Source organism: Mya arenaria, chromosome 1 (genome assembly GCF_026914265.1).
Source record: "Mya arenaria isolate MELC-2E11 chromosome 1, ASM2691426v1".
Classification (NCBI taxonomy): domain Eukaryota; kingdom Metazoa; phylum Mollusca; class Bivalvia; order Myida; family Myidae; genus Mya; species Mya arenaria.
Window position 1 is genome coordinate 36,849,625 of NC_069122.1, and position 144,179 is coordinate 36,993,803.

The 144,179-nt window shown below is 34.3% G+C and overlaps 4 protein-coding genes across 4 annotated transcripts; all 4 read left to right on the forward strand.

Moving 5' to 3' along the window:
- Positions 1-3,868: 3,868 nt before the first annotated feature.
- On the forward strand, positions 3,869-20,664 carry LOC128229412 (integrin alpha-4-like). The gene is made up of 18 exons (XM_052941327.1): positions 3,869-3,996; positions 5,082-5,220; positions 5,584-5,692; positions 6,441-6,489; positions 7,288-7,359; positions 7,775-7,875; positions 14,088-14,168; positions 14,383-14,565; positions 14,812-14,917; positions 15,580-15,693; positions 16,102-16,182; positions 16,490-16,708; positions 17,338-17,489; positions 17,749-17,895; positions 18,418-18,564; positions 18,931-19,019; positions 19,317-19,503; positions 20,281-20,664. The coding sequence occupies exons 3-18, from the start codon at positions 5,672-5,674 to the stop codon at positions 20,395-20,397; spliced, it is 1,866 nt and encodes a 621-aa protein (XP_052797287.1). The 5' UTR covers positions 3,869-3,996; positions 5,082-5,220; positions 5,584-5,671; the 3' UTR covers positions 20,398-20,664.
- A 52-nt stretch (positions 20,665-20,716) lies between these two features.
- On the forward strand, positions 20,717-25,586 carry LOC128226842 (integrin alpha-V-like). Its single transcript, XM_052936921.1, has 7 exons — positions 20,717-20,725; positions 21,528-21,642; positions 21,873-21,949; positions 22,268-22,387; positions 22,727-22,828; positions 23,189-23,311; positions 24,186-25,586. Exons 1-7 carry the CDS (start codon positions 20,717-20,719, stop codon positions 24,360-24,362), a joined length of 723 nt encoding a protein of 240 aa, XP_052792881.1. The 3' UTR covers positions 24,363-25,586.
- A 6,463-nt stretch (positions 25,587-32,049) lies between these two features.
- LOC128226851 (integrin alpha-5-like) lies at positions 32,050-57,273 on the forward strand. Its single transcript, XM_052936933.1, has 28 exons — positions 32,050-32,309; positions 32,654-32,790; positions 33,148-33,275; positions 34,865-35,004; positions 35,505-35,613; positions 38,188-38,236; positions 39,231-39,302; positions 39,959-40,059; positions 41,009-41,089; positions 41,699-41,881; positions 42,390-42,495; positions 43,432-43,545; positions 43,930-44,010; positions 44,310-44,528; positions 45,175-45,302; positions 45,582-45,728; positions 46,243-46,389; positions 46,779-46,867; positions 47,231-47,417; positions 48,072-48,178; positions 48,561-48,732; positions 49,346-49,356; positions 49,394-49,497; positions 50,447-50,523; positions 51,061-51,180; positions 51,835-51,936; positions 53,368-53,490; positions 55,853-57,273. The coding sequence occupies exons 1-28, from the start codon at positions 32,098-32,100 to the stop codon at positions 56,015-56,017; spliced, it is 3,411 nt and encodes a 1,136-aa protein (XP_052792893.1). The 5' UTR covers positions 32,050-32,097; the 3' UTR covers positions 56,018-57,273.
- Positions 57,274-124,794: 67,521 nt separating this feature from the next.
- LOC128226857 (uncharacterized) lies at positions 124,795-126,906 on the forward strand. The gene has a single exon (XM_052936946.1). The coding sequence runs from the start codon at positions 124,795-124,797 to the stop codon at positions 126,904-126,906; it is 2,112 nt and encodes a 703-aa protein (XP_052792906.1).
- Positions 126,907-144,179: the final 17,273 nt, after the last annotated feature.

The window sequence follows — 144,179 nt, forward strand, 5'->3', positions numbered from 1 at the left end:
CGGTTCGGATCTGTGTGTATGTGTAAGTGAAATATATTTTCTTTTTTTGGCAATTTTTATATATTTACCAAAACAAACTTATTTATCGTTACTTTATCAGATTTATATATAAAATAAAATCGAAATACAATCATTACAAAGTATTTTATTGTAGACAGAAGAAAGAAAAAAAGTATGAAATAACATGGCCTGTGTAACGATAACATAGGATTGGTGATTTAAATGAACAAAAAGTATAGCCTTATTTATATTGTGAACGACATTTCGTATTTCATTTCGTAATTGCATGATCAAATATATTCAGTTTTGACTGTATTTATTGAATGTATTTTTGAGCTTTAGTCATTTATCTCATTGAAGTACGCTGTGTATGTAATCTTTTTTACACAACATATTTACATATATTCAAAACTCGCTTTATCAAGCTCTTATCTCGATAGTTAAATTGTTCTACAGCCAGGGCAAGAACAATATGTTCCATGTGCTTAAAAAACCCTTAAAAAGCCGAACGATTTAAGATGTATACAAATCGGGAAAATACTATATCGATGAAACAAGGTATTCACATATTAGGATGTAACCCAAAATGATTTTTCTTAGTTTCTTCTTTCTCAATGTGTTTGGGTTTAGATTTTCGAGGGGAAAAAATACTTATAGCTTCAATGTGTCATACTTGAACACTGACATGCTAAAATGTAATGATGATCAATGATATTTATGTTAAAAATCTTATACTGTTTTTACTTTTACTTTTTAAATTGAATTGAAATTAATCAAACGTTTTGCTATGTTACTCAACACGAACATGTAAAGTTTGGACATTTAAACGTCTAGTTTATACATATGAATATCGGAGCCAATCAATGTTAAGAACTTTGTTTTGACTCTTACGTGGATAATAAACTTATCAAATTTTAAAGTGTTATTATTACTGAAGGCTGGTCGATTACCATTGCATCCACATGCTGTAATGGAGGTGATTCAGTTATATGCCTAGTATGGGGATGCTTTTTAGTTAAAGCTGCTCTTTCACATATTGAACGTTTTGACAACTTGTTTTATATTTTGTCTTGGAACGAGACAATTCTGGCGAAAATGCATGGATATCAGTTATATATGACTGCTTGCAAAAGATCTTACCAAAGGTATCGTATCAAAATTAAAATAAACTGAAATGTAGCAACATTTACTGATAACATTGTTTAGATGGTTGTTTGTTTGTCTCGCTGTTATTTCCCTTGATGTTTGCGGCTCTGGACTTAATCCTTGTGCCTTTAACAGAATATTTGATAGATTAAAGTGTATAGAGCTTGTCCCTGTAGTTTTCATTGTACTATTTACCATGTCATCATAAATTGGGTGATGAAAAAAATTAGAGAAATATAAAACAATGTTTCATGATATTTCATGAGGGCAATTTAAGAACTTTTTCATTTAAAAACTAGAAAATATCCATTTCCGGTAAATTTTTACATAGCAATATAAGAACCTCCAAATCGTGATAATAGTTTAAGTCTGTTTATTGCCAAACATATTTTCACAAATCAATACCCAAGTCAACATTTAATAATACTATGGTAATTACAATGACATTACCACCTGCGGCCTAATCTATAATCATGGCCCTGTTTAAAACTACACTCGCACAGATTGGCCATTTTAACAAGTTTTTGTTATTTTTTGTCTTGGAAGCTTCAAACCAATGTTATAAGATTGTTGAAAAAAAAATCAGATCGTACATTTTCATATTTCCGTTCAAAAATCAATGTTTTATGGTTTAAGAAAAATGCATAAAACATCACGTTTTGAACTTAAATATAAAAATCTGTGATCTAAATTGTTGTTAACAGTCTAATATAACTGGTTTCTATGCATTATCGCAACAATTGGCTCGTTCCAAGACAAAAAATAAAAAAAAGTTGTCAAAACGTTCAATCTGTGAGAGTGCAGCTTTAACGGAAATTGTTCAACTCATGAAATAAGTACGAACTACTATGACTGTATTTCCGGAATGTTAATTCTCAATCAGATGTCATTTTAGCCTGTATAATAGTGTACAAGGTTTTTGAAGATGACTTTGTAGTACTTGTTTCCGAATTACTGTGTTGAAAACATAAACGGAAGACAGCTTTACTGTTATCAACAAGTGCAATCTTTACGATAAAGATGTTTATATAAAACTGTATAGTGAAATTTATTTCTTATCATAAGCAAACCATAATGAAGTCATGTAAATTTATGAGTAAAACTATTAAAATCGTAAAAATTATTTAAATCATTACGGAATTTAGTATCATCATGAGGGATATCTTGCCTTTAAGATAAACAAATACATTTCGTTGATAGTTGTGGTGATATTACAAGGGCGTGTCACACAAGGATATAATGTGGAGGTTACAAAGGTGGGGCTGGCGAAAGGGGAAAACAATTCGCAGTTCGGATATGCGCTCGGACTTCTAAATCCCAATTCGCTTCCTTATGGTGACAACGTTGTGTAAGTACCATTCTTATTTCTTCGTATATAGTGTAGGCATCAATCGAATTTGTTTTTATAATGAGCAATTACAAATCGAACGCCCTCTTGTTTAATAAATGTTCCAGTGGAATTTCTTCTTATATTGTGTAAATAGCAATCGAATTCCCTCTTCCATAGCACAAGGACGAGACGAATATCTTCTTATATTGTGTAAGTACATATCGAATTCCCTCTTCCGTATTAAATGTACCGGTCAAATTCCTTCTTTTGTTGTTTAAGTATCAATTGAAGTCCCTATGGCATTGCGTATGTACCAATTTCACAAATAAAAGCACATACGCCTTTGAACTTTTGTCGCCTGTTCAATTTCCATATTACATTTTGTCGCTGTCTTTATTTTATCACAACGTTTCTTTACATGATTAAAAATTAAATGAATTAGGCAAATTTGTATATGCAAGTCGCAAAATCAATTCTCTCGGTTATGTGTAGTTATCCGCAGATATTTCGACTAACCTATTGATGATAGCACTAAGTGTTGGTAAACATATGTTTCTGATGTCATTGACCGGGTAAAAAGGATTTGCCAGAAACGGTTGAATACCACTCAATTTAATTTATGCATATACTATTTTTTCATTTGACGCGATTGCATATTTGTTAACGTTGTATATAAAAGTGATTCGTTTAGGCTGTGCATTTTTTGTCAAACACTTAAACACACTATAATATATTCCACAAAACCATACGAATACGAATATCAAACGATATATGTTAAAATCTCACTACAAATATACTTAGATGTACAAGTTTTGTCTATATTAAAACGCGATTGTCTTTTTCTCGTAATAAATGCTTTTTTTTTAAAAGGAAAAAAGGTCAAAAGCAAACAATGTTGTTTGTAACAGAATGCTTGTTGGAAGCCCGAACAAGGAGGTTGGCGGTATCCAAGCATATGGCGGGGTAAGCGTATGTGAGAAACTACACGAGGAAAACATAACATGCACACCACTCAGCGTCACAGACGGAGGAGTGAATAGATGTGGTGAGTGTGCGGAATATTCATATCAAGATTATAACCTTCATGTTCAGCCAATAGATCGCCTGTCGGCCTCAAATTAGTACAACTCTTAACTTGCAGTTTGTTAAAGGGAAATACATTACGTCATGAATTGGCTGCCTGCCTGCAGAACATGCTTTCTAACATATGTAAGTTAAAAAATAATGTGTAAATCAAAGTCAAAATGACATTTTTAGAATATTTATTATCATCGTTTCCCCCGAAATACACATACAACTGTATTCCATAACATGCAATGCGCATATTTGTTGCCGAGGTGTGTTCAAAATACTGTTTTCACAATAACAAAAACATTATTTATATTTTATAAAGATACATTGAGAAACTCAGATAGCAATCGAAGCCTCTGTGAGACAGATAGCCGTCTGGGAGCCACCATTGCCATCAATAAGAACTTCCTCTCCATAAAAATCGACCATCAGACGTACCTCGTGTTACGGTGAGGCTTTGTTTTAGTTGCTTGAAATATTAATCAGCAGACGTTCCTCGTGTAACTGCATGGACTTCTTTTATTACCTGAAAGATATACCTACAGATGTACACCGATGTTACGGTGAGGTTTTCGGTAGATTGCAACCGACCAGACGTTCCCCTTCCTGAATGACAGACCACCAGACGTACCTCGTGTTACGGTGAAGCTTCCTTTAGATTGCATGAAAGACAACCCACCAGACGTTCCTCGTGTTACTGCATGGACGTCTTTTATTGCCTGAAAGAGAAACCTACAGATGTACATCGATGTTACGATGAGGCTTCCTGTAGATTACATTAAAGACAACCCACCAGACGTTCCCTTCCTGAATGACAGACCACCAGACAACCTATGTTACTGTGAGGCATTTATTACTTGCCTGACAGACAAACCACCTGACGCACCCTTTGCTGCGATGAGGTTATCTGTTAGCTGTCAAAAAGGAAACCCATTTGACGTTCCTCTTGTGACGGTGAAATTTCTTGTACTGTCATAAATGACAAACACCAAACGTACATTGTGTTATGTCGACGCTTTCCCTAAGTTGCAAAGAATCGGATGTACCACTATAGATTGGTTTTGATATTTATGAAATTGCCTGAAAAAGAACGAATAGTTTCTTGTTAACCAATGTTTTGATTTTAAAAGAAACTGTTATTGAGAGGTGATCGCTGATACCCAAGAATATCACAGTGTGATATCCAATATATTCTTTATTGGACAAGTTAATTCCATTATCAGGTGCTCCAATGCTTTATCATTGATATATGAGAGACAATCACTTAAAGCTTTAGTATTGATGTTTTAGCATAACCCTTTATATTAAACCACGAGCTAGGGAGAAGTAATCTGTATTTAGTAAGGTCATACTAGTCGACATGAACACCGATAAATCTTGGTTGTCTTTATTCTAAGCTGTCGTTCAACCTACTTGATCTTCACGGTGTTATTACTAGTTGTTTCCAGAATGAACTAAGGTTTCAATATTTCAGATATTCTTATCCAAATATTTGCAGTATTTTTTAATTATAAGAAAACACACAACATTTTAGGTCTGTGCGCCTGGATGGAAAAACCCATTCCCAGAAACTAGTAAAAAGAAGAACAACATGATCGGAATGTGCCTGAAGCTTACTAGTAACCTACAGTCTATATCCTGTAACATGGAATCCAAAAATATGGAAGATATGAGTAAGTATTTGTTAAAATTCAGCCGTTTGACTGTTCGTTTTTAGAGACCAACTACATATAACAGGTAATCGTAACAAAAAATGGTCAATTTTAGAATGTGGAACTATGGTATAATGAAGAAGATATGTGATACTTACACATGCGTATAAATATATATTTGTTCAAGGACACTGCAACTGTACTGTAAATAAAGCCGATTTAAATTACCAAATAATTAAGTAGAAGGCTCAAAAGACGATTTTTTCCGACAAAATATGCAATCCTCTCTCTTGGTACTGGCTTTTAAAAACACCATGTATATGCAATCGGTGTTGTCTCAAGACGAATTCCATAACTACGGAAATCGAAAACTTTCCTTTATAGATTCTGTTGGCCATTTAATGCTGGAAGACACTCGACCGTTGACATTGCCAGGGGAGGTTGGATAATCTACCCGTACGCCGAGGCTGGAATGTCTGCAGCATTTACAACAGTGAGATGCGTAGAGGCATTCGGTCAATCTTTAGTTATTGTCTGCTGGGCTTCTAGGGTGGCGGTATCTGTCAGAGATGGAGAAAACTTTGTATTTATTCATACATGTATATATTTAAATACATTTTAAGACAATATCAACGACCGTTTACTACCCATTGCCCAATAAACCTGAACTTCTGAAGTAATATTACACATTTTAAACAGAAACAACAACAGCAATAACATGAACCTCGGTTAAACCTTTTCTGTTTATATTTAATTGGATCCAAGGTTGTGGGTCATATTACTTGAACGTTAATTATATGTAAAAACCCATCTCTGACTTTATATTCAACTACAATAAAGCACAAATAACGTACAAGCTTCTAAAACTGTCATCCTCGACTCATAAAAGCATTTTAATGTTACACTACTGTAATATGGATAACATAAGCATATAGCCAATACAATTCAAGTCTAGTTTCGGTGATCTAACAGACCCTGAAGTTTAGGGACAAACCCAAATGTGTAGTTTACAAAAAAGAAATTGAGTGCCAGATAATTGACACAGAGGATGACTAAATGCTCAAAGGAACAGACGAGCTGACAAGATGTTAATATTAGTTTTTAACAATAAGTGTCAAATGAAACAAAAAAACTAGTGAATACATGAAGCAAGGACGCATACGCCAATGCATATACTAGTATTCAGCGAAAGCTGAAGGTTTTCTTTTATATTCTGACTGTAAACACTGTTTCAATTTCAGGACGGATTAAATGAAGTCATTGGTGGTCCAGGGATATACCAATGGCGAGGTTTGCCCATCCGTTTGTTTATGTGTCGCATGTTTTAATTTGTAAAACTGTGATAACTGAGAAATAAACCGATTTTATCGTTCTTAACGTATGTTGCTGCATGTCATATTTTTCAATTTAGAAATTTAATTACGTGCCGTCTATAAATAGTTTTATGATATTATCATTGTTCTTTGCAGAACGTAAGCTTAAGATTTAACTTATTTATTTTACAACGATTGTGAAACATGTTATAATAATAACACTCGTTGGCACGTATTTACGCGAGATCGTGGTCTTTTGTTATGTGGGAAACCGGAGAACCCGGAGGAAACCTACTTGTTTGGCTTGGTGACCAGAAACAAAAGTCATATGCGCCCTGGCCGGGAATCGAACTCGGGTTGCCTAGGTGAGAAGCGAGTGGCCCTAACCTCTGCGCTAACCGACAAGCGTAAACCTTAAAGTATATTATTGGACATCACATTCCGAACCATGTCTGTACACGATAAAGTTGTTCATGAAATAAAAAATGTTGTATTGAGATAATAGCAAATTTTCACTTACGATATCCGATGTACAATTACGTGAATTTTAGATGCCCGTTGAACGTATTACTCTATGATGCATAATATCCATTATCTTAGGTATTATATCCATTATCTGATGTATTATATCCATTATCTTACGTATTATATCCATTATCTTATATATTATATCCATTACCTTATGTATTATATCCATTATGTAACCGACATTTTCTTATCTATATATTCATTGGTCTCGTCGATTCTTATCTTCTGCAAATTAAATCAATTAAAGGAGGAATAAAACTCGTTCAAAGCAACGTGACGTACCACTACTCATGGCTAGAAGGTCACACTATGTATGGAGGTGAGTACTGTTTGTATTCCTGGTAAAGGAAGAATAAAACCCACTTTAAATGAGCGTATTTAGAGCTCAATATAACTTTTAAATTGTTATTTAAAGAAACGATAAAAATCGGTCACGTTTTTCGTACAATTTAAGATATCAAGTAAGGGTTATCGATTACAGGATAGGACAATTTATCATATTTCAGTTTCTCGCGTTAAGAGCGTAAGGCATGTACATGGCATGATGATCCGAACATACTTCACCAATACGTATGTTTGCAAGTGTCAAGTTTGAAATAGTAGACTTAAACTTATTCATCTTAATGCAAGATCCCGTGTATTTTAAAATGATCGTCATGTGGTCGTTCTAGATGTTTCGATCATGACTTCACAATCTTTGGATAATTTACTGTACTCTTCGTTTTTACAATCAGGTTACGACGTTGCAAGTGGACATATTCTGAAAAATGGCAGCGAGAATATTGCAGTAGGGTCCCCAAATTTATATAGCAAACGCCAAGGACATACAGGAAGAGTAAGCATAACATTATTTCAAATATCAACAGCAATTGAAACATGCACAACACGACACTCTATATGAATTGTTCTAACAATGCCTACGTATCATTAAACTCTGTAGCCCCATATCATATTTGAAGTATTTGCTTGTCCCATGCTAATCTTCAATTAAAAGTTTCCGATATAGGTAGCGATTTCTGTGTGTCATTATCTATAATGTGTTCATAGCCAATCTAATGTTTGTCTCATTTTATCCAATATCTACCTGCAATATCACATGATGATTGGTTGACCTTGTTTTCATTAAATGGCTTTGTCTTTGAGAGGTTAATGACGCAATGAAAAGAAAATACTCCCTTAAAAATGGAAACAGATGCGACTTACAAAAACGGGAAACAAGTTTAATATGTCATATGTCATTGATATTGATCAGTTTGAAGATTTTTCTCTACATTTCAAACCATTCGAAATTGCACATCAAATATTGGGTTTAAACAGGAATAAACTCCCATATTATGATTGGGATCTTTTAGCTTTAACAATTCTAACAAAAAGCCGCAATAATAAATGGTTTGAAAGGCGTTCCATATTTACAGTTATGGGTTGGTAGGTATTTTTGTGTGTTTCCTTTTGTTGTTTTTAACGTTTTTGCCCTTTTATTCCGAAATGAAAAATCAAGAAGTAGAGTTACATAGGCGAGGCTAAAACCTACTTTCGGAACCTTAGGGTAAGGCCGAACATTATTTTCATATACTTTGTATAAAAAACACATTTTGGGCATTCTTACATTCTTATATACATAACGTTTAATAATATAACTCACATTCTTTTTGTTTTGACGTCCTTGCTTTATTACATAAATAAAATGTGTTATATATTGTGTTTGCAACCAAGTGATGTGTATGAAATGATTGGTATATGCTAATGAGAAGACGTGTTTTATTGACAGAGATTAAATCAGTTCAAAAGTGCATTTATTGGATACTTTTGGTGGTAAAATTTATATCAGTACGTTAAGTATGTGATGGACTTATACTTTTTAAAACACTGGAAGTAAGTGGGGTCTAATATTTTGAGTATTTAGACGAAATTAAAAGAACAATAGAATTTCATAACTGACCATCAGTATTGGAAAATCGCTCTAGCATGACATTGATTGAATCCATTGTTGCATCGAATATTGGGTAACCGGTTACCTGTTCAATACACTCGTTTACTGTTATTTTTGGGTGATAAAATCAGCAGTGCATACAGGCTATTGTTGCAAATAGTGACGTCTACGGAAGCGCATTGCTGTCTTGATTCGAATTTTGATCAAAATGGGCGTGGACACTTGCACATATCGGATGAGAATTGGCCATTTTGAAGCTATCATGAAGCCTAGATTAAAGACCAACATCAGTTCCAAATATAACCCTTATACCAGCGGGAGTGACATTCATTGCAGGTTGTTTGCCTGTAGTTTATTGCTATTATTCTCAGCAGTTGTTCTTCGTGGAATTAATGATAGCCACACATACATCATCAGTTTTATGCGTCGGATATTGATCATCAGTGCATCGGCTCGTCCTACTCGTCATTGTTTGCTGACACTAGTATTGGTATTACCTCCATGGTTCCGGGTGCTTCGGGCTGTGTAGCCAGCACAGTATATGCATCGTACAGTAGTCGTCTACTGATACTGTCATCTGATGTTGAATTAAACCCAGGCCCTACTGAAGGTCCTTCTAAAGATACCAAGTTAATTCTGGAATGTTTGGAACACATGCAAGAATCCCATAACAAGCTGGATAATAAAATATCTGCCTCTCACGCTACACTTCAGAGTGATATTAAAGGGGTAAAGCACGAAGTTTTAGATGTAAAATCAGATTTGAAAAAAAAAATTGACACTGAATTGGGTGATATGAAAACCTGTTTTTCCGAAATGCGTGAAAATGAAAAGCATTTAAAGAAAGACTAACACGCATTGAACAATGTCTAGAAAATAATGAACATGATGCAGATGTTGTTCGGGAATACGTCGCGTATCTTTCTCTACATGACGAAATTGCCAGAGAAAATTACTTGGCTATGGAAAAGCAATTAAATATACTAGACTCCGAGCGTATAAAATGTACCTTACGACTGTTTGGCCTAAAAGAGAATGAAAACGACGAGAAACCTCTACTATCTCTCATCGACGACTCCCTGTTAAGTGTTACTAGTGAAGATGATAATCTGAGTCTGGGTGCGATTTCAAAAGCTAATCGTATTGGTGTACGGCAAGATGGAAAGTCCCGTATGGTGCTCATTACTTTTAAAAAAAATTGATGACAAGATGAAGCTATTTAAATTTCGAGATGAACTTCGAGGTAAAGGTCTGCGTATATCGGCGGATCTTACATACCTACAGCGTCAAGAAATCGCAGGGCTCAGGAAACAGGGTTTCATAGAGTACTATAGGAATGGAAAACTTCACAAAACTGCCATGACTGAACGTAACAACGAGCGTGTAATTAGACGCGCAGCTCGGCGCAGTACGAAGTCAAACTCAAACGCTCATTCCCAGAGTATTAGTGGCCACAATTCTACTGTACCCATACCAGCTGACTAGGATGACGGACAACGCCCTACACAACCTCCCGTTTATCATTATTTAAACTTTATTTCTTGGAATATAGAAGGTCTAAAAAGTAAATTAAATATTACAGACGTGGATTCTTTTTTAATAAGTTACGATGTTATAGGTCTTCAGGAAACTTGGGCGACTGATCCCGACTTTTACTCAATATATTTTCCAAACCACATGTTGTATGCACTTAATGCAAAACCGTCTATGAAAGGTGGCCGTAATATGGGCGGTGTCATTGTCTTAGTAAGAAATACGTTAACTAATTCCGTTACACGAGTAAGAGATACATTCGAGTATGGTGTTATTTTGAAATTTGACAAATCACTGTTTTGCAGTGAATATGACTATATATACTGTTGTTTGTACTTCCCAACGGAAGCATCACCCTTCTACTCATGTTGCCAAAATATCGCTAAAGGAATACACGGTTTGGAAAATCTACTTATTAATGACAATCTTATTGGCTTACCACTAATTGTATGTGGTGATTTAAACTCGCGTACGTCGGATGTTGCAGACTTTGTTTCCCACATAGATAATGTACCGGAGCTGCATGATGCAGCTGAAATTCTAGATGGTGACATAGGTAAAGACAGACTCTCTTGTGACAAGGTTATTAATAAATTTGGACATGACCTTATTAATTTTTGTAAAACATATTCTCAAGTCATGGTGAACGGACGGTTTGGAGCAGATAAAGGAAAGGGCGAATTTACATTTGTAAATCAACAAGGAGCAAGTGTTATCGACTATTACATTGTTTCTAAGGACATTACTGATTATATCGTTGATTTCAAAGTGAATCCACGCATCGAATGTTCTCACTGTGCTATCACATTAACATTAACGATTCCCGCTATTATTGCCAACGACGATAGTCCATCTAATGTTACGTATGTTGATATTAATGAAAACAATAAGGCCGCCTTTATAAACATATTACGTGAAAATGTACTTAATGGTTGTTTTGCCGAATTTGAAAATCAGTTAGCTGATCAGAATTCAAATATTGACGATATATTGTTACAATTAGAAAATACTATTCTACAAACGTCTGAATCATTTAGAAAAAACCAAGCGTGTACGTAAACAGCGATCTGGAAAAGTGTGGTTTGACGCAGAATGTAGTAACTGCAAAAGTAAAGCAATGCAATCATTACGGATTTATAGAAAACACCGAACTGGCGAATTTCTCGACCAATATTTAACACATAAGAGTAACTTTAAAACTATGTGTAAGAGGAAACGATTAATTTACTATAGGTATTATATAATAGGCTGGACTCTTCAGTTCGCAATTAGAAATATTTTTGGGATGAAATTAAAAAGTTGTCAAATAAACAAAGGACTGTTCCACAAATTTCTGTAGGAGTGTGGTTTACACATTTCAGCACGTTGTTTTCTATGGACAGTGATGAGCATGTCGAAGAAGAATTTATAGACCATAACATTGATATGAATGACATGGATGATATACAAAACATTGTAATAAATTCTCCTATTACAGACGAGGAAATAGTAAAAACTATAAAATCCATAAATGTTAAAAAGGCCTCATCAGGCAATCTTATTCCAGAATACTTTGTATATGGCATTGATATTTTATTACCCTTCATCTCTAAATTGTTTAATAGGTTGTATGATAAGGGAGAGTTTCTTACATCTTGGACAAAATCAATTATAGTTCCACTTCATAAGAAGGGATGTATTCACTCGCCAGATAACTACAGAGGCATAGCTTTATTAGATGTATTTAGTAAGATTTATATAGCAATAATTACTAAACGAAATACATTCTATGCAGAAGCTTATGACAGAATAGCAGAATGTCAAGCTGGATTTAGGAGCAATTATTCAACTATTGACAATGCTTTTATCCTATATTCTATTATTAATAAATATTTAAGTATGAAACGCAGACCCATATATGTCACTTTTGTTGACTTTAAAAAAGCATTTGATTCAGTTGATCGTCGCATATTGTGTAATGTTCTAAGTAAGAACTGTGTAAAGGGCAAACTTTATAACTCGATTGTGTCTATATACAACTCTGTTAAGGCAGCAGTAAAGGCCTATCAGATGAATTTACATGTCCTGTAGGTTTGCGTCAGGGCTGTAGTCTAAGTCCTATATTATTTTCTTTATTTATAAATGAGTTGAACGATGAAATTAGTAATAGTAATCTCACAGGTATCCAGTTATTTCCTGATAACACTGAAATATTCCTTCTTATGTTTGCTGATGACGTGTGTTTATTATCGGATACAGTGATTGGTTTATAGCGCCAACTCAATATATTACATGATTTTAGTGTTACATATAAGATATGTGTTAATGTAAACAAAACAAAAATGTTGTTTTCAAAAACGGCGGCAGATTGTCCAGACATGAACACTGGAAATATGACAACCAGAATGTTGATGTTATAAATTATTTTACATATGTTGGTGTTAACTTTACCTGTAAGTTGTCTTTGTATAAAATGGCAGAGTTTATGGCTGAAAAGGCAAAGTTAGCTTGTAATCATGTTCTCAATTCGTTTAGCAATTTACCATTATTATTATGTTATATGGTTCAGAAATTTGGGGACTTCATAATACACAATGCTGTGAAAATGTTCATGTGTATGCATCTAAATGTTAGCCTTAATTCATGCAATAATGTTGTATTGGGTGATCTAGGTAGATTTCCTATGTATATCTATGCACAAAAACGAAGTATTAAATATTGGATACGCTTGATGAATTGTTGTAATAATAGATATATTAAACTATGCTACTACATGTTATTTTATTTTGATGCACGTGGTCAGGTTAACTGGGCAACACTTGTCAGGCGAAATTTGTATAGCAATGGTTTTGGTAATATATGGGAATCACAATCTGTTGAAAACCCAGGAATGTTTTTGAAATGCTATGTACAATGCTTGAAAGATCAATATTTGCAATTATGGAGTAATCAATGCTCTAATAATGCAAAACTTACTTTGTACAAGGATTTTAAAATGAATCATGGTTTAGAAACGTATATTTCCTGTGTAGATATTGTAGAATTCCGCAAATGCCTTGCAGCTTTTAGAAGTTCATCACATAGTCTTATGATTGAACAAGGACGATACTATAATATTTCTAGAGAATTCAGACATTGTTTTTATTGTGAAGGTATAATAGAGAATGAAATACACTTTGTTTTGATTTGTCCTCTATATAATGATATTCGTGAGGAGTACATTCCACCTGCTTTTACATGCAACCCTTCTCATGTTAAGTTTTGTCAAATAATGTCCACAAGAAATGAAGAAACCATTCGAAATCTAGCTATGTATTTGTATTATGCATTTAAACGGAGATTTGACTACTTAAAAATATTTGAATAGACTATTTGAATAGATTATCAATAATTTATACAAAATGACTTGTAATAGAATATATAAATACTGATGTTTAATAATGGATAACATTTTATGTATTATAGCATATACTGTATGTTTTCGTAATAATGTATACATTGTTGTGTATGGGCCGGTGGCCTGCATATCACGAATAAAGTTTGATGTGTATTCAACGGAACAAATATTATCCAGTTTGCTAATACAACCATTGATTAAATTCAAGGTTGAAATTCTTGAGTATACAAATAGAAACGGAGCCCGGTTAGAGAAAGAGGACTCTGTGGAAATAGGCATCAAAAGAGAGGTAAGGCTATACCATATCTTTATACTTTCCATTGTGCTTGAAATGAATGAAATAGGTACACTAGTTTGTGCAATATGTTGTTAAATTTAATAATGGTTCATATTGCTTGATTTATGGTAACACTGCTTTACTTTCCTGTTAGCCCCTTTTTTGACATCAGATACAATTTTGTATATTCATCAGAATAAATAATTCCATACGTCTTAAACATTAGTGTGACGGATTTACCGTGATGGACGTATCCCGTGACCGTCAGCATGGTGCTAAATTTGGTGCAACTGTGGCGGCCATAGATATAAATGACGACGGTATTGATGAACTGCTCGTGGGCGCTCCATTGTACTCCGGCGAATACCCGGAGGAAGGGCGAGTGTATATATACACATCCAACTTCGATGTATGTTTACTGCGAAGCAAAACAATTGAAATTCCGGATTCAAGCTCTTCTATAGTATAATATAAGAATATTTTTTTGCCCTGGTTTTAAGTGTTTATTTCGATTTGTTTGAAATTACATCATTATTTTTAATCACAAAGAATCTATAATAAAGACTTTCTTACTAAGAGTGAATCGTTATATAACAATGTTTATATACTTCGGTTAAATTAAACTGACAGGACACTAGCTTTGCTTTTATTTTAGAATATTTGCGGACCAGTGTCGGTGTTATCAGGAAAAGGCGCCATTATGGCGAGATTCGGTTCGGCAATTGCTTCAATTGGAGATATAGACAGAGATGGTGCAATAGGTATGTCATCGCCGCATACTTGAAACAGTGAAATACTTGAGATATGGTCTGTAAACTCCTGTTTCACTAGTCGTTAATCGTCATGTATTGATAAATCTAGTTTGGTGAATGTTCTGCCTATTTGTGGTTGTTTGTACTCTTTTGTGTCTCGTTTGGAGTATTGTGTTGGTGCTAGCCTTGTGACCGTCAACATGGTTTCTATAATTGCTCTGTATTTGAATTGCTTTACGGTCGTAAAGTAATGCAGTGATTTATGTCAACACGAGATGACAATAGATCGACAAACTACTGCTTCATTTCACATCAACAACATAACTTAAACGCATATGTGTTTTGCCGTATGTTTATACTTAGTTCATCAGCCTTTAATATGTTATTGTGTTTAATATCTAAAATGAAAATCCATTAATATCAAACAATATTTCTCAGACGTGTATGATTAAATAAATTATGAAATTGGAATTCCTAATTGCATTATGATATTTCCTCCTTCGTTACAGGGTTATATGCAATACAGATATTGCTATCACATCTTATGAAACGTATATATGGTTGATGCTTCAGATTTATCTAGCACCGAAATAATACATATTAGAGGTATGGATGATTTATGCATAAGATTTCGCTAACACAGCCGCAAAACACATACATTGATGCTTTAGATTTTGCCATCGGTGCACCATACGAGGATGACGGGGTTGGAGCGGTGTACATATACAGAGGCAATCTCGACTGTTTCTGTAACATTAATAACACATATTCGCAAAGAATCTCAGGTACGAATACAAATAATTGAAGCTATATTTGCAATATAATCTGATAACTGACTTGTCAGTTGATATTAAGGTGAGTGTATTGTCATCTAACCAAAGCAGTATTTTTGTTATTTAAAGGTTAAACTCTAAAGAATTTATAGTTAAAAGGAATGTGACTTTACCTGAAAGGGTATCAAAATCTGAATGTTAAGGAGTCAGCTGACCACAGATACAAGTGACGAAGGTCTGTGCATTATAATGTGAATATTAATAACATAACCCTAGTACTATCATAAACATTTATGACCCATGATTTTTTCTGGTGCCATGTTTTTGAAATGTAGTAAAATGAAGTAAAATTCTACACCAGTTTATTTACCCATTTTTTTAAGAAAATGGTATACATATGACCATATAATTATCATACAGGGAGTTTATACAGTCCGAACACTCGAGGCTTTGGTTGGAGCATCTATGGAGAACATGATATAGACGGCAATAGCTTTCCTGGTACGTATTTGTTTTACATTTACGATCAAATGTAAATTATTTCATAATTGGTCTTAAATTTGAGATAATAATTGTATATCTACCAACGATGGCTTTGCAAAGGCCAATGAGCATTTTATGGACACAAGAACATATGACCGATCAAAAATGATGGAAACTCAAAACTAAGGTTACATTACTAAATCCTATCAATGATAGGGAGTGTTATTGTACTGGTAATGATAACATTGTATTCATATGTATGCACGTTCTCTGATAACGGTTTTTTCATGTATCAACCGTTTTAAATATATTATATTTTTAACAGATTTTGCTGTTGGTGCCTACGACTCAGACCAGACGATTGTGTTTCGTACCCGACCAATCGTTGACGTCAATGTGACGATCAATATTTCTCCCAAACCAATACCTCTAAACGTCTCATTGGTGAACTGTTCCAAAGACAACAGACAGCTTTGCTTTAACGTTGATTTGACTATCAATTTTACATCAGTAGGGATAAACAAAGGGGTCATAAATGAGCTTAGTAAGTTGTCCAAACCTAAATGAAAGCCGAGTTGAGTACTTTCATTTTCATTTAACCGTGTATGTATATAGCAAATTTCGACTATACGATCTGGTAGTCGTTGCATTTACTTATTCTACATGAAAACTGCCAATTACTGGAAATACTAAAGCCATAATGCATGACTATAAAGTAAACTTAATTAAGTAATGAAAGCCATACAACATGTGTAGGACATTTTAAATTGCACTATACTGTCAAAACAATGGCAAGCCAGTTCGACAAACTCAATAACCATATAAATCAAAGTCAAAGCGCAAAATGGTCGTTCCCCCTTATAACCTTATAACAGTAGATGAAGTAGCGTCAAGCTTGAGCTAGGCCCTTGCTTTGTACTCACTAGTGAAACATCAAATACAATAATAAATTCTGTAGTTGTCCAATTGTTGCAATAAAGTAACACTTATATCGATATGTTGACACGGAATACTATTAGCTTTGAGTATGTTGTCGTGTGTTAATATTGTGACATTAACGAAGCCATACTAAAATCATGGCGACATTGACAAATTATTTCTGCGGGTCCTGTTTCTTAACTTCATGTTTTTATTTGATAGGTGATGATACATTCTTGTTTTGTTTTTCATCAGCCATAGAACTGGAGCTTGAGGCGGATAAACTGTTAAAACAAAAGGATGGATACAGCCGAGTGCTTTTTCGAGACAATGGCATAGACACACTAACTGAAAACATCACATTTCAAGGATCTGGAGTACACAAATCTTACATACTTGACATTGCGGTAAATACTGTAGTTGACTAAAAGTTTGCAATTTTAGTCTATATTTGTTCGTGAACTCCACAATGAACATACCACAAATCTAGCGTTCCCATTAAAAAAATCCATGTTTGTCCAACAGATATTGGAAATACTTAGAGCCACAGTTATGCATCCTTAAAGCATATTCCAAATGTATTTTTATTGGGGGATATATCCATAGCTTACCCGGGTCGTTTAAACATATATTACTACATATTCAATATTAAGGATAAACTTCCAGATGAACGGGGACGATCCGGAGCCTCGAGATGCCTGGACACCTGTGTTGATGGAAGGTCATTTCCGGGTCCTGCCCCTACCCGTTGACTCATTCAGTCATCTTGACCCCATACTGGAGGATAGCGTAAAGCAAAAGTTCAGACAACAGGTAATAAACTGAGAGCAATAACGAATACATGTTTATAACAATATTTCATACAACTAAGTTGACACTGTTGCTCCTGTTGGGTATATTTGTTTGCAGGCGATATGTCTGCTGGGAATATGTTGGGTTATGACTTTTTGTCATAAACAGGGTCATCGTGATGTATTTGTGTACTGGGCTTGCTGCAGTAGTTGCTATTGTATAATTAAGCGCTATAGATAAGATATATATTAAAGAAAACCTTAATTTAAAGAGTATATTTCATGTAAAGGCGAGAGGTTTTTAACTTTGGAAGAGACACCCGCCAGAACTAAACATTTCTAAAAAAAGCCTGGATGTGATTAAAATGTGATTTTCTTAAAATAGTTGATGAAATTAAAAACATAAATTTCATATATCACAAAAATGTATTATGATCTACTAATAGTACCGTCATTCACTTATGACATTAATTTCTCAAACATGTATTCACTTTGATTTAATGTAAAATTATCCTTTCACTAAATATTTGCTACCATTCACCAGGTACAGTTCGATAAAAAGTGTGAGAGCCTTGATCTTTGCACCTCTGACCTCACGCTGAGTGTGGACTTGCTACTCAAAGGATCCGGTTTCTCCAAGGATATTGCGGACGACACTCCAATTTATGTCGGCGAGGGAGACAGATTAATTGTAAACATACAAAAATGTGAAAATAATCTGCTAAAATGAAAAGAGTTCCGTATGACTGTTTTTTTTCGCTCTACAATTAATGCACGCTATACATTAAATACCACAGCGATATTTAGAGGTATTAACACGATCATACTATGTTTTAAGATATATTTCATTGTGAAAATATAATGAAATCTATTGCACAATCTGTGTTATTTACTTTAAGGACTGTAGGCTACTGCCTACTGGTACCTGCTTCCTCTTTATGTACACCCACAGAAATACCATTTCAGTAATGCATGTTAGTACAGCTTGAATCAATTTTGAATCAATTTTTTGCTTAGTTTGTTGCTAATAAATGATCTATTATGTTAATCTTTAAAGGTCACTGTAGATGTAAAGAATCTGAACGACACCTCCTACAATGCGAATTTCTCGAGTACAGTAGGAGCAGCCCGGATTGGACAAACATTGTAAGTTCAAAAACAATAGTGGCTACAAGTATCTAATAGAGTCATTCGTAAAGCGGTTGCGCCTCTCCCTCTATATTAACTAATACCTGGAATATGAAAATAGCAAATAAATATATCATATAAATATCATTAATGGCAAGCAACAAAACAATACTTATATGAAAAACTACATAAATAAGTACAAGTCCATTCTGTAAGATAACTCTTGCAAAAACTACGAACTATGAAGAACTATCCTCATACACCTTAGACATATGTCGCGGTTATGTAAACAAAACCATGTTGACTTTTTACTAGGTCTGACCAAGGTGCAGCATCAGCAGACTGCACACACACGCCTGACTTTGCAAGAACTTGGAGCACATGTTTGGCCAATAGCAAACTCGATCGCAACGAAAACTTTAAAGTCATAATGGAGTTTGATGTCTCAAAAGGGAAACTCATTCCAGAAAACAACATCGACAAGATGCAACAATTGCTTAATGCAAGTATTAGTTATATTTTTTATGATTACTGTATATTTCTCCATATTCTGAAGTGGAAAGAAGTGTCATAGTACGCGAACCTTCCTTGTTAAACGATTAACCTGCCCCATATTGATTGAGCTTTCGAATGACACCTTACATTTAATGCTGTAGGCCTCAGACTTACATAATTTAGTTCCGCAATCGAAATCGGGTATCGTCAGACCTACTTTTTGAAATGATATGTAAATATAATAAATGCACCAAGGTTACAGTGAAGACGTTAGGATTCGTAAAATATAATATATGCGTAGTGGTGTAATATTCGTCATAATTCGAAACTATGTTAAACTCTCTGTCTTTGGAAAAAGCTTAAGTCATGGAAAGATCTGACCATTACTACCAGGATGATTTCTATATTATGAATAAACGCGATGTTATATTTGCGACTTTTGTGGTATTACTTTATATTTTGTTACATGAATGTATTACTAAAAACAAAGATGATGACGATATTTACACTTTCCCTGGTTTAACTCAATCTCTCTTTACATTTATGTCTACTAGATGTATTCTACTTTGACTCCTTCGCGCCAAAGGAAAATAAAGGCCGGTTGCTTAATGCTCATAAACCGAGTAAATAGCATTTAAAGAATCATGCGCAATGTATTTTTATACTTAGTTGCGGTGCTTAAGTCCTAGATTGGATGAAAACACCTGAGCAACTTGTCATAAGACTTCTTAAATATCGCGTTCAACATTTTCAATTGAGTGCATTAATGGTGCAATTTTTTCAGGTTGATGTCGATGCCAAGCAAGAAAACCGTGACACAAATCCTAAGAACAACAAATTTGTAAAGAGTATTAATATTCAACTCAAATACAAAATTCGTATTCTGCCTGAGTATGTATAATTATATTTTATACATTAACATATTCGTTTTGACAATTTTTCAGTCCATTAAACAAGGTATCAACACAAACCGTTCATCTGTTCAAGTTAAATAGGTCGTAAAGTTTTGTTTTATATACTTCAATTTTGAATCATTATATGTAGTAACATTCAAATCTAAGGTATATATGAAAAATATTTGCCTTTCTACCTGAGTATTAAGAGTTAAATTTGTTTTTTTCAAATATAAAAGTACAATGTGTATACTTGTTGTCATAAACAATACAAGATTGTTTCTTTGCCCAGTCCCGACATATCTGCCGATGAGAGGTACAAACAGAATGACCAAAGTACAAGAAAGATCACTCTCACACACCAGTACATCATTAGAAATCTTGGGCCAAGTTATCTACCGAAAACATACGTTAATATAACCGTACCATTGCGCAGGGGTCAATTGGACTTCGCGCGAATAGTGGTACTGTTTATACGTACACGTACATAGAGTTTTAACAATAAACTTTGCCTTAAATAAATAAAAGCTGAATATTGAACCATTGATTTTGATATGATTCTGCATTGATAATGTTTGACACTTTGATGACAAGCAAACTAAAAGTTAAACGCCTGTTAAGAACAAAATTAAGTGAAAATTAAAAAAAAAGATCCGTATTGACATTGTTCAAACGTGACGCAATCAACGAAACGCACGACACAAGGGAAAAGTGATCTTTCTTGTAAACCCTCTTTTTAAGACGCATTTTTTTATATTACTTAAGAAGGATTTATTTTTACTGTCCAATTCCAAAGAAACAGGTCACATATAACCAATGTCGTGCTTATTAACATTCTGGGTTTTGAAAGATGATCACTCACGAAAAGGTGCTTTTACCAGTGGCTCGGTGTTCGCAAAATGCATCACACATATATGTTATGCTAAAACTGTTTTAATATGTTTAGGGCAGCTTTTGCATTATAATTCAATATTTACTTTCTACCAAAAGAGTAATTTATTTCATTTTCTTTCTTTTCTTTTGTCGATAGGTACACGTGTGCAATTGACCATTACATATTTCCGTACTTGTGTGATAAACTCATTGAGGCTATTGAACGTCAGTATGTTATGATAACATAGTAAATGTAATTTTCCAGAGGCTTTCCCCAACATGTTATGTGCGGAACACACAGCCCCTTGTACAGACGACGACAAATGCTCCATCGACCACGTCCTCAACTGTGCGCTTTACGATACCTGAACCAGAGAAACGTACGATGACAATATTATATGTTTATAATAATAATAATAATAATAATAATAATAATAGTAATAATAATAATATAATAATAATTATTATTATAATAATTCATCCCTGACGATATGAAAAAGACGATTGTTCAATTTTTCCTTGTATCATTTTCACATACATTTTTATATTCATATTGTTAATGTCCGTTTTTTCATAGATGCAATCATACTTTAACATTTTAACTGAACAGAGAGAAAACGACGGTCCGCAGAAGAGCCCCGTGCAGAAGCTGTGAGCTCGACTGATCAGGGCGCATCAAAGAAAATCGTAACTTGTTTGCTATTATTGTAGTTATTTCGTTATTTTCAACAATCATGTGTTGGTTTGCCATGCTTCTTGGTTCTGAATTTAATTTTAATTGGTTCAAATACATGAAATTTAAACCGATACATGTATGCAATTTCAGTGTATTCAATTGTATCGTCGTCATGTGTTTTTAGAGTAGATTATGACGTTCATGGTTTTAATTTATCTTGAAATCGACGTGGTTTCTAGGACGAGATGTGTTGTATGAACTTAATTTAAAACTCTATGTTTGTGTTCTAAATTTGACTACATAAAAATAAACAATACTTAATTGTTTAGACTTGTGGCGAATACGAGTGTATCACAGTTGAATGCCTTGTGACAAATCTTGCAAGCAACAAGGAAACAACCGTCAACGTGACAATTGATGTGTTTGAAAAGGCACTGGCAACGGATAAGGTAACCTAATTTCCACATGTCTAAAAAACCATTTTTAAATTGCTTTAGAAGTTTGTTAGGGTATACATATATTTTACGGCGGTCATGCACAAAGCACAAACCAGATAACTGATATTGATTTATATATATAAATATAATTTTATGAAGGTTGAAGTCTTGAATACAATCTATAAAACAACGCTCATGTGTTGTGGGACAAAGGCTACTGAAAATAATATGTTTTTACAGACGCCTTTTACTGTATTATTATTATCATTATTATTATATTTTTTGTTGGACACATCTAAAAAGTTTCACCATTACTTAATTAGTTTTCTAATCTGTTTCATCTTTACCAAGAATGCTCGGGAATTCTTCTACGGAACCAACGCTACAGTCACAGATCCGGTTGTTTGGTTTTCTGGTAAAGTCGTTCCCTTTGACAGCACCGTATATGCAACGGTATGTACGTTTAACAATATTTGGCTTTTAATGAAGTTACTTATTTTTTACATTATTTCTGACGACGTAAACGAAGGAAACCTCTTAGCTTTCTTGGTCACAATCAAACAGACACACATTAACCAATACTCAAGATCGAATATGGAAAGCCGTGGTAGGAAGCAAATGTAATATCTACTTAATAAAATATATATCAAATCAATAAGGGGATGGTTAGTTTTCGTAAAATACAAATGGCAATATGGTTTCATATTTTAAGGATGTTTCCGTTCAGTACACACATTTTCTGATAACATGTCGTCGTTAGGAACGTCATTCGTAAATTACTTTTATTGATGGTTATACTCTTACTTTGTTTAGAAATGGACCCGACTAGTCGTCGATGCTGAGTCTGTGGCCAGTGAGGTTCCAATTTGGATTATAATCGGGGCTGTGGCGGGAGCAATACTGCTTCTTCTTGTTGTCCTTGCAATTCTCTACAAGGTAAAGATGACAATATTCTGACGTGATATTTATAACTAGATTTCAAGAATAGATAGAGAATGTGTTGGTGCAGTGACAAAAATATCCGCCTCTTTACAAAGGGTTATTCGTTCGAGCACCACGAGGAGCACACTAGCATGAGCTTCAAAAAGAACACCAGTCCAGCTTTAAAAAGGCCTAATCCAACCTGTTTTGGTTTTCCTTTATTCCTGAACGTAAAAGTCACAAATCAAATGAATTTTCCGACGCAGACTATGACTTTTTTAGGCTCGAACATATCCCTTCCGTTATTATCCGCATTGTAGATACATCACATTAAAAGGCAAATCGCTATATTAGTATTTATGTGATTCAAAATAACATTTGTAAAACTATAAATCAGAATGCGTTTGATTCCCATTACAAACTCATTGACTTAACTCATAGAGCTCTCGTCTGTTGGGTAGTTTCTTGCCAATCTGATGTTTTCGTTAGTATTACTGGATGATTAACTGTCCATGTACTTATTAAGATTAATTTAAAAACAGTCTTGTAAATAGGGTGTCCGCGAACCACCCATCTAATATGTGAATGTACGTTGACATAGTATCACGCATCCTCTCTAGTCACAAAGGTGCCTATGAAGATATACAATATGGATGTCATTTTCCTACAACGCGCAATGTCGATATTTGCCAAGTTGAGATTTAATTCCAAAGCTTGTAAATTAAGGTTATAAGTGATTGGCTAGAAATTTCCAACATTTCGCTGACATGTTCTAACGGAATATATAAATATATATGTATATATATATATATATGTCTTTAAATTGCCAAGAAATTACATTATTGCTAACGAGAGCCTGATTTAAGTTTCTGTTTGATCTATTTTTCAGCTTGGATTCTTCAAACGAAGCAAACAACGCACCCAGATTCAACAATGGAAGAAGGAAAGTCTCTACACTCGGAAGAGCCAAGGGATGTCGTCCATGAGCAGAAAGTCCGAAAACCCGCCGTATAACGCTATGGAAGAGAATGGCGATACTGAGGAATCCAAGACCCCACTTAAATAGGAGCATGCTGTTTTACTTTTGGCACGGTTCTTTTATTGTATCTGATAAGACTGAGTACAATATATGTGTACGGAATTACATAGCGAATGTGTGTTTGTGCCAGTGTGATACTCGTAAAATATAACATTTGGTTCCCGGTCGGTAAAAATAATTGAAATCGTACACTAAAACAGACACTGATCATTTTGAATATATTCATATACGTTGTATTGGAGCAAGTTTTATTGCATGTTATAGCAGAGCGCATCATATTGTATTAGCATGTAACGACATTAACAAAATTCGTTGTTTAATTGTGTCCATACTCTCTGATTGCCGTTGATTGACATTGGAATCAGAAAAAGCTACGAGTTCAAAAATAGTAAAAACATAAAATGATATATTCACTATTGTAAATGGTAACATCTCTAAACAATACTTTAACGTACTTGTGGTTCTGAATTTGAATACTCACCGATTTATTTACAAACACTGTACAGGATTCTGGTGAAAAACATGTGTATAAAATAGTTTGGCCTGTGATAGGATTGCTTAGAATTGGTGTGTTCACTAACGAAAAACAATCGCAATCAATATCAAATTTTATGAATTAGTTAAAAAAGCATTTATAAGTTTTACCTCATTGCGTGAATTATTGGATCCAGTTGCGAATGTCTTTATAGAATGAGTCTTAATCGAAAACTTATCAATGAAATTTATTTCTTTTACACAACATACTTAAATATATATAAACCTCGCTTCTGTTTACCTTGCCCTTTTTACCAAAAATATTTTTAAAAAAATCTAAAATCAGGACAAGAAGAATATGCTTGTTTTTACCAGTATATCTTGCAAATACGTACAAGCATAAGCTTTTAATCTTATAAGAACATGGAATGAACTCAAATCAGAAACAATATAAATGCAATATAAATGTCACATAATTGAGGTGTGTTTGTCTTAGTCCCTTTCTTCAATACGACTGACGCGTTTATAATATACTAAAAATGTTACACATTACAATATCAATTATAATTCCTAATACAGTTTATTATACATATTAAGCAAACTTATACGTTGTTTCCCTTTATGTTTTCAAACTGAATTGAAATCGATTCTACGACGTATTCCACTACTATTTCAAACAAACGTGTGAACCATGGATATTACCTAAACTTCTATTGTGTACGTGTACATATTAAAGCTGCTTAACTATTTCTTGGTTAATAAACATATTACACTTTATATGGTCGTTGTTAATGAAGGTTGGTCAAATATCATCCCTTCCACATGCTGAATTAGAGATGATTAAGTAATACGGTTGATAAACTTTGAAACGCTAGCCTTCTATCTCATCAGAGTGAATGCTATTTTGTGAATGTGATTATCAACAGACTTCTGCTTATTTTCAATCAAAGAAATTGAAACGGTACTACACATATTTGATCACACCCGAAGCCGGTCATCTCAGGCGAGGAATATTTACACCTCAACATCCATTCCTTAAATGAACCGCCTTTCTGCCATTGCGTTTATCATCCGATGAACGCAACATCTTAAAATATGTCTGGATCATGTATAAATATACATGTACATTGAAACCTATTTATCTCTGTATTGTTTTATTGTCAGCAGGCCATGAAAAAAACTTAAATCAACATGGTGATAGTGTTAATTTATGTATTTTATAATACTGTTGTCCTTACCGTTTCAATTTTACATTAAAAATCAAACTGTGGAGTTGTTTATATTTTCCCGCGTTCTGATGACGTTATATGAAAAACAGTTTCTGGTTACGGTCTGGTCGTTCTTTTTATAGAAGGGTGAGAAAGAATTATTGAAAGGTTTTTAAATACTGTATTTTTTCACAATTCTGGAAATAGATAATAAACTATTGGTAAAAATATAAGAAATATATTGTGGGTTTGATGCCATTATCGGTGATATGAACGCGGTTGGGCTGGTTAAAGTAAGAATACCATGCACTTTAACCAGCCCAATTGCGTTCATAACCAGAAAATAACATCAACCACGCAATAAAGCTTCAACATGAATCAGCGGAAATATTAAGGTGCATACATCATTCCATAGGTCTACGAAATATTCTAAGAACGCGTAATAGGCTAAGATAGTGTTGTTTAGCAACAAAATGAAGAACAGAAGGGTGGCAACATCAAACATATAATGGAAGACTGAAACCAACTTTATGTTAAGTTACTATGTCGTAAGGTTTAATAGTCACGTATGCTTAAGTCCTCTCCCCAACAATAGTATAAGAAATCATTGAGATACTTCATTACCTGTAATGTATCTACATCACGCTCCGGTGCATTCCGCATATTACACGACAGAAAAATAGATTAAACTTTATTACTTCTTTTAACTTATAATTTAAACATACTGCTTGGAAAGTTTGCAAAAAAACAAGTGTCACTTGTACTTATAAATCATTCTGCATCTGGAAATGTGCTTGCAAATGAGGGGTATGATGGAACACTTGAAAACAAAACTATTGTGATCGACGGATGTGTATATGATTTACTGCTATTATATAAATACCAAAACAATGGTTGTAAATAATATTTACTTGAAAGCAAGCACTATTACACAGGCTGAATAAATAACGATCACACACACACTACTGAGACAGCAGTGCTTTGAAATTTGCAAAAGACATCTGGTATAGGTATCACTTGAAATGAAATGCTGTATATATGCACTTACAGTATAGTCTGTCCTGTCCGGGTGTTAATTTGTCCATGAACGGAAGGATTTTGAGATAAATCCACACATGTATTCGGAACATAAAGGCAATGTCGCGTGCATGACCCACGTTACTAATTTAAACATAAGGTTACAGCGAGGGTTTAATCATAACATTATGGTGCATAGATATACTCAAAGGATCTTTGTTCGGCCTGTAACTGTGTCATATGAACTAAAAAACCTTGGCGAAAACGATTTTTTAAGCTTTGTGGCTTTTATTCAGACGGAAAGTATTTTGTAAACAAAACACAACTCATTAGCTCTTCAAAAACGTACACTGAAACATAGTAAAATGGTCTTATTTATGAATGCCGTTCTTTAAAAAATGCCTGAAGTTATGTAAACACAGACATTAGTCAAGTCCCTAGAGGTTTGTGTATGCAATTTTTGTCCAGAGCGTTTCTCCATTTATTTGTGATGGGGGAGGTCTGAAGTTCTTTTTTAGCGAGAGTGGACAGTTGGCATCCAGCAGGTTAACATGGAAACAAAGACAACATCCAAAATTGCCGCCACTTTCTGAGCCCATGAAAATTCTTACTGTACTTATTGTGGCTATCTTATACATACATTTATGGACCTTGATGTTTGTAAATATTTATGTACAGATGTCTGATGACACATGTTGAAAAAAATGATATTTTTGTGACAATTGAACACAGTAAGTCAGTAAGACATTAATGGAAAATTTCATCGTTCAAAACATTGTTTTGAATGTGTTTTGACGCGCTTTACTGTTCGCATGAGCTTGACATCGTGTATGAACTTGTCCCTGTTGTTTTCAGTGTATTTTTTTGCTTCATTCTTTGACCTGTTGGAATCAGTATCAAGTATTGATACATGTTTGTTAGTATTCATCTATCACATAAAATGTGCATCGGGCAACCACTTTAATTTTATAAAAAGATATTAACAAGCATTACAAACATTAGCGTTCTAAATCATAATTTGTCTTCTCGCCCGGCCTTTGTTTGAATATATCGTTTTACCTGATTAAAATCAATTACAACTGGCATTCGGAACTCCTCGACCAGTTTCTATCAATAACAACCTCGGATGTATATGGACTGTTTACAATGTTAGAAAAATGTATTTAACTGCGCTGCAAGTAGATCGCGCAGTTTATCCACGTATTTTGACCCCTTGTACTTATCGAGAAAATGGCTCAAAACCGATCGCCATTTTATTTTACAGTACGGACTAATTTTAACAATTAAAACAGGGGGAAACCCAAGAAACATTATCCAATTATGTTCAAATCCAACGGCAAAAGAAAATCGCCTTGACAATGATTGTCGTTCGACAAGGCCATTTTGAACCCATGGAGTTTTAAAAGAGAGCCGGTAGGCCATTGACGGAGCTATGGAAAAGCGATTTTTTTTTTCATATTTTAAAACCCAATTTTTGTCCATCACAGGGTAAACATCATATAGAAAACGAAAAACTATAATTATTCAATTATTTCTAAAAATATGTTACAAATTTAAAATAAAAATGATTACCTGCAACCATATAAAAATACGAAAATATACCTGAAAATTTCAGCTTCTTAAATAAACTCATTTTCACTTTCATTTCTTTACTTAATCCAAAACGTTTGGATAGGCAGATACGCCATGAGCCGATCTGGGTGTAAACACGACTACTTAGACCCATTGATCAACTCGGAGCGAATAGATGAAAATTAATCAGACCAGAAAATATCTGTCTATGACGAAGGTCTGCCTAATGATCGCCTATAAATACTTCGGGTCCACCTAAATCACTTCACTTATAATCATGCATCCTTATAATAAAACAATATTCAGTAATGACGCGTTGTGGCACCTAGGTAGGTTTACTTAAGGTGGAGGGGACACAGATTTTCAAAGGCCCAGTAAAAATACGAAAACGCATGTTTGTTTTTGATTACGAACTCTGATAATATATATGTACTTCTGATATAACACACCAATCTCGGATGTTACATAAGGAAATTTAAATATTACTGCAACTATTCCTGTATGACAAGCCAAGCGTACATGTCCGAGTAGCGTTCCGTAACTTCTCTCTATAAAATTCAAACTGAACGAATGTAGTAACTGTGATCTTATTAAAATCTAATTCAAGTCATTTTCTTGACCTTGTATTATGAATATTATTATTTATTAAATTCTAGCATATTGTAACCTTTTGTTCGTTTCATATATTCTGTATGAACGATATACAACGTCATACGCCTTCGTGATAAGATGACGTAAATGCCAAACTTAAAAGTGATAATTCTTTTGCCGCACACATAATTCAGAAATGCAATGTGTTTTTATGTGACGGCTCTTATGGTTTGCCAAAAAATAGGAAAGAATTTCGGATTCGCTTTATTGTTAATCATTATACCTCACTGACATCTTCAAATTATCAATTAATAGATATGTTTAGGATATAAATGGTGACGCTTTCATCCGCTCCTGTTGTTAAACGATATGAACATTTTCTATTCGATTTCGCCCGCTCATTTCAATTCTCCTATGGTCTTAATTCGACAAACCAAAAATGAAATCGGTGCGGCCTGACCAACAAAATAGCAAAGCCAAATATAAAAATCACATCATTGCATCGATACAAATGAACTAAATTGTATCGGATTGCAAACAAACTCATGTTGAGCATCATACTATTGTTTTCGTTGCAAGGATGCACTCATCAAACAGTGTTTGCTACTTCCGTACACGCAACGAACGTCACCATTTTAAGATATATTTCAGAATGGTTATTTAGGGACTAGGTAATAAATGTTAAATGCTTTATTGCGCAATTTAGATTAAGGCTTAAAGACATTTATACTACCCAATGGAGGGAAAACGTGAACACGTCAAGCGGATTATCGTTATATCGTGAAATAAAGTCAGTCTTTGAAATAAGTGATTATTTAGCAGAGTTAGACAACTTTAAGCACAATCAAGCTATTTCAAAAATGAGATTGAGCTGGCATAAGCTAAATATTGAAAGGGGCAGATACACACTAATACCTAGACAAGATAGAAAATGTGAACTATGTAACAGGATAGATATTGAAGATGAATATCATTTTATGATTGTATGTGATGTATATAATGACTTCAGGAGAGACTATATCCCTCCGTATTATACAAACAGGCCTAGCATGTCCAAATTTGTTAAACTACTAAATGTTAAGAGTAAACAGCACCTGCATAAAATAGCTGTATATATTATTAAAGCCTCTAAAGTAAGAGATACTATTATTAATAGTGTGCAATAGAAGATTGTATCATTTCCTTCTCTCGTGTAATTATATTAGATGAAATGCATTGTTGGGTAATGGTGTTGCATGCCATTCGTTGTGTATGTGTACATTTGTGATTTATTTACATGAAAATGATGATAAGCTGTATGCGCTTAATTCTTAATAAAACTATGTTACTGTTATGTAACTTCTATTAATAATATGTTTGACAATTGTTTTGTAGGTTGTTGATTACAAATAGCTTCTGGTCATCACTGCCATAGTTTGAATGCAAAAGCAATGTCGACCGAGGCGGGAATACTTAATATATGCATGTTCTTCAAAGAAATTTAGAGCAGGCCCCAGTCGATAGCTAATATTCAGTATTGGTCACCTATCACTTTACGAAATTCCCTTTTGGTAATTCCAACAGTACAATGAAAACTACAGGAACAGGCACAGTAGTCAAAGATTCAAAATTAAGCCTATTAAGAGACAAAGACCCAAGCGACAGTGAACTAAAGACACAAACATATAAACACCACATACACAAAAACATACAAACACAAACACATCAGATCGACAACATACGAATCAAACTAGATTTCCCGATGAATTATGAAATTACCGCCATGAAACCGTCCGTGAAACACATGTTTACTAGAACACGAATATTCTGGGTGCTAAATTGTTTGTTTAACCACAATCTCATAATTGAAACCGAGTTACTTGGACAAACACAAAACATGTACTTCGACTATATGTGATAAACGATAAAATGTTCAGCAATGCATTATTCATTGTGATGAATACTTATGCGAAAAAATACAGAAACAAGCTCAGTGGCTAAAAGTTTAATCATAAACCCCGTCTTATGGCACAGTGTAAACGCTAAAGGCATAGAACACAAAAACAAAAAAATCACAAACATGAAACATGGAACAACAGCACAAATGTCCTCAAACAGCACAGTGAATATATACTATATAAAAATAGGTATGTTTATCAATGTTTGTTAGGTACCGCCTTGGAACGGTCAGTAAAATGTAAATTTACTGGGGGTTTAAACCATTTAACGTACACAAACCTCATTATAATCCCCACACTCCTGAATAAAGAAAAAACGTAAAATGTGAATCTTATCAAAGTATACATTAACTTGAGGAAACTTAATAAGAAAACAAATACTAATAAACTAATAGGTTATCCCCAAGTACTTCAAGTTTAATTGCAATCGATGAGACCTAATTTACAAGGAATTTACTTCGATGTGCTGTGTTATTGAAGGAAACCAGTGTACGTAAATTTGATCAGTTTTAAGAATAAACGTTGTTGTTGAGATGTTTTTGCACATAGTTGGATTTTAAGAATAATTGTTCTAGAACATACGATGAAATCATTCGTTTCGAATAGGCCATAATTATTTACAGGATGGTTGACGTGGTTCAATGACCAGGACGATTTTGATAATTGCTTTCAAGGATTTATTATAATACGTTGAAATACTATTATTTTATTTCCTGAATTTTTGATATTCAGTTCGATATCGCCTAAACATTTAAGTGCACAAGTGCTTTATTTGATTTGGTAATACTTATTTCCAAGATGTCTTTGTTTCAGGAGTATTGTGTGGAGAATACACTCGGAAAGACAACTTAACGAGTTAAATATTAACGATAATTTTGCATACATAAACACTATAATTAACTTTCTCCCACATTTTAATACTAACCGTTAAAAGACCGTGAATGTACAAACCGTGAACATTATATGATTTTTCTGGATTTTATTTACATCATGAGGATTTGCTTGTACAAAATAATTTCGTTGATACTTGTAGTGATTTTACAAGGGCGTGTCATTCAAGGATATAATGTGGAGGTTACAAAGGTGGGGCTGGCGAAAGGGGAAAACAATTCGCAGTTCGGATATGCACTGGGTCTTCTTAATCCCAATTTGCTTCCTTATGGTGACAACGTTGTGTAAGTACCAATCGAATTTTCTGATATGTTTTATATATGACATTGAACTGTTTCCGCCTGGTTGCTTTCTGTATAACACTCTGTCGTTGTCAATTTTGAATACAATGGTTAATTTTATGCTTTCAAAAGTAGATGTCATGACAGACGTGTTATATACATGGTGAGCATCGAAGCGCCTTTTGCTTCTAGTAGTACTCATGGTTTCCGACTTATTGTGTTAATTGTCTACAATTGCCGCAAATTTGAATTAAATACATTTATAAATCAAATCTTGGTATATATTGAGAAAATAATTACTTTATTCTTAATTGATGTGTTTTGTCTATTACTTCATTTTTGTAAAGAATGCTTGTTGGAAGCCCGAACAAGGAGGTTGACGGTATCCAAGCATATGGCGGGGTAAGCGTATGTGAGAAACTACACGAGGAAATAATTACATGCACATCGCTCAGCGTCACAGACGGAGGAGTGAACAGATGTGGTGGGTGTCTGCAGCACACACATTAAGATTTAAACCTACATGTACAGCCAATTAGATCACCTATCGGCCTCCAATAAATCGTTAAGATTTGCGGTTTTACAAGTTAACAGTCATGATATCATCAATTGATTCAGCGCCCGAGGACACACATTGCAATAAAAACCAGTTAGAACACATTGTTTTTAATCATGATGACATTTTATGAATGGTTTTACAACAAAAGTACTTGTCTCCTTTTCATCGAAACATATATTGATTGTACTGAATATTCTTAAAAACAATGTCCACATGTATTGCTTAGGCGATAATAAACATATTGTGTTCACAATGAGATCCGTTCATTTATTTTTGATAAAGATAACTTGAGGGCCTCGAATAGTAGTCGAAGCCACTGTGAGACAGATAGCCGTCTGGGAGCCACCATCGCCGTCAATAAGAATTTCCCCTCCTTAGAAGACAAACCACAAGACGTACCTCGTGTTACGGTGAGGCCTTCTTTAAGTTACATGAAAGACAAACCATCAGACATACCTCGTGTAATGTTGAGGCTTTCTGTTACTTGTATAAAATACTTAACACCATACGTACCTCGTATTACGGTGACGCTTTCATGAAGTTGCATACAGAACGAACTCCCAGACAAACCCCATAATACGGGGATACTTTCATGACGTTTCCTGAAAGACAAACCACCCAAAAAACCTTTTGTTACGATAGATTGCTCTTTAATTTGAATAGAAGACGAGCCACCAGACGTAACTCGTGTTACGGTGAGTCTTTCTCTTAGTTGCCTGAAAAACATACCACCCGACATTCCTCGTGTTACAGTGTAGTTTTCTTAAAGTAGCATAGAAGTCGAACCACATCACGTACCTCATGTTACGGTTAAGGTTTCTGGTAGTTGCATGAAAGACAACCCATCCGATATTCCTCGTGTTACGGTTAAGCTTTCTTGTAGTTTTTCAAAAAACAAACTAGTCGACATACCTCGGGTAACGGTGAGGATTTCTTGCAGTTGCATTGAAGACGAACCAACAGACGTATCTTTTGTAACGTTGAGGGATATTTATAGTTACCTGAAAACAACACTATTAGAAAGTGTTCGAAACGATGATTTTTGAATGTTGCCTAAAATACGCAAGCAAGCAACAGTACTTTTTTAACTACTGAATGAACACATTTGTGCTTAAAAAATACATAAGTTTAGACCAGACAGTAATATTCAATGGCGTCACAAGTTGTTTTATACAAGTTATTCTTGAATGGACACGGTGGTTCCCTTATTAGATGAACGCCTGCCCTATTATTTGTTTAATTGGTACTCTGCTGGTATAGATTAAAATGACTTTTACAACCTTATAAAAACAACTAATTATGAGACTCCAAGTAAGTTGTTTTTCTATGTATATCATTTTCTTTTAGAAATTAACAATTAAAGAGAAACAACCATGTTTAGATATATGCTTAAATTCCTTTTCTTGACACAACTCGTACATTATTTGTTGCAATATGTATGTGACGTATTTTGGCCGGTGGCCTTTGATTACTTAATACATTTCTTGACTTGACTTGACTTGTTTATGTATAACGCACAGATATATGAGAGGCAATATTCGTAGATTTACTACCCTCTATTTTGAATGTCAGGCTCGGGAGTCGCCACATTTATTTGGTAATAAGTGCAGTAAAATCAAACTAGTAGACATGAAAATTGAACAATCTTGGCTGCCTTTAATAAGCATTTACTGCGTACGTGGAGTGCAAGCCTTTTTCTGTTATTTGTTATGCCATATTGCATTAATTCATTTTATGTTTAACAACAATTCTTAAAATATATCCAAACTAATCTCATTTCAATCAATAACACATAATTACAGTATTCTTATCGCTCTCTATTGTAGAGGACCAACTGACGTTCAATCCGTGTGAACTGTACGGATTTTTTAATGTACCAACGCTTCTCTCCAAATTGCTTTGTGATTGAGAGAAAAAAACAAGCGTTATTATAATTTCGTGATGATGTACTATGTTCAAATCCGAGTATCGTAGTATGAGTTTAAAAAATCAATTTTAGATTTGTGCGCCAGGGTGGAAAAATACGTACCCGGAAAAAAATAAAATGAAGAACAACATGATCGGAATGTGCCTGAAGCTGACTAATGCCCTAGAGTCTATGTCCTGTGACACAGAATCCGTTAAATATAGAAAATATGAGTAAGTATTCATCATATGCCTTAAAGATGCAGCCGTTGTTTTTAAATGTAGTTTGAGACCAAATACATATACATACATATGTATAGAAGCCAACACAAGTATTCAAATAATTGTTTAAATCAAGATATTATGACAAGATAGATACAAACATGTTTAAACACACACACACGAACATACACACACGCACACCCATACGCGCACGAGCACACTCACACTCACACAGACACACGCACACGCACACGCACACACACGCACACACACACACACACACGCACTCAGGCAAATGCACACTCACGCACGCACGCACGCACTCACGCACGACCGTACGCACACACATATGCACACATACACTCACACACACTGGAGTGCGTGTGTGTGTGTGTGTGTGTGTGCGTGTGTGTGTGTGTGCGCGTGTGTGTGTGTGTGTGTGTGTGTGTGTGTGTGTGTGTGTGTACATGGTATTGGATTTTAATATTGGAAAATGCTGTTAATTTTTTCAGATTCTGTTGGCCATTTAGCCCTGGTCAGTTTGCACAAGTCGACCATGTTATGGGAGCGTGGATAATCTACCCGTACGCCGAGGCTGGATTGTCTGCAGCATTTACAACAGTGAGATGCTTAGTAACATACCGATGGCACCATTTAAAAATGCCGAATTTTCATTTTTGTACTTTTACAGGAGATACAGAAAACAATATAAAATGTCATATACAATGACATGTAGGTTCGGGTTTTTCTGCAACTTCTACTGACCAGTAAACTCAATTTCTATTGGCTGTTGAGTCCGGTGTTTTTAGAAAAGGCGGCAAACTAAAATATGTTAATAAAAAGATGAAAACCCCGAAATAGCCAAAAATGTAGGTTCGGCTTTTTTAAATGGTGCCATCGATACAATCTTTAATTTTTGGCTACATGTTTCCCTAGGTTGCGGTACCAGTCAACCATGGAGAACAACTAAATAAGTATTTACATAATAAAAAAAGGTATCAAAGACCATTGTATCTTACTAAATCTGAACTTTTCAAGTATTAAAAGACAATTATGGTCCTAAATCCTTTAAAGCTGCACCCTTACAGATTGAAGGTTTTGACAACTTTTTTTAATTTTGCTTGGAACAAGCTAATGTTTGCAAATATCCATGGAAACCCGTTAAAAAAGACTGCTGACAAAAAATTAGATCGCAAATTTTTGTATTTAAGATCAAAAATTAATGTTTTATGCATTTTGCTTAAACTGTTAGTAACGGTTTTAGCTATAAAACATTAATTTTCGAACGGAAATAAGAACATCTGCAATCTGATCTTTTGTCAGCAATCTTATATCAATGGTTTGCAGATACTTACGCAAAACTTTGCTCTTTCCAAGACAAAAAAGAAAAAGGTTGTAAATATGGTTTATCTGTGAGAGTGCAGCTTAAAGAACTTAAATATCTTTATGACAACCGTTCTTAAAATATTAAACGGTGTTCAAGAAATCAAACGTTTCATCCCATTTATCCTGTTAATAATAATGTAATTTTGTGTTGTATAATTGAAAAACTTATTTACATCTATAATATATACATGATGAAAAAGGCATTAAAACAATTTATACCCTTTTTCAATCCGAATGTTTCCAGAAAGAAAAGACAATTGTGGTGCACAATCCTTGAATAACTTTAATATCTTTGCGAAAACCGTTTTTAAAATGCTCGACGGAGAAATCAAATTTTAATTCTTTTGATCCTGTTCATGGTTTATTGGATACAATGACGTAAATTTGTGTTATCATTTGAAAGTTTCACGTGTATTGCGCAAAGCTATTTGTAAAAATCATATATAATAAAAAATCTCTGACTCTGATAATGCCTGTCTCGTACTGGTAGTTTATATTCCATTATAAAGAAATTGAAATTGACCTTTATGTTATTTTTAAATTGTATCTTTGTTTGAGTTACTACTGTTTGATAACGGTTTCAGCATTGATATTCTAAGTGTTCTAAAATAATAGACGTGTTTTACGGTATTCTTGTAATTCCTAACGTCTAAACGGGTTTGTGCATAAACAAGGGGGTTAAAAAAATATTGAAATTGTATTTTGAGAAGTATTTTATGTGTGAAATAGATAATAAAGGGTTATATTCATATTTTGCCATGTAAGTGTAAATATACTTTGCACAGAACAAGCATTAGATGCATTAAAACAGGAATTTGCCTTTGAAATAAAACAAAAGTTGACTGACACAGACAACAATTGGTACAAAACAATTTGTACGTGAAGGATTTGCCTTATAAAAACTCGTAAAAAAACTCGTCAACTTACAATTATTTGGATTAGTATTCTTAGTAAACAGAGGCAATACTTATGCGTATATGATGTGTGCTCTTGTTTTTCCAAAATGGGATTTGTTTGCGTTAGCAAATTACTAAATACATACTTAGTAAACATTATACTCAACTACAAATGTGCATGTGCAGCGTACAAGCCTTTTAATTGTTCGTGTTATACTCATCATAATAGTTCAATGTTGTATTACTTTAAAAGGGATTAGGTTTAGCCTTATGCAAACATAAGTCATTGTTCTGGCTCCGGTGGCAGGACGGACCGTAAAATTTAGGGACCGAGTTTACAATGTATTTTGGAGAAAACGAAATTATGTGCGATAAATTTGAAAGAGTGCATAAAAGCTGACAGTGTTTAAATAATAACGTAATACAATATGTGTGAAATGAAAAACAATGATGCAGGAATGATACAAAGACAAATACATAAATGCAATATTCTAGTATTTACCTTTACAAACAACAACAACAATAGCAACAACAACAACAAGACGACTTACCTACCATTTTTGTTAGGCATATCACATAAATTGGACTTTGCGCCTACAGATTTGAACACAAAAATGAAATGAAATGTATGAAAACTGAAATGTGCTTGTATGTTTTAACTCGAAACACCGTCAATTGCGTAATGCAGAAATGAAGCAAAGAAAAATAAATGTAATATACTTGTATTATACTAAAGAAACTAAATCAACAGCAGCAGTAACAACAAGACAAACCTATCATAAATGTTACAGGCATGACATATAAACAAATTTTTCCTTTTTTGGCCTTAGTGTTTAAACACCAAAACCAAACAGTGTAAGGTAACGCAAAATTGTTTTGTATGTTCTGACCTTGAACACTGTTTCACTTTTAGGACGGATTAAATGAGATTATTGGTGGTCCAGGGATATACCAATGGCGAGGTTTGACCTTACTTTAGTTTTTGATGTATCAGATAGTTTCGCAGATACTTTTTTAAAGATGCACTATTATTCCCAAATAAGATTTAACACATTTAATACAACTGTTTAAATATACCAAAACGGATGAACAAATGTCGGAAACAATGACGTTTAATATGAAGGATACCGAGTTTAATTGAAAGTAAGTATGAAGAAAACACGGTAATGCTACCTTATGAGACCATAGTACAACGCACAAAATTTACCATTTACCAATCTTTTAATATTTTTGCGTTTTCAGCAATTAAGTACACTATTATAATATTGACAATAGTAATTAACATTTTCCATAAATGCTTTATTTAGTAAGTAGTTTAGGGTGCATCACTCAAAATATATGCTTGTTATACATGTGTATGTATTTATTTTGAATAAGAGTGTCACTTTAACTTTTAACAAAGAAATGAACAAATTAAATACAGTAAAATATACTACCGCATATCATGTTGTCAGGATATGAAAACAAATGACCGCTGTAGTTGTAATGGTTATATGGTTTCTTGCGAAACGAATTTAAGTGTATAGATTTGGACATCATGTTATAAACCTTGTCGAAATCGTTCTTTTTAAACAAATGTATTAATAAAGGGCAACCTTGTGCAAAATTGTGTTTGTTACAATAAGTGTTTGATATGTTTTTGTGTCCATTTGGTAATATAATTTCTAAAGTTTAACATTAATAACATTTTATTATAAAATAATGTTGTAGGCTCTCAACAGCTTTGCATAAGTCTGCGAAACTAATTAATATGAGTTATTTATTTTCGTTCAAATGTTCAATTATATTCCATATAACTGTAGGAAAGTAGTCCAATTCTTCGTCAAGAATGGCATTATTGCAAGCTATAACTGTCAGATGTTGTTTTGGCATTTTGTAATCGTAAACGACATTGTATTTTCAAAATATTCAATGGTTTTGTCTTTTCTTATCCTCTCCACATGCGATCAATTGAAGGAGGTATAAAACTCGTTCAAAGAAACATGACGTACCACTACTCATGGCAAGAAGGTCACACTATGTATGGAGGTGAGTATTGTTTGTTGTCCTGGCAGTATGTATAGAAACTATTTCCACATTTCCACTTTGCCTCTTTAAATATAATTAAACTTTCTAGAAGTCAATAATATCAACCATTCTATATTTGAACATAAACATGAGAATAGACCTCAGTAAAATACAGAAACAGAAGCATAAAACTTTCACGGAGGGAACGATCTAAATTGTTGAATGCACTTTAACATTTAACCGCTTTTAAAAGACTAACGGTAGAAAGACTCTCTATCGAAATATAAACATATGCCAATATAGTTTAGAATTAAAGTGGAATCCTACCGTGTCTTCCCGCTTATCGCTGTGAAAGTTAAAACAAAACATGTAAACTAATTTAAAGCTCACATAAAAATGATGTAGCAAATATAATTAAAACATATATTGAACGATTAAAATCGGACAGGCTACGCGTCAAAAATAGATTTATAATGAAGTTTATAAATTCCTGGACAAGCCATAAACGAGTTAAAGTTTCGGTACGCTTTTTTGTATTAAAAATCGTCATGCGGTCGTGCTAAATATGTCGATCCGAAAACAGCGAGATCAGTCGTTGTACAATTTAGGGAACGTTTGAACTTATGTGCGCCACCTTTTTTGGTATACCTTAATATATTCTTTGATTTTGCAATCAGGTTACGCAGTTGCAAGTGGACATATTCTAAATGAACGCAGTGAGAATATTGCAGTGGGTTCCCCAAATGTATATAGCAAGAGCGAAGGATATACAGGAAGAGTAAGCACAACGCTATTTGTACATAAATATCAATTATATGTACACGAATAAAACATGCATAATATGACAACCCATATGTTTTTTCAGACAATGACTACTATTTATCAACCTCAATAGCCACATGTTATAATTGTCTGATGTTAAACATTAAGGTTTCAGATTACAAATAAACTGGCGATTACATCGACTATAATGTTTAATTGTTACGCCTGGATAGCTAATCTAATGTTGGTACCATTTTATTCAATACATTCTCTGGGATATCACAGGAACCTTGGTTGACCTTGTTTACACAAAATAGCACATGCAATTGTTTATAAGCAGTTGGTGACTCGCTGAATAGAAAATACTCCATTGACAATAGTCAAAGGTGTGACCTAAGGTGTGACTTTAAATTGTCCTCAACAATTGGAATTATCTATTGCTTCCTATTTAATCATACATAACATGATTGACCAAAATCAATTAAACATAGAGTGTTTACCGTTTCGATTGTTCTTTATTTCAACTTTAATCCGACGTGAAATGACCTATTTTAAACAGGCTAATTGTCATTTGTCTAAACTTAAACCTCTTCCAAATGGCACAAGATATGTGGGTTAACAGATGTTGACTACTGGAATTGTCTCTGTAGATTTCAATGATATTGTATTTGCGACACCATGAATAAGCCAATCGAACCATAAAACTATCGTATCCGCCGTTGGAACCCTTATATATAATGTGTACTGTACGCGTTTACGATTCAAATTATTTAGTTTTCATCTTATTCTGTAGCAAGCTAGCAATTTGTCCTGCTTATGTACATACCGTTATACAAGACATATAATTACATCAATTTCATGATATCACTTCCATATGTTTTATAGTGTGTATACATCCAAAATGTGTAATCTTCATTCAGAAAAAAACGTATCCTCTTAGCTAACACAACCATGGTTTCATTAAGGTTGAACTTCTTGAGTATAGAAACAGCAACGGCACCCGGTTAGAGAAAGGGGATTTTGTGGAAATAGGCATCAAAAGAGAGGTAACACTTTACCATATTTACTATGCCTTCTATTTTGCTTAAAAATTAATTACATACGTACTATGATGTTGCAGTATATGGTTCGTCGGTAGAATGGCGCATATTACGTGCTTTATGACAACAATGCAATACTTTACTGTTGTTCAGCAATGTGTAAAATACTTTTTTAAAAGTTTTCTCATTAGGATTATGTTATCAAATGTATTAAGTCATATTACTTTGAAAAATAGTTTAATATAAATTTATACAACTTGAAGTGTTAAATATTGTTCCAAACAAGGGATGCTCTATACATTATTATGCTATATTTTGTGGGTGAGGGAGGGTATGATGCAGGAGTGATGCCGGAACGTGGGCAGTAAAGAGCATACCTATGTTGGAGATTTAATAATATAGTCACATTTAGCTGTTTAAAATGCTTACTTTAAAATTTATCTAGTTAAAGACGTTTTCAGTTGAAGGCGTTATGACACTATTGATCTTACTATTACCGTTGCAAAAAGTGAATCTACTGATAAATATGAGTTTGTTGATTCTAACCGAAATTGGCTAGTTTTGTCATAATAAACATATAAGAATAAAAAAAACTACATGCGTTTTAAACATCAGTGTGACGGGTTAACCGTGATGGACGTATCCCGTGACCGTCAGCATGGTGCTAAATTTGGAGCAACTGTGGCTGCCATTGATATAAATGACGACGGTATTGATGAACTGCTCGTGGGCGCTCCATTGTACTCCGGAAGCTACCCAGAGGAAGGGCGGGTTTTTATCTACACATCCAAATTAGACGTATGTAAACTGCGAATTAAACAAATTTAAAATCGTTATCTAAAACGCGATATTACTGTATATTACAACTGTGTTTATTTCAAGCTGGTTTACATTTTGATTGTGTTCTTGGTTGTTTTGATGTGAAACTATTTCTATACCACATATAGATTTTTGTTTGTGGCGGCGTTTTAGTCGAAAACTAGATTCATAAGCCATTGAACTTATTAATGTTAATCATATAATGATCGCATTCTCATGAAACTTTGTTGCACTCATCAAGCAGATAATACAATTTCTACTATACATGTCTCTTTAAAACATAATAACAAAGCAAATGTTGTAACAAAGATGTTATTTAAAAGTTTATTGTATAGCAAAAGAAAACACATAGGATGTCATCATTTGGACCCTTAACCTGTGTCTCTAAACAAGGTTTATAATTGAAAATACATCGCTCTTTCTCAATGTTCAAATACTCTGGTAAAGTTAAACCGACATATTTCTATAATCTTTGTTAACGTTTTAGAAACTTTGCGGGCCAGTGTCGGTGTTATCAGGAAAAGGCGCCATTATGGCGAGATTCGGTTCGGCAATTGCTTCAGTTGGAGATATAGACAGAGATGGTGCAATAGGTACGTGATGATCGCGACATACTTTAAACAATAACATATTGGAGTTATGGTCTGTAAACTCCTGTTTCCCTGATCGTTATAAGGAGGTAATCCCAACATGTGCAGTCAAAACCTGTTGGCTCGAATTCGCTTTGCTCGAATTCATCATTGGCTCGATCAGGATGTAAAGGATCGTTTTAGTCATAATACTGAAAGTAAGCATTCCTGTTCGGCTTTAATTTTCCGAGGCTTGATGTATTTTCGCCGGACCCATGGGAGTTCGAACCAACGGGGGTCGACTGTATTCATGAAGCTAGGTTGGTGCAACTGGGGTCTGTTTGTGGTGGTTGAAATTTTATGCATCTCTCAATTTTATTTTTACGCCCTAAATTAGTGCCTCTAAAAAGGGTTTTCTAATATAGTTCGGCCCTTCATTTTTCTTTGCATTAATGTGAACATACTTATTTATCAGATATGTATGTGGTTTGATGTGGAGTAGTACATAGACGAGTTTTGTTTGAATTGACAATAACATCTTAATTAAATGACTTAGTTTACTTCTCATTAAACGGTCAAAATATTGCCCAATGTATGTGAGATATTCATTTTCTATTAAATTAATTAATCGTTTTATACGAAATGTTCATGTTGTGTCGATAAAGGCTTGACCAACATATTCCAAAAGAGATTTGGAGTAAAATAGCACCACATATGTGGATCATCTATTATAAACACATCTTCTAGTACCCTCGTAGTTTGTGTTTCAATCGTATCATGACTGAAGCTTCAGATTTTGCTATCACAGCAACAATACATATAAACTGTGTATTTGATTGATGCTTCAGATTTTGCAATATCAGCAGCAATTCAAATTCAACGTTTAAATGATTAATGCATCAGAATTTGCTATCACATCAAAATACATATATTAAAATGTATATATGATTGATGCTTCAGATTTTGCCATCGGAGCACCATACGAGGATGATGGGGTTGGAGCGGTGTACATATACAGAGGCAATCTCGATTGTTTTTGTAACATAAATAACAACTATTCTCAAAGAATCTCCGGTAAGAATTGTAATCGTTGAAACTATATTCGCAACACAATCTGATAATAAACTAGTCAGGTCTTAACAAGAAGGTTTCAGCCTTCAACCATATAAGTGTTGTTTGTGACATTGAGTATAAAATATATACAAAGAATCTCCGGTAAGAAAAATGTGTATTGAACATATAAGGTTATTCAATTCGAACGTGAATCTGATACTATTATGTATGTTTAACACTATTAAGATAAATACATTCTTTTACAATGAAAAGCATGGATTATGCATTTCCCTTGTGCAATAAATTTGAAATAGTCCTCACGAGTAATATGGACAAAAGATTCACACTACTTTAACAACATATTGTTGAAGAAAAAGCTTAATACTGCACTATATTATGAAACAGGAGGTTTATACAGTCCGAACACCAGGGGATTTGGTTGGAGCATCTATGGTGATCATGATTTAGACGACAACGGCTTTCCTGGTGCGTATTTGTATTACATTTATATCCACACGTACAACAGTATTTTATAATTTGGTCTTGGACATAAGATGTATTATAGTAAATTTACATATTAAGTAAGGAAAAATGCATTGCTAAGGATAAAAGCATTGCATAGGCGCAAAAAATAACACCGTTTCAAAACTGAAATGAATTTAATGCAAGGGTGGAATTATTTACTTGCATCAAGGATATGTTGTATTCAAATGTAATTACATTGTTTCAAAATATTATCTGTTTTATCTGTTTTAATTATTTTCGATATGACATATCCTTAACAGATTTTGCTGTTGGTGCCTACGGCTCAGACCAGACGATTGTGTTTCGAACCCGACCAATCATTGACGTCAATATGACGATCAATATTTCTCCCAAACAAATACCATTAAATATATCATTGGTCAACTGTTCCAAAGACAACACACAGCTTTGCTTTAACATGGGTGTGATCATGAATTTTACATCAGTTGGTTCGCACACAAAGACTGTTAATGAGATAAGTAAGCTGTTTTATCCTTAAAACGACCATTACGTTCACTGAATAGTAACTATTTATTTCACATTCAAATATGTAATCTTCATGCCGTAGAACTACGTTTAGTAAATGTAAAAATGCATGCATCAAATATTAAATGAAATAGAAAAGCGAACTGTTATTACTATGAATAAACTAAATTCAATTTAATCGTGAACGTCACAACGTATGTAAGACTAGTTTCAGAGCTAATTGATGTATTATACGGCAGAAACAATACACATTGGAATCAAGCTGGACTATCAGAACAGACACAACTAGAAAAGCAACAACTATTCTCTTAAAAAAACGATGGCGAGCACATTTGACACACTTAATATTCATATATGTAAAGGGCTAAGGCCCCGATTCGTATTCCATACTCTAGTACTTAAATCCATCAGATTTGCAATGCAATACCGTCATGTTGTAAATCCATATTTTGAAATAGAATAATGCTGGCTCTGAGAATGCTATCGACTGTGGATCCTTGTTGTTTTGTTTTTATCGTTTAGTTGGCTACATTTGTAAATTAAAAAAGTCATATTAAAATATTGATGCTGGTTTTCTAACAATACTTTGAATTGCTAATTGAATCGTTGTTATCAAATGTACGTTGTCTATTCCTTCAGCCATAGAATTGGAACTTATGGCGGACAAACTGTTTAAGCAGAAGGATGGATACAGCCGAATGTATTTTAGAAAAAACGGCATGGATACACTAGCTGAAAACATCACAATGCAAGGATCTCGAGAACAAAAAATATTACATCCTTGACATTGCGGTAGGTACCTCAGTTTACCCTGTCTGCGCAATCTACGTCTACATTATTACATCAACTAAACCATTCATATACTAAACACCAAACAGTTGCATTCCGCAGATAAAAATTGAAAAAACCTTGATATATATATATATATATATACATAATTATGTAGCACCACAAAAATGCTCCAAAAAATCCTATTGCAAATCCTTAAATATATTCTAGGAGTATGTGTTTTAAGAACATATATCACTAAAAAATCAATATTTCAGATGAACGGAGACGATCCGGAACCACGGGATGCCTGGACACCTGTGTTGATGGAAGTCCGTTTCCGGGTCCTGCCCCTACCAGTTCCGTCCTTCAGTCGTCTTGATCCGATACTGAAGGATAGTATCAGCACAATTCTCAGAAAACAAGTATTACAATTTAGGCGAACAATGTTGGATAGCTGTCTTTCAAAGACAGTTTTCGTATATTTAAGGAGTTAGCACTATTGTTTCCAAATTGTTCGTTTGCTTATGATATACATGTATCTTGAATACGTATACTTTTGGATTTGACCATGTACCTAACCAAGACCATTATAATTCATTGGGTACTGGACTGTCCCGGTAGATGTTGCTTTTTTGTATTATTATTAAAGACATTTCTGTATATTGATAACTTTTTATCAGTTAAAGAAAGTGTTTCATGTAAAGACAGGAGATGTTCCTTGTTATGGGAGAGATATATTTCGCAACATGTACCCTGAACTGGAAATCGGCAGTCTCGTTGTGAATGAAAATGCTCATTTCATTATGTATATATATATATAACCAACGGAACGTGTTATTCAATTAACAGCCTGTATTATTAAAAAAAACATTCAATATTTTTCCTTATGTATTACAATCCTAACACATGGTATTTGTTACATTTACCATTAATCAGGTGCAGTTCGATAAGAAGTGTGGGACACTTGATCTTTGCACCTCTGACCTCCAGCTGAATGTTGACTTGCTACTCAAAGGACCCGGTTTCTCCAAGGATATTGTTGACGATATACCTATTTATGTCGGCGAAGGAGACAGATTAATTGTAAACATACACTTATGTGAAAAATATCCGCCAAAATTTATTCCGAAAGTTTTGACAAAGGACGTTTCGTATGCACTACATTCTTGCATGGATTTCATTAAATACTATAACGAAAATCAAAACAGTAAACACTACTGCACCGGGTTTTATTTTTTTTTTGGTATTATGATAGTGCTATGACGTCCATTTCACAATGTATATGATTTATTTTAAGATTGAATAAACGTTCTAATTGACACCTTCTTGCTCTTTCTGAATATTAGCCAATTCACAGAAATACAATAACAGTAATGCATGTTTCAAGAAATTTAGTCAATCTTTTTTGCAACATAATTTCAACATAGATTTTGGTTTGTTACTATTATATGTTCTTAAAATGTTTTAAAAAGGTCACTGTAGATGTAAAGAATCTAAACGACACCTCCTACAATGCGAATTTCTCGAGTACAATAGGAGCAGCTCGGATAGGACAAACGTTGTAAGTTCCAAACACTAGTTTCGACCTGTAGTCTATGTCCCTCTCAACTTACTGATTAAACTGTTGAGTTATTTACTCTATTATAATAAATGAAATGAATATAATAAAAGCATTGTTTTAAATATAATAAATTAATATAAAAAAGTCCATTCTGCACAGCTGAATGTTAATCAAAGCACATATCAGGCCAAACAAATATATTGTCTGTTCCTGATTTTATATTATAAAGCGGTTTTTGACATGGATTAACGTTACTAGAGCGCTCTTCAAAGTAAGAATTAAAAACAACTATCTTCATACGCCTTTACACGATATACAAATGTCTTGTGCATTTAATAAAAAAACATTTTATCTTTCTGTTAGACATGACCAAGGTGACGTAACGGCAAACTGCACACACACGCCTGACTTTGCACGAACTTGGAGCACATGTTTGGCCAATAGCAAACTCGATCGCAACGAAAACTTTAAAGTCATAATGGAGTTTGATGTCTCAAAAGGGAAACTCATTCCAGAAAACAACATCGACAAGATGCAGCAGTCGCTTATGGTACGTTTAAATATGCTTGGCAAAAACACGTGCAGCCACGCGTTTAATACCGATATTTCAAAACAAAGATTTATTAGTTACAAATGTTAAATTTTTAAGACAATATAAACCCTTCCTTAACCAAAGTTGAAAGTGAACGTAAAAAAATATATTATATATGGGAATCGGTCTGGCGTCAAAAATCACAAAATTTACATTATTTCAATAAAAAAGAAATGTCAAATCCCAAAACGTTCCCATAGTGGGGCGTACATATGGTGTATGCAATGTTTGTTCAGCAGTAATGCGTAGCCAGCAAGATATTGAAGGTACCCCATCAAGCTCGTATTGTTTGGTCTAAAAATAAAGTAAAGTGGAGAGTTTTGCTAAGGCGGTATCAATAATCAAAAATTATTTTCACCTAGAACCTGAAGAAATCAACTTTTGTTTGTCAGTGCTGCTTAGAACCACCCTTACTTTACACATATCGATTACTCATTGTCAGATGGGACATTGGCGATTTTACTTTACAAAGGGTAACGGATGTCATTGGCCTCATATCATTTTCATGACCGACAAGCAACTTAAATAAAATTAACTTTTCTTCGGGTTTAGATCTATATTTTGTGGCTGCTTTGTTAAATAAATAATAATGCAATGTGCTATTGTTTACAGATTGTGGTTGATGCCAAGCAAGAAAACCGGGACACGAATCCTAAGAACAACAAATTTAACAAAACTGTTAATATTCTGCTCAAATACAATATGCGTATTTTGCCTAAGTATGTCTACTTATTTACAAATTGCCATAAAAATAAGTCTGCTAATACACTTTGTGCTCGAAATAACGGCTTGAACAACATTCGCATTTTTTTGGTAAAAGGTATTGACGTTTTCGTTCGCTTGTCCGTTAAAACAATGTATCTGTCCTATTCACAAGATATCAATACAAGCTCATAATATAACTGAATTCCGCCTTAATTGTAGTAAAATATGTTATTAGAATGTAAGATTCGAATTATATATTGAATAGTAACAGTATAGCGTTGTATTGATAGTATATTCCTATTTTATTGTTAACAACACTGGTTTGTGTTTGTTATAAAGAAAACAAACATTTAATGGTTACGTTCAGGTACAGAATGCTTTTCTTTGCTTCTCCAGTCCCGACATATCTGCCGATGAGAGGTACAAACAGAATGACCAAAGTACAAGGAAGATCACTCTCATACACCAGTACAGCATTAGAAATCTTGGGCCAAGTTATCTACCGAAAACATACGTTAATATCACCATACCTGTCCGCAAGGGTTCATTAGAGCTCGCACGAATAGTGGTATTATAATTTACGTAAAAGTATATAGAGTGTGAACTATACACTTTGCCTTAATTTACGCATTCATTTGAAAATTGAACAATACGTTTTGATATTATTCTGATAAAATAATGCAGTATTAGTGGAAAATACAAGGATATAATTAACTGACCCAGATTGTCTCCATCGAACCGGGACCGATACTGTCATTATATTAGTGTGACGCAATCTGCAAAAAAACAGGCCACAGCTGAAAATGATGTCATGCGGGATATCACGTTATTCAAACACGATCATTTTTAAGTGTGACACTCATTTTATTTGCACTGTCTCTTTGTTGATTGGCACAAAAATAATATCCACAGTCATGCTTATAAATATCACCGTGTTGATGTACAAAATACATATTGTCTTGCGTTTCTTCATGTTCCACTGTGGCCTGTTTTGCGTCACAAATGCATTGTATACCTTCTGCGTGAGATTTGTTGCCTTCTGTGTTGAAAAATGCTTTTGTCGTGTATGACAATTTACGTATACGACTGGCAGACAAATGTACTTCTTTGGTCTTATTTTGACTGGGTCAGTTGGTAATTAAACAATGAAATAGTTCTATTCTATATTCTATTTCTTGCAGACTCTTGATTGGTACTAAATGATTAAATAGTGTATTTGATTTTTCCAGGGATATTCATCAGCATGTAACGCGCAGAACACACAACCTATTGTTCAAACGACAACAAAGTCTCTACCGACGACGTCCTCTTATGCTGCCTGAACCTGAAAAACGTACGATAACAGTATTATATGTTGTTATATTTTTTAATTCAATCTTAATGCTTTCTTCCGGATCGTGAATGGATACCACTAACATGTATATTTTCGTGAAGATAAAGTTGATTATGTTTATTTCCGGTTAAGATAGCAATACATTTCAAAGGGTTAACAATTAAAGTTTTATTTCACGATTGGCTATGACACGAGTAAAACATGTCCTCTTGGTATGCACGAGGTGATCTTTATTGCAATCTCACATTAAAAAAAAGCGATTTTTATTTTTATTTTTCGTTTGTAATCCATTAAAATGATTTTTATTTGACATTTAATTTGAAAACTACGTCAAATATTAGATAAATGGTGTAATACCGGAGATGATGTCACTAATACTATTATTATCGAGTGTTTTAGTTACTTTTCCGCGCTTTATGAATTACAGAAATGTAGTACCTGTAAAATTTATTTTGTTTATATAGATCCGGTTTATTTAATTACGTGTACTGTCAGTAAAATAAAAAATGAGATGATATAAATCAAGTAATGTTGACGTCACGTACGGTTAAATGATTACATTTTGAAAAAAGATGATAAAGTCATTTCCTGTTCATAAACAGAAAGTGATGAACGATTAAAGAATACATAGGAAATAGCAAATTATTCTCACGGGGTTTAAATGGAAAATTAACTCATTTAATAAAATAAATATAGATCATATTAAAAACAAAGAGAAAAAACGCATGTCTTGCTTGAATACAACCAATTAGGCAATTGGTGTATGCTATTAAATTGTGTTCAATTGTGTGGTGTAGTATTGAAATATTTATAACATTAGCAATAATACCGAAAATACGTGACGGTTATGTTAATCCTGATTCAAGAAATAGTATTGATAAATGGTTATATTCTGATTGTTTGTGTCCGTTACACTATCTTTAAATTTTAAACCATATATATTGAACAGAGAGAAAACGACGGTCCGCAGAAGAGCCCCGTGCAGAAGCTGTGAGCTCGACTGATCAGGGCGCATCAAAATTTATCGTAACTTGTTTATTATATTTGCAGTTATTGCGTATTAATTAATCGTAAAATGTTGCTTTGCCATGCTACTTGATTTCTAAGTTTTAGCTGATTCTGATTGGTTTGGACATTTATAAGGGATATTTTAAGCAATTGTAGTATCATTTCTTTTTTTGTTGTCGAAAATGTTTTGAAAGTTATCAGACAATTATTTTTTTAATCTTATTTGTATCAGAATTAGTAAGGCTGCTTATTTTAAATCTTTATACATCAACTATATGTGTGGGTAAAACTTAACTATTTTGAATTGAATACTTTTGGTGGTTCTTATAGGTTTAATTTGAGAGAATTATAAGGGACTCTTTATGCGATCTCATTTTTTTTATTTTCAATTTCTTTGTCAAATATGACTTTATAATTTATAGGACGTTTATGCTTCTATACTAACTTGTCTTGGAATTGATCAATCAAATAGGTTTCATTTTACGTTTGATATACATCAACTATATATGTGTTTAAAAACACGTACTTTGAATTGAACTATACTCGATGTAACAGACATGTGGGGAGTACGACTGTATCACTGTTGAATGCCTTGTGACAAATCTGGGAAGCAACAAGGAAACAACCGTCAACGTGACAATTGATGTGTTTGAAAAGGCACTGGCAACGGAAAAGGTAACCTGATGTCCACATGTCTAACGATATTTTCAATTGCGTTTTCATGGATGTGAGGTTTGTTGAATTATTTTACGGCGTGCACGTTACAAACTCCTAGCCAGATAACCATTTGCTTTTTGTATACTCTATATTATAGTTGTAAATACCGATTATGTTGAAAGAAAAAAGGCAATAGAATATGTTTAAATCAAATCAAATCATAACTATTCTTGATAGTTTGTACCGGATATGATTTTTGCTAAGTAAAATTCATAATATCAATTTACAAATGTAAAGTAATTTTCAGGTGGTCTGATTTACGCGTAACAACACTTCTCTTGTATGGTTTAAGAAAGGGACATTTTGTCATTTTATTAAAGAGCAATTCAATATATATATAAAAAAGGAAAAAAACAACAAAAAAACAAACAACAACGTCGCACTCGCCTTTTGGTAAAATGTACAAACATCTGCGTATGCAAGAAAAACATTTTTCTGGTTCTGCATGGAAAGATCCGACCCAAGGGCATGCTGGTGTGACCGGTAACTCGGTATGCCTTGTAACCGGCTTATGCAGCGTGCCCAAGAGAAGACTTTTCCCATCTAGTTCGGAAGCAGAGGATTTACATTACTAATCCAAGTATTCGTCTTGTCCCTTTAACCTTTCCCCAGAATGCTCGTGAGTTCTTGTACGGAACCAACGCTACAGTCACAGATCCGGTTGTCTGGTTTTCTTGTAAAGTCGTTCCCTTTGACAGCACCGTATATGCAACGGTATGTACGTAAATATATATAATTTGTTTAATAAGTGAGTACAAACATATTTGTTGTTCATTAAATTTGAAACTCATTACATTCGAACCTCGTAGGCTCGAACTCCCAGGAACCCGCAAATACATCGAGTCACGTAAAGTTCGAGTCAAACGGATATGCTTACATTAGGTATATAAAAAATTTGTCCTAACATCCAGTTCGAGCCAAGCGTGTTCGAGCCAACGGGGTTGGACTGTATATTAACATTCGGCTGAATTTTCCAAATTTTCTTAACATTGACAACGTTGTGGACGTCATCTTGTCAATTTTCAAATCGATGATGCGCTAGAAGGATAATGGAATCACTTTTGATTTGTAGTATTTCTAAAAACCTTTGAAACAATTGTTTCAGCTGTACTTGTTATTTTTCCTTCACATATATGAGCATGTTGTCAAAAAACTTACGGTTAAAAGATTAAAGATGCACTCTTACTCCCAAGTAAGATTTACCACAATTAATACAGTTGTTTTAAAATTCCAAAAAGGATGAATAAATGTCGAAAACAAGTGTTCTTATGAAGGACACCGAGTTTAATTTGAAAGAAATGTGCATTAAACACGGTATTTCTACCTTATGGGACTATACTAGATCACAGTAAATATTTAAGCATTCACCAATCATTTAATATTTTTGCTTTTTCTGTTATTAAATATAGTGTTACAAACTTGTTGTTAGTAATGAATATTTTCCATAAATGCATTGGATACAGTGTCACTTTAAAGATCTAGTTAATCGCGCTGTTAACTTTATCAAAGTCTTGAACAATCGTCCAATTGTGTTAATCCCTCACGATATTACCGGAGTAAACCCACTTGCCTCCGTGGCCTAGTGGTTAAGCGTCCGCCTACGGAGCGGGAGGTCGTGGGTTTGATCCCTGGCCGCGTCATACCAAAAGACGTTAAAATTGGTACAAGTAGCTCCCTTGCCTGGCGCTCGGCATTAAAAGGGTAGTGCTTGGAAAAGTGGTGTACTCAGTACTGGTTTAACCCAGGAAAGTTGTACCCCGGGTATCGGTGCTTTTCACCGAGCACGTAAAAGAACGAAGGGGTCTCTTCGAAAAAGAGCTACGGTATCGCACCCGAACTTCCTTGTATCCCACCACTGTCTCTTCAGCGTGCTGTCCCTTCAGCAAAAACAAAGGACCCCGTTGGAAATAAGTGCTTGCACTTTCACGGGTTATCCTTGACCGCAAGGTCTAAAGAAATACATACATACATACACCAATCTAGTACACATACACCAAGGCCGGAGACCAAACACAGGATGCCTTGTGGAGTAGCTAATTCGATAACTACTTTGTTTACTATACAACTTGTAAACACAGTCATAAGAGCGGTGTAAAAGCTTTCGTAAATTACGTTTATTTATGGTTATATTCTGACTTTGTTTAGAAATGGACCCGACTGGTCGTCGATGCTGAATCTGTTGCCAGTGAGGTTTCCATGTGGATTATAATCGGGGCTGTGTTGGGAGCAATAGCGCTGCTTCTTATCGTCTTGGGAATACTCTACAGGGTAATGTAGTCACATGACCTGACGTTATATTTTTATTTTGTTAAATAGTGTAAATAAACAATACGTGGTTGAAGCGACATATATGCCTGTTTATGCCTGCTTTGTAACCAAGAGTTGAATGGTCGAGCCCAACATGGTGTTATATATCGTGCCCGTTCAAAATGATATACAATTTGGACTATAAAACAAAAACATAATGATTGTCGTTTTTATCATGTAGTTAAAAATGATGTTTTTATTTTTTAAACAATACAGGATAAAAAGAAACGATACTAAACTTAATTATTTAGTAGACTTATTAAACAAAATGAAAAATAAATAAAAAAGACAAGATTTCGCCGCACCATGGTTCGCACACGTGTCCTTTATCTCTGCAGTTGGACACCTTTTCCAATAAACCATGATATACAAATTCTTGATGATTTTTATGCAATTTATAAACCCAATTTAAAAGGTTCGATTTTTTTATAACCTTTGAATTGTTATTGTTATTTTCTTAGTTATTGTTGTGATTTGTTGGAAGATGCTTACAAAAAAGTTATATTTTGTGTCGAAACTTTCATAAGAAGGTAGTCCTGATAAGCTTTCAATTGGTATAATTTTACTTTTTGTGTACCTTAGTAATACATACAAATGAACCTGTCAATGGGAGCTAGTAATAGGTCGATGCTACATCACTTTACATGCCTGGTTAAATTAATAAACGCAACAATCATGTTGCTGTCTCATCTGTAACCCCGTTTAAAATGGCGCATAATGGTTTCCCTGTTTATGTCTGTTTATGATGTTCAGTATAGATTAATATACAAACGTTACTTTTAAACTTAATTTGGATATACGTGGTAGACAACCGTAGAAAATTCAATCGTCGTAAGCAATGTGATATATCAGTTATTACAGAGCGTTTTTGTTGGTAATAAACTGGTTTCGGTTTTATATCGGTTTCACGAACTGTGTATTTGTTGTAACAGTTTCAAATAAAACCAAAACCAGTATTCAATAGTTTTTTAACGAAAACCGAAACCGGTTTTTGAAACTATCGAAACCCCTACCGGAGGCGGTTTCATCGGTTCGTTCCATCCGAAAACTAGTTTACTTTGAAAACAACATTGCGGATAGTGGTCAACTTCGTTTGTTGAAACTCAATCTTTTGTATAACAATGCCTTACAATGGGCAAATGAGCTAAATGAAAAGGGTTACATTAGTAATGGTGTAGCTCAGTAGCTACAGTAGCTCCGCCATATTGTTGAAAATGTACACAAAACCATGCATTTGTTACTTCAAGCAAAACTATCAAAACCGGTTTCGTAACTGCTGAAACCATTGAAACCAAAACTGAAACTGGTTTGGTATCAACATAAACGCTCTAAGATTCAATGCGTTGTAGACAACGATGTCAAATATATGCAAGTTTTTGACAACTTTCTTTTTCTCTTGCAAGTATATCATCTGGAGTCTAACTCCTTTAAATACTGAAGCTAATCGCATTTCAAAGTTTTCTTTTCAATTCCCACCACAATTGTTTAACTATAAATCAGATTTATAGACAGTTTATTCCCCCTACATACTGACTGTCTTAACTTTCAAAGTAAAGTTGAGTGTTCGATAGTTTCTTGTTCATTGGATGTATAAGTAGTAATACGAAATTACTAGAATTTCAATGACTTATTAAGAGTGATTTAAGCACCCACTTGTGAATACGGACTTTGGAAACAACCCATCATCACGTTGTGTTTAGCAACATCTATCATATATAAAATTAACGTTAATCAATGAAGCCGTACTTAATGTTTAGTTTATATGTTTTAAACTAACCATCGCTGTTAGCCACGCCGTCACGTTGGTATTAAGCCGGTATTTTAAAGCTGCACTCTCACAGATTTACCGTTTTTACAACTTTTTTATTTTTTTGTCTTGGAACGAGCCGATTTTTTCGAAAATGCATGAAAACCAGTTATACAAGACTGCTGACAAAAAAATTAGTTCGCAGATTTTTATATTTCAGTTCAAAACTTGATGTTTTATGCATTTTTCTTAAACCGTTAGTAACGGTTTAAGCCATAAAACATTAATTTTTGAACGGAAATATGAAAATCTGCGATCTGATCTTTTGTCAGCAATATTTTATCATTGGTTTGCAGATATGTACGCAAAAATTTGCTCTTTCCAAGACAAACAAAAAAAGTTGCAAAAACGGATAATCTGTGAGAGTGCAGCTTTAAAGGTAAAAGTGCACTCAATGGAATATCCAATATACTGCTGTTATGTTCTAACTCAATATATTACCTTTTTATATTTGACATCTTATTACGATATTAAAAGATTGCGCCTGAATAATATAGCATTACAATCCTTTTCAAGTTCGGGTTCTTCAAGCGAAGCAAAAAGCACTACCAGATTAAACAAATGAAGAGGGAAAGTCTCTACAACCGAATGAGCCAACGGATGTCTACCATGGGCAGAAGGACTGATAACCCGCCGTATGACGCCATGGGTACTGGGGAATCCAATACTTCACTGAATTAAATAGGAGCTTGTGTTTTCTGTGATATTTAAATGTTAGCTTACTTTACTTTTGGCTCGGCTCATTCACTATATATGAAAGGTTTACTTACAATATATACGTACATATTAACATGGTGATTATGATGCTCACTCGGTGAGGTGTATTGCGATCCAACACTGAAATATACTTTCCTTTCAATTATCTGCCTTAAAGTTGTATTGACATACATATAATTTAAAAAAAAACGTACAGTATGGGATTTTAGACGAGGAATATGGTTATTTTTTAAATTAAGCCTGTGTAAAGATTACCTAGGATTGATGAGGATTAATGTGTTTACTGAACGAAATATCGCAATAGTTATTGATTATTTAACCATAATCTGTATTTCATTTTGTTATTGCCTGACCTAATATGATATTTAGTTTGAAATGTCTTCATTGAGTTTCTCTTTGTGTTTTTTTTTTCATTGCCTCATTGTAGTAATTTGTGCATGTTTGTCGTCTTTTTACACAACATATTCAAATATCTATGAAACATGCTTCAATTCACCTTCCCTAACCCTTTCTTCAATTACAATAGTTTGCCCTTTAAATTATTCTACAACCAGGACAGGAATAATATACTTGGAATAAATAACATGCAAGAACATTTAATGGGCCGTAGAACATAAAATGTATACAAATCGAACTATGTACCAAATCAATGATATAGATTTCACAGAATTGGAACGAATCAGAAGAGGGGTTTCTTAGTCCCTACATTTTCATGTTTGGTTTCGGATTGTTCAGAGAAAACATATACAACTTCTTACTGTTACATGTCTTAAAACCGTCGAGTGCATAATATAATTAAATGAAAATTTTGAAACATTGTTAAAATAAAACGTTTATCTTCTTATTAAATGAATGGCTATTTTATTCAAATCAAACGTTAAAAACATGGTTATTACCCAAATTTTTGTTGTATACGTGTCAACCATGTTTATTACCCAAACTTCAATTGTATACGTGTAAAGCATGTTTATTACCCAAACTTCAATTGTATACGTGTAAAGCATGTTTATTACCCAAACTTCAATTGTATACGTGTAAAGCATGTTTGTTACCCAAACTTCAATTGTATACGTGTAAAGCATGTTTGTTACCCAAACTTCAATTGTATACGTGTAAAGTATGTTTATTACCCAAACTTCAATTGTATACGTGTAAAGCATGTTTATTACCCAAACTTCAATTGTATACGTGTAAAGCATGTTTATTACCCAAACTTCAATTATATACGTGTAAAGCATGTTTACTACCCAAACTTTAATTGTATACGTGTAAAGCATGTTTATTACCCAAACTTCAATTATATACGTGAAAAGCATGTTTATTACCCAAGCTTCAATTGTATACGTGAAAAGCATGTTTATTACCCAAGCTTCAATTGTATACGTGTAAAGCATGTTTATTACCCAAACTTCAATTGTATACGTGTAAAGCATGTTTATTACCCAAACTTCAATTGTATACGTGTAAAGCATGTTTATTACCCAAACTTCAATTGTATACGTGTAAAGCATGTTTATTACCCAACCTACTATCGTATACGTGTAAAGTATGTTTATTACCGAAACGTCAATTGAATACGTGGAAAGCATGTTTATTACCCAACCTACTATCGTATACGTGTAAAGCATGTTTATTACCGAAACGTCAATTGAATACGTGTAAAGCATGTTTATTACCCAACCTACTATCGTATACGTGTAAAGCATGTTTATTACCCAAACTTCAATTGTATACGTGTAAAGCATGTTTATTACCCAACCTACTATCGTATACGTGTAAAGTATGTTTATTACCGAAACGTCAATTGAATACGTGGAAAGCATGTTTATTACCCAACCTACTATCGTATACGTGTAAAGCATGTTTATTACCCAAACTTCAATTGTATACGTGTAAAGCATGTTTATTACCCAACCTACTATCGTATACGTGTAAAGTATGTTTATTACCGAAACGTCAATTGAATACGTGGAAAGCATGGTTATTACTTAATCTTCTATTGTGTACGTGTAAAGCATGTTTAATACTCAGACTTTTATTTTGTTAATGTAAAGCATGGTTATTACCCAAACTGCTATTGTTTACATATTAAACATATTTATTACGTTTCTTGAGTTTATTAAGTTCTATTGTATACGATGTTCGATTGAAAAGTACGTCTTTTTTATCAAGAACTGTTCTTATATACGTTTCAAGAATATAAATAAACATATAATGTTCTAAATTGTAGTAAATATTAAAGGCTGGTCGAGTACCATCGCGATCCCATGCTGTATTTGTAGTGATTTCGTAAAATGCTCAGCTTTACAATTAATGTCAGTTTGTTAATATGATTATAATTACAATAATAGCCTAAACGAACAATAGCTTCTTATTAAGATTATACGTTTTTATTTGTGTTTTAGCCTTTTGGTTGTGGTTATCGAGATAAATGATCCGTGTAAACTGTTCAGGGGACCATTAGCAGTGGTTAAGAACGAAACACTGGGTGCTTAAGCATAAACTAATGCTGAATAAAAAAGTACGGGTCAGGTGACCATCCCCAGTGCATGAGCACTGGGTGCTTAAGCATAAAATAATGCTGAAAATAATGACGGGTCAGGTGACCATCCCCAGTGCATAAGCACTGGGTGCTTAAGCATAAAATAATGCTGAAAAAAGTACGGGTCAGGTGACCATCCCCAGTGCATAAGCACTGGGTGCTTAAGCATAAAATAATGCTGAAAAAAGTACGGGTCAGGTGACCATCCCCAATGCATGAGCACTGGGTGCTTAAGCATAAAATAATGCTGAAACAAGTACGGGTCAGGTGACCATCCCCAGTTCATGAGCACTGGGTGCTTAAGCATAAAATAATAAAAAAGTACGGGTCAGGTGACCATCCCCAGTGCATGAGCACTGGGTACTTAAGCATAAAATAATGCTGAAAAAAAAGTACGGGTCAATTGACCATCCCCAGTGCATGATCGTTGGAACTAATTAATCAAGGTCAAAATTGTGCTTCAAGTAGTTGCAATGGAATTCGAAAAAAACAGCAATAAAAGTATGGTGGTCGAGTGAAATTCCCCAGTGCGTTATAGGTTCAACTCAGTTATCATTGTAATGCTGTTCAAAAATGCCCAGGGTACTATACACAGTGCTTAAGAATGCAACTCTAGGCGCGCTTCCAATGTTATCTGGTACAAACATTTTGGAGATCGGATGTTCATCTGCAAAAGTCAATACTTTATTCACTAGCAATGCCATCCGTATGTGAACAAAGATGGCAGTCGTGCGACCAGCGACCGCAATGCTTTAGAGGTGCAACTAAATAATCATGGTAATATTGTGCGTAAAACTTTCAAGGTACTGCCAGCCGTGCTTTATAATGCAAATCTTGTAAATAAGCAATGATATCCGGAATTACAAAATGCGGATCGGGTGACCATCCGCGGTGCATTTGGGGTTTAACTAAGGACTCATGGCCATTAATGTGCGTGGTTATCCGTAAAGGATGGGGGTCGGGGATGGGGGTCGGGTGAATATCCCCTCTCCGTTATGGGTGCTACTCAGTAATCTTGTAAATCAGTTACATATTGTGCACTAAATGATCAAGTGATCATCCGCAACGCTTTAGAATGCAATTGTGCATGGATGTATAAGAAATGTTATCTAGATTTACCGATATCGGGTTAGGATGACCATCCGTAGAGCGTAAGGGGTGCAGCTCAGCAGTCATTGTGAATGATGTGCGTAAAATGTTCAGTGAACTATTTTGGCGTGCTTTACAATGCAACTCTTGGTACATTTTCAATGTTATTTCGAATAAAAAATCGGGGTTCTGACCGGTCGCAGTTCGTTAGGAGAGCAATTAAGTTAACATGGTCAATGCTGTGCGTACAGTGTTCAGGGGACTATTTCCAGAACTTTATAAAGATAAATGTCCACAGTAAAAATAATAATAATAATAATAATAATAATAATAATAATAATAATAATAATAATAATAATAATTATAATAATAATAATAATAATAGTAATAAAATAGTAGTATTGATTATATTAATAATAATAACTATACTACTACTACTACTACTACTACTACTACTTCTACTACTACTACTACTACTCCTACTGCTACTGCTACTGCTATTGCTGCTGCTGCTGCTGCTGCTGCTGTTGCTGCTGCTGCTACTGCTACTGCTACTGCTACTGCTACTGCTACTGCTACTACTACTACTACTACTACTACTACTACTAATACTACTAATACTACTACTACTAATACTACTAATACTACTACTACTAATACTACTAATACTAATAATAATAACAATAGAAATAATAATAATAATAATGATAATAATAACAATAATAATTATGTTAAACTGATTTGAGATGAAGGATAACAACAACAAAAACACACAAGGCGTTCGTTTACAGATATGAAATATTAGCGATATTTTGGCAATCTTTGAACTTGGAAATTAATGGCAAAGTTGTTATTATTTCAATAAACATTAATAAAGGCTTAAATCCTTCTTTCAATGACAGAAATCGGAAATTCTAAAAGCTTGTAGTAGAAACATAAGGCTTAGATAAAGTGTGCATAATCTTATAGGTGCCTTAAGAAGTTTCTGTCAAGGGTAAATAAATCTACGTTATGTTAAAGCAACCCACATACAGTGTGAAAATTGCCTTTGAAACGTCTAAATACAAATGTAATGAACAAACACTTCAAAATAAAAGACAATTTTCTACTATTTACATCCAGAAAAAAAGATTGAAAATTGCATTATCTCCTGGAATTTCGAAAGAATGCATCCTTCTTTGTATTTAATTCAATTATTGCAATGGTGTTCATGGGAATAAATGGCGTAATAATACTGTAGTTATTAAATCTGTTGACTGTTTTAGTTTCAATAGTGCTCTATATATCCATTGCAATTCAATCTTTTCTATCTCCTCTGCCATCTGCTCTCCAACAATTCAATGTCAGAACGACACGAATCGATTACAACAATATGCACTTCGAAACTTGGAATAATATACAATAAAGAAAACATTTCACATTATATAACAAATAACTGTTTTGCTAGTTTAGGGCTTACTACAAATTAAACGTGGTTATCACTGCTTTATTTTGCATAGATCTAGACTGTTGTTACCGTTTCCTAGAAACAAATGCGTCTCCGATAAGTTTGTGAGAAGTTGATGCATGCTTTGGTCCTTTTAAGACGGGGATTTATAGGGTTTAAGTCCGATTAAACACGCCAACTTAACGCACAAACACTTGTCAAGCAAATATCTGATTCATCCCTTGTATCATAACTGGCGCTCACGTTACCTAACGTTAGTAAACTGTTTAATTTAATGATTTCTGGTGGTTAATTGATCTATAACGATGAAGCAAAATCTCCTTAAATCAACGCATGATTAGGTGAGTTTATCGAAATACAATTTCATTGCCTTCTCATATCTAACTTATTTCATTGTTAAAAAAGGTAACATACAATGCCGGGATCAAAATTTAATGGCGTCATTTAATTGTGTTTCCGGTATGACGTCATTTGTCAAATCAGGTCTCATGGGTCTAGTAATAAGGTAACAGAAGACTTGTTATATGCGTCACGCATATAACAAGTCTTCTGTATAATATATGTCTAGTGATAACGGAATGGGGAAAATACAGCATGTCACCATCGATCTGCTGTATAAACTAGGTCTAGTGATATCAACACAGTGACGAGTATCAGATGTCACCACTGGTCCTTCGTATAATATAATTCTAGTGATAACGGAATTGGTGAGATTATAGCATGCCACCAAAGGTCAGCTGTATAAACTAGGTCTAGTGATACCAAAACAGTGACAAATATCAGATGTCACCACTGGTCCTTCGTATAATATAGGTCTAGTGATAACAACTTTGGGAATTGCAAAGCATGTCACCATCGGTCTTTAGTAGAAAATAGGTCTAGTAATAGTAAAACTGGGAAAAGTATAGCCCGTCAACACGGGTCTTTATCATTGTATAGGTCTATAGAAAAGAAAACAGTGACGAGTATCACAATTTACAACCAGTCTTGCGTTAAATAATGGTCTGGTGTTAACAATACTTAGAAGAGTTAAGCTTGTCGACACTAGTATAATTAGGAAATATTACACACCACTGAGGGTCATATGACATTATAAGGACCGGTCAGTCAGCCCCCGAAGGTGTATATGGACCGAGGCGTTAGCGGGGGCTGACTGGCCGGTCATTATAATATCATATGGCCCGAAGTGGTGTGTTATATTTCTTATATCATACCGAACACTTTTTTACCTTTTAATAATTTTAAAGCGCCTTTGGTGTGTTTTAATGAACAAATTTAATGATGTTTACTTGCGAAAAAAATGTCGTTGTGAAAATTGCAAGCAACACTCACCAGTTTTATGACGTCAGCAGTCCATATTATATGACGTCACCGGTCCATATTATATTTGTGGCGAGGTCCGGACCGGCCAAAACATGATATGGACCGCTGACGTCTTAATAACTGGATTTTTATTAAAATACATTGATATACGGACCGATCAACTTTATATACACAAAGAAGGGACACATTTATGCAAGGTATAATATTGTAAAATATAGGTCTAGTGATAATCAAAGTGGGAAATCGACAAAATGTACCAGCGGTCGTCTGCTGTATAATATGGGTATATTTATAATAAAACAATGAGGCCCAACCGGGCATTTGTAAACTATAGCTTTAGTGATAAAATCAGTTAAGAGTAACACCAACCATCACTGGTTTTCTGTAGTGTATATGACTAGCGTTAACAACACTTGGAATGGCTTAGGATTTCAGGACCGGTCTTCTGCATACTATAGGTCTAATGATAATATAATAATTGACGAGTATAACCAATCTACAGCGGTCTTCCGTATGATATAGATCCAGTAATAACAAAACAGTGTCGAGTATAACCAATCTACAGCGGTCTTCCGTATGATATAGATCCAGTTATAACAGAACAGTGTCGAGTATAACCAATCTACAGCGGTCTTCCGTGTGATATAGATCCAGTTATAACAAAACAGTGTCGAGTATAACCAATCTACAGCGGTCTTCCGTATGATATAGATCCAGTAATAACAGAACAGTGTCGAGTATAACCAATCTACAGCGGTCTTCCGTATGATATAGATCCAGTAATAACAGAACAGTGTCGAGTATAACCAATCTACAGCGGTCTTCCGTATGATATAGATCCAGTAATAACAAAACAGTCTCGAGTATAACCAATCTACAGCGGTCTTCCGTATGATATAGATCCAGTAATAACAAAACAGTGTCGAGTATAACCAATCTACAGCGGTCTTCCGTATGATATAGATCCAGTAATTAAATAACAAAACAGTGTCGAGTATAACCAATCTACAGCGGTCTTCCGTATGATATAGATCCAGTAATAACAGAACAGTGTCGAGTATAACCAATCTACAGCGGTCTTCCGTATGATATAGATCCAGTTATAACAAAACAGTGTCGAGTATAACCAATCTACAGCGGTCTTCCGTATGATATAGATCCAGTAATAACAGAACAGTGTCGAGTATAACCAATCTACAGCGGTCTTCCGTATGATATAGATCCAGTAATAACAAAACAGTGTCGAGTATAACCAATCTACAGCGGTCTTCCGTATGATATAGATCCAGTAATAACAAAACAGTGTCGAGTATAACCAATCTACAGCGGTCTTCCGTATGATATAGATCCAGTTATAACAGAACAGTGTCGAGTATAACCAATCTACAGCGGTCTTCCGTATGATATAGATCCAGTAATAACAAAACAGTGTCGAGTATAACCAATCTACAGCGGTCTTCCGTATGATATAGATCCAGTTATAACAAAACAGTCTTGAGTATAACCAATCTACAGCGGTCTTCCGTATGATATAGATCCAGTAATAACAAAACAGTGTCGAGTATAACCAATCTACAGCGGTCTTCCGTATGATATAGATCCAGTAATAACAGAACAGTGTCGAGTATAACCAATCTACAGCGGTCTTCCGTATGATATAGATCCAGTAATAACAAAACAGTGTCGAGTATAACCAATCTACAGCGGTCTTCCGTATGATATAGATCCAGTTATAACAAAACAGTCTTGAGTATAACCAATCTACAGCGGTCTTCCGTATGATATAGATCCAGTAATAACAAAACAGTGTCGAGTATTACCAATCTACAGCGGTCTTCCGTATGATATAGATCCAGTAATAACAAAACAGTGTCGAGTATAACCAATCTACAGCGGTCTTCCGTATGTTATAGATCCAGTAATAACAAAACAGTGTCGAGTATAACCAATCTACAGCGGTCTTCCGTATGATATAGATCCAGTAATAACAGAACAGTGTCGAGTATAACCAATCTACAGCGGTCTTCCGTATGATATAGATCCAGTTATAACAGAACAGTGTCGAGTATAACCAATCTACAGCGGTCTTTCCTATGATATAGATCCAGTAATAACAAAACAGTGTCGAGTATAACCAATCTACAGCGGTCTTCCGTATGATAAAGATCCAGTAATAACAAAACAGTGTCGAGTATAACCAATCTACAGCGGTCTTCCGTATGATATAGATCCAGTAATAACAAAACAGTGTCGAGTATAACCAATCTACAGCGGTCTTCCGTATGATATAGATCCAGTAATAACAAAACAGTGTCGAGTATAACCAATCTACAACGGTCTTCCGTATGATATAGATCCAGTAATAACAAAACAGTCTCGAGTATAACCAATCTACAACGGTCTTCCGTATGATATAGATCCAGTAATAACAAAACAGTGTCGAGTATAACCAATCTACAGCGGTCTTCCGTATGATATAGATCCAGTAATAACAAAACAGTGTCGAGTATAATCAATCTACAACGGTCTTCCGTATGATATAGATCCAGTAATAACAAAACAGTGACGAGTATAACCAATCTACAGCGGTCTTCCGTATGATATAGATCCAGTAATAACAAAACTGGTAAAAGTAAAGCATGTCACTTCTGTATAATATACACTAGTTTTTACACCGGTATTCTGTACAATAAAGGTCTAGAGATAACAAAACAGTGACTTATATCACAAGGCACCACCTGTATTCTATATAATAAAAGTTAAGTGATACCAAAATAGTGACCAGTATCACACGTTACTACCGGTCTTCTGTATAATATATGTTTAGTGATAACACCTCACTGACGTGTATCATAAGTCGCCACCGGTCTTCCATATTATGAAGGTCATATGATAACAACACCGGGAAGCAATTGTTAACAAAACAGTTTCACAACTCAACATCGGTATTTTGTTTGATATAATGAACTCTAAACTGATTTATAACACGCATCCTTAAAAAACTATATACATTACCTTCTTCAATTAAATGTTCTATTAGCAGGACATTCACTTCGTTATGATAAAATGCATAATCTTGATCCTAAAACTCTAGCTTACATTAAAAAAATATTACAGTTACTTGTTTCGTACACTCGTTTAATTAGATATCGAGTTGACAATCGAATTTAGTCAGAATATTCAACAACTCCAAATATGTTTTCCTAAGGAAGTTGCCATGTCTATAATAGATGTTCAAACGACACCTCGCATGCATGAACAACAGGCTTCATGTACAATAAATTACATTTGACATAAACATCTCAAAGGTATATTGCGAACAAAACCTCGGACATTATCAGATGATCTTCAGCCACTTCTATCAGTCCTTTAGGGACTTCTGTTTCCTGTTATCAGTCAAATCGAGAACGCTACCACTAATGACCTTTTAGCCGAGCAATGAAATAGTGTGATATCATCGTAATGATGTTTGCCGGTCATCTAAGTAATCTTTGGGGATGGATCAGGAACTACATAAACTGATATATTAATCAGGTCAGGTAAATTTGTCTTGCGTGTCTATCATCTGTGGGATGGTAAGATAATTATGGTGTCATTAACTATATAATAGAATATATTTTATCATTTGACACAAAGTGTTCGGTTTTTAATCAGTATGAGGTCATGTTAAAGACATTTCAGCCTCTTTTTAATTACTTGGTCCACTAGTGACGATACTTTTCTGTATTATGATATGTTAACATATTACTATGTTTTTAAAGATACAAAGAGTAGCAGTCGTCACAATTATGCAGTGTTTGTGGATCATATAATTTTAAAATAGTGACATAGTTAACAGTCACCTCGCTGCGCTATTCACGAAAATAAACTTAATAAACTCTAACCTTTACCTAGTATGCTATCTTTCACGATCGTTTTCGTTATTTACACCGTTACATTAAGGTTTGTGTTTCTTTTGATTCAAATTGCTAGTATGATATTCAAAATTTAATTGAAGTAAAAGAAATCATAATTCAAATTACATGTTATATACGTTTATTAACGACGATGATAAAACGAAGCCATATAACAACACTTTATTAGACGCATTAACGTTTAAACGAAGAAACATCTCACTCAAGCTTTAATTGGATACCCATTACAATATTTTTAACACGAGATAAGACATTTAAAAGAATGCAATTTTCAAATCTTTGTTAATAATTTATATGAGATATTGTTTTCATACAAAATAAAAATGATATGTCTTGTTTGTCTTATACCAAATGATGACTATCGTAGGAATAATATCATAGTATTGATTGCATATTGTTAGGTGTATAGCTAATTAATACTTTGTTTTGTCTGCAATGGTCAAGCTTGGGTTACTTGAGATTTCTGTTTTTCAATTGATAATATAACACATCTGAGACAAATGACCAATATTTAAATCAAAAGAGATTACATTTTGTGAAGCTTTCTTAACATTGCAAAAAATAAGTATCAAGTTATAGTGTAGTGTTATGCGATCTGACGTTTCAACTGATGATTCCAAGGAAACGCTGATTATCTTTTGCCGTAATATCTTAGAACGAACTTTTCAAACTGGTGCTACTTTCAGAATGGAGCGTAACATATACCTTATATTATGGTATCGAAACTCTCCAACTGGTGGTACGTTAAGACTCCATCGTGACATATATTATTATATGTGGGTTTTAATATACAAACAACAATCATGGCGATCTGATGGTGTATATGCATTACAGTTATAACATTTCAAAAATAAAAATGCATTTTATTTATCGAGATTTTATTTTATTTTAGTTTCAATTGATACGATATAATCTGTGTTTCGAATAAGCGGTTTAATTTCAATGTTACGATTTGTGATTATTTTTCGATTCCGACACAACATATAACTTTAAAGCGACGCACTGCCTTTTGATTGGTTAAAAACGCAAATTATCTATGCAGCTCTTTTCAACTTATAATTATGCATATCAGATCCTGGAGGAAATTATTGAGGTGTATTAAAGTATTGTTGTTTCTTTTATTTATCATCCTAATCACATACATTTGTCACGAATTGGTGTTCATACGCAACATTGCATGTGTTTACAATGCGTAAAAATGGAGAAAAAAAATAATGTTACTTTACTTCATTTGTTTAATGATATTCCTAACCAAAATATTTAAAGAAACTTTTCAACGCCATATTTCTCAATAATATGATAGCAAACAAGTTAAACTCTGAGCTCGTGTCGTCACATCCAACCGTCCGTCCCGTCTATCCATCCTGCTTTCATGTCACGTCTACAAATCTATCATTCACTGTTAGGTGTTCGAAAAGTAAATGGCATTAGAAACCACCAGCAAATAACCGAAATAAACATATACTTTCCAAGCAGATTTAAGCCATTGTATATTTCTCGTGTATGTTATGCTAGGTTTTTGATTGTTATGCCTTAAAAGGGGATTTTGGGAATATGCTAGACAACTGGTTGTTCCATTTTTTTTCTGACGTATTTATGTATTTTAAGTTATAAAGTAGAAATCGCAAAACACTTTGCAGATATTCTGCTGAAAATATGGCTAGAGTAAGAAAAATAGTTGTCAAATATGATATTTGTTTCCAAGCTCTTGACGAATACAACACCAAAACTGTTTTGTGGTCGATGCAGAAAACCCAAAAGTGACATCACAAATGATAATTACGTTTGCTCATAAATTCTCCATTTTAAAGTGCTTCGACCATCTACGTTTCTATTAGTTATGTCAAGAACCAGACTATGTGGCTGCTTAAGTCACTGAATTCCTCCAGGGTGTGATTTAAATTAAGTCCATGAAAGCATTCAGACACATTTCAGATGCATTTGCTTTCCTCATGTGATCCACAAAAGTGTATATCTTCGAAATCTGCAGACTAACAGGCAGTAATATTATATAATTATTAGTAAGGAATTCATACTAATTTGATGAAAAGTAAAAAGGTAATATACACTTGACAGATGGGTGTTTTATCACGACAGCATCCAGAAGGTGTTTTCATGTAGAGCAAGGGGCGTGGGTTCGATATCTCTCCTAATGCACTCTCCATTCGTATCCGTTATATTTGGAGATAATCGTAAATGACTGACGAAATACCTTAATCCCAAATGTCCAGAAAATTGAGCTAAAAGCTGGTGAGACCTTACGAATCGAAGTAAATAATTTTAAATGAAAAATGGTGTGTGTGGAACCGGGAAATTATCGGCATTAACGCTGTCTCGCAATTGAGCTAGGTTTAATACTGATTCATTATTATATTCACCAATAGAGCGATGGGTCGAAGGTTCGATCCCGATCAGATTCACATAGCACATTAAGGCAATACGCTACAATTAAAGAAAAAAACGTATCATCGTAAGGCATATAATGAAATGAACAAGCGAGGTCGCAAATAACGGATAGGATGACATATGCCAATTATATGTAATTTGAAGTGCTTGATGAGAAACACAGACCAGATATTTACTGGTAGTCATGAGAAATGCGAGAACATCTCATCCTTTTCTACATCTTTGACAAGGAAAAACACAACTATATTACACATTTACAAAGGAATTTGAAGAGGTCGCCACTTGTCCACAAATATTTATTTCTCCATCAGTCTTAGATTGGTACAAAATGAGGCATAACTGTAACAAAAGAACGAATTGTTGAGCATCAGAGAGACTTGACTTATTTCAGGCTTATATAAAATCAGGGACACTTGGGTTGCATAAGACATGCTAGTATTTCATAATGATATATTTTGTCCCAAATGCTTTTAGTTAATATCAGACAAATTTGTAGAACATAATTATATTATTTTCTGACATAAGCGGGGCTTGTGCAAGATTAAAATATTTGATTAAAGGTAGAGAGCCCTGGCGCTTTTATTATTCAGAGACTAAGGCTTGTGTTAAGACAGATAGAATAGTGTGTTATTATGAAGAATAATGGAGCATCAGAAAGCCTTGTGTAACATAAGAGATGATTACACAACACTATAAAAACTTTTGTTAGGTCATATATTAAGTATTTAACATTAGAGATGCTTGTGTAATACAAGAGGCTTAGAGGGACACCAGATAGACTTGTCTGATACCAGAGAGACGCGTTTTATTAGAAAGGCTCATGGACAATTATATATACTTGTGGAACAAGAGAGAGGTTTTTAATACATCACAAAGTATAATGTACCATGGCAGTGGCTGATATAATAGAGACATATGTTCATCATCAGATGAGTGTTACATCAGAGGTACATTTAAAGCATCAAAGAGTTTATGTGTCACCAGTTAAGATTGTGTGACATCCGAAATATTTATATAACATCGGAAAGACATGCTCAACTTGAAAGAAGATTTTGTACATCAAAGAAGTTTGTATCACATTAGAGAAGCGAGTGTTCAATTAGATTGGCTTGTATTTCTTCAGACGTCTCTGTCACTGGAAATAATTGTGTTTCTCCAAAGATGATTTTCAACATCAAATATCATTGTGTAACATCAAAAAGACTTGCGTTTTACCAGAGGTCATTTTATTCCATTAGTAAAGTGTATGTAACATCCGAAGCCTGTGTACGGTACAGAGGCTTGTATGAAATATATACCAGTAAAGTAATTACCTGTTGTGAAATTATATTAAGGAAATTAACCGTTAAAATGTATTGAGATAAGCATATTGAAATACATTCAAATTTAGAAAGTAACGGTACGAACTGTGTGTGTTGTATTTTCCATTTTTCTTGTTTTGTCAATATAATTATGAAATTAAATCCAAATTTGATTAATTTAAAACGCGGTTACATTCTCTGATCTTAAATTGTCCAAAACAAAACAACTTGTCATAGCTTTGGTGCTTCTTTTATCTGTAGACGTTTCCTATTTTCTAATCTGGTAATAACATCTTGATAACAAACATCAAACCGTAAACGCCAATTAATAAAGGGTGGTTTATATTTATGACATCGTATGACAACTACTGCTAAATTATTTCTTATCAACTTATTATCGATCAAACCATAAATTCCCGAGTTTATTTCCGACGTTCTAGTAAGAAATAACAGCAATTCCAGTGATATACTATGTAAATTCATAATTAAAGAAATAAACCTGATTTATCAAAAACATACACCGTACAAAATGACATTATGTACAATGATCGTGAAGGGAAGTTTTCCTTCACACAGCTATGAGGTTTTTCCAATCAATAATGTTTACGAATACATGATAGCGAATTAAATATAAATTGTACTTTAGCGAGAGAATGACTATAAAAGCCAATACTACTCTAGCAAAAATTAATCGCCGATTAATGCACCAGTCAATTGTAACCACGCCCCCCGCCCCCAGGTCCGGGGGTATACCGGGGATAGCCGGGGAAATGAGCCGTGTTTATTCCTTCCAGGTTCCAGGTTTCTTTACCCCGCAGTGCCGGGTTGAATGCTGTGATTTTGTCTTCGCGCCATATATAGCGGGGAATGGGCCTTACCTTGAGTCCCTGGGGTGCGGGGGCATTTGGCAGGAGTTTGACCAGCAGTTGGTCACTGCAGGGCGGGGATTTTGCCCGGGCTTGGCTTGACCGAAAGTCAAAGTCCCCGCTATTCCTCTGACCGGGGGGGGGGGGGGCGTGGTTACGATTGACTGGTGCATAAAATGTGTGCACTGTGTGATAAACTTGGTTCATCAGTTTAATGATGTTGACGATTTACAGAATTGAATCATATGACCAAAACATCTACTGATTGATGTAAACTTAGATTCAGTATCTGGGGCAATATTCGCTGCTCACAAGTAACATATTTTGTGTGAATGCAAAACTCAGGAATCTTAACTCAATTTATCTCATTGTTAAAGTGATGTGAATTGATTGTTAAAACCGTTTATATGTTGCAAAGAACATGCTCCTCAGATTTGTACTCCAGTTGTGTCTACAATATCCGTTCGTAAAGTATTCTGTAACATTTAAGAGTCTATTTTTATCATATTGCGACTCAAACGTTTGTGAAAAGGCACAGATCTTCACTGTCTTACTTGGCATGTTAGAAAATGAATTTTTGACATCCATTGTAATAAATGCTTGTCTGGGTTTCATCGTCTAGCAAATGGTATTTTCCTATCCAAATGTATGTGTTTTATGTATATTCCCTTTTATCTGAAATGTTGTTTTGATGATTTATTCAGAGAAGATTAAAAAAAATTCAAGCCGAGATATGGCCATTTACAAGATGGCCGTTTACTTTCTTGGAAATGAACAATCACCCGCAAGATATCGATATTCTAGGTTGTTAAACCAGAAGTGTCGAAGTTGATGCTGTGAATTCGAAACTGACCCATTGGTGGTAATCGGTGACAATTTCTTTTTTATCTTACTTGATTTCTTTCTCAACTTGGACCTGGGTAGCCTGCCATTTATGGAAGACAAATTACGCTTACAGTAACGATTTTGTATACTGTTTCTTAATAGTGTTTTTATTTCAAAGACAATATCGACATTCTCAGTTAAGTTACGATATCCGGTTCAGCTAATAATCATTATAACAGGATGCCTATCTATCGACCAGTTTGGTAAGGGAATTAATTAAATAATATTAATAATAGCTAATTCCTGGCCGAACGGATATAACGTTTTACGTTAATGTAAATATAGGATACAATCTTAACATGATACAATAATAAATGCATATAATGATTGGTTATTTTCTGCTATTTTATAAGTGTTGACGGAACGGTGACTTCTTATGCGGTAAAGCCTAAAGAACTTTAAAATGTTCCGCGTTATGCTTTGAGTGCGAATATTGCTTTATTATGTCGGTCAAACATTTTACTGACCGTTCCAAGGCGATACCTAACAATCCTTAATAAACATACCTGGTTTTTTATATAGTATATATGCACCGTGCTGATTATGGAGTTTTGTGATTTTGTTCCATGTTTCTTGTTAGTGAAATGTTTCTGTGTTCTATGACTTTGCTTTTACCCTGTGCCATTAAACGGGGATTATATTTAATTTTCGGGTACTGAGCATCAATATTGAACAAGTTCTCATTATATTCAGTATTTTTATATATAATATATAAAATGATAAAGCGTTATTTCTTGATTGGTGCGTGAAAACAGTTTTATGGTAAAATTTTGAAGCGAGACATAATAAATTAGCATTCTAATTATTGCCACAAGACAAGGTTTCCATGATGCTACAGACGCCAGTCTTCAACAAGGGAGGTAATTACAATGTTATGACCATTAAAAAGGAGTTCCATACGGGTATTTTATCTTCGCCCGTGGGCAAGATAGGAATTTCAAGCATGATTCAATTATTGGATCTACTTATTTGAGTTGGGAGAAAAAAGAATGCTGTCAAGCTCGAGTTAATAATATTTTATCCATTTCTGGGATTTTGTATTGAGCGATGGATTACATTTTTATTATCATTTTTCAATTACACGTATGCACGTACGCTTTAAACACTATCAACTAATTGATACCGTCGTATTAAAATTAATTTATGGCTACGAGCACGCAATTGCAAATCCCTCTTGTTAACATTGGTATGTTTACCATGAAGAATGCTTCAGCTCCTGAAACATGTGTGTAAAACGGTTGTATTCGAGACGATGAAAATATAAGTTGTATTTTTACCTGCGCATGATTTGATCGTATGGCACAGAAACAGAATGACCGTTTTGGGGTTGGTGTGTTTTTCAAATATGATGTTCATAATTGCCGTAGACATTCATTTTCGTATCATTTGAAAAAAAATCAAACATCTAGAAAAAGTATTTATATTGGTCAAAAGAAAGGCTGCTTCAACGTCTATAGTTTGTGCGTATGTTATTATTACGATCAACATTCCACAAGGCTGTCCGGACGGTCTCTGTGGAAGCGTACATTGTATACATTGATAATGAGATCACATAGTGTAGTAAACTTGTTCTTTGTCCTTTCTTTTTAAGTTCACCATCAATTCAATACTGTAATGTTCATTTCACAATGATAGCAATTACATTTTCGTTTAAATTTGACCAGACAAGATGAGCTTGAACAATAACCTGCAAATAGTGTTAGTTGCTGACTATAATTATGTGTAAGGAGATGAAAGCACACATTGTTTAATGCGGCATTGCAGCTGTTACCTTTGCCAATTTCGAACACGATCATGTACATGTATATACTGTAAAGTCCATTATTATCGGTATTGTCCGGCATTGTTTTGTGTTAGGCAAACAATTAATAATAGATACAGTACGATAGTTTCTTCCAACGTGTCCTCTCTGACAGACGTTAGAATCTATTTTGCTTGGAGGGACACCAATTGTGTTAAAAAAACATCTTAGTATTGTTCGACTATAAACCATAACGCATTTTGTAAAAATTATAAGCGAGATTTAACATTCACTGCACTTACTTTTTTAACATCAAATATTGAAGAATGACTATGAAACAATTGGCTTAGTATAAAATGAATACATACTTGATTTATTTTTGCAAATTTAGTTTTGCATCAACGTACACATTTGCATTGTCCAAGCATTCATGCATATAAATATGTTGCAAGGCCGTCCAGGAATCTCATATGGGGGTTGGTGGACATCGTGAAAGGTAACATAAATAGCAAAAATCATATATCGCAGTTTGAATAAATACTGAAACACATAAAGTGGTGTGAGACCTTAACAATAGACATGTGCAAGTTGAAAAGGGACATAATGATAACCCGTACTTTTGCATGTATTTTGAAAAATAATCACACAATAAAACAGCAAAGAGGTTTTCAAGATTGTAAATGTGGAATTACCTGAAGAAATATGTAATTAGTTTCTACAAAAAAGGATATTTGTTAAATGATATAGAACACGGATTCAATTCAATATTATATAAATTCAAATGGTTATATACTTCATCAAAGAAAGTCTTGATCTATGAGAAACTTACATTTATACCTTTTTTGAACACCGTTACTGAGTGCTATTATAAGCAACATATTTTATGACATAAATAACATTTTTTTTTCAATTTGGATCATTTTAAGACGAAACCAACCACTTAGGGTTTTGTGGAAAACAAACTATTAATTCATACCCATAATTGTTGTGTTTTTACTCGATGACATTCAAGGCCAACGCACCGTAATAATTAATACATTTTATTTGCCAGACAGTTGGAATACATATGGGGAAATACAAATATTCATACTAAGTTCTAATTGCGTACATTTATCAGCCAGCACATAAAACTGCCAAGAAATGGCCTTGTAGCGTGTCGATCTATTCACAATTTTTCTCTTTCGAAAATGTACGTTTATGCTGCGACGTTCTTTTTGTTTTCCGGTACTTTTGCCCTTACTTCCAAATGTTAAAAGCTTTTACATGTCTTTGGCTAAGCCAGAAATGCGTATATGTAATATATATTATCTTCATACTACGATCAACCACATTTCATTGCTTTATGTTTAGTACAGTAAGTTAACGATCTTGCAATCTTTATTCATCAGTGCGTTAAAATAGTTTCATTGCTGTTTTAATAAGATTTTTATTTCTTGTTTATTTATGTATTTGCCTAGTTAATCCGCTCCAGGATTAGAATGTCTTAACGAGTTTAATGTTTGGGCTGCACCCACACTTTCATAAACTCAAAATATATTTCAATATGAATAAGAAATAAAACCGTGATATAGTTGGACGAGAATGCGCAAAACAAATCAGAGTGGACTAATAAATGTTTCGAGAATGACGAGAACAAATTGTTTCTTGCTAATGTTCAATTTTGTACAAATAGATTTATCTTATGTTCATTTTACGCATGGATAAATAAAATTTTATATTTTCCCTTTAACAATTGCTTGTTAATGTACATGGAGTAAGACACTATATACACGTTGATGAAATGCATTTTCCTTTATCCCAAAGCAAATGTAACATCTGAAAGACCATTTTCTGTGACCCTTTTGTATGCTCGTTCGAGGAGTTAGCGAAAGTGATAACCGAAATTGGTTGGCTTGGTCGACCAATCTATATTCGCTTTCCTTGGTCACTTTGATTTGTCAAAAATAGAAGTTAAACGACAAATTAGCATTTATCTAACAATACTACACACCCTGATATGTAACTTACTCCACACATACATGCTATTTAACTTTTTCATAACGAAACATGGGAAGTTCACAGATTATGTTCAGGCACTAATATAAGTTAATTAAATACTTCTGCTTCCTGTTATCAGAAAAATCGAGAGCATTTTCTCCAAAAAAATAAGCTTAGCCCTTCAATATTGCGACCTCAACGTACTGATTATATCTGGCCAAAAACCTATGCTTATCTCACCTAGCATTTTGTTTTATATATTCCCATGCAAATATCAAAACTTATATTGTTTAAATATCCACTTGAATACGTATTGTCAATGGAACTTACCACACACATCACAGCATGATGTTTGTTCCAAGCAAAGGAATGGATCGTGAATTGCCTATTTACGACGGTACAAAACAAACAAAATGATTTGAAAATGTCATGTTCACAAGCGCATTTATCTATAAAAACCAAGTCTGACGCAGTCGTCTCGTATTTTTTGTAATTGATTTATGGGAGTTAAGGTTTTTCAATCAATTAAATACAATATATTGTCTTATGAGGAGTTTCCTAGAAGCATTTTAATAGTTTATTGAAATTCCGTTTAAGGCCTTATTTGGTATAAAATAGTTCAGATTGGGTAAAGCGTAATTCTTGAATAATCAAGGCTTGTCCAATTCGTTTTCCTTATTTGTAATATTTATTTGGTATGAAATGGAGTGAACAATGTGTGGTGTGTTGCATCTCATTTGGCAATATAACACTATTGGACCGAGTACACATTCCTTCAAAACGAGATTACAAATAATGATTTAAAGATCACCATAACAACGACTATATCAAGTCAATGAAACGTGTTTTGTTATAGTAAATGGATAATACATTAACTGTTGCTTTTCATCTATTCATTTATGATTCCAAGGATATGCTCAAAATGGCAGAATTTGTTTACATTTCTCATATTGTATTCATCTGTTGTCGAATACATTCCAACTTAAATCACAAACAATAACGAGCTGTGTATTCGTGTATTAGCATTGCAATTTAAACATTCCAAATATATTCAAGACAATCAAACAGTGTTCATTTGTTTTGCATTCGATTGACATGCTTTGATCTGTGTTCATTGAACTAGTTTAAATTTAATGTTGAGCTCTAGAACTGGGAGATCACTGACACATCTTAATAACATATATGTGTTACCAATGAGTCAACATTACAAATGAATTGATTCGAGAACACGTTATTCTACTTGTTGTTTACGTGATCGCTTTTGCTCTTTTACGATTAATCATGATCTTGTTTGTGACGTGACGTAAGATATTTGATGTATGTTGTCATGGAAACATGTTGTATAAGTGAACGTGTTGTTGATTACTTTATGGCTTAAATACTCTTAAAAGCAATGAAATATAAAACTTGTTTTCGATGAAAATGATTTTAACAAAAAAACAAAACCTCTCTGATTCATAGAAGATGAAATGCTTTCTGAAGGCGCTTTAATATCAGTATGAATCAATGCTTTTTAAGGTCAAACTATTAATTAGAATACATTTTTCTCTTTTCAAGTGAAAACTTTATGGCAACATGAATCATGCTATTAAAGAATGTTTCTTCAATGAACACTTGAGGTTATTTTTTTATGTAAATTTGACAGACCATTCAAATAACGGTTATTTCAGGCAATATTTGGCAAGAAATGTCTGTTGCACAGACACACAGTACTCTTACAAAACAGTTTTGAATAGGAACAGTAATTTAGAATTAATATAATATGCAGTTTATATCACAGCACAACTCATTGTATGGTTCAAATATATGTCAACTTATGATAAGTCACTCTTTTTAGCACACTGCTGTGCGAGAGTGTGGTTTTGTGCTGTGGAGAATACCCAGAGAAAACTCCATTTTTCCAGATTGGTGATCACAAACCAAACTAACATGCGCCCTTGCAGCGAATAGACACCTTGTTGAAAACCTAGTTTGCTAATAGGACAATAAAAAATATACTATTCCATCATATATTTTCCAACAAACTTTAAAGACCATTTGCTGCAGTTTGGATGTATTTAATTGTAAAAATATATTTGAATATTTTTAAATCAAGACAGTGTGATAAGTTTATGACATGAAACACAACATAGAGATTAAAAAAGAATGGCATGAGAAGCATGTATCGAAACTGTGTACTATCGTCCGGCGGGAAAAATATCATCTATTCCACGTTGGCAGATAGTGGTCCAAGCTTTCATGAAACTCATACGCTCTTTTAATAATTTTGACAGATTTGTTTACATTTCACTGAGAGCTGTTAACATCAATAGGTTGAATTATTTATTGAACAAAGAGTTTTTGTTGTTATGTTTAGTTTTAAGACTAAGGAACCATAACCATAACTCTGGCTGCAGTGTCTTTTCAGTTATCAAACTGTTTATAGTAAAGAAGTTAACGTACCTTTTTTTCTGTTGTAACATTAAATACATGCCATTGATTTTGTTTGTTTGATTGATAACCTGTTTCCAGCTAACATGTACACGAATCGCAGGATGTAACAAACACTGTTTCCATACTAGTGGATATTAAGAACCGTTTTCCTGTTGATGGAGACACATTTTGAGAAGTTGTGAATTAGAATAAATTCACTAAAAGATTTTATTTTGTCGGTTTGGTTTTGAAATTTGTTCAAACTCAAAAGTGTTCTTGATCGACGAAGACATCTCAAACAACAACAGACAGGTATTATAAGAATATAAATTAGTATATCAAAGACTAAAATAAGTAAATAATTGATAGCTGTTTTTTAAACTTTTATTGATGTTTTATCATTGAAGTAATAACTTCTGTTACAATTCATGAGGCCTTTAATATGGCACAATGTCGCCAATAAAATGAATGGGAAACTTACAAATTTATTGAAAAACACCTACTTCCACACTGCCATATTCATACAAAGTAACTGTTTTGTGTTATCAAATTGCATTATGAGTCACGGTCACTTATCATTTAAGTTAGTAGAATGTACATCTTCATTGTACAACAGTTCTCAATCTACCTATGCATTTTAGTGTAGGATTATGACATTCACTTTGTTATAAACATGTTTCTTAAAACGAAGAATGTTGAACAATTTTCAAGGTTTAATTGTATAGTTGAGTTGCAGATCGATGCATCTCCATGTTTCATTTGATGAATCTTACCTCGTATTCTTTCAAAATGTTAACATTGCCTTCAACTTGAAAACAATTTTAGATATTCAGACACACACACAGGCTACATGCGATAGTTATTGACATGTGACGAACCTGGGGTCCTCATTCTAGATTGAAATGCTGTGGAGTTAATATTCCTCAAAGAAAGTACAATTGTGTTTGAAGTATTGACACATATATATTGACGATAACAAATGTGTAACCTGTGACAATACCGACATGTCAGCTAGGCCCGTAACATAATAATGAGTTGATTCAACCATGAATATCCGTTTGGAGATGTGGTCACGTTTTTGATGAAAAAGTCATAGTCGTGGTATGTCCTATAAAATCATTTTTGCCTTTTACACTTGTTTACCTAGGACAAATTGCACAGCATAGTAGTTTCTGTAGTTGACATACCTAGGCAGTACCTTATTTAATATTATGTCGCAAAAAGAATTTGTACATCAATTGTGTCTAAAATATCCGTTTGTAAAGTATTCCGAAACATTTAAGAGTCTACTTTTATCATATTTCGACTTAATGGTTTGTAAAAAGGTGCAGAGATCTTCACTGTCTTTATTGGCATGTTAGAAAATGAATCTTAGACATCCATTGTAATCAATGCTTGTCCGAGTTTCATCGTAAAAAATGGTATTTTCTTATCCAATTGTATGCGTTTATGTATTTTCTATTTTATCTAAATGTTGTTTTGATGATTTATTTAGAGAAGATTAATTTATTTATAAGCCGAAATATGGCCGTTTACTATCTGGAGATAAACAATCAACTGCAAGATATCGATATCTTAGGTTGCTAAACCAGAAGTGTCGAAGATGACGCTACTGACCCATTGATGGTAATAGGTGACAAAGCCTGGGAAGCCTGCCATTTCTGGAAGACAAATTACGATTACAGTAACGATTTTGTATAATGTTTCTTAATAGATATTAATTTCAAACACAACATCGACATTCTCAGTTAAGTTACGATATCCGCTTCAGCTTATAATCAGTATAACAGGATGCTTTACTATCGACCAATTTGTTAAGGGAAATAATTAAATAATATTATTAATAGCAAATTCCTGACCGAACGGATATAGCGTTTAACGTTAATGTAAATATCGGATACACTCTAAACATGATACAATACTAAATGCATAGAAAGATTTGTTATGTTTTGCTATTGTGTAGGTGGACGTCGGATGCAACACGCCTTTGTTGACTGAACGGTGACCTCTTATGCGGTAAAGCCTAAAGAACTTTCAAATGTTCCGCGTTATGCTTTGAGTGCGAATATTGCTTTATTATGTCGGTCAAACATTTTCCTGACCGTTCCAAGGCGATACCTAACACTCCTTAATAAACATACCTGGTTTTTAATATAGTATATATGCACCGTGCTGATTATGGAGTTTTGTGATTTTGTTCCATGTTTCTTGTTTGTGATTGTGTGTTCATCCTGTGCCGTTCAATGGATATTATGTTTAAACTCTTGGCTACTGAGCTTGTTTCTGTAATTTTTTAAGTATTGTACAAGGTCCGATTATATCCAGTTTTCAAATACTATAAGTATCTTCCATGGCCGAGAGTGTAAGATAGGTTTATTTCGCCCCGAGCTTTGGATGTTTTGCGGAAACGAGGTTTACCGAGTTTCCACAAAATACCCTGCTTGAGGGTTGGAATGAACCTTTCTCCCTCCCCAGATAAGTAGATCCAATAATTTAACCATGCTGAGGCGAAGATAAAATGCCCGTATGGAACTCCTTTTTAATGGTCTTCACATTGTAATTACCTCTCTTGTTGAAGACTGTCGTCTGTAGCGTCATGGAAACCTTGTCTTGTGGCAATATTTAGAACGCTTATTAATTATATCTCTCTTTAAGTGTCACCATTTAACAGTTTTCACGCACCTTTAGAAATAATGCTTCACTCTCCTTAGAACTTTTCAAAGAGCGATTTGACTATTGACATAATCTGAATGATCGCATATCCATACGCAATCACTTTCACTAAGCACAAAAGACTTCCAGCAAAAAAAAGTATTTTACTTAATTTTGTTTAACTGAGGGGGGGATAAAAGGCATCTACCATAGCCGCTCGGTAAACCTCGTTTCCGCAAAAGACCTACGCTCGGGTCGGAATGAACCCATCTTACACACTCTCAGCCGCCATGGAAGATACTTATAAACTTACACGAGCGGCTATGGTAAACGTTTTTTTTCTCCCACCTCAGTTATTCAAAATTAAGTAAAAGTGGGAGAATGAAGCATTATTTGTTGATAGGTGCGTGAAAACTGTTTTATGGTGAAATTCGAAGCGAGAAGTAATTAATTAGCATTCTAATTATTGACAAGGTTTCCATGATGATACAGACGACAGTCTTCAACTAGGGCGGATAATTAAAATGTGATGACCATTAAAAAGGAGTCACATACGGGTATTTATCTTCGCCCGTGTGCAAGATAAGAAATTCTGGCATGGTTAAATTATTACATCTTCTTAGAAAAATGAATGCTGTCAATCTCGAGTAAATAATATTTTATCCATTTCCGGGATTTTGTATTGAGCGATGGATTACATTTTTATTTTACGTGTGTGTACATACGCTTTAAACACTATCATTGATACCGTCGTATTAAAATTGATTCATGGCTACGAGCACGCAATAGCAAATCCCTCTTGTTAACATTGGTATGTTTACCATGAAGAATGCTTCAGCTCCGAAAACGTGTGTGTAAAACGGTTGTACTCGAGACGATGAAAATACTAGTTGCATTTTTACCAGCGCATGATTTGACCGTATGGCAATTTCAGAACACGTCATTTCTAGTTTAGGCTAGAATTAATACCTATGGACGCTAAATTTGAAACAGAATGACTGTTTTTGGTGTTGGTGTGATTTCCAAATATGATGTTCATAATTGCCCTAGACATTCATTTTCGTATCATTTGAAAAAAATCATCTAGGAAAAGTATTTATATTGGTCAAAGGAAAGGCTGCTTGAACGTCTATGTTTTGTGCGTAACTATGTTATTATTACGATTAACATTCCGCTAGCCTGTCCGGGTGGTCTCTATGGAAGCGTATATTCTACACATTGATAATGAGATCATATTGTGCTGTAGAATTTTTCTCTGTCATTTTATGTTTTTCATCATCATATCAATACTGTTATGTCCATTTCACAACGATAGCAATTACATTTTCGTTTAAATTTGACCAGACAAGATGAGCTTGAACAATAACCTGCAAATAGTGTTAGTTGCTGACTATAATTATGTGTAAGGAGATGAAAGCACACATTGTTTAATGCGGCATTGCAGCTGTTTCCTTTGCCAATTTCGAACACGATCATGTACATGTATATACTGTAAAGTCAATTATTATCGGTATTGTTCGGCATTGTTTTGTCTTAGGCAAACAATAAATATAAGATACAGTACGAGTGTTTCTTCCAACGTGTCCTTTGACAGACGTAAGAAGCTATTTTGCTAGTACGAACACCAATTTTGTTTAAAAACCCCATCTAAGTAATGGTAAAACTATAAACTATAACGCATTTTGTAAAAATTCTAAGCGAGATTTAACATTCACTGCACTTACTTTTTTTAACATCAAATATTGAAGAATGACTATGAAACAATTGGCTTAGTATTAAATAAATGCATAATTTATTTATTTATGCAAATTTAGTTTTGCATCAACGTACACGTTTGCCTTGTTCAGCCATTCATGAACATAAATATGTTGCAAGGCCGTCCAGGAATCTCAAATGAGGGTTGGTAGACATCGTGAAAGGTAACAAAAATAGCAACAATCATATATCAGAATTGCATTAATTACTGAATCACATCAAGTGGTGTGAGACCTTAACAATAGACATGTGCAAGGCGAAAGGGAACATAATGATAATCCGTACCTTTTCATGTTTATTTTTTTGAAAAATAATCACACAATAAAACAACAAAGAGTTTTTCAAGATTCTAAATGTGGAATTACCAACAGAAATATGTAATTAGTGTCTACAAAAATGGATATTTATTTTATGATTTAGTACACGGATTCACTTCAATATTATATAAATTCAAATGGTTACATACTTCATCAAAGAAAGTCTTGATCTATAAGAAACTTACATTTATACCTTTTTTGAACACTTTTACTGAATGCTATTATAATCAATACATTTTATGAACTATATTTTATTTTGTCAGTTTAAATCATTTTAAGTCGAAACCAACCACTTAATGTTTTGTGGAAAACAAACTATTATTGCATAGCAATAATTGTTGTGTTTGTACTCGATTATATTCAAGGCCAACGCACCGAAATAGTTAATACATTTTATTTGCCAGACAGTTGGAATTCATATGGGGAAATAGAAATATTCATGCTAAATTCTAATTGCGTACATTTATCAGCCAGCACATAAAACTGCCAAGAAATGTCCTTGTAGCGTGGCGATCTATTTACCATTTCTCACTTTCAAAAATGTAACTCAAAATATATTTCAATATGAATAAGAAATAAAACCGTGATATAGTTGGGCGAGAATGCGCAAAACAAATCAGAGTGGACTAATAAATATTTCGAGAATGACTGAGAACAAATTGTATTTTGCTAATTTTCAATTTGGTGCAAATAGATTTATCTCATGTTCATTTCACCCATAAATAAATAGAATTCTATATTTTCCCTTTAACAATTGCTTGTTTATGTACATGAAGCAAGACACTATATACACGTTGATGAAATGCATTTTTACTTTATCCCAAAGCAAATGTGCCATCTTCAAGACCATTCGCTGTGACCCTTCTGTATGCTCGTTTGAGGAGTTATCGAAAGTGATAATCGAAATCAATTGATTTGTTCGACCAATCTATAATCGCTTTCCTTGGTCACTTTGATTTGTCAGAAATTGGGAAGTCAAACGACACATGACAAAAAGGGTGCAAATTTAAGCTAACAATACTACACACCCTGATATGTAACTTACTCCACACATACATTCTATATTACTGTATTATAACGAAACAAGGGAAGTTATCAGATGATGTTCAGGCACTAATATTAATGAATGAAGGACTTCTGCTTCCTGTTATCAGCAAAATCGAGAGCATTTTCTCCAATAACCAATTAGCCCAACCCTTCAATATTGCGACCTTAACGTACTGATTAAATCTGGCCAAAAACCTATGCTTATCTCTCCTAGCATTTTTTTTATATATTCCCATGCAAACATCAAAACTTATCTTGTTTAAATAACCACTTGAATACGTATTGTCAATGGAACATATCACGCACATCACAGCACGATGTTTGTTCAAAGCGAAGGAATGGATCGTGAATTGCCTATTTACGACGGTACAAAACAAACAAAATGATTTGAAAATGTTATGTTCACAAGCGCATTTATCTATAAAAACCAAGTCTGACGCAGTCGTCTCGTATGTTTTTGTAATTGATTTATGGGAGTTAAGGTTTTTCATACAAAATCAGTTACAAATGATTGTCTTATGAGAAATTCCCTAGAAGCATTTGAATAGTTTATATTGAAATTCCTTTAAGGCTTTATTGATATATAATTGTTCAGATTGGGTAAAGCGTAATTTTTGAATAATCAAGGCTTGTCCAATTAGTTTTCATTATTTGCATTATGTATTTGGTATGAAATGGAGTGAATAATGTGTGGTGTGTTGCATCTCATTTGGCAATATAACACTATTGGACCGAGTACACATTTATTCAAAACGAGATTACAAATAATGATTTAAGGATCACCATATCAACGACTATTTCAAGTCAATGAAACAGGTGTTATTATAATATATGGATAATGCATTAAATATTGATTTTTATCTATTAATTCATGATTCCAAGGATAAGCTTAAAATAGTAAAATATGTTTAGATTGTTTATGTTTTTTTATCTGTTGTCGTTGACATTCCAACTTAAATCACAAACAATAACGAGCTATATTCGTGTATTAGCATCGCAATTAAAAAATTAAATATGATCAAAACAATCAATCATCTTTTTGCATTATCGAACTGGTTTTAATTAAATGTTATGCCCTTGAACCTTGAGATGACTGACACATTACATGCACTATAGCAACTCATTGTTTTTCGAAGGGGTTATAAACGAAAGATAACTTTGCTGCTCTTTTCAACTGATACTCATGCAGATCAGACTCGTGTAAATATGCAAATGTGTGTACTACTACAATGTTTCTTTGGAAAATCCATCTTAATTACATATACATGTTACCAATTGGTCAACATTACAAATGAAATGATGCGAGAACATATTTTATTACCTGTTTGTTTTTTAAACCATATTCGCTATTGACATTTTGATTGTTTACAAGATCACTTTTGCTCGAGTATGTTTAATCTCGAGGTTGAATGTGGCGTAATAGATTTGTTGTATGTTTTCATGGAAAACATTTAATAAAACAAATGTTGTATAAATGAACGTGTTGTCACTTACTTCATGGCTAGAACACTCTAAAGAAGCAATGACATATAAAACGTGTTTAAACATTTTTTTCCAAAATAATACTGATTCATAGAAGATAAACTGATTACTAAAGGCGCTTTAATATCAGTACAAGGGAATACTTTTTAAGGTCAAAATACTAATAAAAATACATTTTTCTCTTTTCAAGTGGTATTTTTCTGGAGACAACTAACCATGCTATTTAAGAAAGTTTCTTGATTGGCCACTTGGGGTTATGCTTTAAGGTAAAATAGACAGAATATTCAAAGAATGGTTCTACATTGCTTTTTGTACTGAATATTAAAGGCAATATTTAGCGATAAATGGTTGTTGCACAATAACACAGCACTCTTACAAAACAGTTGTGAATAGAAACAGTAATTAAGAATTAATATAATATGTTTTTAATATCACAACACAACTCATTGAATGGTTCAAATATATATATCAAATTTTGATAAGTCACTGTTTTTAGCACAATGTTGTGCGAGGGTGTGGTTTTGTGCTGTTGAGATTACCTAGAAAAAAAAACCCATTCGTCTAGCTTGGTGATCACAAACCAAAGTAGTATGCGCCCTTGCAGGGAATAGACACCTTGGTGAGAACCTAGTGTGCTAACAGGACAACCGGAAAAAAACAACCATAAACAATAAACTATTCCTTCATATATTTTCTAACAAACTTAAATGACCAGTTGTTGCAGTTTGGATGTATTAAATTGTAAAGAAATATCTAAATATTTTTAATCAAGACAATGTGATAAGTTTTTGACATTAAACACAAAAGAGGGATTAAAAAGTAGTTTTCAAATAGTCTTTCAAAGTTTTAACATTGCCTTCAACTTGAAAACATTTTAAGAATTTCAGACGCACACAGGTTACAAGCGATACTTATTGACATGTGAAACTAGGATCATTGTTCTTGATTGAAATGCATGTACCAGTATAAAACGAACAACAGCAACTTAGATAAAATAGATACAAATGCGGGTAAGTAAGTAATTTGGCCTAAGTTATATAACCTAAGTGTCACCATAAGAATACGACATGTCCATTCTTGAACTTCGCTAGCTTTAAAGTCATGGTCACTGTGCACGTCGGTACTTTATCAGTTTTGATAAATGAGATTTACTGACCGCAATAAGAAGACGACACCACGGTTCTTAACCATATAGCCACTGATAAGGTGAAGTGAGGATTGCGGGCATTTTCACTTTTATAGGGAATTGTGGTCTGGTTAAGTGCTTTGCATGCTATTAAAGGTTGCCAAGACAAGCAGTTTTTGTGTACTTGTATGTACTTTGACGTTGTATGACAGATACATAGTAACATGATAAAAAAAAAAGGGTTGACCCAGTACTTTCCATTGTATAACTGAAGTATCTCGAATGATAACAAATACATCGCAATACACTATGCAGATATTATGTGAAAAATCGATCAGAAAAATATGCTGTTTTTGTAAGAAACGACATTTGATTCAAAATTATATCAAAAACAAGTAAGACATCAATAATATTTTCCCGGCCGTACCAAGAAACCTGATCATTTACATATGCATAATTTCAGTCAATAGCCAGATTTAGTGGCTTGATTCTTCATTGAAGTGATTTAGGTTCTGATTATACCAAAGCCGTCGACTAAAGTATTTTAACGAATTTCAGATGCATCTGGTTACAGCAATTGATCCGCATAACTGTATGTCTTTGATATGTGTTGACGTCACAAAGAGACAGATAGTAGAATTATTATACCCCCCAAAACAAAGTTTGGGGGTATACTGGAATCGGGTTGTCCGTCTGTCTGTCTGTCCGTCTGTCCGTCCGTTTTTTTTTGTCCGGGATTCATCTTTGTCGTTATTGAACAAATCTTTTTCAAACTTTCAGATATTAATGGCCATGATGTAAACTTGCGCCTCTGTGAAATTGGTACGGGTCACATGACCCTGACCAGAGTTATCTCCCCTTGATGTGTTAAAGTAGGCAAAATAAGCCCTGTCCGGGATTCATCTTTGTTATTATTCAACAAATCTTTTTCAAACTTTAAGATATTAATGGCCATGATGAAAACTTGCGCCTCTGTGAAATTGGTATGGGTCACATGACCCTGACCAGAGTTATCTCCCCTTGATGTGTTAAAGTAGGCAAAATAAGCCCTGTCCGGGATTCATCTTTGTTATTATTCAACAAATCTTTATCAAACTTTCAGAAATTAATGGCCATGTTGTAAACTTTCGCCTCTCTGAATTTGGTACAGGTCACATGACCCTGACTGGAGTTATCTCCCCTTGATGTGTTAAAGTAGGCAAAATAAGCCCTGTCCGGGATTCATCTTTGTTATTATTCAACAAATCTTTATCAAACTTTCAGAAATTAATGGCCATGTTGTAAACTTTCGCCTCTCTGAATTTGGTACAGGTCACATGACCCTGACTGGAGTTATCTCCCCTTGTAGGCAAAATTAGCTTTGTCCGGCCAAACTCCGGGGCAAACAACCTAGACATGGAGGGGTGGGGGGTATTCGTTAGCCTATGGCTTACAGTTCTAGTTGATATGGTATTCAGATGTAATGCGAAAGTAATACAGAAATGTAAATTGTTCTTGACATTTATGTGTATATTGACACGACAGAATTTTCCCCAGATTATCTTAACAGAATATATTTCACGAAACACACACTATTCAAATAAAGTGCAAACACAACAATTTTACATGATTTCACAGTATTATATAAATAGCACATTGTGTACCCCTGTATGTCTATATTATAATATTACCCTTACAAATAATAATGCTGTATTACACTTCAGTCTTAAGGTTTTTAGCGTCGGTCTGCTGAGTTAGAGGCGTGGGTTTGATCTCCAACTGATTTACTATTCATAATTTTCCGTTATGTTTGGTGCGTATTTTTAATGACTGATTTTAAGCAATTTGACCTTTAATTAATTCGATTGTTGAAATGAATTTTAAAAAGATAGCGGGACGAGCATTATTGTATCGCTATTGGGTAAGTTTGACATGACAAACCTGTAGAACGATGGGTTCTAAGCTCGATAATTATCATCACAAAGCACATTTGTGCAGTTTCCTTCATGTATTGAATAAAACCAGAAGGACAGGATAACTTCAGCAAATGGTAAAAGTAAATTTGGGGGAATGCGATTTGTCTTGCTTAATGAGAATAGATAAAAATAAGACCAGACATTTCCTGGTAGACACAGTAAACATCTTAACTCTTAAGTACATCTTTGACAGGGATATATTACACATTTCCTAGCGAATTTACGGAGGTTGACACGTTTCAACTTTTTGTTCCGCAGTCTTAGATTTAAAAATCGATAACATATAAATTCACGCCTTAGTAAATTAGTTAGAAATAAATCGTCAATGGCTAATGTGGCATTTTCGCCAGCAAGTTTTGAATGTTATAAACACTGTAAGTCACAAATTAACTGAAGTGTGTCTGTGTATTTGTTTTGCATAAGAAAGCGTTTTTTGTCGCGAAAACACCGAATAGCTCACATTGTTTGTAGATTAATTGCTGATTAAAACATTTTGCATTAAGCTTTGCCATATGCATTGATTCAATATCATATGAGTACATTTCATATACACCGTTGCCTTTTCATAAAGGGCAAAATTGTCTTTAATGACTGTACAGGTTGCGAAAGACTAATTATTCTTGAACGCTTATCTTGACGTACAAGTAAAAGTTCAAAATTACGTTGCAACATGTGTCTTTAAATGTGAACTGGTAGGTCCTCTGAAAAATGATCTCACTAGTGCTGTCCTACATGTGAAACTTGATGATATAGTGCATAAATGGAAAATCCAACCGTATATGTCCCACTAGAAGGAGTGTTTGTAAACCGATGTAATGCTGCACCGCCGCTTAACAAACGTATGTTTATGTTTATATGAAGTTTGCACCAGCAGTGCTACAGGTTATCAATTTTTCAGTAATTGTGCTTTGAAGGATCAAAATTTGCACTGCCAAATAGTTTTGTTTTACATCATCAAAGAGTCTTGTTAGACCAAAATAAATTGTGTATGTGGTCTTTTCCTACCAAAAAATCAATCTATTCTGCTAGACTTTAAATGCGTTCCCATTTCTAGGTGTTATTGTATTGGGACCCCTGTCGATATTTCTTTTTCTAATTTAATAATCAAATATGACAACGCACATCGAACAGGAGCATATAAGGAGATTATTACGATGACAATGTATGGAAACTGCATCTGACATATATGTTATCAACGTAGTATCGATCGAAATAATGTTACCGCACTTCAACTATGTTGTGAATAGTTTTAATCATCATTTCACGAAAATGAATAAATGAGAGTATCGTTGGAACAGCTCTGCACCAAACTGTAAGCAAACGGATTTTGCCATGCAAAATTAAAATATTTTTGGTTTGTCTGATGGCCTTATTACCAGAGTATTGGTTCCGGCTCATTTAAGCGTAATTTAATATAGCCAACAACTGTACTGATTGGTGTATATTCAGTTAAGAATAAGTGAACATACTCACTAAACGGTATAACATTGTGTCTGAACTTGAGACGCAGGATTCTAAACCGACAACTTTAAATTATCTGAGTAATATCCGTGCCAGATATTGGGTCTACATTAGTTACATATTTAAGATACTCCGTAAGACATCAGCATACATTAACGAGTCTGAGGCTCAAGACATTAGTGAAATAAACTCGTCACTGTTTCCGTCTACAGGTAATCAAGTCATGTACAACAAACATCGGTTTAAGATTGACAAAATCTACAGGTTGCGGATTATGAAATCCGATTGAGGTTTTGCCGTGCTTAGACGTATTGTATCGTCGAAAATAATTATAGCGTCTTATATATAAATGAAGATATATACGGAAGATTTATTTTCTCACTTATTTAAAATATTACTTTGATATTTTTATTCGTAGAATATACATTCATTTTCAAGCCTGAGTATTATATAAGATAGCTGCTTATTTTTCGGAAAATAGATATTCACACGCATGTTATTAATAACCTTTGTGATCGCTCGGTTGCTAAACCGAAAATGTAGAAGTTGAAAACTGACCCATTGGGAAAGAACTCCTGAGACAAAAGATAACTCACATGATTTTTCTCAAAAACAGTCCTGAATACATTAAAGACAAACGTATATTAACCGCATATTGTCTGTTCAATAAACATGATATAGACCAACGTGATCCTGGTAGTAGTTCCATAGATAAGACATTGTCTGCTTTTTAAGCAGGACAAACCGACCGGATCTCACAATTTACCGGAATTTAAATAAAACATACAATCTTAACATGAATATGTAAGATAAAAAGTGATGAATATGTGTTGTTATGTTATACTTACAATCTTGTATGTGGAAGCCTTAACAATACGTCAATGTTGTCAAAATGGTAAACAGTTATTCGGTAAAGCGTAAGAAGCATTGATCCTCGTTATGGCTTGAAAAAGGTGATTCTTGCATTGGCTCTTTCCGCTTTCCAACAGTAATATGTTTTGCGGTTTGATAGATAATATGACAAATGATAAGGAATATATGCTAAAGTTATATAATTGTTTATGAGAAGCTAACTCACTTTATAACAAAACTGTTACATATTGCGCCAACAATGTTATACTATAATATACTTTTTAAATTATGATTGAATTAAATAGAGAGAAGGATGATGATAAAATATATTTATTTGTTCACCCGTTCAAATTGAATACTATATTTAATTTTCATGGGAGAACTCTGATAACGTTGAGAAGAGAACCATGGTTCAGTGAAAAGTTCGGAGAGCGGAAGAGGAGGCACGGTAGGCAAAGATGGTACAACTTGGACCCCAGGGGAATTGGACTAAGTGGAACTTACCTCAGAGAAAAATCACATGGCAGGAGCTGTGGATGTACTTCAACTGAGTTTCCTACTCCGATCGGTGTATGACATGATACCCACTCCAACCATTTGAAGCAGTGGAAGTTATTAGAAGACCCTTCCTGCTTGCTATGTGAGAATTCAGGATCGCTGTGGCGTATACTATCTTCTTGCCCAACAGCTTTGGCGCAAGGGCGGTATACCTGGCGACATGACCAGGTTCTAAAAGAGATTGCAAATGTCTTAGAAAATGAGAGGAGGAAAGAGAGACCCTTGAAACAGACGGGCCTCAAGTGAATCAGCTTTGTAAGACAAGGGGAGAAGAAGCCGACATTAACAATGTGTAGCGGCATCCTACAAGAATCGCAAACTGGGATATGTTGGTAGACCTGGGGGAAAAGTTGAAGTTTCCAGAGGAAGTGGCCAATACCACCCTTCGGCCAAACATAGTATTTTGGTTCAGGTCTCCAAAGCTGGTTGTATTAGTGATGTTATGAAATTGGGTGGTCAGTGTATATAAACACAATTCAATGCGTTATACTTTAATAACGATATATATCTCATGATAGTAAACACAACTCTCCATGTACAAAAGCCTGCAGCTGTAATAAGAATAACATTAGACAGTTGGTGGAGTCTTATATTCATTAGCAAATCTGAGTAATCATGGTTAGATTTTATATGAATGGAATACCAAACATCTCCCTTCATAAATTGTTTACCTCAGGTTCACATATTAGAGACAGCACTGATAACTTTTGTGAAGTTCTAATCTAAACATAAACGAAACTGTCAGTTAAAACATTTCTTAATTAGCGATTATAACGTCTTATTTAACATAGTTCCCATATCGCTGTGGTGGTTTAACTTCCCTCCCAGATCGAGCTACGTATGTAACTGGAGATGCTTGTGTTTTATCTCTCTGTTCACTCGGAATTTCCCTGGATTGTTGAACAGGAACAGTGACACCGCTTTCACTTTGTTTTTCGTTTGATTTGTCAGACTCACGAAAATCACTGTTTGAAATTTCTTGTATATGTTCCATTTTCTGTATCTACAACGTATAATCTTCTCTCTTGGAATGGAATCGTAACAGTTCCTTCTTTTTCCCATTTTTTTCATTGTCTAGTTTTATTCTGACCGTTGGCCTTCATTCCACAATGGCAATGCACGTGCAGAATATCTCTTGTTATAGAAATGTTCGTAAGTTTGTTTTGTCTTCTTGTTGTTTCTTTGAACAATTGATCGTCTAGGCCATTTTAGTCTAGTGATTCTAGGCATACATGGAAGAAACGTGCGAACATTCCTGCCTGTCATCAGCTGATTAGGACTAAACCCTGTTGCAATTGTTGGCGTGTTCCGATACGTTTGAAATACTCTGATAACATCAGATTGTCTCAAAATACCCTTCGCTAATTTTACCGCAGGTTCGGCTTGAGAATTTTCTGCGGATATCTTGGGGATGAAAATGAATGTTTCACATTATGTTTTTCCATAAATTTTGTGAATTAATCAAATGTGAAGCGTGTACCGTTATCGGTCACTAGCTCTGTGGAGTCGCCCCAATGTGAGAACATGTTTAATATTTTTCCCACAACGTTATTACTTGTTGCTCTCGGTAAGTATCCGATCTTAAGATAACGGGAATAATAATTCATTACTACCAGAAACTGTTTATTGTCAACTTCGCAAATATCTGCGGCAATTTTCTCCTATGGTCAATAAGGCAAAGACATTGTTTTTAATGGTTCACGTCCATGTGATGTCTTATTTTCTTGGCAAATTTGACAGTTTTGAATGAACTTCCCAATGTCTTTGGATATTCCTGGCCACCAAACTGTCAGGCCAGCTAGGTTATTCCCATGTGACTTGTATGCAATTGTTGTAAAATTGTAATGCTTTGTATACATAATAAACTTTTGGATGTTTTCATCATTTTGATGTGACTGATTTGATTTGCTGTAGTCGAATGTCACTTAAAGGAATATTTTCAGTGACCATTTCTATATATGTATTCACTTAATTCTCAAAAGTTTGATCAAACTCATTCAATGGAGACCTAGAAAGGGTATCTGACACAACCATTTCTTTGCTCGGAATGTAACTGCATATTGGATTAAACTTTCTCATTCGCATGTGAAGCCTCTGACATCTTAAAGTTGCTTGGTCAATGTCCTGATTGTTAATAAGCGAAATCAGCGGTTTGTGATCTGTCAATAAAACAAATGAATCTAGCCCTATAAGATATTTTTCGCATGCCCATACCGAGGCGGTCATTTCTTTTTTTAAAAAAGACTAGTTTTGCAAGTGACATATACAGTCAGTCGCTCTTATTTCGATAATTGTCGTTTTTATGGTACATAAACATGATTATGTTGAATCCAATACAAGTGCTCAACTCGATTGAATACTACAAAAGTCAGCTTACGCTTATTTTCAGACCATGGACCGTGATCCTGAAGGTCTGCAAGTTATGTCACTGAGACTGTCAAGAGTCCTGAGGGACATTGGTGTGACCAGACAGATGATTGCCCGGAGAAGGAGAACATTCCTCATGTCAGAGAATATCCCCAGCATTGCTGCTTGCTTATGCTGAGACAGGACTGTCCATTGCCTATAACACGGGACTTGGTGCAAGCATAATTCAATGTGACGGAGGACATGGATGGCAGAGTTCTTCTGACAAACACTTGGGCCGATCGTGGAATGAATCAGGAATTTGGTCGGTTATTTTGTCGGTTATTTAGAAAAGGACCATCAAGAAGTGCTCACAAAAATATTGATTACATATGCGCGTTTAGCTACAGTGGACTGCCGTTCGAATGCAACTTTCTATTCACAAGACCAAAGCCTGGTCATTGGCCGAGACCTGAAGTACTCCTAAAGGCACGTCAATGTGAAACTTTCCTCGTCCTACAGTGGCACGCTGAGAGTGATCAGTCAGAACTGGAATGGAGATTCTCTACGTCACTGATTGAAAGACTACTCATGTTTGATCTCAATAATTTGGCAATACAGGTCTATACATTTCTTAAAATCTTACGAAAGACTTTCTTCAAACCATTAGTTGGTGACAGACTGAGCACGTTTCATTTCAAAACCGCTCTATTTTTCACCCTCGAGACATATCCTCCAGAGATATGGCAGGAACATAACATACTGCAGTGTGTTATATACTGCCTTACAACTCTTCAACGATGGTTCAAACATCGGTATTGTCCACATTACACGATCGCGGGAGTGGACCTGTTTGTGGGAAAACTGAGAAAATGGGAGTTTCCTCTCTTGTCAACTGTTCTGTCCAAAATGATAGACAATATGATGGACTTTGTTTTAAAGATAGAAATGGACCAGATAGGGGACGGTATAGGTAACTCTCACAGAGAAGTCTGTACAAGATATCAAAACACGTTGGCTACCGTGTGGTATTGTTTTAGATATGATGTTGTCAACATATTCCATATGTATTGGGCTATGATGGATTCACAGAAAAATAGTTTTGAAGTCCTGAAAAGCATCATAAGAATTCTTGGGATTTCACCTAAAAGCGATTTCAGAGTAGAATTAAAGCATGCGGAAAAGTTTCTATTCCAATATCTTGCATCCATGACGGCATCAAGGTGTCTGCACAGGAACCAGCCTATCCCATCAGACATCTACTGTCTGTATGAGGCCTCCCTTGACTCTGACCTTACCTCTAGCAGATTAAAGTTGGCATCCATGATGTACTGCAGCGGTCAGTACGAGAGGGCAGAATTGGTTTTGGCTATTACCGAGGGGCTGCTACATGCCGATGTGTGGCAGTTCACTCCGTGTGAGAAAAATACACTACCTAAACCCACTCCGAGATTTCTAGAAAAAGTGTATAACTATCCTGTTCTGGAAGTGATAAAACGGCATGTTTCATGCTGCGTTGCCTTTAATGCATTAGAACTATGTTGTGTACCTAAGTTCTGCACAGCAACCAGCTCATTCCATCAGATATTTACCGTCTGTATGAGGCCTCCAATGACTCTGACCTCACCTCTAGCAGATTGAAGTTGGCATCCATGATGTACTGCAGTGGTCAGTACGAGAGGGCAGAATTGATTTTGGCTATAACCGAGGGGCTGCTAAATGCCGATGTGTGGCAGTTAACTCCGTGTGAGAAAAATGCGAGAAATGAACCAACTAAGAGTTTTCTAGAAAAAGTGTATGATATTCCTGTTCTGGAACTGATTAAACGGCATGTGTCATGCTGCGTTGCTTTTAATGCATTAGAAATATGTTGTGTACCTAAGTTCCTTGTATACGAGATGCATAGAACCATTGGGCCTGATGATATTCACCACCGTCGTCCATTAGTCGATAAGTGGATGGACCTGATAGTCATTGATTTAAAACCCTTTCTTTTTTACCTTCAGTACCTCACATACAGACACCTGGGACAACACGAAAAAAGACGGCAAGCACTAGAAAAAATTCTCAACTATGTTTGTGTTGAGAGTAGAGCATGTGGGAATATTGACACGGCCCTCCACGTACTTGGCCACTGCTATGAACTGGAGAACCAATATATATTGACATGGTCATGCTACAGAACATCCCTTGAAATATTCTCTTACAACAATGCAGCTAGATGGCATATGGTATACCTAACAACAACGCAGGCAAATAACATACTGTGATACTTGTAGCATTTACATGCTACATAAAATGATTGGAACACTTTTACAACAACGTAGCCAAATGGAATATCATGAGACGTATTCAGCATGATTGATTGTCAGCATCACGCTGTTCATTGTTAACTAGTCAAACTTGTCAGGCATTTGCATTTTGTAGGGTAAAGCGTTGTAAATTATGCATAACAGTGCAAGTGAATTTAACAATTAATAATTTATTAGCGCACAATGAACGTCGATGAACATAAATATTTTGGATCTAATAATATTGCTTTATTATGTACAACTCAATTCACTAATTGAAAGAAACAAAAAAGCATATGGCTTAGGTACAGTCAAAGAAAAGTAACTTTTTTAAACTGCGAAAATTGTTGCCATGTAGCTATCTATTAAACAGACATGTATAACGTCGATTGTTTTTATCTGTCCTTTAATCAAATGTGCATTAGGTTTTATGTTTATTTTGCCAGCAATGCCAGCACCAGCAACCACTATATAAGGCGCTGCATTTTTGCAATGGAGTCAGGAGTCAGTCCTTAGACAGGGTATTATTTTCTGTCAGTATAAACAAGTCATGGAAATTAACTCAAAATCAAATTTTGCTGGTATTTTCTCCTAACAAACTATAATAACTATTAAATTGCTGCCTCTTGAAAAAAACTATTGATGGCTTGCAAAAGTTAAATGATTAGATTCCTGACAAGAATTGAATTTCAAAACAACATGATATTGAGCCGCCTCCTAACAATTTATAAAATTATATTAAGCTTACAATAACATGGTTAGGGTCATTTGTTTTCTTTTCATAGAACTCAAAGTGGACCATTTCACGTCCGAAGTCAGATTGAATACAGAACGCGAAAATAGCCATCTCAGGTCCGGTTTCAGTTAAAAAAAAGAACGCGATAAAGCCATCTCAAGTCCGATGTCAGTTTAAAAAAGAACGTGATAACGCCATCTCATGTCCGATTTCAATTGAAATAAAGAACGCGATAAAGCCATTTCAAGTCCGATGTCAGTTCAATTAAAGAACGCAATAAATCCATTTCTTGTCCGATGTCAATTCAAATATACAACGCGGCAAAACCAGCTCATGTCCGATGTCAGTTCAAATAAGGAACGCTGTAAAAACCATCTCACGTCCGATGTTAGTTCAAATAAAGAACGCTGTAAAACCATCTCACGTCCGATGTCAGTTCAAATAAAGAACGCTGTAAAACCATCTCACGTCCGATGTCAGTTCAAATAAAGAACGCTATAAGGCCATCTCACGTCGGATGTCATTTCATATATAGAACTCGGTGATGCCAACCCACGTCCGATGTCAGTTCAAAAAAAGAACGCGATAAAGCCATCTCGGGTCCATGTCAGTTCAAATATAGGACTCGGTGATGCCAACCCACGTCCGATGTCGGTTCAAATATAGAACGCGATAAAGCCAGCTCACGTCCGGTGTCAGTTCAAATTAGGTACACGGTAAATCCATGTCACGTTTTATGTCAGTTCAGAAAAAGATCGCGATAAAGACATCGCACGTCCGATGTCAGTTCAAATATAGAACGCGATAAAGCCAGCTCACGTCCGATGTCAGTTCAAATTAGGTACACGGTAAATCCATGTCACGTTTTATGTCAGTTCAGAAAAAGATCGCGATAATGACATCGCACGTTTAAGTAAAGAATGCGATAAAGCCATCTCATGTCTTAAATATAGAACACGATAAAGCCATGTCCCGTCCGATGTCAGTTTAAGTAAAGAACGCGATAAAGCCATATCATGTCTGATGTCAGTTTAAGTAAAGAACGCGATAAAGCCATCTCATGTTCGATCTCGGTTTAAATATAGAACGCGGTAAAGCCATATAACGTCTGATGTCAGTTCAAATAAAGAACGCGATAAAGCTATCTCGCGTCCGATAGCAGTTGAAATAAAGTGCGCGATAAAGCCATCTCACGTGATCAGAACCGAAATTTAAATGGTTTAATATATTCATGTATAGGCAGGGTTGGGTTATATTTGTGGTTTTGGGTGTCTCTCTCAGGAAATTGCTATGCTTGTTGAGCGCATATTATTATTTCTCTCCGATATGCGCATAACAATGGACGATTTAAGGGGAAGGGGGGGGGGCTGAAAAAGGCTATCTCGCATCCAGCTTATTGATTCTATTGAACTGTCTACATTCACACAGATATAAATGACACACCAGAACTAATACACTGAAGAATAACAACATGCATTCCATAACAAAAATAACAACCGTACTAAATGTTTAAGACACCGCTGTAAAACAAGATAGCCATTTTTACTTACCACTGGCATAAATAGATTCATACATGAGTTTCTCAAATAAACTTGGTATCAGTTGAGCGTGTGTTGCTTGCTGAGAACCAAATAACCAAATATAAAGTTATTGCAAGTGATAATTGTTGTTTTGCACGAAGTGTCGAGAATGTTTTTTCGCTGACATAACGGACAGTATGAGACGTTTCACTTAATAAACACATGCAAACTACGAGGTTCAAATCATGAACTTAATTGTCAAATCTTTGGACATTGTCACACCTATTATACAATATACTAATCATATGAATCTCTTAGGCAAATCAAAATAATTTAGCGCTTTAAATGCATGTTCATATTAATTGTACAGAATATATTTCATATTTTATTTTGACCCTCGCTCTAATTTCTCTTGACAAAATCCGACGTACAAGGAACATGGACATATTTGACATGTTGTGATTGTCTTTTGTAGTTCTACCGCAAACTAAGGAAACAGGTTTTTGTTGGCATATTATTGTTTCTGCTGCATTACTGCTTATAATGCATTTTGCTACGTCCGTAAACATATATGACGATGACGGTATTTGGCAAACTTATGAGTGGCGTGTATTACAAATGTACATATAGGTCTAGATTGAAAAGAGGATCTGTACTGAAATGCCCTCGTCTTGGTGTGATAGCAATGCCGACCGAGGCGAGATGACTCAATGTCATCGTTTTCATGCTTTCTTAATTTTAAAATGTTTTTGCTTCTAATAAAAGTTCCTTGTATATTATTAATCATATTAAACATTTTAAGTAAATGAAATGCAATAAAAAAACCCAGAAAAGTGTTAATGACACGATTACCCTCATCATCAAATATAGATAAATTTAGATTTTCATGTTTCTCTTTTTTTAAACACTAGGAAATAATATTCATGTAAAACGAATGTTCTTACGGCAGCTTTTGTTGTTATAAGTATTGATATACATCTCGAGACGGGCCGCATTCGACAGTCAATATCTTATATCAGATGGATTAGAACAATGTCTACGAGAATACTTATTACTACTATTTATAGGCCTCTCAATCAAAGCAAAAAGAGCAGCAACTCTCACTGTATCATTTTACAACATATAAAGAAAAATTGTTTATTTCTGTGTAAGAATGTAAAATATATACGAAGTTTGCACCCAAAGCTATGATTCACGAGTGGCGAAGCCAAGAGTTGAATATTTACACTTTGAGTTCACGTGAACACGTAAATGATATTGCGATCGTTCAAGGAAGCAAACCATTTGTTTTATTATATGCATACATAGGAAAGAAAATGACAGTTAATTGTATTTTTTTTAGAAAATCGCGCCAGATAGGAAACAAGTGTAACGTCATTTCAGACGACTTTGTAGAAATCGTGTCCCAGGCCTGTGCGCCCTAACGTTTGATATGCGAGCGGTCTTACATTTAAAAACAGTGAAATATATCAAATTGTATTTCACTGGTCAATCAATATAAATCAACATCAAGCATAAAGCAAAACCCATCTTGAATAAAAGTAAAATAAACATCGCATACTTAAATAAATGAGAGTGTTAGTCACTAGATGCATTGAAGTTGTTCCAGTGTTGGGCTTGTCTTAAGTGATGTAATCTCACACGTCACCAATAATCATTTTCGATGAAAATGCTTATACATGTTAATGCTCGCAAATTATAATTTTCGTTGTTGCATGAATAAAATGTTTTTCTATCATATGTTACAATAATTATTCTACTTCAATGATGAAATTTTCGCATTCTTTTGACTCAGAAGAACCTAAAATTTAAAAAAAGTGATCTATTTCATATCTTAGACAAAAGGTTATTAACTTAATTCCCACGAGCAACACATAATATGTGATAGATAGTAGACACGGGACATTTTGGACCCGATTTCTCTCCTCTAGTGCATGACTTAACCTTTGTTTAACGACATGTGTCAACTTTGTCCTCATGGACTCTATTATCATCAATACATTTATAATCGTGAAAGAATTGTTCCGGAAATACCATGATGTTTAACTTAATCACAAATTTAAAACTATAAACATATAGGACAAACGTTTCTAATTTAACAGTTCCTTATTCTAAACGAAAGGAATACGGATATATTTTATGATTAATTTAACCTCTAGATCCAATTTCTCTTGGCAAACTCCGACTTACAAGCAAAACAAATGGTATGGCATAACATCGGAAAAGATTAGTAATAATCCAACAGAAAATGTTCATCGACATAAATGACCTGTTGTATTTGTCCTTCATAGTGCAGTGCGAACCGTGAAAAACACATTTTGGTAGGCATATAGTTTTTTTTGATCGCAATGATGCTTTGATCTAATGTACTTTGCAACGTCCGTATACACATTTGACAATGACGATATTTAAAAAAAGTATGACTAGCGTGATTTACAAATGTGCAGATGGATGTAGATTGAAAAGAGTTTCTGTACTGGATAGCCCTCGTCTGAATGTGATAGCAATGGCTATATGTCGCTGTTTTTGTTCTTAATTTTAATACGGTTTTCACTAATATGTAAGAGTGTAAATCAAATTTAATAGTTTAAGTGCATGAAATGCAATAATTTAGGTGCTTAACAATCAGAAAAAAATTAATGACATGATTACGATCACCATCCCAGATACCTGAATCTAACCTTTTCGTTTTTACCACTTCAATATTCAAACACTGACCTTTTTAACACTATGCACTTTCTTGCAAGACAAATGTTCATCAGCCAGCTTTTTGTTGTAACAAGTATTGATATACATATATATTTCTAGACGGGCCCCAGTTGACAGCTTATATCCAATAACAGACTGATCAGAAAAGTGTCTACGAAACTACCTATTACTTCTATGTATAGGCGTCCCAATCCGGGCCACAGTCGACACCTGATATCAATAACGGCGTATCTACCACAACTTCTGTCAGACATTATTTAACCATATTAGAAGCAGAGTAGAACAAATTTGCAATTACGCTCTGGCCTGGTAAACTGTAAATCGGAAAAATGTTAATGACTCGATTAACATCACCATCCAATATACTAGCATCTAACTTCCAAGCCTTTTCTCTTAAATAGATGTAATAGATTTGGATTCTAACACTTGCAGTATTTTTCCTGTTAAAATAATGTCTAAAAGATAGCTTATAATGCGTGGCTGTAAAAAGTAACAACTGGCAAAAGGTAGGAAACCGGACTGGATATCGCCATGTGAACACAAATTTCAAAAGTGTTCTAATCATTTGAAAGTTAAGGTTTAATAAGCCCTTTACATTTCCATTAGTATCATTTGAATTTTATATACGTTATAAGCATTCTTCCAAAGCACTTAAAAGTAAGGTCACTTATTTTGATTTACCAAAAGACATGTTGGTTGGTGGTCACCAAGCCGGACAAGTGGGCTTTCTCCGGGTACTCCGGTTTCCCCCACAATACAAGACCACATTCTCGCGCAAAATCGTGCCAATGATAGTGACTTAGTATAAGCTATCATAGCTTTCTTCACAATCGTCGTAAAATATATAATGGTAAAAGTAAAAGACATGTTAATAAAACATATTTTGCTTTTTTCATTAATGTTTCTTTCTTCGTAAAATATATATTTATATCCTACCAAATAGTATATCGTTTTGGACTACAAGCTCGTTTTCGGCGCTCTTTGGTGCATAACATCAATGCTCCTAAGTTTTTTGTACTGATATACATCTCAAGTTGAGAAACAGTCGACAGCTAATATCCAATATCAAACGGATTGAATTTGCGTCTGCGAAAATACCTATTAATATTATTGATAGACATCTTCAGCCTAGCCACAGTCGACAGCTTGTATCCCGTATCGGTCACCCATCAAACGGCATATCGAACACAATGTCTGCAAGATAACATTCAATTATTACTTGAACAGAGTGGAACAAATTAGTTATGCCGCTAGGTCCTAGTAACTTGTCATTTGTTACAAGGTGAATATCAGACAAGAAACTATAGTTTTATGAACGACCGTTGAAGGTCTATAAAAGGTCACGTTCACATTTCACTAATTATCTTTTTTTTAAACGTAAGTTTACTTATGTTGACCCCAAAAACGTACACTTATTGATTTAATAAAATTCAAAAAGGTGCTGTAGTTGAATTTGCCCACACGATAATAATTTGTGATTGACGGCTGTTTTAAAAACCGTTTTAACCTTTGTATCTTATTATTCAAATGGGCATTTATACCAAAAATGCAATCTGGCGTGAACCCTATTTTATAACGCATCGGTGTGTGTGTTATTTTAAGTACCTTTATTAAGCGCAAGGCTTTTGCCTAATTTCGTTACCACACCAATACTCACTTGGATAAAATAGTTGCTTCGCGAGATGGCATTACGACCTATCATGCGGTTACAAATGACAATTTAAGCGCGGAAAGAGCCTTGAATTCTCCATTTAGCATTTCATTTCTCAAAATGCATCCTTTAACCATAGTCTCTGCTTGTTAACTCATTAAAATAAATCGTGTTTTTACCGCCTCGGTCATATTATTTTTTTTTATTTTTAAAAACTTATATATGCACACAAGAGATTTTGGTAAACAGACTTTGGCCGTTCAAGGTCCTATAACAATATTAGACATTTTAAACTGCAAATTACATGACAAGGAAGAATGGTACTGAGAGTGTCGAGATCATGTGTTAGATAATGTATGATGATGTGACGAACTGCAGATAACGCTGTGTGGGTTTCGACGCAGCCGATCGTGTCTTATAAATGTACATTGAAAGTTTATTTTGTTATGTTTATACTTCACATGATTAGACCTTATTGGCAAAGGATCATGTTAAATCTTTAGCTAGTTGTTTGTATTATTTTCTCGTAATTACCTTTTAAGAAGTAACAAGATGTATTTAAGGCAGACATATGCACAAAAACAGTGAAAAACAATTCATCGGCCAGGCGGTGTAACTGACATTCATGATGGAGATTTACTGAAATAAAGGTACCATTTAAAATTCCAATTGGGGTCAAAGTCAACGCATACGTTTGGTTATAAATGTACCATTAATCCTTGTCCTGGTATTAAAGTCGATAAAGAGCATAAAACAGATTGTTTACAAAGTGATAACTCTTTAAGTTGTACATAATATTATTGATAATGAAAGCAAAATCCAAGATGAGCCAACATTCTCACCATATGCCTTATGGAATGTTTTATAACTGTTCGGTATTGTCCATAATATGAATGGTAATGAAAGTAAATCCAAGTTGAGACAATATTCTTATAAGATTTTATGGGATGTTTTCTTCACTTTAAGGGCATATATCTCAAATATAATGGTTTTCCCAGTCACTGAAATCCATGACAAAAGTATTTGTGTTGGTTCGAATTTTAAGAAATATATGATGCTCGAAAGTGAGAAACAATATTTTAATGACAAATATAACAACATTTTTGTCTGGTTAAGGAACTATTGCTGTGAAAATATGGGATAAGGCTTTCATTCGATTTGTTAAACGATATCAGTCAGGTACGACTGTGAGCATACGATCGTACTTGCAATCATTGTTGACGGAGTGTAAGCTGCTATAGTAAGGGTCACAGATAGGAATAACGTTGGAGGCATCGTTATTTTTGTATGTGAATAGAAACATATGTATTGTTTCGTTATGAAACAAACTGGTACCAGCCCTCAAAATATTTGTTCAAAGAAAGAGTCATTTAACACTAAAGCAGAACGTGATATATGAACCACACATATACCTGGCCTATCTTTTATTGGTATTGCCACTCAAAAAAATAATCAATGAGAAATTAACTCCAATAGCTAGTATGCAATTCATTTTTTAAACAAGAGATGTTTGTCAAATATAATGCTCCCCCCCTGAGCGCCATGTTGTCAGGATTATATGGACAATTGAATGAAATATGCATGGACCGAAATGACAGCTGATTTGTCACTGACATTGGATGCCGTTAAGGCTGTTTTAAGATTATGACCATTTGAGTGTGAGGATAGAGTGTGTTATGACTATGACCTTTGAATCTATGACCTCAAAATCCAAAGTAGTCATCAGCTTGTCACCAAAAACCTAAATATCAATATTGAGGGCCATGGGTGCTGGCATTGTCAAGTGACAAGCTTTTTTCGTTCAAGGTCACTCTGACGTTGACCTTTGACCCGATGACTCCTAAAATCATAAGGGTTCATCTACAGGTCAGATGCAACTCCAAGTCAAGCTTGAGGGCCATGTGTGCAGGCATTGTCGAGTTATCACTCGGACAACCATTCACTTTCAAGGTCATTGTGACCTTCACCTTTGACCCTTGACTCCTTAAATCAATACGGATCATCTACTGGTCATGCCCAATATCCATGTCAAGTTTGATTATCATAGGTTCAGGCATTGTTGAGATATCACTGGGAGAAGATTTGTTAACTTTTTGGCCTTTAAGGTTGTTGTGACCTTGACCTTGGCCCGATGACCCCCAAAGTCGATAGGGGTCATATTTTGGTCATGCCTAACCTTCATGTCAAGATTGATGACCATAGGTTCAGGAATTGTCGAGTTTGCTTTGAAGGTCACTGTGACCTTGACATTTGACCACCTAAAATAGGGGTCATCTACTGTTTAGGCCCAACCTCCAGGAGGGCCATGGTGCAGGCATTGATAAGTTATCACTCGGACAACTTTTATCATTCAATGTCACTGTGACCATGACCTTGACCTTTGGTCAAATGACCCCTTATATCAAAAGGGGCCATCTACTGGCCAGGCCCAACCTCCAAGTCAAGTTAGAGGGCCATGGGTGCAGGCATTGTTGAGTTATCACTCGGACAACCTTTTACCATTCCAGGTGACTGTGACCTTTAGCTTTGGCCCTATGATCACCAAGAACAATAGTTGTCATCTACTGGTCAGGCTCAACCTCCAAGTCAAGTTTGAGGGCCATGGGTGCAGGCATTGTCGAGTAATCACTCGGACAACCTTTTATCATTCAAGGTTACTGTGAACTTGACCTTTGGCCCGATGACCCCCAAAAGCAAAAGGGGCCATCTACTGGTCGGGCCCAACCTCCAAGTCAAATATAAGGGTCATGGGTGCAGACATTGTCGAGTTATTACTCGGACAACTTTTTACCATTCAAGGTCACTGTAACCTTGATCTTTGGCCCGATGACCCCCAACACAAAAGCGGTCATCTACTGGTCATGCCAAAATTTCATTTCAAGTTTGATGACCATAGGTTTAGGCATTGTTGAGTTATCACTCGGACAAGCTTTAAAATTCGTTTAACTATTAAAGGTCACTGTGACCTTGACCTTTGACTCGATGAGTCCTTAAATCAATAGAGGTCATCTTCTGGTCAGGCCCAACCCTCACGTCAAGTTTGATGACCATACCTCAAGGACTTGTTGAGTTATCACTCGGACAAGCGTTGGTCTACCGACGGACCGACCGACCAACATACCGACCGACCGACTGACCGATATGTGCAAAGCAATATACACCTCTTCCTCGAAGGGGAGCATCAAAATAACCCTTGTTTTATATAACGAATATCAACCTTGATTTAACAAAGTCGCAGTGGACTCGCATGTTTGGTTTCAATCATGATATCGGTTTTGTCAAACATTGATAATTTTAAGAATGTTCTTTGAAACAAGGAATGAACTTTTCAAAATGTCATACAATTGTATGAAAACAGTTTATATTGAACTGTATTGTTTAACTTTAAGGTAAATTAAAGCAAACACATACAAGTCAATCAACTCAGAGGATAGAAATCGCTTTGTAGAGATCATCGGAGAACAAATGAATCATTCTTATTTCTTATTGGTGAAAAAAACTATAGTTGTCTTGAAATCAATCAAGAAATGTGTTTACGGAAAGGTATCTTATTAACTTTAGTCCCCTTCCACCTTGTATTTTAGAATTTAATGATGCCATGTTTCCGACGGTCTGAGGAAACTTCTGGTCATGCTTTTACAAAGCCTCATTAGTTGAAATACAATGCTTTGGCATAACAGGTCTAGTGACATTTCGATTCAATGACAAAGAGCATTTAATGATCATTTTACAGCAACATTTTTTTATGTAAACGATTTTAGCATTAAGTCGGTTTGTGCCGAGATATCAATTTAACATTTTTGCAACGTTTAGGAAGTTTAAATTGTTTAATATGTTTAGACAGTTTATAATGTAAAACAACATTTTGATTACAATTCTATCTTACGTCTCGATATCATATTGTTTACATTCAAATCGCAACTCCCTTGAAATGAGATTGTTATGATCAATATACCGTTAAACAGCTATGAGGATGCGGTTGTCGTACCGATGATCACTTGGGTGAATCAAACATTACTTATTTACTATTGATCGCCCCTATCCCATCAAAACTAACAAGATACAACTGGCTGCTGACGTTTGATTTAATGTGATAACCATTGTTTATTTTATTATAAAGTCAATGTTATACTGTATCGAGACCATTTGGTTTTTGTTCCCCAATAAACGCACGGGCTTTGTTTCATTACTAAATTTTGAGTTTGAAAATAGCTGTATGCTACAACTAAATCTGTAATACGTATTGCATTCGAAAATGACTTTCAATAATACAATAACCATGCGGTCTTTAGAAGGCCAGTAGCTTATAAGTAAACGTTAAATTGTTTATTTGCACAATGAGGGATGTTCTTGTTAAACATTAGGCCGTTAATTATCTTGCCTTGCCGAAGATCACTTGGGTGAATCAAATATTACTAATTTACTATAGATCGCCCCTATCCCATCAAAACTAACAAGATACAACTGGCTGCTGACGTTTGATTTAATGTGATAACCATCTTATTATAAAGTCAATGTAAGACTGTATCGAGACCATTTGGTTTTTGTTCCGCAAAATACGCACGGGCTTTGTTTCATTACTAAATTTTGAGTTTGAAAATAGCTGTATGCTACAACTAAATCTGTAATACATATTACCTTCGAAAATGACTTTCATTAATGCAATAACCATGCGGCCTTTAGAAGGCCAGTAGCTTATAAGTAAACGTAAAATTGTTTATTTGCACAATGAGGGATGTTCTTGTTAAACATTAGGCCGTTTATTATCTTGCCTCTCCTTCTCATGAATACACTCGTTGCACATGTCAATATTCGTAGTTACAAACGTCATGATTTAATGGTTGATTATGGCGTAATAAACATTAAGAGACAAATAAAGCTATCGAGGACGATTGAGACGGAAATCGTAATACATTGTGTCTTTGTTCGTTGACAATTTAGTATGAACTGATTTCGATGCGTCACACCCGCCATTCAGGAAAAAAAATAAGTTTATATTTTTTATTTTTCCAATTACCTGTTCTATAAGCAAGGCACTGATTGGAACAATAGTTTTATTGCCAATGTCTAACTGCATTGTATTAAAAAAATGGTAGAATCTGTATGTTAGGTGATAAAAAAATGTGATTGGATAATCAAAGATTTAGATCGCCAATTTCTACATATCAACACCATCTTATATGTATTATATGTATTATCTGCAAACTGTTACAAAGACATGCCTGTGCCTGCCGTTTCCACATGTGAGCAATAAATATTTAATCATCATAACATCAACGTTACGCTTATATGGTATAACATGCATACAGAGCCATACCGTTATGATCAGCGTTGACAGGTCGCCAGTGAGTTTTTCACTGAAAAGCAAGGATTTTGAAAAAATAATTACAACCATGTAACGTTAGGGAAAGGACTGACATACAAAAGGCGACGCATGCAAAGTGTGTCGATTGATAGTACAACGTTCCACGAACGTTCTCTGGCGTTCTCCAGCGTTGAAAGTTAAACGTTGAAGAACGCTGATATCCATGAGAATTTTCGTGAATATTCAAAAACTTCATTTTCGTACCACCATTCTCCACCAATCACCGACGATTATAAACATTCACCAGCATTCACATAATAATCTTCTGGCGCTTTACCAGCGACCTCAAACTTCATAGAACGCTTAGCAGAACGTAATGGTGTGACGGCCCATACGTATATTTTCATACCATGCAGTGTAATATTTCATCTTATCAAGTAGTGCTTTTTCGAGCTGAGCGTGACGAATCTCTTTTCATTTAGTTTCCAAATTGAATCTCAAGTCGACAATGACTGATTACGTGGTCTAAAAGCATTTTAATGAACACATTTAAAGTTCTAAATTTGGAGAAATTATGATATTTTGTTTTATTAATATGGTTGTCAAGTGGTTAAAAGTCCGTGTCATGTTCTTGAATTTGTAATGCCCATTGCAAACTAAACGCATGAGATTCTCTTGCAGGCAGATATTCGATTGCACTGTACATGTTACACTGATAAGGCAAATGTAAATGTTTTTATCATTTGTTTTGTTCTTATTTTCCTTCAGGTCGATGCTGGCTCCAATGAGCCATATATTTGAAATAATCCAGGTATTTATATATGGGGTAAGTGTGTTATTGGGTTTCCGTCAACCTTTAAATACCCCAAATGAAATTCTACGTGGTTTCACTGATAGTGCGAAGGTGATACTCCGATATACATAAACACTGAAAATATGTGGCATTGGTGTATTATTTAAGCAGATGATTCTTGTTTTTCTCTATCCTAACAGGTCACACAAAACCCTAACAAACACTACTGTACAGTTAACCTTAGCTATAGGTAATGTTATGATTATGTGGGTATATTGTGTTTTCTCTCTCTCTCCATCTCCCCCTCTCTCTCTCTCTCTCTCTCTCTCTCTCTCTCTCTCTCTCTCTCTCTCTCTCTCTCTCTCTCTCTCTCTCTCTCTCTCTCTCTCTCTCTCTCTCTCTCTCTCTCTCTCTCTCTCTCTCTCTCTCTCTCTCTCTCTCTCTATATATATATATATATATGTATATATTTATTCATTTCCATTATAAATGATATGTTGCATTTCTATTTCAATAGTAAGGCTATGTTCGCACAAGCCACATCCCCATTATGATGTGATGATGAAACGAGCTTAAACAATTTCACTGTGCAGTAAGAAAAGGTACGAAAACATGAGTGTAGTAGCTTTGATTACTGTATACATTAACCTTTGTATGCTTTTGATATATGGCATTGTCAAGAAATACCAGCGACCTTGAGAAAGTTGCCATACTGCGCTACAAAGACATACAAATTCCAACAAAACCTACTTTTATCTCAGTGTCATACACAATCATAACATGATCATTTTAATAGGCAGTTATTCAATCAAAACTTAAACCATCGAGTCCGTCTATGTTTGTAAACATTTTGATAATTTACTTATATAATATACTACAGCATGTTCGTTGTGCTATACCGACAAACTGGTGACATCATGAAATGCTGAATTCTCAGATTACTCTCAGATTGCTACAATATTGATACATCGAACCCATAACCCTGATAACACTTCCGGCTCACCCTTATTGCCTTCTCTTCAGAGGTTATATGACCGTGTAGCAGTTTAGTTTATCAAATGACCGGCAAATACCAAACAATTCTGCAAAAACCTTTATGAGACATTATTATCACCATTTGAGGATGGGTTTAATTCTGCTAAAGAAGTGTTACCATAACTAGCCAACCAATTGAAGACATACTTAGTCTGAACAGAATAAACCAAAAAAAGATAAATAAAAGACGGCGCCTTTTTTATTGGCTACAATATATCGGAAAAAGTGAAAATCTGCTTGTAAATGTTGTATAATGTAATTGTTCTCGATGTGTTGTTCCATTATTTCTTCACTGATAACATGGATTCGTTTTATATACCTGTTCTGTAAGTAAGGTACTGTGATTGATACAGCTAGTAAGTTCAAACCATCGACAACATGTCAACAAAGAGCAAGTTGCTCTGGTGTGTACGTTTGTTTATGTATTCATCTAAATTAATAATCTAAATAGTTATTTCTCATTCAATATTTTGTTTAACAGTTAGGTTTTCGTTTTTTAATATAAATATCGAAAGAACGTAAGTTTTTTTACAAGTTGTCTGGCTCTATATCCCGATTTACTAGTATACCTTATGAACTAACTGCATTTTAGTGGCGTCTAGGTAGCTAAACGTTGATATATCTTCATCGGGTCAATAAGAAAACACACCGTAATAAATATAACATAGTTAAGTTATTGTTTTAAAATGATATCAAACACATGTAAAGAGTCTTACCATATAACCTTTACCCAAATACGTAATATTGAGATCACAGATTAAATCCTGTATAATGGTGAGGTAAAGGCTTTATTTTTTTAAACAGCTGTTTAACGGCAAGTTCCTGTCCGTAATATTTACTTAGTTTAAAATGGTAGTTCATTATTCTATAAATGAACTGCAAACAACGTACGATGCTGTCTTCTACTCTGGATAAGTATCATGCCGTCAAATTATTACTTGACATTCATGAATCTTCTAATAATATCAAAGACATCAGTCTCATTAAAGTGACAAAGTTTCCCCAATTGTTTATAAAATTGCATGCGTCATTTCGGGTTATATTTTTGTTTAATATAAGCTATTTGTTGGAATGTTGTACTTTTATCTATATAGATACGCATCTTAAGATGAAAAACACCATCTAACAATAACATGCCATTACGATCAACATAAGATGCAGTCTGTTCGATTTGGTTATTCCGAAAAGAGACGAGAGATGTAAGAAGAGGGTTTAGAAGCTTTATTAACTTCGGGTTGATTGGTTAGGTTTCCTATGGTCAGTGTTTTAAACAAAGTTCCTTGAGTTCTAATATGATGCCCGTAGTTTTGTATGTTTGCCCGCCATTATTTTTGTGAACACGGCGTTGACTGCATATGTGTAGACATAAGTTATCCTAAATTTTACTGGATGATAAATTTCATCCGTAATCGCAGGTTGGTGACATTTTCTTTGATGATAATTTCTGTATACTGTTAAACATTTTTCAGATTCTAAATGCAGCAAAATACAAATACATCCAGAATCGGCGATAGTTAAGCGAGGGCTTACCAGCATCGCGATGATGTCTTCTTTGCTTTTTCATGATAAAATATAATTTATATTTTCTTCTTTTGCAGCCTTATTTGTCCCTGCGAGACCATTGCTCTAGGTCAGCTTCGATGAATGCTTCTTTTTGCTAGATAGATCTATGCTATTATGAACATGTGCATTTCATACAATATGTAATGATTATATGAAACCAGGCATGTAGCATGTGATAACATTGTCAGTAAAACTTGACGCTACTTCACTGAGCCATTAAAGTACATTTTTGATGAAATTTATACCAAACGACATCACTTTCCAACCATGTTAAATGAAAAAATAGCACTTTAAGTTATTATTGTATGTGTTATCTGATCGGTACATGGTCATGCGTGTTGTACCATGGATATGAAAAAGCCAAAGACATTGAGATGAACAATGCTTTATCCTCGTTCTTACTACTTGTTTCCGCCGCAACATTGTTTCAGGAATTTTAACTGCAAAATGAAAAGATTTTACACTTACGTAGTGTATTTATGTCATTCATAGCTCAACGTAAAACAAATGTATATGAATTGCCTTTGACAATCAAATATTATCAGATACAAAAGTGAATAGAACAGAATGGCAAATAAAATACAAAACCTTTTAACTATGTACCCATAGAAATCAAGATTTAATCGGACATCAATTTACGCCCGATATCTCGAGATCAGTCCTATAAACGTCCGATGCACTTTTCCCTTTTTCGCGACTGATTTATATGAAAGAAGGTTTACCACATTAATCAAGTTTGTGTTATCAGATAAGTATAGTCGAAGATATATCAGAGTGTGCATTGCACGCTGGTTATGGTGAATCTTATCAAGGCTTGATTTTGTATGTATTTGAACGTATTGAATAACGTGAGATTCACACGTGTACACAAACTGGTTTAAACCCCCAGTAAATTTACATTTTACTGACCGTTCCAAAGCGGTACCTAACAATCCTTGATAAACATACCTAGTTTTTGTATATAAAGTATGTATGCATTGTGCAGTTTGTGGAGTTTTGTGCTGTTCTTCCATGTTTCTTGTTTGTGATTTTTTTGTGTTGGTGTTCTATGTCTTTGGCGTTTACCCAGTGCCATTAAACCGGGTTTATGTTTAAACTTTTTACTTCTGAGTTTGTTTCTGTGGTTTTTCACATAAGTATTGAATAGGACTAAATCTGTCTTGATTTGAAACCATATTATCACTCCACAATGCACCTGATCATTTACTCTCAATTATGAAGCAGTCGACGTAATGATAAAAATGGTGAAAAATTCCATCTCCGCCAAAAAGTGCTGTTTTCCGAAAGAACGTGACAAATCCCATTTCATTTCTTTCCTAAATGGAATATTATATCAACGCAATATAATTTGTGTATTGCTTTGTGACTTAAATTGTAACAATTTGTAATTACGTAACCATTCGCTAGTCGTAGTTGGTAAACAAACATATTTTCGACTGCAACGGTCAAGAAAGAATAAAACTAATTTAGGAAAAAGAAATACAAAACTCCTTCATTGAAAATGGACGCTTTAGGCCACCATGTATTCGTTTACATGTGAAAACCTTTTGTTCATGCTTAACGTAAACGGAATAACGTTAGAGCAGAAGATTCTGGTAGGTATGGGAAAATTAAAACAAAAAGTTTTAAATACATATTTGGCAATGAACAAAAAATAATATATTTACAAAATTTACTTCGGAACTTGGGACACTCTGCATTTGTCCACTTAGTTTTATTTCGCCATACGTATGAATTGGGACAATCGATATCATGCCAACACCACAGAGCTTATCCACTGATATATATGATGTTTTAATTACTCAACGAAACGCAAGTATACGAATTGCCCAAAATATAATTTGACTTAACTCTAAACATATACGTTTAATGCCTAAGACAACCTCTTCCTCTTCCGTGTTTGTTAATTTTTTAATGCTGTTTAGGTTCTGTAGTGCTTACCTAACAATAAATTCATTTTAAATAATTAATTGACAACATTAAACATATTAAAAAACACAGCTCGCACATCTGCAATCCAAGCCTTTTATTTTACAACTTCTCACCATCGTCAATTACCAAATACAAACTGGGTGTCTATGTGTTTGCTAAACAAATGAAATCAAAGGACAAATAAGCCAATAGAAGCAAGCCAATTGTGGTCATCGTTTCATTCTTGGTGTGGCAAGTACGTAATCTTCGAGTATACATTTTTGCTGCTTGCGTTAACGCATGGGACAACCCGCGTCGGTCATCTATTAAACAACGAATCCAATAAAAAACGTCTCCAAAAAGGTTTTATAATGGGGGCAAATTGACTGGGAGCTAATTCCTGAAACTTTGTCAAGTGCTACAACATTTAATTTCATATTCACGCGAAAAACATTCATATCAAAAACGATTAGTGATGACATCGTGTAAAATAAGTACACCTTACTAGTTCACACATAACGACTTGGTACTTATTCCACAAAAGGTCACACTTCAGAGCTTTCGTGAAATCGTGAAGTAGAAAAGAATTAAGGAGAAATAATAATGTATATATCAGTTCTAGTGATAACACAACAGTAACTTTTTATAGCTAACGCCATTTTTTAAATACTTTGTAATCATTTTATTCGATTTGGCACATACATATTTTGCATTATTAGGCTTAGTACTGACAACAGTGCAGGTATTTATCACATAATTTAATACGAATATCCTGTATAACAGTCTTAATTTATCAAACTCAGTACGAAGAATGATGGCTATGTGTGTTTGTACTTAGTGACCTTCAAGGCCAATTAAATAATAAATACATTTTATTGGCCAGACGGTGTGACACTTGGTAGAAATATTCGGAAATGCAATAATTCATGCTAAATTCTAAGTGCGTAGATAAAACATTGTTAAAACATAAAGCCGACTATTAATATCTTTGCAGCATGTCGATGTGTTAACCATTTCACACGTTCAATATTGCATTGTACTTGTTTGCTACGAGGTTCCCGTCGTTCTTCGGAATGTTTGCTCTTATCTTCAGAAAGCGTTTTAAGCATTAACATGTTTTGGGCCAAGTTTTTAAATGCGTATAATATGTAATGCCTGTATTATCTCCATTTAACGACCAATAACATCATTCATTTTTGCTTTTAGTCCTTTTAGTTTAGTGCAGTATATTTAAGAGCTGGCAGTATATGGTTGTACGACCAATAATATCATTCATTTTTCCATTTAATCCTTTAAGTTTAGTGCAATATATTCATGAGAATGCAAACCATACTCGTTTAATCTGATTCCTCTTCCTTATTATTTTATATATTAGCGTTGTTTGTTCGCTCGTTGAGGAGAATGTATTAACGAGTTTAATGTTTGGCTTGCACCGACGTATTTAAGGTTCAAAACATATTTCAATTCTAGTAGAAACTAAAATCGTAATTGTAAAAAAAAACGAGATTGTGAAAAACCAAACAGAGTTGAAAATCATTTTTAGGACGACTGAGAACAAAATGTATCATTGTTTATTTTCAATGTGGTATCCACAAATTATTTATCGTTCCATACACAAACGCATTAATAAAATATATCCATTACCTTCAACAAATGCATTTTTATAAAAAACAACATATGTGACATTTGATCAACAATCCCATGACAAACTTTTGTATGCTTGTTTCAGTAGTTAACTAATTTGATGAACGTATTTAGTTGGAATGTTCAACTTCTCCGTTATCATTTTCCTTTTTGACTTGCCTAAAAATGGAACCTCAAATGATATATGACAAACAGAATGCAATTGAATTTTAAGTTTGCAATATATCACACCATGCTATGTAATAAATACCACATTTGGAAGGTCACAAATTATATTGAGGCGCTCTTTTATCATTTCTTATTCCTGTTATCAGTCAACTCGGGAAAATAATCTTATACAGTTTAAGCCTAACAATGAAATATTGCGACCTAACCGTACCGAATGTTTCCAGCCATCTTCGTAGATGTTTGTGTTGGATGATGAACAATACATATAGTAATGGTCCATTACATATTTTAAATGTTTACCTGCAGAGTTATATATATCTTGCTGTCTATTATTTGCGTAGTTGAAACATGCTCTAGATTCCATTTACAAATTTATCACTTAAAATTTGTCCTTTGTCTATTCCGTTTAACGTCAGACAACAGGTAGTCCAACATATATAAAAATGTTTTTTTTAACGAAAGAAGTTATATTCTAATGCAATGGACACTGGGAACTGTAGCCAGCCTCTATTGAAAACAACCCGATTTACAACAGTGTGCTAGTAAAACGGTATTTGATGTGAGAAAGTAATTAATTACTTTATATAGTAACGAAACCTACATTTGGTATGATATTATTATATACTACTCAATCCTAGTGCATAATAAGAGAAGCAAGCGTTCACAAATCCACGATGTTTGTGGATCACTGATGTTTTTATTTATTAAGCAATAGGTGCCTGCCTTAAACGCTCTTTGCGAATATACACCTATACTTTAAAATAGTTACCGTCCATGACCGTTTTCGTTCTTTGTACCGTACTTAAAATTTCTTGTAGCTAAAATGCAGCATTGTAGCAATATACTTCAACAAGTAATAATAGGATAAATAGGATTCACATTTGTTCAGTTCGTTTCATTTATATAATTTAAACAGAAGGTATATAAATAACATTAACAGGTATTACCAACATCGGTCGGGATTACTTATGCAAATGATAACAGTATGCTTGAGGGAATGTAAATGTTTGCTTAGTGAGAATGTATGAATGTAGGACAAAACATTTCATGGTAGCCACAGTACATGAGAGGACATCCTATCCTAACTACATAGATTACAGAAAACAAAAGACAAATTTATTACATATTTACAAGGGAATTAGAAGGGATAGTCACTTAGTTTTATATCGCTATCTGTCTTAGATTTTTACTTTGATGGAACGAAAATTTCCGTATTAACAAGTTTAAAGTAAGCTTGAGAGAATGCAATTTGTCTTCTTAATGAGAATTTATGAACGTAAAAGCAGACATATCCTTGTTGGCACTATAAATGCTCGAACATCTACTCCTTAAATAACTTAAACACTTAATCACTTAGTGTTATTTCGCCATCAGTCTAAGATGGAAACGACGATTAAGTGACAACATAGTTATTTAAAAAAAATGTAATTACTTTGAAAAAGTTCATTTTAAAAAAGGAATTCAATAAAACAATAAAGAAAAGGATAAATGTAGAAGTAGCTTATATTAAAAACCTTTTGTACATTATATTAGAGATGTAAACAGACCCAAGAACTACATTCGACTTAAACCACAAGACGGATTTCGATTGTAAAAATCCACTGAAAAACAAGGAATAATTCTAAACGAGGAAACGGTACAGTCATAAAAAATTATCAACGATTGACAGATTATTATTTTTTGTCCCTTACACGTTTTACTTTAATAATTCATGATTCTATTTTCTAAGGAAGTTTATGGTCTTACTTTTTAAAAAAGCCTCTTTAGATAACTTAATATGCTTTTGTTTAACTGTGGCCAAGTCGGAAATTCGTACATAAAATGATCTATTGACATCTCAATCCTATGACAGAGACACACTTAAGCTATTTTAAAACATTTTCTAAATATAAATGAGCTTCCATATTAATCCTGTCTGTGTCAAGAAACCTTAACCCTTATATAGTTAATATTGACAATTCATGTTAGAAACTTAATTGTTAAATCCAAAGCACTTGAAACACTGATGACTTATATTTTGAGACTTGGTCAGGTAGGAATATATGTTGTTTCCATAATATACTCAATCAAAATACAAATGAAATATTAAAACATTGTGTTTGGTCCAAACTTGCTGGCCAAAGAGTTTCGATTTGCACAAGGTCCTCTGCAAAGTTTGTTAACTTAATGTGTTTGGCCAGGTTATGTCGATTTTGAATCATGTTCAAGTATATAAGTCACCTTTACCTGTTGTAATACAGTGTTCAATCCTAGAAAAGCAACAACATTAAAATAAACACTTTATATTTCCACACAGTTTATATCTGTCAAAAACAACATTACAAATATCAACATAGAAACCAAAAAGGTGTTTGACAATCCGTAAAAAAGTTTCCTAATGGCTTTGTTCAGAAATGATATCAACATTCTCTATTAGCCTGATGCGAGGTACATTACGATAATGAAATAAAATATAAAGAAGAATGTATGTTGTCAACATAATAGGAGATATGCAAGGCTTTCACAAAACACCAGACACTAGTTTACAGAAGAGTGTTCTCTGTTAATCGAAGTGTGAAGCCGTACGACCCACCCAGTAGTTTATGACAGTTATGGCGCAACCTTAAGTTTTAAATGTAAAGTTGTTTGTTTTTTTAAATCAATATCGGAAAAAGGTACAAACAGAAAAACTAAATGCATTAAATCACACTTAAACTAGAACATAGGTCTAGGGGGAGAAACGTACGTCTAAAAGTGAGACCCTAAAGTAAAGTTATTTATACAAAGTCCTGGACCCGTCACTAGGTGTACACTGTATTTAGTTCAAACTCATGAATTTCATAGATTGCTAACGTTGAATTTGGTAGACGGTCTTCTAGTATTGATAACGGTTATTACACGGGAAGTGTTATTATTTTATGACTTCGATTTGTCGATACTGAAGCAATCTGAGAGTAACCTGAGAATTGAACATTTCATGATTTTCTCTAGTTTATCCATGTAGCATTACGAACAGACCCTTGTAAAAAACGTTGATACAGAATATCAGTTTAATCGAATACAGACAGGCCCTATAGGTTGAGATTTAATTGAATAATTGCAGATTTAAATGAGCTTATTATGGTTGTGCCTCTGTTAAACAAAACACCAGCCAAACACCAAATGTATCAATTTGTTTAGTAATTTGATTTGTTCCAGCTTAATCAAAATGATTAAAACAATTACTTTTACTCACTTAAATGGTTTGAATGTGTTCACTCTCCGAAATATAACATTTGCATGACTTATCCAAGTATTAAACAGTTGGCGGCTGACGTCACCGCCATTTAAATTACCAAACCATTGATTTGGAGTAGTTGAAATATATACCGCAGCATTTGAAAAACCGAGTAGCCATCTTAGCGTGCTGTACGATTTCAACATTACATTGAAGTCATCGTGATTTAACAAAAAATCATGCACGGGTGTAGGGTCTATACTTCATCTTTCACAAGTGTAACTTAACTTGTTAATAATCTTGTAAATATAAGGCAAATAGCAATATTTTTTCTTCCCGTTAGGTTAGAAATAAGACAGATTTGATCGAATCACATCCTGAAACCAATTGAGATACAGGAATCCCACATTAGCCAATCCTTATTGTTTAAAAAAAATCAAGTCTGGTTTAGATTACCCTCAATTGCAGCGCTAAATTCGTTGCTTATATGACAATTTCTTAATAGCCAAACTTGTGTAAATCTGATATCGTATGAATCAATTGCAAAAAAAAACGGGAACACCGCATCGGACGTTGAACGGCTTGATCTAGAGATATCCGAAGTAAATGGGTGTCCAAGTAAATAATGATTGGTTGTCTTTATGGTGTATTCAATTTAATATTCGATATTCGTGGTTCGTCAGAATCAATGCACCATTTGTTGAATGGGAGCAATCCGCTTAAAGAAAATACACAATGGAAATGTTAAAGCTTTCCATTCAAGATAACATGGCTTTAACAAAATTGTGAAGGAAATAGAGAAAAGAATTGAGGCTTTACATTGCTTGTATCTTTATCTTTGTCGATTGTTATATACCTTCTTCGTACAAGAATCTGGTCATTGTAGCGTTAAGCATAATGCATAGCTACGAATTGCGAAACATGTATATATTTAATTCTTTAATCCATGGATATCGTAAGAGGTTCTTTAATCAAGGTTATTTCCAAATTTAAAAATAAAGGCTAAATTCAAGTTGTGTAGTTTTACTTAATTTATTTATCCCGTACACTCTGACAAGGCAAAAGTCATGCATTGTGACCTAGTGAATACTGTATCGGCGAACACAGGATCTGCTGGATAATTGCTCCTGTATAAAGGTACTTGACTACCTCACAGAATTTTCAATTCTCAATCAGACAGGTATTGTTCTGTATAGTTCACAGTCTTCCATTTAAAGTGTAATTCAGCCATATTTAAAACTTCATTCATTTCATACCTTCAGGCAATAGAGACAAAATTCAAGTTGTCTCCATCCCTGGATCAAGACAATTTGTCATACTTCCTAGGGTCGAAGTTTCACCAGGCATAAGCAACGCTCTTTGGTTCAGGGTCTTATTTAATTCATCATCCAGCACAAAAGTTAAGACGAATTTACTTTGCACTTCAACAGATTCAGGACATTGTTTGTATGCGAAAATTTGTTATCATAACGTCTTCGTGTTTGGATTTACCGGCCTAAACAAATTGTATCAACGCCGGGCTACATTGACGTCACTTATCTGTAAACGAGTAACGGGATGTAACGGGATGTTTAAAATCACGTCTTAATGTTTCGGCGGGAGTAATAGAGTAACCAATCGACATAAGATAATTCAACATAACACGCAGGTCTTATTTGAAATATATTAAATGATCAGAATGTACTTCGATAGCGTTTTAAAGATGACGTCTGTTATTATTTGGTGTTCACTGCTCCAACAAGTTCTTACTTGATTGGCTTATGATGACAGCGCTACGTAAGCAGAAATAATCAAACTCGGTTTGCTGATATCAAAGCAATTTAATTTTACTTGCATGATTTTTATTCTGTATTGGCCGGTGGCCTGTATATACCATACATTAATTTCCCAGTTTGCGAGTGTAGCATTACGAAGAGTGTATCGTTAATATTCCAATGGCTCAAGTTTTGATTGCATAATTACATATTTACCATGCCTTATTATGGTTTGCTTGTAAACAAGATAAATATGTTTTAATTGGATTATTTTCATGTCCTTCTTAATCGGGTTGGCACTTAATGCCATCGAAGTTCCTAATGTTTTAAGTCAATTCAAAATATCAATAGCAATCAAATGTCAGTACAAAGTGAGTATAGCTATAATTATGTATGTTTTCGAGCCTCTGCTAGATTAAACGAGTTACTCTTTCACTCGTTCCTTTCATAAGAACGCATCATTTCTGACAGTCAACATGTCATTGTTGAATGATCTAGGACGAACACAACCTTAACATTGAAATAATTTCATTTTTTACTAATTATAAAACACGTTTTAAACAAGCGACTATATTACAGTATACACAGTAAGAATGCCTTTCATCATTATATTTTGATTCTACCGAAAGCAATGATATTATAATACATTGGCATAGGTTAACCGTAAATTCGTCTTAGTAGCAGAGAAGAACGCATCCTAAACATAACTTAACTAGGAGTGTCTATTTTAGCCAATATTTCTCTTAACACTACAATTATGTTCATTATGATTAGCCGTTAGATAACTAGTTGACCATTCATTCCATGTTTTATACAACAAGTTACTGATGTCACCACACCATTAAATGGCCTAAAACTAATCATTTCAATAAAGAATGCAAAATACACACGATTACTAGCTATCACCCCGTTATTCCCAGTTGGAGTACATGTGTGATTGTATTATTTCTCAGATTTAAATTGACTAGAACGAAAATATACATACACAATAAATTTTGAAAATATGTACAAAACTACACATTTTTGGAGCAATTAAAGTCCGCCAAAGTGAATTATTCATATTTTCAAACGTTTTTGAACGTTTTCATATTATTTTTGAGTATGCATTTAACACTCAACAGGCGAATGGTATTTAATGAAGATATTTTATGAACTCCAAATGACATACTTGCCAAGTAGTGAACAGTGTGTTCTATCTGAGACAAATTGAAAAGTATTAATTAGATGAACAATGATCAGTTGCAATCTATTTCATATAAAACAATAACCCGCCATGTAGCCTGACACTTTACTAAGGTTATGTTTGAATCACAAAGATCAAATTTAGACAAACAAAACAAAACAATTGGTTTTGAACATACCGGTACAAAACAAGAAGTAACAAACTCGAATCGTATGTATCAATCAAAAACTTACGCAAAAAGTTTGCCGTTTACTTATATATATCCGGGTACGACATTCGAAGAATCAATGGAAATAGTTATGACATCGTTGCGGGCTTATGCCGGTTCAGGAGAACAAAAGCTCACATTATCCAACCTTGTCAAAACCAGGACTCTTTGCACTCAGTATCGACTTGAAAGAAATTAAGTTTGAAACAACAAATAATATCAGTTGACAAATTAAGTCTTCGAAGTTTCATATTCCGTGCAATCGTGTACAAAGAACTATTGAGCTGCAGAAAGGGCGTCCAGTTGGCTCTGGCTACGACGCAGAGAACCGACTTGGAGGCCAATATAGACGAGGTAATAATTAATCGCCACTACCTTCACCATCATCTAGAGGTTGTACAGAGATAAGGGTCGAAACACCCAGTGATAGATGGGCACTCGGCTGAGGACGTCTATGTTAAGCAGTACAGCTGTATCTTCACAACATCAATATTATGTTCTAATCACATGTGTGTACATATCTTTTCGAAACTGTCATCTTTTATTTACCATGCACTATAATATATAGAGTTTATCGCTACGAACACGCAATAACATGCATGTTCTTGCATATGGCATAATAACAATGAAGACCCTTATCACCGAACTGCTTCAGTTTGATGAAAATGAGTTTGGAAAGGCAGAATTTAAGATTATTAAAACTATTATGTTATATTGGCCTGTTAATCAATTGACCTTTATGAGCACAACGTCTGATCTTGGCCAGAATTTATATACAATGGACGTCAGATTGATTTCCTAAACTGTTTGTTTTGTCAAATATCTAGCTCATCATTAGGATGATCTTTAATCACATGTTCCATGTTTCTCACGGTTAGTGGCAAATTAATCCACATGATGATATCATAACTGTAAAACTTCACATGAACTTTCAGAATAAATTTCAGTGTAAGCGCAATTACTTATGTTAACCATCTTTGATTTTAAACATTGCTCATCTCGATTTTTCAAAATGGATTGGCCGTTGTAACGTAGAATGATTTAATTGATTCTTTTATTGCACGTTATGTTCATGCATTGAGCTAGGATTTCTTGCATCAAAGCGTGTTGTCAGTGTTTGGTGGTTGTATTTGTGTATGTGGTGTTAATATGTATGTATTTTTATTCGTTTCAACTACTGGGCTTGTCAAGTCAGTTATGCTTTTATCCTCTTGTCATTGTTATGTTAATTAAATGCTTGTTTATATATCATGGTTGCGGTCTACTCTTGGCTGGTGTCATAAAATAGTACTTGACCTGACCTGTATTTGTTCGTAACAATCTAAACGTTTTGAAACTTCAATATCGGTCATGTACTTGTTTAACAATGAATACATCGACAAAGTATAATTTGGAAACACTTTTTTCAGAAAATTTATATTTCAATTTTCTTTAAGCAATTGTTTTGTGATTGATTCAGTCTTGGAATTATATATTTATAATAATTTGTGTCTATCAAGAAAAATAAGGAATTCAACTAGTGACGGCAACCATTGGCGGTGAAAACAACAAATTATTTATAAGCCCAATCTTCATCAACTTGAAAAACTACTGCAGTACTTGGCTCAAGACTTGACAATTTGAGTGATACGGCGTTTGCAGCCTGCTGATAATTCCATGTAGTCTTTAAAAAGCGTTTCAAAAGCAATCTTCAATTGTTTTCTATAGCTTTTTACAAGGAAATGTATAACAATGTGATCAAAGGTTTTTCAACTGATTCGGAGCGGTGCATCAAATTAAAATTGATTTTCAACTTTGTTCTATAGTTTTTACAAATGTAAAGGGCAATTTAATTCCAATTATAATCATATACTGAGCATTAGCAGCTAAAGAATTGTTTGAAAATGAACGCGATTGTTTAGCAGATTGTATATTGTATATTGGGCTTAAATTCTATTTAACAAAATTAAATTTATTTATTTGTATAATGCGTACGCCGGCAATATTTCGAACTAGACTTTTGTTAAAGCTAGTTTAATTTTCACAGAATTTGAGACAAAGTAAAAGAAGACAAAATTGAAAATAAAATGTATTCGATAAATTCGTTTGAACAACCTTAAGCACAATAAGAACGCGTTACCTATTCTATTATCAACTGAGCAACAATCACATGATATCACGCATTGTCCTTTAATCTTTAGGGTATGTCCACTGTTTGTACGAACATAATAGATAAAAGATAAAATAAATTATTTACGATTGTGATGTACATTGTTTAAGTGGGTTATATCAATGAAATCGAACCTAATTGCATTGTTTAAAAACTACTCTACTACTATCTGTTCGTGTTTACTACGCAGTTGACTTCGGACAATTTGTGTGTATCACTCAAATCGAATGAGGATCATACCAGTGAACATTTCCTTTCGCGAAAATATGAATCTATCAGAAACCAACCTTGACCTCGTATCGTCTCCCTTCCACGTTACCGCCTCGGAAGATTGTTCACATTTCTGTTCTTCTCTACTTTGCTGGCAGTTTTGGGATAGTTCTATTCTATACTTTAATCCTTTACGCTGGGAAAGGGAAATTAATAATGATTGATGTTTTATTTCAATATATTTAATCAAACATTATCGGGTAATTGTTCAGCATAGGTCTAAATTAAAATGTGCTTAGAGTCGACTTGAAATGGGTAACTCCTGTCTACAAAAGCAGGGTTGCTATACCTCTTGTTAGCAATTAATAGTCGACCCATTAGTGAGTTTTAAGTGTGACTTACACCTTTTAATTCTGTAATTCGCACATTAACTCAGTTTGTACGAGAAACATACCTTCTATCTTTTTTCACATAGCACAATAGCTAAGTAAAATAGCAAAACCGGTAAAAAAGTACTACAGCTGATAACCACAAATAACAACATCGATAAAGTCACAGGGACTCAGTTCAAAACACAGAAAAAAGGCTGCAATATTTAAACATAGTTATAAAAAGTTTTTGCCTTGTTAGCTTCTTCATAAACTTCTCTAACATCGTTTCAATGTATTCGCCCTAAAACCAGTACACAATAACAACAACATTTACATATTCATAAGCACATTGACAGACGCGAGACATTGTAAAAGCTTCAAAGCTTCCTTGTCTATGTCGTGATTAATCAGTTTTGTGCTATATCAATTGACAAATATTTGAATTGTTCGTAAATATATATTGATGTTAATTATGGTTTTTATCTCTTGAAAACAAAAATAACATGATATATTTTGCTTTATCAATGTAAACGTCGGAAGATAAACTCTGTTATCGGTCAGTACGGCTGATGATGTCAACGCGGACGGACTGCAACTGGTACGCATTATATACTTTCTTCTATAAAAGGTTTTCTGGTTTGTTTCAATTTATGGTGTATGATTTCTTTCTTGTTGCTCATTATTGTTAAGTATTATAGGTAATTTTGATGTATTTTCGTTTGAAATTCATTTTTGCTTGATAGTAGAGATATAAAGACGGATAGCTTCACAAATTTTTATTTCTATAAGGGTGTTTAAAACATTAATCTGACAGCTAAAAGACTAAAGTCATAATACAAAATAAAATATTAAATAAATTGAAATTCATATTTTACGCGTATTTTCAGACCATGGACCGTGAACCTGATGGTTTGCAAGTTATGTCACTGAGACTGTCGAGAGTCCTGACGGACATTGGTGTGACCAGACAGATGGTTGCTCGGAGAAGGAGAACATTCCTCATGTTAGAGAAGATACACACTGTATCAAACACCGTAAAAAATACTACAGACTGTGACTTTTTTATCTTCGGTAGCCAAACGGAAGGAACAACAACTTTAGGCATGGATTCAGATATAGATATGGTACAATGTGTACACGATATCAGGGTGATTCTGGACATGGCAGACTGGGAGCCAACAAAGCGATGTCTTCTGGTGTTAAAAACCGAACTTTCTCCGCCCCAGCACTGCTGCTTGCTGATGCTGAGAAAGGACTGTCCATTGCCTAAAACACTGGACATGGTGCCAGCAGAATGCAATTTGGCGGAGGACATGGATGGCAGAGTTCTACTGCCAAACACTTGGGCCGATGGTGGAATGAAGCAGGAATATGGTCGGTTATTTAAGAAACAAGGACCATCAAGAAGTGCTCACAAAGATCTTGATTTCATATGCGCGCTTAGCTACAGTGGTCTGCTGTTCGAATGCAACTTTCTATTCACAAGACCAAAGCCTGGTCATTGGCCGAGACCTGAAGTACTCGTTAAGGCACGTCAATGTGATACATACCTCGTCGCACAGGGACACGCTGAGAGCGATCAGTCAAAACTGGACTGGAGATTTTCTACTTCACAGATTGAAAGACTACTCATGTTCGATCTCAATATTTTGCAAATCCAGGTTTATACATTTCTTAAAATCATACGAAAGTCTTTCTTCAAACCATTAGTTGGTGACAGACTGAGCACGTTTCATTTCAAAACCGCTCTATTTTTCACCCTCGAGACATATCCTCCAGAGATATGGCAGGAACATAAAATGCTGCAGTGTGTTATATACTGCCTTAAAACTCTTCAACGATGGTTCAAACATCGGTACTGTCCACATTACACGATCGCGGGAGTGGACCTGTTCGTAGGGAAACTGAGAAAATGGGAGTTTCCTCTCTTGTCAAGTGTTCTGTCCAAAATGATAGACAACATCATGGACTATGTTTCCAAGATAGAAATGGACCAGATAGGGGACAGGATATGTAATAGGCACATAGAAGTCTGTACAAGATACCAAAACACGATCGCTTCTGCGTTGTATTGTTTTAGATATGATGTTATCAACATATTCCATATGTATTGGGTAAGGATGAATTCACAGAAAAGTAGTTTTGAAGTCCTGAAAAGCATCATAAGAATTCGGGAGATTTCATCTAAAGGCGATTTCAGAGTAGAATTAAAGCATGCGGAAAAGTTTCTATACCAATATCTTGCATCCATGATGGCATCAAGGTGTCTGCACAGGAACCAGCCTATCCAATCAGACATCTACCGCCTGTATGAGGCCTCCCTTGACTCTGACCTTACCTCTAGCAGATTAAAGTTGGCATCCATGATGTACTGCAGTGGTCAGTACGAGAGGGCAGAATTGGTTTTGGCTATTACCGAGGGGCTGCTACATGCCGATGTGTGGCAGTTCACTCCGTGTGAGAAAAATACACTACCTAAACCCACTCCGAGATTTCTAGAAAAAGTGTATAACTATCCTGTTCTGGAAATGATAAAACGGCATGTTTCATGCTGCGTTGCCTTTAATGCATTAGAACTATGTTGTGTACCTAAGTTCCTTGTATACGAGATGCATAGAACAATTGGACCTGATGATATTCACGACAGACGACTAATAGTCGAAAATTGGATGGACCTGATAGTCATTGATTCAAAACCCTTTCTATTTTACCTGCAGTACCTCACATTCAGACAGCTGGGACAACAAGAAAACAAACGGCAAGCACTAGACAAATTACTCAACTATGTTTGTGTTGAGAGTAGAGCATGTGGGAATATTGACACGGCTCTGCACGTACTTGGCCACTGCTATGAACTTGAGAACCAATATAAATTGACATGGTCATGCTACAGAAAATCCCTTGAACTATTACCTTACAATAATGCAGCTAGGTGGCATATGGCGTTGGCATGTTACAGAGAATTTTTGAAACAATTTCTCGACAACAACGCAGGCAAATAACATATCGTGATACTCGTAGCCTTGACATGCTACAAATAATGATTGGAACACTTTTACAACAACAACGCAGGCTAATGACATACCATGAGACGTATTCTGCACGATTGATTGCCAGCATCAAGCTGTTCATTGTTAACTAGTCAAATTTGTTAGGCATATGCATTTTGTAGGGTAAAGCGTAGTAAATTATGCATAGCAGTGCAAATGAATATAGTAATTTACAACAGTTATTGGTGCACAATATAGGTTGATGAACAAAGATAGTCTGTATTCAATGTTTTGTATTATTATGTATATCTCAATTTAATTGAATGATGGAAACAAAAACAGCATATGTTTAGGTACAGTCAAACAAATGTAACTTTTTAAACTGCGGAATTTGTTGCCATGCAGGTATCTATTAAACCAATATTTATAAAGTCTATTGTTTTTATCTGTCCCTTAATCAATTGTGTTTTTGGTTTTATGTTTTTTACCAGCAAAGGCAGCACCAAAAACTTATCATATAAGGCGTTGCATTTTTGCAATGGAGTCAGGAGTCAGTCCATAGACAGGGTACCATTTTCAGTCAGTATAAACAAGTCACGGAAATTAACTCAAAATCAAATTTTGATGGTATTTTCTCCTAACAAACTATAATATCTATTAAATTGCTGACTTTTGAAAAAATATTGATGGCTTGCAAAAGTTAATTGATTAGATTCCTGACAAATATTGAATTTTAAAACAACATGAACTTGAGCCGCCTTGCAAACAATTTGTTAAATTATATAAAACTTTCAATAACAGGGCTAGGGTCATTTCTTTTCTTTTAAAAGAACTCAAAGTGGACCATTTCACGTCAGAAGTAAGTTTGAATACAGAACACGAAATAGACTATCTAACGTCAAATGTCAGTTCAAGCACAGAAGGCGAAAATAGCCCCCCATGTCCGATGTCAGTTCAAATATATAACTCGTAAAAAGCAATCTCAGGCCCGATGTCAGTTCAAATAAAGAACGCGATAACGCCATCCCACATTAGGGGTCAGTACGAAAATAGAACGCGAAATAGGCTTCTCACGTCTGATGTCAGTTCAGATACAGAAAGCAATAAAGCCATCACATGTCCGATTTTAGTTAAAATGAAAGAACGCGATAAAGCCATATCACGTCCGACGTCAGTTTAAATAAAGCGATAAGCCATTTTACGTAAGATGTCAATTCAAATATAGAAATCGATAAAGCCATCTCAGGTCCGAATTCAGTTCAAATAAAGATCGCGATAAGCCTTTCACATCCGATGTCAGTTGGAATATGGAACGCGATAAATCCATTGCTTGTCCGATGTCAGTTTAAATATAAAAGGCGGCAAAGCCAACTAACGTCCGATGTCAGTTCAAATATAGATGCTGTAAAACCATCTCACGTCCGATGTCAGTTCAAATAAAGAACTCAAAAAAAGCCATCTCACGACCGATGTCAGTTAAAATAAAGAACGCGAAAAGGCCATCTCACGTCCGATTTCAGTTCAAATATAGAACGCGGTAAAACCATCTCACGACCGATGTCAGTTAAAATAAAGAACGGATAAAGCCATCTCACGTCCGGTGTCAGTTTTCATTAAGAACGCGATAAAGCCATCTCACGTCCGGTGTCAGTTTTCATTAAGAACGCGATAAAGCCATCTCACGTCCGATTTCAGTTCAAATATAGAACGCGGTAAAACCATCTCACGTCTGATGTCAGTTTAAATAAAGAACGCGATAAAGCCATTTCACGTCCGATTTCAGTTCAAATATAGAACGCGGTAAAACCATCTCACGTCTGATGTCAGTTTAAATAAAGAACGCGATAAAGCCATCTCACGTCCGATTTCAGTTCAAATATAGAACGCGGTAAAACCATCTCACGTCTGATGTCAGTTTAAATAAAGAACGCGATAAAGCCATTTCACGTCCGATTTCAGTTCAAATATAGAACGCGGTAAAACCATCTCACGTCTGATGTCAGCTTAAATCAAGAACTCGATAAAGCCTTCTCACGTCCGCTGTCAATTCAGATACAGAATGCGAAAAAGCCATCTCACGTCTGATGTCAGTTCAGATACAGAACGCGATAAAGCCATATCACGTTATATGTCAGTTCAAATAAGGAACGCGATAAAGCAATCTCACTTCCGACGTCAGTTGAAATAAAGAACGCTTTGAAGTCATCACACGTTATCAGATCCGAAATTTAAATGGTTTGATATATTGGCATGTGTGGGTTTATTCGTGGTTTTGGGTGTCTCTCTCAGGAAAATGCTGTGCATGGTGATCGCATATTATTATGTTTTCACGGATATGCGCATAGCAATAGCAAATAAATTTGGACGATTTTAGGGGTGGCGGGACGCTGAACAAAGGCTATCTCGTATCCAGCTAATTGATTCTTTTGAAGTGCATAATTTTGCATAAGTACATGGAACAGACCAATAATTATAAACAGAAGAATAACGACATGCAATCATAACAATAATACTAACCTGTGGGTACTAGATATTTAAGGTATCCGCTGTACAAACACGATTACTATCTGAACTTTCTATTGGCATTAATATATTGATGCATGATAACCACAAACAAGTTTGGTATCACTTGAAAGGGTACTGTTTGCTGATAACTTATAACTAACAGAAATGACCGTAAATAAACCATATATAAAGTTACTACAAGTGGTTGTCTTTGTTTTACACTCAGTGCCGAGGATTATATTTCGCTGACATAACGGACAGTATGAGACTTTTCACTTACATACTTAACACATGTGAACCACGAGGTCCAAATCATGAATTTTATGGCGCTATTGTCAACTTATTGGACGCCCATTAAAAATATACTAATATTGTGAATCGTTTAGGCAGATCAAAATAATTTTGCACTAAAATGCATGTACATATTAATTGTAAAGAATATATTTTTATTTTGACCCTCGCTCCAATTTCTCTTGGCAAAATCCGACGTACAAGGAATACAATAAGCATGGCCTGACAAAAATAAGTATTGCGCCAACAGAGAGTTAACGTTGACACATTGACCTGTTGTGAATGTCTTTCGTAGTGCTACCGCTAACTAGGATAAATATTTTAAGTTTAACAGTTCCTATCTCTAAACGAAAAGGAAATGCGAATAGATTTTATAGTTTATATCACCTTAAGTTCCAATTTCCCTTGGCAAACTCCGTCGTTCAAGCAAAACAAATGGTATGGACATCTTAAACGATAAGTGATAAACCAACAGAAAATTTATATTTCATCGATATAAATTACCAGTGGTTATTGTCTGTCATAGTGGTGGGCATATTATTGTTTTTGTCGCAACGATGCTTTAATCTAATGAACCTTGCTACATCCGTACATTCATATGACAATGATGTAGATGGATGTAGATTGACAAATGTTTCTGTACTTGATTGCCCTCGTCTGAATGTTATACCAATGCCTATATGTCGCCGTTTTGGGGCTTTCTTAATTTTGATACGGTTTTCATTTATAATAAAATAATGTAAATCATATTTAATAGTTTAAGTGCATGAAATGCAATAATGCACGTGCTCAATAATCAGAAAAGCGTTAATGACACGATTACGAACGCCATCCCAGATACCTGAATCTAACTTATTGACTTTTTCCACTTCAATATTCTAACGCTGACCTTTTAAAAACTATGCACTTTGATGCAAGACAAATGTTCATTAGCCAGCATTTTGTTGTTACAAGTATTGATATATATATCTCGAGATGGGCCCCAGTCGACAGCTAATATCTAATAACAAACTGATCAAAAAAATGTCTACGAGAATACCAATTACCTCTATGTATAGGCGTCCCAATCCGGGCCTCAGTCGACAGCTAATATCCAATAACAGAATGATCAGAAAAATGTCTACGAAAATACCTATTACTTCTATGTATAGGCGTCCCAAACCGGGCCACAGTCGACAGCTGATATCGAACGGCGTATCTTACAAAACGACTGCAAGACAATATTCAATTATACTAGGAGCAGAGTAGAACACATTTGCAATTACGCTCGGGCCTGATAAATTGTAAATCACAAAAATGACTCGATTAACATTTCCATCCAATATACAAGCATTTAACTTTCAAGCCTTTTTCTCTTAAATTTTTCCAATGCACTTAAAAGTAAGGTCACTCATTTTGATTTACCCAAAGACACGTTGATAAAACATAATTTGGTAATTATCATTAATGATTTTTTCTTCGTAAAATATATATTTATAGTGTACCAAATAGTATATCATGCTGGACTACAAGCTATTGTTCGGTGCTCTTTTGGTGCATTATATCAATGCTCCTTAGTTATTTGTACTGATATACATCTCAAGTTGAGAAACAGTCGACAGCTAATATCCAATATCAACCGGATTGAATATGCGTCTGCGAAAATACCTATTATTATTATTGATAGACATCTTCAGCCTAGCCACAGTCGACAGCTTATATCCCTTATCGGTCACCCATCCAACGACATATCGAACACAACGTCTGCAAGATAATATTCAATTATTACTTATTAGAACAGTGTGGAACAAATTGCCAATGATGCTAGGTCCTCGTAACTTGTCATTTGTTACAAGATGAATATCAGACAATAAACCAAAATTTTATGAAGAAAAAAGACAAAGATTGTTTACAAAGTGATATTTTTTAAGTTGTACTGTATTGTCCATTTTATTAATGGTAATTATAGCAAACTGTAAGGTGAGCCAACTATCTCATCATATTTGTTATCCGGTGTTTTTAAACACTACGATATTGTCCAAAGTATCAACGGCAATGATACCAAAACCAAGTTTAGACAATATTTTTATAAGAATTTTATGGGATGTTTTTGCATTTTATGGACAAATATCTCAAATATAATGGTCTAGGAAATATTGCTGTGAAAATTGGTAAGGTAATTAGGGATAACTTTTTCACTTGTTTAACGATCCTTCAGATGCGACTTTGATCATACGATTGTATTTGCAATCATTGTTGACGAACTGAAAGCTGCTATAATAGTTATTGTTCAGTTTATGTGTACATATAACAGGAATAACGTTGTAGGCATCGATCCACATACAATACCTGTAATTGGCTCGTAATGAAGTAAACGTGAACCAGTCCTCACAATATTTGTTCCAAGAAAGAGTCGTTTAAAACTAAGGCAGTACCGGATATATGGACCACACATTTATACAATCAATGATTCCGACGGTTAGAGGAAACTTCTGGCCGTACTTTTACAAAGCCTCATGAGTTGAAATAAAATGCTTTTGCATATATGTGGCCAAGTCCTAAATACGTTCATAAAATGGTCTAGTGACATTTCGATTCAATGACAAAGAGCATTTAATGATCATTTTACAACATCATTTTCAGATGTAAACGCTTTTGTGCCTAGATATTAATCTAACATTTTTTGGAACGCTTAGGAAGTTAAAATTGCAAAGTCTGTATCTGACGCAGTTAATAATGTGTAGACAGCTTATAATGTCTTTTTATGTAAAACAACATTTTGATTACAATTCTTACTTACGTCTCGATATTATATTGTTAACATTCAAATCGCAATTTCCTTAAGATGAGATTTTTATGATCAATATACCGTTTATAAGATATTAGGTTGTGGGTGTCGTACCGATGATCACTTGCGTGATACAAATATTAATTATTTACCATTGATCACCCCTATCCCATCAAAACTAACAAGATACAACTGGCTGCTTACGTTTGATTTAATGTGATTACCAGTATTAATCTTGTTATAAAGTTAATGTAAGTCTATCGAGACGAACTGGTTTGTTCCGCAAAACACACACGGGCTTTTTTCATTACTAAATTTTGAGTTTAAAAATAGCTGTATGCTACAACTAAATCTGTAATACGTATTACATTCGAAAATGACTTTCATTAATGCAATAACCATGCGGTCTTTAGAAGGCTAGTAGCTTATTAGTAAACGTTAATTTCTTTATTTGTACAATGAGGGATGCTCTTGTACAACATAAGACCGTTTATTATCATTTCCTTCTCCTGAATACACTCGTTGCACATGATTATATTAGTAGTTACAAAGATCATGCTGTAATGGTTGATAATGTCGTAATTAACCAGAAGATACAAATATAGCTGTCTAGGTCGATTGAAACGGAACTCCTAATACAGTGTGTCTTTGTTTATTGACAATTTAGTATTTAGGATAAAATCAGTTTGTTTTTATTTTTTCAATTACCTGTTCTATAAGCAAGGCACTGATTAGAAGAAATAGTTTTATTGCCAATGTCTAGGTGCATTGTGTTAAAAATGGTAGAATCAGTATGTTAGGTGGTATAAAAATGTGAATGGATAATCAAAGATTTAGGTCACCAATGTTAACATATCAACACCATCTTATATGTATTATATGTATTAGCTGGAAACTGTTACAAGGACATGCCTGTCGTTTCCACCTGTGAGCGATATTTGTTTTATCATCATAACATCAATGTCAGGCAAATATGGTATAACATGCATATAGGGCCATATCGTTATGATTAGCGTTGATAGGTCGCCAGTGAGTCGTTTACTGAAAAGCATGTGAAAAAAAATAATAACAACCATTTAACGTTAGGGAAATGACTGACATACAAAAGGCGACGCAAGCAGAGTTTGTCGATTGATAGTACAACGTTCCATGAATGTTCTGTAGCGTTCTCCAGCGTTTAAAGTTAATGGTTGAAGAGCGCTGGTATCCATGAGAACTTTCGTGCATATTCATAAATTACATGCTCGTATCAGCACTCCCCACAAATCACCGACGATTATAAACATTCGCCATCGTTCACATAGCACTCTTCTGGCGCTTTGCCAGCGACCTCGAACGTCATAGAACGCTTAGCAGAATGTAATGGTGTGACGACCCCATACGAATATTTTCATGCGCTGCAGTGTAATATTTCATCTGATCAAGTAGTGCTCTTTCGAGCTGAGCGTGACGAAATCTCTTTTTAGCTAGTTTCCAAATTGAATCTTTAGTCAACAATAACTGATTACGTGGTCTAAAAGCATTTTAATGAACACATTTAATGTCCTAAATTTGGAACAATTATGGTATTTTGTTTTAATTGATATGGTTGTCAAGTGGATAAAAGTCCGTGTCAAGTTCTTGAATTTGTAATGCCCATTGCAAACTAAACGCATTAGATTCTGTTACTGGCAGATGGTCGATCGCACTGTACATGTTACACTGATAAGGCAAATGTTAGGTTCCACTTGATATCAATCGTTTGTTCTTAATTCCTTCAGGTTGATGCTGGCTCCAATGAGCCATATATTTTAAATAATCCAGGTATCAATATATGGGGTTAGTGTGTAATTGGGTTCCCGTCAGCCGGTTTAAACCCCAAATGAAATACTACGTGACAATTAGTAGGTTATACTCCGATATACGTAAACATTAGTGTAGCTTTGATAACTATAAACCTTTGTATGTTTTAGATATATGGCATTGCCAAGAAATATAAGCGACTGTGAGAACATTGCCAAATTGCGTTTGAAGGACATAGATTTGTTTCAACAAAAACTGTTTTATCAATATGTCCTTCACAACCATAATACCATATAAACCTGCAATTATTCAATCAATTCAACGATCTGCTCATGTTTGCTAAAAGTTTGATAAATTTCAGGTTACTCTGAGATTGCAACAGTATTGCAACCCATAAATAACCCTGATAACTTGGGATGCAAACGAATGGCAAACTTGATATTCGAAAATTCAGAAATTCTTTCGATCGAGTATTCGAATATTAGATTACCAAAATGAATCATTCAGCATAGCAGTAGAATATTATAAGTTTTCGCCATAGTAATAGCCAGAGGCCTTTTCATCATTCTTTGGCGTAGCCAGTACACGATCATTCCTAAAATAAGTATCTGAAATACCCATTTTCAAAAAATAAAATAAAATTTGATCATGCAAAAACAATTTCAAATAATTTCAATTCCTCTAAATTCAAATTTGCAGACAAGGCGAAGATCGTAAATTCCAAGTTGAATGTCATGATGCACTAACAGAGGGTCGTTGCTTGTTCGTTGTCACTTGTAAAACAGCCAGTTTTCGTAAACTTACGGGGACTGTTTATGGTTTCCTATGATATGTCCATAATTGACATGTGACGCGTGTTTGTATTGTCATCACATTCATGCCTCCGCGACTAGGGGAAATTCGTTGTAAAAACAAGAAATAGAAATTGTGTACACCGATATAAAAATACGGCGCCTCTTAAATTGGGTACAATTTATTTGAAAAAATGATAATCTACTTGTAAATGTTGTATATTGTAATTGATTGTATGGTTCCATTTCTCGTGCACTGAAAAATGGATTCGTTTTAATTAACAGTTCTGTAAGGAAGGGACTTTTTACATATTTGATACAACTAGTTAGTTCAATCCATTGCCAACATGTCAACAAAGAGCAAGTTGCTCTGATGTGAACGTTTGATTACGTATTAACCTAAATTAAGAACCGAAATAGGTATTTCTCATCGTAAAACATTCGTTTGACGTTTGGGAAAAAATCATTTTTATATCAATATCAAAAGAACATAAGTTTTATTTTAGTTATCTTACTCTAAAACCCGATTCACTAGTATACCTTATGTAATTATTGCATTTTAGTGACGTCTTGGTAGCTTAACGTTGATATATTTTCATCAGGTCGTTAAGATAACACACCGTAATAAAAAAAGTAAAGCCATTATTTTAAATTAAAATAATATCAAATACATGTAAAGAGTCTTACCAGTGTAATTTACCTAAAAACGTAGTACTGAGATCACAGTTTAAATCCTGTGTAATGGTGAAGTGAAGGCTTTATTTATTTTAAAAGTTGTTTAACGGCAAGATCCCGTTCCTAATATTTACTTAGAACACAATGGTAGTAAAATATTCTATAAATGAACTTCAAACAAAGCCTGATGCTATCTTTGACTTTGGATTAATACCGCGCCGTTAGAAATATTAGCTAGTATCAATGAATCTGCTAATATCAAAGACTTCCGTCTCATTAAAGGGACAACGTTTCTTTAATTGTTTATATAATTGCATGTCTTGTTTCGGGTAATAATAAGTCAGCCTATTTGTGGGAATTTTGTACTTTAACATATTGATGTGCATGCTTCTTTTTGCTAGATAGAGCAATGCTATTTTGAACATGTGCACTTCATACAATATGTACTGATTATATGGAACCAGATATGTAGCATGTGATAACACGGTCAGTAAAAACACGCTACTTGACTGAGCCATTACATTACATCTTTGATGAAATTTATCCCGATGACATCATTTTCCAACAATGTTAAATAAAACATAGCACTTTCTGTTATTATTTTTTGTGTTATCTGATCGTGACATGGTCATGCATGTTGTACCATTAATATAAAAAGACAAGTATATTAAGACGAATAATGCTTAATCCTCGTTCTTACTTCTTGTTTCCGCCGCAATTGTGTTTCAGCAACTTCAAAATGAAAAGCTTTTACATTTACGTGGTTTATTTATGTCATTCATAGCTCAACGCAAAACAAAGGTATATGGATTGCCTTTGACAACAAAAAAATATTTGATACAACAGTGAAAAAACACAATGGCAAATACAATACAGTAGCTTTTAACTTTATACCCATAGCAATCAAGATTTAATCGGACATAGGTTTACTTCCGATATCTCAAGATCAATCCCATGAACGTCCGATGCACTTTTCCTTTTCATCGCGACCGATCATACGAGAAAATATTTACCACACTAATTTAGTTTGATTTATCAGATAATAATAGTCGAAGCTTTATCAGAGTGTGTATTTCACGTTGGATATGGTTAATCTTATCAAGGCTTGATATTGTGTGTAAAGGAACAAATTAAATAATGTGAGATTTTTCTTCCTCAGTTGTCTTCAGGTTTGAATAGGACTAAATTTGTCTTGATTTGAACACAACGAGATTATCAATCCACAATGCACCTGATCGTTTACTCTTAGTTATAAATCAGTCAACGTTATGATACAAATGGTGAAAATCTCATCTCTTCCAAGAGTGCTATTTTCCGACTGAACGTGTCAAATCTCATTTCCGTTCCATCCTAAACTGAATATTAAATTAAAGCAATCGAATTTTTACGTAGTCAAATATCATTACTATTGAACTGTTAACTCTCCATTGCATTGCTCTGTGACTTAAATCGCACCAACTCGTAATTACGTAACCAATTTACAGTCATAGTTGGTGAACAAAACACATTTTTGATTGCAACGGTCTTGAGGAATAAAAATTATTTAGCAAAAAGAAAGACAAAACTCTTTTATTGAAAATGGACGCTATAGGCCACCATGTATTCATTAACATGTGAAAACTATATTTGTTTTGCTTAAAAAAAACAGAATAAGGCCAGATGATTAAAAGTAAGGAAAGGAAATTTGAGAGCTTGTTAGTTTTAATTACACACTTGATAATGAACAAAAAGTTAATATATATCCAGGATTTTCTGCGGAACTTGAAATACTCTGCATTTGTCCACTTAGATTAAACATTCAATTTTTCAACTTTTCACCATCGTCAATTACTGATTACAAACATAGTGTAAGTGTCTGGGTGTTTGAATATTTGCTTAACAAGCGAAATCAAACGACTTCGAGAATAAACGACAAAGAAGCTAAAAGTAAGAAGCAAATGGTGGTCATCGTATTATTCTTTATGTGGCAACGTAAACATCGAGTATTATTTGCTGCTTGCGTTAACGCATGGGACAACCCGCGTCGGCCATCTATTAAAGAACGAATCCTATAAAACGTCTATTTCTTGAAACTTGTCAAGTGCTACAAAATTTAATGCAAGATTCACGCGATAAACATTCATATTGAAAACGATTAGTGATGACATCGTGTAAAATAATTACACCTTACTAGTTCACACATAACGACTTGGTACCTTTTCCACAAAAAGTCACACTTCAGAGCTTTTGTGAAATCGTGAAGTAGAAAAAGAAATATTAAGAAATAATAATGTTTGTATCAGTATGAAATCATGAAGTGTAAAATCAGCCTCGTTGTTTTGTACGATACAGTTCTGTTGACTTCGCCATTTTTATAATTTGTTCATGATCATTTTATTCGATTTGGCACACATATAATTTTTTTTTAAGTTCAGTACTACCTACAGTGCAAGTGATAAACACATACTTCTACCTCTATTTCTACGAATATTCATGTAAAACAATCTTAATGTATCAAGCTTACTACGAAGAACGATGGCTGTGTTCCTTATTTAGTGACCTTCAATGCCAATTAAAACAATAAATAAATGTTATTGGCCAGACGGTGTGACACTTGGTAGAGATATTCGGAAACGCACTGATTCTTGCTAAATTCGATAAGTGCGTAAATAAAACATTGTTAGAACATAAAACCAACTATAAATGTCATTGCAGCATGTCGATGTGTTAACCATTTCTCACGTTCAAAATTGCATTGTACTTGTTTGCTGCGACGTACTTCGGAATGTTTGCTCTTACCTTCAGAAAGCGTTATAACTTATTACATGTTTTAGGCCAAGTATTTAAATGCGTATAATATGTAATGCCTAGTATTATCTCCATTTAACGACCAATAACGTCATTCATTTTTGCTTTTAGTCCTTTTAGTTTAGTGCAGTATATTTAAGAGCTGGCAGTATATGGTTGTACGACCAAAAATATCATTCATTTTCATTTAATCCTTTAAGTTTAGTGCAATATATTCATGAGAATGCAAATCATACTCGTTTAATCTGATTCCTCTTCCTTATTATTTTATATATTAGCGTTGATTGTTCGCTCGTTGAGGAGAATGTATTAACGAGTTTAATGTTTGGCCTGCACCGACGTATTAAAGGTTCGAAACATATTTCAATTCTAGTAGAAACTAAAATTGTAATTGTAAAAAACGAGATTGTGAAATACCAAACAGAGTTTAAGTTTAAGAGGACTGAGAACAAAATGTATCTTTGTTTATTTTCACTGTATTATCCACACATTCATTTATCGTTCCAAACACAAACGCATAAATAAAGTGTATCCATTACCTTGAACATCTTTTTGTATAAAAAAACAACATATGTTACATTTGATCAATAGTGACACTCTTTTGTATGCTTGTTTCAGTAGTTTGATGAACGTATTTAGTTGGAATGTTCGCCTCCTCCGTTATCATTGTCCTTGTTGACTTGTCTAAAAATGGAACGTCAAATGATATATGACAAACGAAATGCAATTGAATTTAAAGTTTGCAATATATCAAACCATGCTATGTAATAAATTCCACATTTGGAAGGTCACAAATTATATTGAGGCGCTCTTTTATCATTTCTTAAGGGACGCCTGTTTCCTGTTATCAGTCAACTCGGGAAAATAATATAATACAGTTTAAGCCTAACAATGAAATATTGCGACTTAACCGTACCAAATGTTTCCAGCCATCTTCGTAGATGTTTGTGTCGGATAATGAAAAATACATATAGAAATATAGCATTACAAATTTTAAATGTTTACCTGCAGTGTTATATATATCTTGCTTATCTATTATTTGCGTAGTTGAAACATGCTCTAGATTTCATTACCAAATTAAACAAGTAGATTTTGTCTTTTGTCTATTCCGTTTAAGGTCAGACAACAGGTAGTCATACATATATAAAAATGTTTTTTATAACGAAAGAAAATATATTCTAATGCAATGGACACTGGGAACTGTAACCAGCCTCTATTGAAAACAACCCGATTTACAACAGTGTGCTAGTAAAACGGTTTTTGATGTGAGAAAGTAATTAATTACTTTATATAGTAACGAAACCTACATTTGGTATGATATTATTATATACTACTCAATCCTGGTGCATAATAAGAGAAGCAAGCGTTTACAAATCCACGCTGTTTGTGGATTACTGACGTTTTTTTATTTATTAAGCAATAGGTGCCTGCCTTAAACGCTCTTTGCGAATATACACCTATACTTTAAAATAGTTACCGTCCATGACCGTTTTCGTTCTTTGTACCGTACTTAAAATTTCTTGTAGCTAAAAATGCAGCATTGTAGCAATATACTTCAACAAGTAATAATAGGATAAATAGGATTCACATTTGTTCAGTTCGTTTCATTTATATAATTTAAACAGAAGGTATATAAATAACATTAACAGGTATTACCAACATCGGTCAGGATTACTTATGCAAATGATAACAGTATGCTTGAGAGAATGTAATTGTTTGCTTAGTGAGAATGTACGAAAGTAGGACAAAACATTTCATGGTAGGCACAATACATGAGAGGACATCCTATCCTTAACTACATAGATTACAGAAAACAAAAGACAGATTTATTACATATTTACAAGGGAATTAGAAGGGATAGTCACTTAGTTTTATATCGCTATCTGTCTTAGATTTTTACTTTGATGGAATGAAAATTTCCGTATTAACAAGTTTAAAGTAAGCTTGAGAGAATGCAATTTGTCTTCTTAATGAGAATTTATGAACGTAAAAGCAGACATATCCTTGTTGGCAGTATATATGCTCGAACATCTACTCCTTAAATCACTTAAACACTTAATCACTTAGTTTTATTTTGCCATCAGTCTAAGATGGAAACGACGATTAAGTGACAACATAGTTATTAAAAAAATGTAATTACTTTGAAAAAGTTCATTTTAAAAAAGGAATTCAATAAAACAATAAAGAAAATGATAAATGTAGAAGTAGCTTATATTAAAAACCTTTTGTACATTATATTAGAGATGTAAACAGACCCAAGAACTACATTCGACTTAAACCACAAGACGGATTTCGATTGTAAAAATCCACTGAAAAACAAGGAATAATCCTAAACGAGGAAACGGTACAGTCATAAAAAATTATCAACGATTGACAGATTATTATTTTTTGTCCCTTTACACGTTTTACTTTAATAATTCATGATACCAGGCTTTCTATTTTCTAAGGAAGTTTATGGTCTTACTTTTTAAAAAAGCCTCTTTAGATAACTTAATATGCTTTTGTTTAACTGTGGCCAAGTCGGAAATTCGTACATAAAATGATCTATTGACATCTCAATCCTATGACAGAGACACACTTAAGCTATTTTACAACATTTTCTAAATATAAATGAGCTTCCATATTAATCCTGTCTGTGTCAAGAAACCTTAACCCTTATATAGTTAATATTGACAATTCATGTTAGAAACTGAATTGTTAAATCCAAACCACTTGAAGCACTGATGACTTATATTTTGAGACTTGGTCAGGTAGGAATATATGTTGTTTCCATAATATACTCAAACAAAATACAAATGAAATATTAAAACATTGTGTTTGGTCCGAACTTGCTGGCCAAAGAGTTTCGATTTGCACAAGGTCCTCTGCAAAGTTTGTTAACTAAATGTGTTTGGCCAGGTTATGTCGATTTTGAATCATGTTCAAGTATATGAGTCACCTTTACCTGTTGTAATACAGTGTTCAATCCTAGAAAAGCAACAACATTAAAATAAACACTTTATATTTCCACACAGTTTATATCTGTCAAAAACAACATTGCAAATATCAACATAGAAACCAAAAAGGTGTTTGTCAATCCGTAAAAAAATTCCTAATGGCTTCGTTCAGAAATGATATCAACATTCTCTATTAGCCTGATGCGAGGTACATTACAATAATGAAATAGAAAATAAAGAATAATGTATGTTGTCAACATAATAGGAGATATGCAAGGCTTTCACAAAACACCAGACACTAGTTTACAGAAGAGTGTTCTCTGTTAATCGAAGTGTGAAGCCGTACGACCCACCCAGTAGTTTATGACAGTTATGGCGCAACCTTAAGTTTTAAATGTAAAGTTGTTTGTTTTTTTAAACCAATATCGGAAAAACGTACATACAGAAAAACTAAATGCATTAAATCACACTTAAACTAGAACATAGGTCTAGGGGGAGAAACTTTTGTCTAATAGTGAGACCCTAAAGTAAAGTTACCTATACAAAGTCCAGGACCCGCAACTAGGTGTACACTGTATTTAGTTCAAACTCATAAACGTATGTCTGTCTTCATGTTGACGATAATGAATTTCATAGATTGCTAACGTTGAATTTGGTAGACGGTCTTCTTGTATTGATAACGGTTATTACACCGGAAGTGTTATTATTTTATGACTTCGATTTGTCGATCTGAAGCAATCTGAGAGTAACCTGAGAATTGAACATTTCATGATGTACTCTAGTTTATCAGTGTAGCATTACGAACAGACCCTTGTAAAAATGTTGATACAGAATATCAGTTTAATCGAATACAGAAAGGCCCTAAAGGTTGAGATTTAATTGAATAATTGCAGATTTAAATGAGCTTATTATGGTTGTGCCTCTGTTGAACAAAACACCAGCCAAACACCAAATGTATCAATTTGTTTAGTAATTTGATTTGTTCCAGCTTAATCAAAATGATTAAAACAATTACTTTTACTCACTTAAATGGTTTGAATGTGCTCACTCTCCGAAATATGACATTTGCATGACTTATCCAAGTGTTAAACAGTTGGCGGCTGACGTCACCGCCATTTAAATTACCAAACCATTGATTTGGAGTAGTTGAAATATATACCGCAGCATTTGAAAAACCGAGTAGCCATCTTAGCGTGCTGTACGATTTCAATATTACATTGAAGTCATCGTGATTTAGAAAAAAAAAATCATGCACGGGTGTAGGGTCTATACTTCATCTTTCACAAGTGTAACTTAACTTGTTAATAATCTTGTAAATATAAGGCAAATAACAATATTTTTTCTTCCCGTTAGGTTAGAAATAAGACAGATTTGATCGAATCCCATCCTGAAAACAATTGAGATACAGGAATCCCACATTAGCCAATCCTTATTGTTTAAAAAAAATCAAGTCTGGTTTAGATTACCCTCAATTGCAACGCTAAATTCGTTGCTTATATGACAATTTCTTAATAGCCAAACTTGTGTAAATCTGATATCGTATGAATCAATTGCAAAAAAAAAACGGGAACACCGCATCGGACGTTGAACGGCTTGATCTAGAGATATCCGAAGTAAATGGGTGTCCAAGTAAAGACTGATTGGTTGTCTTTATGGTGTATTCAATTTAATATTCGATATTCGTGGTTCGTCATAATTAATGCACCATTTGTTGAATGGGAGCAATCCGCTTAAAGAAAATACACAATTGAAATGTTAAAGCTTTCCATTCAAGATAACATGGCTTTAACAAAATTGTGAAGGAAATAGAGAAAACAATTGAGGCTTTACATTGCTTGTATCTATATCTTTGTCGATTGTTATATACCTTCTTCGAACAAGAATCTGGTCATTGTAGCGTTAAGCATAATGCATAGCTACGAATTGCGAAACATGTATATATTTAATTCTTTAATCCATGGATATCGTAAGAGGTTCTTTAATCAAGGTTATTTCCAAATTTAAAAATAAAGGCTAAATTTAAGCTGTGTAGTTTTACTTAATGTATTTATCCCGTACACTCTGACAAGGCAAAAGTCATGCATTGTGACCTAGTGAATACTGTATCGGCGAACACAGGATCTGCTGGATAACTGCTCCTGTATAAAGGTACTTGACTACCTCACAGAATTTGCAATTCTCAATCAGACAGGTATTGTTCTGTATAGTTCACAGTCTTCCATTTAAAGTGTAATTCAGCCATATTTAAAACTTCATTCATTTCATACCTTCAGGCAATAAAGACAAAATTCAAGTTGTCTCCATCCCTGGATCAAGACAATTTGTCATACTTCCTAGGGTCGAAGTTTCACCAGGCATAAGCAACGCTCTTTGGTTCAAGGTCTTATTTAATTCATCATCCAGCACAAAAGTTAAGACGAATTTAATTTGCACTTCAACAGATTCAGGACATTGTTTGTATGCGAAAATTTGTTATCATAACGTCTTCGTGTTTGGATTTACCGGCCTAAACAAATTGTATCAACGCCGGGCTACATTGACGTCACTTATCTGGAAACGAGTAACGGGATGTAACGGGATGTTTAAAATCACGTCTTAATGTTTCGGCGAGAGTAATAGAGTAACCAATCGACATAAGATAATTCAACATAACACGCAGGTCTTAAATATATTAAATGATCAGAATGTACTTCGATAGCGTTTTAAAGATGCCGTCCATTATTATTTGGTGTTCACTGCTCCAACAAGTCC

Excerpts from the sequence above, each read along its gene's own strand:
- LOC128229412 (XM_052941327.1), top strand. The coding sequence starts at position 5,672 with ATGTCTGCAGCATTTACAACA. Across the intron at positions 16,709-17,337 it reads AGGGGTCATAAATGAGCTTA|CCATAGAACTGGAGCTTGAG; the intron begins GTAAGTTGTCCA and ends GTTTTTCATCAG. Across the intron at positions 18,565-18,930 it reads GCGAGGGAGACAGATTAATT|GTCACTGTAGATGTAAAGAA; the intron begins GTAAACATACAA and ends TAATCTTTAAAG.
- LOC128226842 (XM_052936921.1), top strand. Across the intron at positions 21,643-21,872 it reads GATACCTGAACCAGAGAAAC|AGAGAAAACGACGGTCCGCA; the intron begins GTACGATGACAA and ends TTAACTGAACAG. Across the intron at positions 22,388-22,726 it reads AGGCACTGGCAACGGATAAG|AATGCTCGGGAATTCTTCTA; the intron begins GTAACCTAATTT and ends ATCTTTACCAAG.
- LOC128226851 (XM_052936933.1), top strand. The coding sequence starts at position 32,098 with ATGATTTTTCTGGATTTTATTTACATCATGAGGATTTGCTTGTACAAA. Across the intron at positions 45,729-46,242 it reads GCACAATTCTCAGAAAACAA|GTGCAGTTCGATAAGAAGTG; the intron begins GTATTACAATTT and ends ACCATTAATCAG. Across the intron at positions 46,868-47,230 it reads GCTCGGATAGGACAAACGTT|ACATGACCAAGGTGACGTAA; the intron begins GTAAGTTCCAAA and ends TCTTTCTGTTAG.
- LOC128226857 (XM_052936946.1), top strand. The coding sequence starts at position 124,795 with ATGGACCGTGAACCTGATGGTTTGCAAGTTATGTCACTGAGACTGTCG.